At 38.7% G+C, this 144179-nt stretch overlaps 1 protein-coding gene and 1 long non-coding RNA gene across 5 annotated transcripts; one reads left to right on the top strand and one right to left on the bottom strand.

Annotated features, from left to right (window-relative positions):
* Positions 1-46108: 46108 nt before the first annotated feature.
* Positions 46109-54996, bottom strand: NABP1 (nucleic acid binding protein 1). 2 transcript variants are annotated; one of them, XM_055290073.2, is made up of 6 exons: positions 54331-54996; positions 53901-54039; positions 51031-51102; positions 49238-49313; positions 48750-48816; positions 46109-47455 (listed from the first exon to the last, which is right to left on the bottom strand). In XM_055290073.2, the coding sequence occupies exons 1-6, from the start codon at positions 54419-54421 to the stop codon at positions 47286-47288; spliced, it is 615 nt and encodes a 204-aa protein (XP_055146048.1). In that variant the 5' UTR covers positions 54422-54996; the 3' UTR covers positions 46109-47285. The 2 variants fall into 2 exon arrangements, with proteins under 2 accessions (XP_055146048.1, XP_055146049.1); XM_055290074.2 differs by having other exon boundaries at positions 54789-54915.
* A 197-nt stretch (positions 54997-55193) lies between these two features.
* LOC129487231 (uncharacterized) lies at positions 55194-108131 on the top strand. 3 transcript variants are annotated; one of them, XR_008659264.2, is made up of 6 exons: positions 55194-55298; positions 56006-56099; positions 71151-71353; positions 71576-71727; positions 96002-96175; positions 106823-108131. It is a non-coding gene; the product is annotated as an uncharacterized lncRNA (long non-coding RNA). The 3 variants fall into 3 exon arrangements; XR_010122397.1 differs by having other exon boundaries at positions 55194-56099; XR_010122398.1 differs by lacking the exons at positions 96002-96175; positions 106823-108131 and adding an exon at positions 91141-91193 and having other exon boundaries at positions 55194-56099.
* Positions 108132-144179: the final 36048 nt, after the last annotated feature.

Below are 144179 nucleotides of genomic sequence, written 5' to 3'. Positions count from 1 at the left end.
ACAATAAATTTTGCATCGGCTTTGTGCCTCTGCTGATTATTTCTTTTCTTCTGTTTGCTGCCAACTTCTAGGTACTTGGTATTACTCTGATCAGATGTCAATGTCTCTCATATTGGGTTTTTTCCATGTCTTCATGCATATGTATCATGCTGAGGTTTTTTAAAACAGTATCTACACTTGCATTCCACGGATGTATGCCTGAGATGACTAACTTCCATTCCACCCTTAAAACATTGAAGAACTTTGGTTTCAAATGTCTCTGCTTACAGGCGAAATTTGGAGTTAGGGTGGAATCTTAAGTCAGGGGACCTGAATTCAAATTCAGACCCTGTCTTACTAACTGTGTGATTTCAAACCAGTTACTTAACCTCCTCTTTAGGTCTTAGTCTTCTCATTTGTGAAATGAGGATAATAATATAAAAATCAAAGGTTTAAATGAGAAATAAACAATATATACCATCAACAGGGATCCACATAGAGCTCACACGTAAGACCAGTGGCCAAGATTGAACTGACCCTGTGACTAAGACCACACTTTTTAGGCTTTCTACTCCCAGCATCAAAAGTGAAGAAACCTCTTCCTCTTCACTAACAAACACACTCCTTCACCACCATTATCTGTCTTGATAACTGCCTCTTGTTTTTATGTATCCCTATTTATGTCAGGCACCACAAAAACCCCTGACTTTCTCTCTTCTCACACACTCTGTCCCCTTAAAGGTCTATACATACCCTGTTCTGTCAGCTCAACCCTCCTTCCACTGGTTCTGAAGCCGACCCATTGGGCCTTCTGAAGTCCATAACCATTATTTGCAAAGCCCCCTTGTATCATCAATAGATTTGCTGCATAGAAATTTACTCCAAAGATTAGTGGCCTAAATCAGAAATAATCATGTACTATATAACATAGTTTTCACAATTGAAAATTAGGTAAAGCTTGGCTAGACAATTTGGGCATGGAGTCCCTCATGAGACAGCAGTCAGATGTCTGAGGGAGCTGGATTCATCTGAAGGCTTGACTGGGAATGAAGGATCCACATCCAACATAGTTCACTCCCATGCTGGAAATTGGTGCTGATTGCTTTGGAGGAGGCAACTCTCCCTCTCCACTGGGACCTCTCTACAGGGCTGAGGGAGTGTCTTCATGACCTGCTAGCTGGATTCCCCAAGAGCCTGTGATCTAAGAGAGTAAGATGGAAGCTATAGAGTTTAATATGACCTTGTCTCAGAAATTACATGCCATTACTTCTGTAGTATTCTTGTGGTCACACAGGTCAGCTCTGATTCCATAAGGGAGGGAACCAAAAGAGGCTTAAATACCAGGAGAGGAGGGTCATTGGGTATCATCTCGGCGGCTGGCTGCCACACCTCTATTTTCACAAACCATGCCCTGAACATTCCCTTCACCTTTTTGCTCTCATCAAAACTTGACTTTTCCCTGAGAACACATTATCAGCCTCCCAAACTGGAGAGTGCCTTTCCTTTTGTAGCCCTCAGATCTTTGAGCTTGAAGATAGCCAGGTGTCATTCTTGCTTCTCATTGCTTCCCTTCCTTCTCCCTCATCCCCCATAATACCAGCTTTGAATCTTACATCCTCAGATTATATCATGAACCAGTGATGCATCTGCCATTCTCCTCATTTCTCTGGATTCTGGCTTCTGGTTAATAGTCATACTCACCAATACTATTCTGTCCTAATTCCTAGGGCTATGGACACACAGGTAAACCATCATGCCCAGGCCTCTCAAATCCATGAATTTCTGTTCTCCATTGATCATGTCAACCATTCTACCACAGCCTCAAATCCCATGGTCATAGCCCAGCAATAAATGCAAAAATGCATTAGCAATAAAGGCAACATTTATTAATGTTAATTTCATGCATTGTACCCTCTGGCCAGCATTTCCAGTCTTTTCTTTCTACTCTCTCTGCTATCCTATCCCCAGTTATCTTTCAAAGTCCCTGGGACCCCCAATCCATTGATCTACCATCATTCCACTGTCCCTCACTTCTTGATGTTATCATTCCCCTACTTATCAAGCTTAAATTCCATGGCCAATCTTTATGATTATTCCCTTACATATACCTTTGCCTCATTTGTCTCCTTTGGATTTATTGTACTTACTTGGAAAAACAAAATTCTGGTTAAAATCCAACTCTGTGCCTATGTCAAACCTCCACTAAACAACTGAATATTACCAGAGAAAAATATGCAATTATGCTTAATGAGCTCACTTCCAATTTATGAACAGATCCTAAAATGTGCTCTTAATGCTACCAGGATATTATACTTAATTTCCCAAGACGATTCACTTTCCCACTCTCCTGGACAACTGTTTTACACTTTCAATCTTCTAAAATACTCTAAACCTTTTTCTTGTCCTCATATTCCTACTTTACTGAAAAAATTAAAGCAATCAGAAGAGAATTTCCATAGACTTCCACCACCATATTTATTCACCTACCAGCATCTTCATCCACATACTCTGCCTCCATATTTGTTACTATTCATGATGCTACCCAAAGCCAACTCCTCCTCTTGTATACTAAATCACACTAAATCCCTTCCCCTATAGTCTACTCAAGGACATCACCTATTCCAACATTTCTCACCTCTTTCTCTCATACCAATTTTTCACTATTGGATCATTTTCATACAAATACAAACAACATGTTAATATTACTTCCATCTTTAAAAAAACTAAAGACAAACAAAAAATAATTTCTACATATTCCACTTGCCCCACTAGCTACTGTTTCATTTCTCCCCTCCCTTTTGCATAAAAACTTCTCCAGAAAGCTATCTACAGGTGCTTTTTGTATTTTCTTTTCTACCATTCCCCACTAAAACCAGTTCAATCAGATTTTTGATTCACTACTCCATTGAAACCACTGTGAACAATACGAATAATATCCACCATGCTGCCAAATCCAATAGCCCAGTCCTTCCCTTGCTTGTCCTATCAGCAGCATTGGCGCAGTTGATCACTTTCTCCTCCTTGATACACTTTCTTCCCTTGGCTTCCACATTATCCTTTTTCTCTCCTATATCACCAGCTGCTCCTTTTTAATCTTCATTGCTGGTTCTTCCTTTAACTCTTTTATGTTGCAGTGTCCCAGGGCTCAGTCTTCGATCCTGTTCTTTTCTGTAACTACAATTACTCTTTTGGTATCATAGCAGTATTGGGGCTTTCAGAACCAGTGATATGCTACTGACCTCTAAATTTACAAATCCAACTAGAAGTTGCTGATTTGTATGTCCTTGGATATAAAATAAGCATCTCAAACACAGCATGCTCAAATCTGAATACTTAATCTTACTGCCAAAACCTGCTCTACCCTCAGCCTTCCTATTTCATTGGATGGCAAGTCCACATTTATCAGATGAAAAACCCTAGAGTCCTCCTTGACTTTGCTCTTTCTTTCACAGCCACATGTAATTCAACCACATACCTTGCTGGCTGTTCTTTCAAATCTATGCAGAATCTGAATGCTTTTTACCACCTCTCTGCTGCCACGTGGTCTAAGCCAGCATCTCTCACCTGACTACTGCAATAGTCTCTGAACAGTTCTCTCATTCCCACCCTTACCCCTTTACAAATTAGTCTGAACAAAGCACCCAGAATGATCCTTTTAAAACATGTATATCACTCTTCTGCTCAAAATCCCCTACTTTCTCCCCCATTCACACAGAGTAAAAGACAAAGGCTCACGAGACCTTACAGGCTGACAATACCACCTCACTCATCTCTCTAACCTCATCTCCAACTATTCTTTCCCTTAATCACTCAACTCCAGCCACACTGGTCCCTTCCTACTCCTGGAACAGGGACCAAGCAGGCGCCAGTTTAGCCACTATGATTTATCTGTTCTCCACTCCTGGATGTGATTTCCAGCTTGGTCAACTCCCTCACCTTCTTTTCATGTCTTTGCTCAAATGTCACCATAGCATGAAGTTTTTCCTTCACCACCTTTTTTATTACTGCAGTGACATACTGCAATAACACACCTGTACAAATACACACACACAACACACACAACACCCACACACACGTAATGTCAATCTTTACTTACCATATTTCATTTCTATTTTCTGTGTCATTTATCTTCTTCTAAGATAATTGTTTATTTATTTATTCCTTTGCTGTCTACTCACCATCTTTCTTTTCCCTACCTCCCTATCCTATAATGCAATAGAAAAGCTCTTTAAGGGCAGGGATCTTTGTAATATTCATTGGCCAACTTCAAACCTACAAATTCATGTAACATGTTCAACAAATCAATAAACAATGTCCCCTTGGAATTTACAACCCACAGATTTCAGGTACAATTTCAGCCTGTATAGCTAATCAGAAGAGCTTGAACTCAGACATTCTGAACATAAATTCATTAATCTTCCCACTATATTGCTCTAACTTCGACAAGAACCTTTCTCAAACCCTTGAAACACCAATACTTTTCGATTTTTTTCAAGTTAATAAAATAAAATGTTATTTTAATTTGGTCATTGATTATTAGCACAGATAAACACTTTTTCATTATTCTTTGCTGAATTAACTGTGAATTGATGGTGTATTTTGCACCTCCAACACTTCTGTTCTGTGGCTTAGAATCATTGATTTTGTAGACCTCTTTACTTTCTCTTTACTACAATTAGCAACACTAGCAGATGATTTTCTTTTATAGCCCATTTTACACAAAGAAACAAAGTTTTTATCACTTCAGGAGAGCTAGCATGCATGATAATGAGTGTAGAACAACACAGCCAAGTTGCAATTCAGAGACTGTTGCTGAACCCCTCCCTCTTACTTCTGTGAGTCATTCCAGACACATCAGTATTGCAAAGCCTGCAACCGAAATTCATTCCTCAGCAAAATTGCAAATCCTTACATGTTAAGTTGCTTGAAAATAGTCAAAACTGCAAATGTTTAAGCCTCAAATCCCAATAATCTACTGTAATTGGACTCAATCATTACAACAGACATCCATGAAGCAGGGGGTAGGACACAGATGAAGAAGAAAAATATATGGAAATCCAAATAACTAGGAGCTTAGCGCTTAGAGTTAGAACATTTTCTGCTTTGGGCAACCCTCTACTCTTCCAGCTGGTGGCAGTAGGAAGGTAGTAAAAACAATGAAAACTGTGACAGCAAAAAAAAAAAAAATTAAATTAAATTAAATATTGTGACTATGACTTATAAAATGTGTCAAAATTTACATAACTTATCAATAAGGGAACCAGTAGGATGACAAAGCTCCAAAGAGTATTTGGAGAACTAAGCAGTTACAGAAATTGAAGGAAGAATGTTGCAACAAGATTGCTAGGATAAATCTATAATTGGTTGATAGTTTACAGAGCAATAAAACCATAACCTTTCAGGTTATATTATTCTATTAAACAGAAATCATTTGCTTCTCTACCAGACAAAACTCTATGCATTAACATGTAACTTCACAGAATCTGGGCCCTAATCAATAATAAATCATCTGTTAAACAAAGGATAATCTCCCAAAGAATTAAATAATCCTGCTAGACAGTGTTGTAGTCCGACACAGAAAGGACACTCAGCCATCCCTTTGCCTTATTTCTAATTTGTTGATACTTTTTTTTAAAGAATTAAAGTATAAGAGCCTTCTCTTGGAGTTGCCTTTGGAGAAACACACTATTCTATTACATTAGAAATGTGTCTGGTCTGTTTTGAAAGACAAATTCCTCCTGGTTCCGAACTCTAATAAGATCCCTTCATACCACAGCCTATTTTAGTAATCCAGTATTTTGTTTGAATAGAGTATTTCTCCTGTAAATTAAGAACACAATTAATAATTGAATGAATTCCCTATTTCAGTCTGATTTGTAAATTCTCTGCATTCAAAGAATTCTTCAATTGTATTTGAGAAATAGAAAGCACCTTAATGAGGGATCTTGAAATAAAACAATGTCCAAAAGGTTAAGCAATTTGCCCAAGGTCACATTGTGAGTCTGAGGCTAAGCTGATAGAGAAATTTGAAGTTAAAGCAGAAAAGCATAGGGGGCTCCAACAGCTGGAGAAACTCTAGCTTCCTGTGGTTGGTCTATGGATACCCTTGATCTCATAACCCTCAAGTAATACTGTTGGGCCAGAATACAGGCTTTGTAGCAAGAACTTAGGTTTAAGGATTGTGAGGGACATTTTTGACTACTAGTAATTGAGAGAAAAAGTAAAAACCTTTCCTCTCCCATCACAAGGTTCATGGCTAACACTCCTGTAATAAAACACAGATTAACCAGGGAAAAGCATAACAAATTTATTTAATAGAAGTTTTACGAGAAACAGAGACCCAAAGACCCAGGGAAAACTGTAATTTTGTGCTTAGGTTTGATGAGGAAAGGACAGTTATATAGAAGTACGATTGGACAAAAGAGGGTGTGATCTAATAGTAATAAACTCAGAGAAATTTAGCAAGGCCTGTTTCAATTCAGATTCTTCTCTGATTCTCTGTGTCTTTGTTCCTTTCCTCCAGGTATAGGGCAGGACACCTGTCACATGGGGGCCTCTCATGGAGAAGGGAGGGAGAAGGTCAGAGAGTCACCTTCCTGCCTCTGTGGTTTTTCTCAATTTCCATCAGCTTAAAATACTCCATATGTGAAGGGCCCACAATTTGAGGCATCATGTTCTGAGTCCCTATAGTAATTTTTTCCAAGAAGATGTACCCTGAAAAAAATAGGCTAATTCAACTGCAGTAAAGAGAGAGAGAAAGAAGATTGAAGCTTAGACACACGCTATTTAAATTGGCAAGTCTGAAATTGTTTTATCTTTTATAACTTAATTTTCTTCTTTTCTAATTTTTTTCTCACAAGTTTTTTTTTCAAAGAGAAATCTGCCTTGAGAAAGAGAGACACTTTCATTTTAGAAAATAAGCCTCCAGTTTTAGAAAAGATAGAGTATACAGTATGTACTATGAAACAAAACAAAACAAGAGAATTTGACTACTGAATAACTTCTGACAGCAGATTAGAATGCATACCATTCCTCAGCTTCTTTTTAATTCCTGTTTACAAATTGAATTTTAAATACAGGATGGCCTGATAGTGTTGAGAGAGGCAGTTTCGTTACTTATTTTAAAGTCTTTATGTCAGCCACAGTAATTATGTTTGGGCAATAATATTCTTCTATTATTAACTTGTGGAATTCTGATTCTTCCCCTATCAAAGTACCTAAAATTATTCACTTAAAACCTAGAATTTAGGATTGGAAGGTAAGCCTCTATGAGTGTTTAAAATTGTTTGCTAATTGCCTTCTGGATTCTGCAATTCTTAAAGCATGTCTGAACAACAGACTTCACACAATTTTAAATTAATGCAAATCTACATTAATTTAAAATAATCCATGTTTTTATTGATGGAGACAGAGAAAAGCTGTCAGAAAAATAGGATGAACCAAACTAGACTATTGAATTATGAAAAGTTTAGCAATAGCTGAAATATCAAGAGTACACTCTTTCAGTTACATTTCAAGTTTTAACCCCACATTTTCCTATAATTAACTTAAATCCAAAGGGCATGCATAATACTTACTATCCAACCTAAATAATTCAAAACCTATTTATTAAAATATCCTAAATATCCTATCCAAAGTACTGAATAAAAAGCTTTTTAAATGACAGCTGGCCATTCCTGTTCTGCTCTCTCAAGGTTGTTAATAAACATTCACCCTTTTTTTTTTCTTTTGAGACACAGTCTTGCTCTGTCACCCAGGCTGGAGTGCAGTGGCGCAATCTCAGCTCACTGCAATTTCCACCTCCCCGGTACAAGTGATTCTACTGCCTCAGATTCCCAAGTAGCTGCGATTACAGGCATGCGCCACCACACCCGGCTAATATTTGGATTTTTAGTAGAGATGGAGTTTCGCCATGTTGATCAGAATGGTCTTGAACTCCTGACCTCAAGCAATCCACCCACCTTGGCCTCCCAAAGTGCTGGGATTACAGGCATGGGCCACTGCCCCTGGTCAAACATTCACCTTTTAAAATAAATGAATATATCCAAATACCGAACTACTGAACAGATTTTTCAATAAAACTTGGAAAGCTTAAGCTGTCCAAAGCAGTATTTCCCAATAGTTTTCTTGGCACATTCAAATAATTTTATATTCTCCTTCACTCTGGCTAAATGTAAACTAAACAAAGAGAAGTATGACTGGCTTGACACAAGTGAGGGACCAGAGTTGGTGTCTTCTTGGAACTGACCTTGTGTTATCATATGACAAACCAAAGCCTTCAAACGGCAGGGATCCTTATGATTGAGAAACCACCCCTGGAATAGCCCAGCCCATTCTTAAAAGCTTTAATCTTCTATGAGTAGTTATGAAAGAAGGAGGTTTAAATTACTATCTGCCACCCCAGGAAGCAGAAATACCTAGTCTCTAGAAAAATTTCTGTTACAAATCAACTTTTAATTATATTTTTTCTCTAAGTTGAGAAAACTCCAGCATCTCCATTACCCTAGAATTAAAAAGAGTTTCTAATTGTTCTTAAAAATATGACAAATGAACAATAGTTCTGTTCTGTTTTTTTCAGCATCTGAATTAACTCTGTGTGTAAGGGCATGCCTGTGAAAAACAAGAGAGCTGAAATTCACCGTGATCCCAAAATCCAGAAATCTGTTTTTTTAAGTGAAAGTCACAGCTTCAAAAATGTCCTTTGGCCATTGAATCATCTCTGTGTTCCAGCTGACCTTTTTTTTCCCCCTTTAGACCTTCTTAAAGTCACTAGAAATTTATATCTTGAGAGATATGTATCATTTTTAAAATAAAATGCCTTACCGGAACTCAGATACAAGGTCACTAAGGTCGTGCTTTGACCTACTCTAGTGAATTGATAGATTGGGCTGACTGTACCAAGCTGCTCTTCCCTGGTACTCCTTGAATTTCCTACACCGAGTGGTTACTTATACAGATTTAAATGTGAAAGCTGGTGGAAATTAGCTATGATTTTCTGCCAAGGGCACGAAAGGCCAGCTAAATGCTCCATTTGAACATTTGAAGGTTTTGTTGTATCCACCAGCTTCACAAAGAAGATGGAACAGAAATGGCAAAGAAAAATAGTTTTTGTTAAATAAAGAAAAAAGCTCTAAACTAGAAATGTCAAAGATAATCTAAGCCAAGGAGATATTCAAAAGCCAAGGGTGACATCATCACCTTTCACCTTACTATTATATCAACAGACCCTGGATATTTTCAAGTGGAATTACATTAAAATATGTTTATGTGATTTTAAAAGAATAAAATATTACTATTTCAAGAGTTAATACTATTTCCCAAGGTACATAAGTCCTCAAGGATTTTAGATTAGAATATGATATGTGCCTTACATATCTAAGCAAAGTAAAAAAAATGTTAGCTTAATGACAAAATTGAGCAAATACACTGGGAACATGACATGCCCTAAAGTTCGCTTATAATGAAAAGAAAAATAATCTGAAACCAAATACTTTGGAGAAATAGGAGGAATAAATTCATAATCAAGTAGACAGTCAATGGTGAAGCTAGAAATTGAATTTACGAACATATTCTATGCCCTGTTCATAATAAGTTCCAGAAGTCCCAGGTTTCCATATTATGTTTAGTATTTTTATTATGGTTTTTTATTGTTATTTTAATGAATAGAAACATCTTATATATAAAAGAAATGATAAATTAATGAGTATAACCTATTATAACAATATTGGTAGCACATGTTCAAGATAGAACATAAATCATTTCAAATATGTTTAAACTCAAATTCTAGCTTTGAAAAAATAGGCCCACAGCAAGGAAAACACATAATCATACAGGAAGATGTGGAAAGTGGTAAGTAGTTTTAGGTAGCCATGTATATACCTTGTTCCTCCGCAGCCTCCCAGGCCCAGTAGGTCTGTGCTGTATTATTCTATTATTCCCTGGGGAGGACTGGTGTTCTCGTTTTTGTAGTTCACATGTTGCAAAGTCAAGCTTGAATCCACTTGACGTTTTTTGCTTGTAAGAGGCAAGTCCCCTGTAACCAAGGCAACTGATATTAGCAGTGGTTACCTATTTCACATTGGTGTGCTGTCCAAGGTTATATTTTCAGCCATAATGTACATCTTTGATGACTTCAGAGCTCCAACCAATATTGAGAATCTTGGGAAGGCCTTTTCTAAGTGAGAAGAGATTCTTTCTCCTAGTGTCTTGTTTTAATTAAATAAAGTTTTTTATTTTAGAATAATTTTAGGCTTGCAGTAAAGTTGGAAAGATAATACAGAGAGTTTCAGTATACTCACTCATCATTAATATCTTACATTACCACAGTACATTCGTCAGAGCTAAAAACAAAACAAAACAAAACAAAAAACCACCAACATTGATGCATTATTAACAAATCTCCAGATTTATTTGAATTTTACCAGTTTTTCCATTAATATTCTCTTTCTGTGTCAGGATTCAATCCAAGGTATCACATTTCATTTACTTGTCATGTCATGGCTTGTCTTCCTTGTCTCCTCTGGTCTATGACAGTTTCCTGCTATTTCTTTTTCATGACCTTGATAGTCTTGAGGAGTACTGGCCAGGTATCCTGTATAATGTCCCCCAATCTTGGTTTGTTTGATATTTTTCAGAACTAGACTGGGATTATACATTTTTGGAAAGAAAGGTGGAGAGAACTGCCCTCTTATTTCACCTTATCAGAGGATATGTGATATCGACATGACCTCTAACCACATAACCTTCATCATTTGGCTAAGGTAGTGTTTGCCAGGTTTCTCCATTATAAAATTACATTTCCCTCTTTCCATAGTCTGTTAATTTGGAACTACTCACTAAGTCTAGCCTACACTCAAAGAAGAAAGAGTTCTACTTCCTGGAGGGGGTGAGTATGTAACATATACTAAATGGAAGTCTTTTGTAAGTAAGATTTGTCTCCATTTATTTATTTATTCATCTGTATTTATTTCTATCAGTATATATCACATATGTTTATTTTATACTTTGGGTTTTTGATATTATGATTATACACACACACACACACACACACACACACAGATTTTCCTCCACGGTTCCTAGTTCATAACTCCCATAACCTTTGTTACAGTCCTTTGTTATAATGTTGGGGCACTTTAGGCCTCGGAAGCAGGCCTCAGGAGACAAAATCTTTCTCTCTGACCTTCTTCTGCCCTACTTTCACCTGCCCAAGGCAGAACTGTAATCTGATTGTGGGTCATAAGACCCTCATTCCAGAGAGGGTCCCTGCTTTGTACTCTCAAGGAAGCAAAGTCTCACAGAGAGACCACGAGGAATGCGAACAGACAAGCCTCATTGTGTTTAGAAAAGGTACTTTTTGGCCAGCCACGTTTCAACAAGGTTGTCCATGAAAAGACAGGGTTCTGGGAGCTTCCAGAGAGCTGAACACATAGAGGCTGACAAGAAGGTGAAGAATAACTCGTCCATGAGCTGGGAGGGTGGTGCACCCCAACTCCACAGGGGCAGAAGCTCCTGCACTTGGGACCCCTTTGACCTTACCCTATGTATCTCTTCATCTGACTATTTATTCGTATCCTTTAAAATATCCTTCTTAATAAAGCAGTAAACATAAGTGTTTCCCTGAGTTCTCTGAGCCACTCCAGCAAATTAATCAAACCCAAACAGGGGTCATGGGAACCCCAACTTGAAACCAGCTAGTCAGAAGTTCCAGAGGCCTGGACTTGTAACTGGTGTTTGTGGTGGGGGGGTGGGGAACAGTCTTAGGGACTGAGCCTTCAACCTGTGAGATCGGATGCTATCTCCAGATAGATGGAGATAGTGTCAGAACTGAATTGGAGAACACCCAGTTGGCATCTGCTGCTTGGCATGTGGGGAAAATTCCCCCCCACATTTGGTCATAGAAGACTTCTGTGTTGATTGCTGTGGTGTTATGCCAGCAGAGGAAAAACACGGTTTGAGAGAGTTTTATCCTATACAGGGTTAAAATGCAATACTATGTTATCTATTTTATTACTCAAATTGTTCCAGATCTTTCAGGTTGGCACCTGTATTGCTTTGATGTGACCCCATTCCACTACTCAACTTACTTTATTTCCTTGATTTAATCTTTTGCATAGCAAACCATCAAACATGTTGTATATTTTGCTCATTTGTCTTTTTATTGTCTAGGTTTCCCCTTGAGAATGTAAGCTGCTAAAAGCAAAATTTTTCCTCTTGTGTTCATTTCTGTATCCTCAATTCCTAGAACAATGCCTGCCCTTTGTAAAAACTCAAAAATGCACATTGAATATGTTTATTTCCCCTTGGTCATTTCAGGATCTCAGTTCAGTCATTTCAAGGTTCTGGGCCTTCCTCCCTTTTCCCTGGGGGCTGCATTTTTGTTCTACTTGGACATATGTAGAGTCATGGCAACAGGGGAAAGGGTACCTGGTCCATAGTTGTCAGACATGATAGTCATAAGGCAAGAAGAAGTAAATAACAAGAAATACCTGCGCACTCATTATGATTTCCAGTTGAATAGTCTGTGCACTTTGCAGCCTCCTCATCCCTGTTGTGTTGTCCTTTTGGATTTTCTCGCTCTCTACCCCAACTCCCAACACCATCTCAGAGACCAGGAATGCTCTGCTGCCTAAACACAGGAAGCTGCCTGCAAGCCCATTTTGCTTGCAAAGGCCTCACTGCCGAGCCACCACAGCAGCCCCTAGCCAGCCAGTGCATTCACAGAGAAGCTGACAGTCTCCTTGGGCTACACTTGAAAAGGAGTCACATGCAAATTTTTTTCTGTGGGATCTTCTATAGGATCTTCATGTAGGATTGTGATCACCCCTGCTGTCTTGAACCATGGAGAGTTGGCACATAATCAACTCTGGGAGTTTCTTTTCCTCATCTTCCATGCAGAAAGGGATTTTATATCTCTGCCTGGGGGAGGTAGAGGTGGGTGGTAATGTTATCTCACATTTGTGATTAATGGACCTACTTTACGGAAGATTTCCTTTGATGCTTGAGGCTTAAAGTGAAGATTATAGAACTCAAAAAAAAAATCTTTTTTCTCTCAAAAAGCTCTTGCAAACCAAAAGCACCGGGCTTTCAAGATGTAGTTCTACCAGAGATTTTTCAATGTATTTAGAAACGTAAATAACTTTTTCTTCTTTCCTTACTCTTCTGTGTGTGGCCATGCCCAGGGCAAATGAATATCTTGAAGGGCTTTGGCTGGGTGAGGGAGTGGAGGGGGAAGGAGCAGAGTGTAGGAAGGTGGAGCAAACCCAGGTCAACAAACCCACCCTAATAGCTCCAGAATGTGTTCTGCCACGCAGAATATGCTGCTGGAAGTTTTATAAAAACTCGGAAACGCAGGCCTAGCAGACCTAACTTGTCTCTAAACAAAGCAGCCAGATAGAGCTTCTTGTATCACACCTGGAATCAGGAGATGAGGCAAACCTGGCTATGGCTTACTTGCCGAAGGGCATGGCAGCCAATAAATGGCTTCATTAGTTTATCTCAGGAAAAGCTGTAGCAACAAAAACGGACCTTTCAGGAACTAAGTGCCCTGGAGTAGTGGTCTCCAAAGAGAGGGCACACAGTGCAGGCATTCTAAAAAAAAATACAATAAAAACTGTATTTTGATTATTTCTAATTCTATTATTTTTTATTTTTTTAATTTAATTTTATTTTATTTTATTTTATTTTCGAGACAAGAGTCTCGCTCTGCTGCCCAGGCTGGAGTGCAGTGGCGTGATCTCGGCTGGTCTCAAACTCCTGACCTCATGATCTGCCCGCCTCGGCCTCCAAAAGTGCTGGGATTACAGGCGTGAGCCACCGCACCTGGCCACATTATTATTTCTAATTCTATTCTATCTAAAGAAAAATAATAAAGTAGATAAGCTTCGCTATTATTTCGTGTACCAATTCGCCCCTGCACCCTGCCTCATTCTGTCTGTCCAGTAGCCATGAGCACATTAAATTCCTAGTGTCTTGACGGAAGGTGGGAGAATCATGAGGTCGGCAGTGGTGCCTGAGTTGTTCGTTTGCCTCCGGCATATTGTAATATATTGTCATTAATCTGTGCCTGATAGAGCAGCCAGGTTGGTCTGAAATTTGCTGACGTGACTTATTCAGTAAGGAAATCGGCCCCTGGAAATTAATGCAGCACCGTATGTCAACCATCACAGAAAGCAAACTCGAGTCTCAAACAAATGGATAAATCCTAAGGTTTTACCTGACTGGCACTCCAGCCATGTTCCACTGTATCATCTTGTCTCGTTTTACCTAAATGAACCCTCAAATGTTGGGCAAGTGAGTTAAAGGAGTTGCCACAAAGCAAACCCGGATCAAAGATGACGCTAATAAGGCAAGCAGGAGTAAATTAGAAAATGGCAGTGGTGACACTTGGAAGAGAGCTCTGATTCAGCCGCATGCAGACAAAAACAAGCAGAGTCTTAGGCAGAGGCTCCCAGACTTTCACAGTTTGTAACGTTCTTGGTGTCTCGGTAGTTTTTTCACAGCTCCCCTGGACAAAAAGTTTTAAAATACTCAACAGTTTCATTTACTAAGGAGTTAAGTTCAAATAACCTGTTAAATACCCACTTCCTGACAACTGAGTAGCCATTTAAAAAATAATGTACATAAATTGGAAAAAAAACTTATTTTCTTCTTTAACAATGACACACACTTACCAATAGGATATATGCACCTGTTGGGGACTGCACAGCTTCTCAAACCTTAGAATCAAATTGGACACACCACCTTCATTTTCTGTTCTACAGTGATTTCTGGAGGCACTTGGCTTTTATCCCAGTAACCACAAACACCTAATGCTGCAAATACATGCCATCACTGAAAATATTAAAGTGCCACCTAATGTTGAAATGGGAACTATCTTGTGCCAGTAGTTCATTGCCTGTGGACAGATATTGAGTATTGCTGTGTTCTGCTCAAAAGTTTAAATATCTCACTGAACCCCTCTGAGTTTGCGGTAGCATCCTTGAAGAATATCTGAGTCCAAGTCTAGGGCAGAAATACATAAGATAAGCCTAGAAAATTTTCTCATACCAAATTTGTGTTGGGGTGAGGGGAATCTATTAAAGACTGCTAGAATCATATCAAAGTATGGCATGGAGAGGGCTAAGATGTTAAACCCAAAATTATAATAGAAAATACTGAAATTTTGACCGCATACAAATTTTAAACTTTTGCAGAAAAAGAAATACCACAAAAAACTTGAAAGACAAACAACAAATTGGAGAAAGATATTTGTAACACACACATCAGAAAATGAGGTAATTTCTTTAACATTTAAAGAACTCATAAATCAGTATTTAAAAACCACTGCAGTAAAAAATGTATGAAGACATGAAGCATCAGTTCCCAGAAAAACAATTACAAGATCTATTGCAGCTTTCTTCATAATAAGCAAATTCTGAAAATACATGTTTATTGATTATCAAAAAAAGAGGGAAACATATAGATTAAAATAAAATTAAAATATATATCAATCAATTACATTGTGTGGACATTATTTGAATCATGATTCAAATTTAAAAATTTCAAAGAAAAACATTTATGGAACACTGGAAATTTGAACATTGACTGAATATCTGATGATGACAAAAGATTTGTGTTAATATTTTTGGCCTGATATCATCGATGTTTTTAAAAGCACTTATCTTTTTGAGACTCATGCTGAAGTACTTACTTATAGATAAAATTAAATGATGTCTGAGATTTCCTTCAAAATAAATAAGGAGAGAAAAGCATAGAAGAGATATTAATGGCTAAGTATTGACAGTGGAGCTGGGTATTGAGTACATGTTGATTCATAAAATTACTCTACTTGTTATTGTATATTCAAAATTCTCCTAATAAAATGGAGCTTTCTGTTTTGTAAATAAAAGCCATAGAGTAGGCAGTAGAGTCTGATATAATTTTAGGAGTGAAAGCTTCAGAGTCAACTGCCTAAATTCAAATTTAAGCTTCATGGAACAATTACCTGAGCAGACATTTTCTCAGTTTTCCGATCTGCAAATTGGAGAAAATAATACTCGCTTCATTGGATTGTCATAAATATGGCTTTGAGATAAGAACCAAAAATTGGCCAACATAATGCCAGTGACTTTGATTTCAGAAAATCATGACATACAAGTAATTCCTTTCATTACATACATTATTAGTTCTAATTTTTTCCCATGTCATACCTATCAGTACAAGGAAGTAGTCTATCAGAGTCTCAAAATAGGAGGCGATATTTGAACAATTCCACATGGAAATTCTGTTACACTTGCCATAGGGAATCATGCTCCTGCATGAGACCATTACTCAAGCTGTTTTATGGAAAGGCCCATATGGCAAGAAGCCACATGACAGCTATGTAAGTGAGCCACTCTGCAAGTGGATCATCCAGCCCCAGTTAAACCTTCACATGGCTGCTGCCCTAGTGAACAACTGACTCAACCTCAGGAGAAACGCTGTGCCAGAACCACCCAGCCAGGCCACATTACTGATCCACAAAAATAATGAATGCTATGTCAGATCATAAGTGCTTATTGTTACTTACAGACACAAAAATGTTGGGGCAATTGATTACACAATAATAGATAACTAATACACATATAATGTGAAAATTAAAATTCAGCTATAAAATGCTACCCTGGTTTGCAAAATTCTCAGAAAAATATTCTGAAATGAACTTCAGAGAAGTTTCTTGACAAAATCAGTACTCTTCATGGCAAATATATGGACCAATTAATACAGCACAGTACGTGTTGGCCCCAAAAATCTTTCTTTTTTGGGATATATAATTCACTTGTTTGAAAACATAGTATGTTCTTGAAAAAATGAACATTTGGTTAGAAATGATCCAATGTAAAGCATAAGATGTAAAATAGATTGTCACCAACAAACTGCTCCCCATGGCATGTGTATTTTTGGTTTGTGGTTAATACTTTTTTCTCAAGTAATCCTAGTATTTTTATTGGAACCATTTGGCAATATTATTTTCAAACATGCATTGGAAGTCCCAGTATGGAACTTTGCATGATGCTATGCAAATAAGGTCAGGGGTGGTTGGAGCTATAAACTATAATTGATGAACACTTTAGTCGAACAGAAGGTCTTCTATTGGCCAAGCACAGTGTTACATGTTTGAAATAGAAAACTCATTCATGTGTGCATTTTAAAAAAACTCAAAGAGTCTGAGAATTCTTTTCCAGTAATTAAATGTTTGATATAAGGGACTGATCAATTCAAGAAAGACGGGAGGAGGACCAGAATGGAAATTATGGGCCACAGAGAACCAAAATGATCAAAGAAAAAGAAAAAGGCCAACCAAGAATTACAAGACTTGCCCACTGAAAAGATACTGGAAGTTCAGTTAATTACATCGCAATGTGTATTACTTTTAGATTTTCTGTAGTGTAATTATATTAATTCAGTAAACTCATTAAAATTAAAAAAGAACTATTTAGTAAATGAACATATCCTAAACCTACTAATTCCCGTTCTAAGGAGATACCTCAGAGAAAAAGCTTGCACACATGAACGTGAATACATGTAAAGAATGCTCTATTGTTTATAACAAGTAATATTAGAAACACTAATGAGACAATAAAGCATGGTTTGTTTCATTACTCTTTATTCCAGCATTTACCTAGTTGTTCTTCTTTTGTTTTTTTTCCAAATTACCTTTAGATTCCACTTGTCTAGCTCCAGGGGAAAAATTCAGTGGCAGTTTGGCAGGGTAGTGGGGGAAATCCTTAAATTTATATATTGACTTGAGAAGGGACATTTCTGTGAGGTTAAGCCATTCTATCCAAGAACATAGAATGTCCTTCCACTTGCTTAAGTTTTCTCTCTTTTGCTTTTGGGTTTATTTTGTTTGTGCTTTTGTTTTTTTCCCATGGAGTTCATAGAGCCATCCCTCTCTCACTGTCAGACCAGTGGTGTGGGTGGGTTTGAGACTAATCTGATTGAGGGGAAAGAGAAGGTATTGACCCAGGTTCTGTCAATCAGAGTAACGGTGCTGGGTTCAGGAATGGATATACGTCCCAATCTGGACCAATGAGCATCAACTTAAGAGCTGTTTCTGGTTGTAGTAGAAAAGAAAGATACTTCAGCTGGTGTTGCTAAGATGGTAGATTATAAGTGTTCAGCTGTTCAGAAAGACCCTAAAAATAAAGCCAACACCAAGCAAAAAACAAGTCAAGTTAATGGAGTGAGTCAGGTTCTTGATAGGAATCTCTGCGTAGAAGGATCCAGCTTTGCCTGATCATATACCCTGGAGTCAATATTTAATTTCTTTGTTTAAGATAGTGCAAGTTGAATTTTTACTACTTACCACTGAACGAGGTAACAGGACTAATATAATATTTTGTATTATTGTCTTAGAATCATTTCTGTCTCCTACCAGACAGAGTCACTCTCACGTCACTTCATCTGGATTAAAGTCTTGAAGTAGGGGAAAGATATAGTAGGAAATATCCAAGCCCCTTCCTTTCAGAGACAGAACTCATACAAGCAGTCCAAACATGTCACTTTCTCTGGAAACTCTTTTGCCTATAGCTGGATGAGAGGGTCTCTGCTTAGGGTCATGCAATTAATCCTATAGTAAGCATTTCCATTCAGGAAGAAATAGCCTATCTAGATCTGTCTCTTTCTACCTACTACACACCGTTCCATATGCATAAGATTCCTGATAACAGTGTTTCTGACATGTCCCTTTTTTTCTGAACATAAAGATCAGTCTCCTAGTTATTGCTTTACAAGGCAGAGATAGGCTTTCTAACTGATTAAACACATATAAAGGACAGAAAGTATGAACCAGGAGCTGCTGTTTCTAAGCAGTTTAAATACGTGTGACCAAAAGCTACAAGATATCTTTAATATACTTGTCCTCATTTCGCATATTCTGCTGCTTATTGCCTGAACCACAAAACCCAAAGAGCCTAGCAATACAACAAACCCAGCAAATGTGCAGTACACCATTTCACAGCAGGGGCCCCAGCATCTCACAGCATGTGGCTCTGCCTCTCAATGATGTGAAAAGCCTGTCTCAGACTCACTTTCCAGCTAATGCTGCAGCCTCCTTACACTCTGGATAAGCAATTTCTGTACTATTATTCTCTCACATGGATTCCAGAAATGGTTAATATGAATTTGGCTCAAACTCGCCATCTGAAATTTCAGAAGAAATGACATTTCTATCCCTGGAAATATAAAGTAATTTGTAAATGTATTTGAGGATTTTGCTTTAAATATTTTGTTACATATTCCAGCTACATTTTGTCTCTTGGCAATTAATAGCCTTGTTTCTCCTCATTCATTCTAAAATGGATGTTATGTTTACATAACATATATTCTCTTAAAAAGTATCAGAATCTCTAGAAAACTGTAAATCATTACTATCATCCATTCCTCGTCTTTCATTATTAAGCATTTATTATGTACTACTAGACATTTTGAATTGTTCACTAGTAATTCCTTCTTTATTCTGTTCCTCCTCCTTATTTCCCTCCACCTTTTCATTACCTCCCTCTTGTCCTTCCTTTTATTATGCAATGTCCTTTGCTAGGCCCTGGATTAATTTTCTGTATGTATGTATATATATTTAATAGAATTAAATTAATCTGTTACAGGTGCATTGACTTGACCCTGAGGTGTGTTTACTGAGGGGTTTAGGATATCTCCACATATGTAAAAGAATGGTGGAGCAGGCAAGCCAAGATTCTATTTGCTGCAGGAAAAATAATTACTTTCCAGAGGAAAAAAAAAAAAAACTCATCCTAAGGGAAGAAAAAGTCAATATGTACGTTTTGGTTGTAGGATTAGGGGGCAGTGAGTCCTAGACAAAGGGGCTACAGTAAGAATGAGAAATGCTAGAACAGCCGGAAGTTTGGAGGAGCAGAGTGGTTAGCACTGAAGACATCCGCCTCAGCAGCATAAGAAGATGGCGCCCTCAGTACGCATTATGCATGCTCTCACAGCCCTGGCTGCCCTCAGCCCAGGCTTAGGGACAGACCCAGCTGCCCACTAGCACCCTCTGGCAGCCAGGGACATAGGTCCATGGAATTGCCAACAAGAGAACCAACCAACACTGACAGACATCAGTGGGTACTCCCAGAGCTGTTGCCATTTGGGGCTCCAGCAGCAACAGGAACTATCACAATATCCAGGGACTAGAGGGAAATCTCTCTCAGTACTCATTCTTAGAAGCTGAGAACAGGATTCTGCCTATCTTAAATTATTATCCAGCATCTAACACAGTACCTGACACATAGTAGGAATGTTTATAAAATGAATGATTAAACTAGAAAATATCCACATCACTGGATATACCTTTTCAGCTATGGGACTACACACCAAAGGTGGTCTTTAAAAATGTATAAAGGGAATGATTGTGAACACTTAAAATTCCAGTCAAGGTTACTGAAAGAAATTTCAAGGAGGCAGAATGGGCATTTGGTCGTAAGCAGAATCCTAATCAAGCATATCAGACCTGAATTTGGAAGAAAAAACACATGAATAGAAGATGATCAGCCACAGAAGCAGGGGGAAAAAACAGGGTCCCAGAGGAAGAAAATGTTGACAAATAATTATGCAACTCTTGCCTAGGGGAAAAAAAATTTTGCTTAAGCACTAACATTTTGAATTTCTAGGCAACACCATCCCTAGAGTACCTCAATCTGTTTTAGCAAGGAGACACTTCTTGAATCAAATCAGTCCTAATGTTCAGATTCCTTGCTCACCAAACCTCTGCCAGTCCAGGCATTCTCATCTCTTGATGGTTGTATTGCTCTCTAAAATTTAACAAATGGGTCCATAGGAGACAAGCCTCTGAGAGCTAGGTTAATCCAGGCCCTGCCAAAGGGATAGCCCTGTCTTGGTATGCTGATGAAAGGAGACTTCTGAGCTCCAGAGCTGGGGACTAGCTACATCCTGATGGAGGTGTCACACTTCCAGGATGAATGCCACAAGCTACGGACAGTGGCTGTTGACTGGCTAGCCTCCCAGGAGTCACCTTTCTGCTTTACCGTGTGCCTTTGTAAGCATCACTGCCCCCACAGAGAGCCAGCTGAGGAGAGGAGGAAAATGGCAGATACCACTTGGAATCAGTGGTTTGTCATGAATACAAAAAAACTCTGGAGTCCCCCAGAAAGGTGTGAAGAATTTTTAATGCTCTGGATTTATCTACAGAGCAAATAGAGGCAGGACCAGAAAAAAAAAATCCATTTTGTGTCTGTCATTGTGACTGTGTTTTGTTGGGCCAGTGTCTCTGGGAAACTTTGTTTATACCATATTTATCATAAACCTAACAACATTCAAAGTCACTTACTATTGGTTTTTATGCATTCCACCCAGTCACCAATAGCCTCCAAATTACCAAGCTTGTCTTGTCTATTGATTCTCTTGGTGTCTCTAAAGGATCTGACATTGTAGTTCACCAGTTCTCTTCTCCATTAGGCACAATAATGTGGCAATATTAGAGCTCACTTCGTATCTACTCCAGAGCCTCCTTCACTAGTTCCCACTTCTCCTGATCCTAAGTGACTTTTCAGTCTTCAGATCTCTAGTCTCCATCTTATCTTTTCCCCCAGCAAGTCCCAAACCATTCTGATTACTCAAAACACACTCAATTGATACTTACATATTGAGCAGCTCCTGTGTAGCATGCTACCATCTCCCTCCATGTTACTCAAGCCCATCCTCAGTTGGTGTCCTGAACTTTAGATGCACGTCCATAACACAATTGCTGAACATGTACATGCTGATGGCCTACCATCGCCTCCATCAAAGCACAGTACAACATTTGTGCTTTCTCGCAAGTCAAAACAGCCTAAACACAGATGACAATTATTAACTCAAGCCCAGATACAGAGTAGATTTCAGGATTCTGGCTTCTTTTCTATCTCCCTCAGCTCTGCTGTCTTCCATGGGTTGCTTTAATTCTCAGGCAGGCTTTTTCATGGTAACATAATTGTTGCTGTAGTTCCAGGACTCAAATGTGCATCTCAGACGATGGAAGAGAGCCTCTCTTCCACAGCCACTGAACAGAAGCTAAGGGTTTTATTCTGACTGATAAATTGGGGCCAGTACCTACCCCAGTTTGCAGATGTATGATCCCTCTGATCAGAGAAATGCTATGAGCTATTGGGTTACGGCATGGCTACAGGCTCATTCCTGGACTAGTTACTCTGGCAGGCAGATGTGATTATCATGAGTAGCTTAGGCCAAGCATAGCCTATGTCTGGAGCCAGAGGTGTGGTCAGTCCCACCAAGAGCATGGCTTCTAAATAGTGGAAGAATGGTGGAATGGATACTGGGAAGACACCAGTAGTTTTAACTATAGGATCTTGTTTATTTGTAACCCAGTGAAAAGGAATAATTCTCTATAGCTAGGTTTTCTAGACAGCTAAGGGTTCACTTCTTATGTTTTTTAACCAGTTTGAACAATATAGTTGAAAAGTGTATTTTTTATATTTCTGACTTTTAAAAGATATATACCAAATTTAATTTGACCATTTAATGACAATTTGAGGTCATCGAGATATAAATGTATTATTACATCAGTTACAATGCAGTGACTGACCTCAGGATTACTGAGCTGTGCGTGACTGTGCCCATTAAATGACCCCAGAGCACTCTTCACTTTAAAAAATTATATCTGCTGGGCGCGGTGGCTCATGCTTGTAATCCCAGCACTTTAGGAGGCCGAGGCGGGCGGATCACGAGGTCAGGAGATCGAGACCACGGTGAAACCCCGTCTCTACTAAAAATACAAAAAATTAGCCGGGCGTGGTGGCGGGCGCCTGTAGTCCCAGCTACTCGGAGAGGCTGAGGTAGGAGAATGGCGTGAACCGGGGAGGCGGAGCTTGCAGTGAGCTGAGATTGCGCCACTGCACTCCAGCCTGGGTGACAGAGCGAGACTCCGTCTCAAAAAAAAAAAAGAAAATTATATCTACTTTTTATGACTTTTCTTTTTCTTCTCTTTCTCTAAATTGCTACTTCTAATCTACAGTGGTATTGAGAACCAGATAATAAAGCTTTTAAAATTTCATATAAATTTAAAGTAGAAATGAAATTGCCTAGGAAGAAATATGCAAAAGTGCAAACTATGCAGGCAAAGTGCATATTGCCTCTGCATAGGGACATTAACAGTTTTTGTTTGGTTGGTTGGTTGGTTGGTTTCTCTTTTTTTTCCTATAACGATTAAGAATAACTTTATGATTACATACACACACACACACACACACACACACACACACAAGTGAATGAAGTAAATAGGATTTGTGTGGTGCCTTCAAGTTCCTCAAGTGGAAAAATGTTCTAGCTATTAATCCTTGCAGTCTGTGACAACTCTCCTAGCAAATTAGAAGCCTTGTTGTTGAATTCGTGGTTGCCTGGTCTGTTTGGAGTTAGAGAGCAGAAGTGGTCATGGAAAAGCCAGAATATATCAGGAGGAAGGTCAGCCACCTATCTACCATGAGGGCTTAGCAGGGAGCCTTGACCTGGTAGGTCACCCCCAGGCAGAGACTGGACTGCAGTCTTATAAAGAGAGAAATTCAGTCTTGCCTGCACCCCAGGGTTGGATAAATGGTGAGAGTGATGACTCAACACTGTGGAAACTCAGAAGTGACAATTTAATAACAGACAATGTAAAGGGATCTGCTACTCACAAGGAATTTTTCTTCTGCCCTAGAAACTACATGAGGAACCAAAGTATAATTAGAAGGTAGATTTGGTTAGGATAAAATTAGAACACATGATGAAGTGGCATAAGGTTAAAATAGACTGGTGCATCCATCCATCAACACACTGGGCCACATCTGGCAATCACACCAGACCTAAGCCGCATGCCACTAAATGGTGCTCTTGTTGAACTGCCAAATTTTGTCTCCATGACTCACCATTTTCTTTATTTCACTACCAAACAATTCCTTAAGGAGCCATTTTTTTCTTTACATATGTTAAGACAATCCCAGGCTATGGATAAAGGTCATTGTTCTTAAAGTTACTTTTCATACTTCTCTTTATAGCTATAGCAGTTTCTGAGTTCCAGGGCAACCTCATGGTTACATCCCACTCTACACACTACATTCAGCTTCTAAGCGAGCTGACAGCCAAACAGAAAAGGGCTCAAATACGTATAAAACTAAACTCATTATCTTCTCCGAAGCTCCTCCACTGAACAAAAGCAGTTTCCCAAACTCACTTTTTAAAACATCACTGTATGCTCATCTTTCACTTGTCTCTCTCCGTTGGTGCTCCATATTCTTGTGGAGGCCAAGTCTTATTTATTCCTCCTTCTCCATGTCTCTCCCATCCATCATTTTCTTTTCACTCCCATTGCCCTACTTCTTTATTTCATTCTGAAATATTGCAATGGCCCAATAGCAGGTATCTGTCTCTTCTCTTTTTCGCTCATCTGCATATTATTGCCCTGTTAATCCTCTAGAAGCTTTCTTATTCAAAACTTTTAACAACTCTCCATTTTGCAAAGAATCACATGCAAATACCTTGCACTGGTGCTCAAAGCCCTGCCACATTTGGTCTTCATGTTATGTTTTGGCTTTACCCTCTGTGAACCCTCCACATGGGTGCTCTGTATCAGCCTTTGTGTAATCACTGTGGACAAATGAAAAAATCAAATATAAGCAATGTTTATGTTTTGCAATGCAAACCTATGGAAAAGAAGTCTTCGAAATTAATAACAATAGATGCAATACGCAGATTTTCATTTTAACAGCCCGTTCGGATTTTTTCTTTCTTTCTTTTTTTGAAGAAATCTCGCTCTGTCGCCCAGTCTGGAGTGCAGTGGCGTGATCTCGGCTCACTGCAAGTTCCACCTCCCGGGTTCATGCCATTCTCCTGCCTCAGCCTCCCGAGTAGCTGGGACTACAGGTGCCCGCCACCACGCCCGGCTAATTTTTTTGTATTTTTTTTAGTACAGATGTGGTTTCACCGCATTAGCCAGGATGGTCAGGATCTCCTGACCTCATGATCCACCCGCCTCAGCCTTCCAAAGTGCTGGGATTACAGGCTTGAGCCACCGCACCCAACCCAGACTTCTTTTTTAATTTTCTGCATTGACTTTTATAGACACATACATACATTTATAGAACTGTGGTTGGTTATCAGGTAATCTACAGGCATCTATAGCTTCAGTCATGGTTTAGAAAGAAACCTGAAACTGTCCAGTGTAGATCTTCATCCAATGACATCAGACAGTCATCACATAACTCACATTAACTTGAGTCTACCATCATTCAGAAATATCATGGAAGGTAAATCACTCTGACAGTTGACTTGGTAGAAACCCTGCTTATTCCTCACACAGGGTGTGTCCTTGAGGAGCATAATATGATTGGGCAGATTTGGCCACCTTTCAAAAAGGACCCAACACAAAAAGTGATTTGAACAATAAAGGAAATATATTGACTTGTTTAACTCAGAAGTCCAGGCATGGCTGTTTGCAAGTGTTCAAACATGGTCTTGGGAAGCTCCTCTGTATCTTAGCTTTTCATTTCTCCATGCTTTATTCCCTAGAAGAATTTTTCTATATGGGAGCAAAGATGGTTAACAAGGTTAGCATCTCCTAAGGATGCTAAGGATGTAAAAGGATGATGACATTTTCCTAATCAGTCAGTAAACATCCTACAGTGGGTTCTCACTGGCCCAGCTCAAGTCACATGTCTATTACTGAGCCAATCACTGTGTCAAGGAGCGGAGTCGGGTATGATATTTTTATTACCCAGGACCACCTCATATACTTTTGCTCCCTTCTGAAGCCAGAGGATAGGATCAACCCCACTGAACTACATGGACTGAGAATGGGAGCAAGGTGTTTCTCCAAAGGAAAACCAAGGTGCTGTTATAAGAAGAAGACAGAACAGAGAAAACAAACAAGTGAATAGTAGGGGCAGCTTCTTGCATTTGTGGACATGCCTATTACCTCTTACTATAATACGTTCATTAATGAGACCCACAACTTTATATTCAAAATTTAAAATAAACTTTGGCAATATGCACCAATATTTTTACATACACTTAAGCCAGCAATCCTATTTCTAGAAATAATAATAGCTATGCTAATTAAGTGCTTTATTATGTGGCCAACACTGGCCTAAGCAATTTGCATAGGTTATTTCAATTAACACAGAACAACCCTAACATGCAAGTGATATTGTCTCTGTTTTTAAGCTCAAGAAATTGAGCTTAGGGAGGGTAAGTGATTTACTCAAGGTTGCACAGCTAATAAGAGGCAAAGCCGAAATTCAGCCTCCAAAGTCTTAACCACTATTAGTAACTTTTTTCAGAAGTCTCAGTGGCAATACAGTCTTATTGATCTTATTCTAAGAAAAAATACTATAGGTGAGAAAATATGTACATCCCAGGATGTTATTTATAAGTATTTGGTCACAAAACTCAAATGTGAAATAAAGTATCAATAAATTATGTCAACCTACATATGTCCCCCCATTATCAGTAAATACATACAAAGTTCCTACTTTATAAAATGATAAAAAATTAATGACTTTTTTTGTAAGGCTGTGAATTTGCAAGTTTGTTCAAACCAGCTGCCTAAGCTACAAAAGCATCCACGGTCAAGGTTAATCAAACACAATATGGCCTTGTGCATTGTTTCAAATCTAACACAATGTTAGCTTATTATTTACGAAAAAATTGAATACTTAATCTGTACAATCACTCAAAATGAATCTGTATATGTATTACTGTCTTCTATCAGGCCAAACGGAGCTTTAGGCTAAAGTAGTTAACCTTGGTGATGCTCAACACTGAATATTCCATCAAATGGGAACGTGATTGACTTGAGAGACCAGAGAGCTGATGAATTTAACCACTGTACCTAACATGAGAAGTTTCAATTAACAGTTGGAAACCTACACTCTGCTGTAGTCCCCAACTCAGGGCAAAAGACAGACGAAGCAGGACAGCAGCAGCCCCGAAGCTAATAAGGAGCTTAGACCACTAGGAAGGTCAGCTGGAAAAATAGCCATACTGCTCTATACTTCTGACACTGCCTAGGCTGGCTGTGGGGAAAGGGAAGCTCAAAGTGTGTATGTCACTAATCCATTATTGCCACTTTTTTAAAAAGATGGATATTAATGTAAACAAGGTGAAGTTCTTACTGGACTTCAGATTTTTTTTTTCCTTTTAACCTTTAGTAATACTTACATCAATTAGTTTATAATCAGCTTCTTTCCATCATGCCTCCATTTCTCATTACCTTCACGAATGTATCCTCAGCAAATATAGCCCTAAAACACTCCTGAAAAGCACATGAAGGAGAAGCTCATTTGCACAAGAGTAATGATTTAGTCCTGTTCACTTCTAATTTGCATAATCCCCTTTCCTTTCTCCCTTCATAACTGTCTTTGATATTTTTTCTCCAAATGACATGGGCTGGGAGAAAAAATTAAGCAAGCATCAAAGTTCTGGTGCCTGTGTTCTCAGCTATTACATTAATCTTTAAGATTTTCTTTCCTGTTTATTAAAATCAGTGACTCATCCAACTTTTCACATAAATCCATATCAAAGTTAATTAGAATCTCGGAAGTGTAATGTTTGTCTCTGCCTTTATTAATTCCTGGAAGCTTGAAGTCAAGGCTCTGTGTGTGATTGTGGAAGACAGGAAAAAGAGAAGCCAGTAGACACAACCTGCCAGGATTAACCAGCAGTGTTTGCATGGCAGGTTTCAGAATTTTGCCCAAGCCCCCTTGGTGCAAGGAAGGACCAGACCTCTAAGCAGCCCAGCTGCCAGGCCAGCCTCCTCTGAAATTGGAATTTGTCCTGTCCCCAACTTGAAACAGGGAAGATGGAGGTAAGAAGTAAACAATGAAGAATAGATCCCTGCTTGCTGACTTATGTTTCTCTCCCTCCTCCATAATCAGAAAAGCAGCCAATTCTTATAAATTAACTTTCTCTCCTTTCATCATGAAAAGGTTAAAAAAATGTATCTCACACAAAGTTGCAAAACTTCTACTGGAGCAGGAAAAAGAAAGTGCAGGAAATAATGTGGGTACAAGGTGGAAATTATCATCATATAGCAAGACATTTTTACATTTGGTTTTCTCAAAGTATACCTGGACACAAATGTAGGCGAAGGTGCATGAGTAGGACGGGGATTAGGTCTAATACACTTATTAGTGAGAAACTGACGGCAACAGCTCCAGCACCCAGGATTTTATTGCATATTGATTTTGCTTTAGGAGGTCTGTGTGGAAATCACATAAAATGAACCGAGAAAACTAATTTTCTTCTCTGAAACTGCTCTTGAAAATGTTGGAGAATCTTCCAATGAATTTTTTCTTATTTTAAAACATTAGTTTCATTAATAACGTTCCAAAATCTAAAGAAAATGCTACAAGAAAGCCAAGAAACCCACGCTTAGACCACACAAGAGGCTTAAATCACCCACAGATAAGACAAGTTACAGTTTTAAAGCATAATAAATTTACTTTGCATGAACACATTTGAGACTACTTTTTATGAAGTCGTTTAATTCCATGGATGTGTAAGGAGATAATTTCAAGCCCCAGAAAAATGTAAAACCAAAAAGTTAATACTGACTTTAACTCACCATGGAGGGCTCCTTCAGGCACTCCAGCTCCCTGCAAAATACTCACCCAACCCAAGAGTTCCAGGAGCCCTTCAAAATCCACGGGGCCCCCAGTTCTCTGCATGTGCACCCCTGCCTGCTCCGAGCTCAGGAGCAGCCCTGATGCTCTCACAGGTCCAGCAGTAAACATACAAGTTAGCAACCTCCTGAACCCTTAGCTGAGTCTAGCAGGGCAAGTGGATGAATAATGTCTCTTTTGGCTCTAGGTGTTTGAACCTGTGCGAGAGGACTCTCAGAGCAACCTTGCGCTCTACTATGTTACATAGGTTACTGAGTCAGCCCTTTCCCTTTATCTCCAAAGCTCTCTCCTTCCCCAGGACCCAGCCAGCATGCAGGGATAAGGATGGACTCTGGGAACAGTCACTGCATTGTACTCAATGCCTCCTCTTGCCCTGGTAAGGAAGGCTATGTTCTGGTCAAGTTCCACAAGGCCCGATCTTTTTTTCCTAGGATGTTTCTCACCCTTTCCCACCACCTTCCTCTCCCACTCAAATCACATCTATTAGGCAGTCTCACCAGTGGGCCCTGCAAGGGCAGATGCTTCTGAACCCCAGCAATGGGACTAGCTTGACTTCTCTTCCCAGGAATCTCTTCTGCCTCCAATCGACAATAAACACAGACAAGCCTGAAACTCTAGATATGTTGACAATCCCAAAGAAGGATCCAGAAAAAGAACAGGGAAGGTAACAGGCAGCACCAAGAGCACTTTCACTCCTACTGAGCAGCGGCCACCAGGTTGCTTTGGACCAACAGGTGCTTCATGCCATTTCACAGCACGGCTGAAACGTAGCGGAGGGGGAGGTCTGCACAGACGGCTCAGATGTGATAAACAATTTGTCACGTAAGAGCAGGTAAAACCAGACCTATGCTTTGGAATTTATATAGCCAAGTTCATGTTCTCTGACAGCTCTACCACGTTTCTACCCCTACCCATTACTGCTTATTCCCTTTGGGACACTACCAAGAGTTATTTTCCCACATCCTTTGGCCCTTCCTTCCCCAGATGCTGCACTTAAGCTACATCTTCACTTTTCAGTGCTCTCCCAATCCTGTTCTTAAGGACTTACTTTTGTTTTGTATGAAACAAAATAATAAACACCGAATTTTGACACACCCTCTGTGCCACACTGATTCACCACATTCAAATGATGCATTTGTTTTGATTCAATGTGTATAATATAAATCATACAGAGGACTCATGTTTTTTGCAGGGATAGGGTCTAAAGTCAGCATATAAAATAAAATCATGCATTGCCTAAATTTTTTTTAATTTCTTCAAATTAACTTAGGATGCACAGTTTTATGTATACAGCCCTATACATTAAAATAAATCACTTACAAATGATTCCACTTACTATAACAGAGACATGAAAAATCTAATTTTCAAAATTTTATTTTTATAGAGTGAGAGTTAGAAGTGGGTATTCTTCACTGAGTTCTGGGTAAGGCAGTTGCTTTACGTTATTTTAAAAACAGAAAGATAGATGTGTTTTCAAGGGCTAGAGTCCCACAGAGCAGCAAGATGCTGCCCTCTAAGAACCGTGTCAGAACTGAGACAACCCAGGGGGGCGCCAGTTGTTGGTGTCATGGTGGATGCACTATTAAAATGAATATTTTTATCTTTCTTTCCCACTTCTGTCTTGTTTTTATTGGGTTTTGTTGGCTTTCTTGCTTGCTAAGCCAAGTACTCTTAGTGAATTCTCATAAATTAAATGTGTATGAAATGCAACCTCACTGTAGAGGGAAAAATATTCATCAGGTTAATTATTCAGCAACGTTTGCTTACGCAAATATTTAATCTAAATATGAAGTTAGGCTCCTTTTTACCAGGGGATTGAGTCCTCTTGTTATCACTGGTGCCACACAACCAGATATCCATACAAACACATACACATCTGCATGCTCATGGTACATACACGCTCTCACTCAAGCAGCCACACAAGCACCACCAAGAAGGCAGTGAATGAAACACCATCCTCCAAAACCTCCAATCAATGATGAATCAACGTATTCCCCCACTAGTTGGTAAACTCTTTGGTGTCTGTGACCCCCACATTAACTCCCTCCTATGTGGCAAGTCGTCACTCCCACTCTCCTGTGTCCCTGTGGTGCCCTACTGGCACCAAGCTCCTTGGCTCCATCTGCACCGCTGTCTTGCTGGGTCCCTGCCGTGCACTCTGCTGCCCTCCTTGCTGCCAGCATTTTGCAGCCGCCACCTTTCTGCCTCCAGCGCCGCTGGCAGCTTCTATTATTGCTGCATTTGCTGAGGATACCAGTCCTACAACTGTCTCCCTTCCCTAGAAACACAAAAAAACGGAGGGGAAAACAAGGCACTCTCAGGGACTAGTCAGCTTTCTGTCCTTCAAAAGTCCAAGGTCGGAATTCCCAGTTTGTATAGTCTCAATAATACCACCTCACAAAGGTAGGAGGAGGTCTTCCCAGCACTAGTGCTTATTTCAGGATGGCTGATGATGGGGAAATCATTAACATGAAATAACAACAAGAACAATTTACATAGCACTTAGAACATTCTAGGAACTGTTTAAAATGCTTGGCACACATTAATTTAATACAATTATTATGCCAGTCCCTTTCAATGTTAAAAGCATGCTTATACCTAAACTGGCTTCCTAGCCCTAGATCGAAACTTTCCAACACAAGGGAAATCCTTTGCTCTCCCGTCATCATCCAGAGTGATAGTTCCGTCTTCCCACTCAGGATATAATAAGATTGCACGAGGTTAATACCTGGCTTGTCCCAAATTCTGAGCATTCCTAGATTGTTATATATAGTATAAAGGTTTAGCTTTCTCAGGGCAGATAATGTGTCCATTCGAATTTTTAAACTTTTTTTTAAATGAAAATAAATAGAAGATAGAAAAATATAATAAAACCTCTTATACTAGTCCACAATCCTTAATAATTATCATCTTATTAATAATCTTACTTCATCTATACTCCCACCCACAGGACTATTTTGAGGTAAATAACTAACATCCTATCATTTCATCTTGTGTGACCAGGTGCCTTGTCAATGGACAGCAATATTTTGAAAATAATCCTTTTTTCTGAATAGTAATTCTCAATAGTAGGTTTAAAATATTCAGTAAACCATGCTATAAACAGATGTGCTGTCATCCAGGCTTTGTTTTCCCATTTATAGAGCACAGGCAGAGTAGAGTTAGCATAATTCTTAAGGGCCCTAAGATTTTTGGAATAGTAAATGAGCATTGGCTTTAACTTAAAATCACCAACTGCATTATCCCCTAACAAGAGAGTCAGCCTGTTCTTTGAAGCTTTGAATCCAGGCATTGACTTCTTCTCTCTAGCTATAAAAGTCCTAGATGGCATCTTCTGTCAATAGAAAACTCTTTGTCTAATCATCCTTCAGTATTGCCTCCAGCACCTTCTACATATACCCAAATACACACATGCTCAAGTCCCACAGTCAGCTCTGTGGAACCTGCATATATGAAAAGATGGCCCTCTATATATGTGGGTTTCACATCCCATGAATACTGTATTTTCAATCTGCATTTGATTGAAAATAATTAATGTAAAAGTGAACCTGCACAGGCTCAAACCGTGTAGCTCAAGTGTCAACTGTGCATTGAAAATCTGTTGTTTAATGTAGCCACCTGTCTTCCTCTGTTTGTGTTGCTATCAAGGAATACCTGACACTGGGTAATTTACAAAGAAAAGAGGTTTATTTGGCTCATGGTTCTGCAGGCTGCACAAGAAGTGTGTTGCCAATATCTGCTTCTAATGAAGAGCTCAGGAAGCTTCTCCTCATGGCAGAAAACAAAGGGGAGCTGGTGTGTAGAGATCATATGTCAAGAGGGAAAGCAGGAGAGAGGGGAGGTGCCAGATGCTCACAGAAACCAATAGAAAAAGAACTCACTCATTTCCACAAGGATGGCACCAAGTCCTTCTTAAGGGATCTACCCCCATGACTCACATACTTCCTATTAGGTCCCACCTCCAACACTGGGGAACAAGTTTCAACATAAGGTTTAGGGGGACAAACATTCATACTATAGCACCACCTTCTTCAATTAATTATCTTGGCTAGATCTTCTGGAGCACTTGCTGCAGCTTCTACGTCAGCACTTGCTGCTTTACCTTGCACTTTCATATTATGGACTTAGCTTCTTTCCTTAAATTTCATAAACTGACCTCTGCTAGCTTCCAACTCTTCTTCTGCAGCTTCCTCACCTCTATCAGGTGAGGAATTGAAGAGAATTAGGACTTATTCTGGATTAGGTTTTGGCTTAAGGGAATGTTATAGGTTGACTGATCTTCTATATAGACCACTAAAACTTTCTATATATCAGCAATAGGCTGTTTCACTTTTTTATCATTCATGTATTCAGAACAGAATTCTCTGGTTTATTTCAAAATGGTTACTTTTCCCTTCCCTCTGCCAGAAGCAGGAGAGGATTTTTCTTTGATATTCACTATGAGAATCTGGTAGAGCTCCAGGAGATAAAACTCACAAAAGCGTGGGAGCCCCTCAGTGACTGGATTTTCCTGGTGTTTTTAATCTCTTAGACTTGTCACCCTGAGCCTCCAGCAAATCATCCACTACAGTTCAAGTTTTCCTACCCTGCACTGGTTCCCATGGAGTTTTCTGCTTCTGGGTTTTTGCTCTGGTAAGTTGTGATTCTTTGTATTTGCCTGACTCTACAAATCTGTGGGGCAGTGGTTTGCCCTATGGCCTCACTGCTGTTACAGATCTAAGGAGAGTTGTTGACTTTTCAGTTTGTTCGGCTTTTTTACTTGTCGTTAGGGTAGAGTGGTGACGTCCAGGCTCCTTAAATGTGGAACTGGAAACTAGAACAGGACACAACAGGTATCTCCAAAATATTAGGACTCTTCAACATAGCCAAGAAGCCATGTCACACTGGGAAAAAAGTGACCCATTTCTTAATATCATCAATATCTAATCACAGTTCAGATTTTCCCAAATGTCCTTTGAATACTTTTATCCAGTGGATTTTTTCACAACAAAATTCAAATAAGGTTCACACATTGCATTTAATTTATGTTTCCCTTGAGAGGACTTTGCACAATCATCACCCCTTTAATTTCCTTGTAATTTATTTGTTGAAGAAACATGGCTGTTGGTCTTATAGGGTTTCAGACATTGTTTCCCATGGGATTATTTAACTTGTTCTCTGTACTCTAATTTCCATAAACTGGTAGATATAGAGACCCGAATACAGTCAGGCTCAATTTTTTTTGAAAGAATACTAGTGTTAGTTCTTCTTACTGCTTCATATCAGGAGGTGCATAATGTATGGTTGTCTAGTGTTTTGTGATTGATCAAGATGGTTCTGAATTGTCAACTAGATCCATTTATTAGAAAGCATTCATCAATTTTCCAAAATGATTCAGAGGACATTGGTGATCATTTCATAGATTCATTATTTCATTAGAAGTAGCAAAATGGTGATATTATAATGCTGTCATTCCTTCTTATTAGCTGGAATTTCTTATAAAGAAGAACTTTTCCATATCAACTATTAGATTACCCTGAGGCATAGCTTTTATAGGATAGACAATACAAATACTCTATTCTTTTTATTTATCTATTTTCAGAACAATGAGTTTTCGGTGTGTGTTTTGAGTATATATGTGTGTATATGTATATTATACATATACATATATACGCATATGTATATGTATATATGTATATACATATACACACACACACACACATATATATATATATATATATATTTTTTTTTTTTTTTTTTTTTTCTTGGAGAAAGGGTCTTGCTCTCTTATCCAGGCTGGAATGCAGTGGCACGAACATGGCTCACTGAAGCCTCAATCTCCTGGGCTCACAGGACCCTCCCTCCTCAGCCCCCTCAGTAGCTGGAACCATAAGCATGCGCCACCACAACCAGCTAATTTTTTTAATTTTGTGTAGAGATGGGATCTCGCCATGTTGTCCAAGCTGGTCTCAAACCCCTGGGATCAAGCAATCCTCCAATCAGCCTCACAAAGTGTTAGGATTATAGCCATGAGCCACCACATCTGGCCAAGTATAATTTTAAACTCACAGATTTTAATATGAATTTCAATTTATTGCAAATGTTGTTTTGGTATACACAATTTCCCATCTTCGGCAAGAAATAATTCTTTCAAATTGGCTCCTAAGTTCTTAAAAATGCAGTATTTTTTAAGGGTTTCCTTTCTTTCATGTTCAACAAGATGTTTTCAGCTCATCTCATACATTTGTCATTTCTCCAAGGAATTCTTATTTCTTTTAGCAGAAAATTGCATTTAGAGACTATAATCTGGGTTCTAAGGGTGCTCATTACTGATTTTCAAATAACAGGGCTAGAAAATGTGCTTCTGTAAAGGAAATACATTATGATTTTATAATGATATTTCCAATTCAAATTTGTAATTATAAATACAATTTATAATTTTACTTAGCAGCTTTGATTTTATATATATATAGTTTCTTGATTCCTAATATTAACAAAATTGCATGTTATTTATCCTCCAAAAATCTATAATAGATTCAGAGTAACAATATTAACATATATTATTATTTAATATTAATACTATTAGTAAATTAATTTTATTTTTAATTCATTTTTATTTATTTTTAATTTATTTTCATACTTTAGGGCATATCCACTAAAAATGCATAGACAAGTGACTGTGTTTTAAAAATACTTGAAGTAATTCTCCTCTGTGTGTTTAGGACACCAACACAATTAGTTTCATTTATTTCATTTTGCTTTTCCTTTGGATATATAGTTATGCACCTCATAACATTTCAGTCAACAATGGACCACAATGAACCATGTATGCACCAGTGGTTCCGTAAGGTTGTAATGGAGCTGGACAATTTCTATCACCTAGTGACATCATAACTGCAGTGACATCATAGCTGTCTTAATGGTATAGCACAATGCATTACATATGCAAATCTATGATTAAAAAGAAGCAAATTGAGTAAACCACCATGGACATATTTCTGAAAACAGTGACACCTCCTCAAGAAGAGCCTCAGGCAGGTCCTTCAGGAAGCCTTCCAGAAGGCATTGTTACCACAGGAGATGACAGCTCCATACATGTTATTGCCCCTCAAGACCTTCCAGTGGGACAAGATATGGAGCTGGAGGACACTGATATTAATGATCCTGACCCTGTGTAGGTCTAGGCTAATATGTGTGTGTCTTACATGTTTTTTTTAAGCTTTAAAAGAAAAAAATACATTTGAAAAAATTTTAAAAAGCTTATAGAATAAGGACATAAAGAAAACATTTTTATACAGCTGTACAATGTGTGTTTTAAGCTAAGTGTTATTACAAGAGTTAAAAACCTAAAAAACATTTAAAAAGTTTATAAAGTAAAAAAGTTACAGTGAGCTAACTCATTATTGAAGAAGAAAATGTTTTTTATAAATTTAGTGTAGCCCAAATGTTTATAAATTCTACAGTAGTGTAGAATAATTTCCTAGGCCTCCACATTCACTCACCACTCACTCACTGACTCATCCAGAGCAACTTCCAACCTCTGAGCTCCATTCCTGGTAAGTGCCCTATGCAAGTGTACCATTTTTTGACTTTTATACTGTGTTTTTACTGTACCTTTTCTAAGTTTAGATACACAAATGTTTACCATTGTGTTACAGTTGCCTACAGTATTCAGTACAGTAACATGCTATACAGGTTTGTAGCTTAGGAGCAACAGACTACATCATATAGCCTAGGTGTGTAGTAGGTATATTCTACGATGTTGGCACAGGGACAAAATTGCCTAACGGCACCATTTCTCAGAATATATCCCTGTCATTAAGTGACACATCACTGTATAAGTATTTTTTATCTTGATTATAAGTGTGACATGTGTAAAACATTTACATGGTTCTAAAGTTCTAGCTACAAAACAAAGTAAATTTAGAGAAATCTAACTTCCATCTGTGTCCCCTCGCTTTCTTCTAAAAAATCATTAGTGGTTTCTTATTCTTTCATTTTTTAAATAAAAGCAAAATACATATTTATATTCTCCCTTTATTAAATAAGTGGTAGCATACTCTATTAACTATTCTGCACCTTGTTTTTTTCACTTAACAATATATCCTAAAGATCATTTTATGAAAGTATACAAATTTCCTACCCCTGTTGGAGCTGCTTAGTATTCCACGGGGTGAAATACTAATGTAGTATGTTCAACCATTCCTGAGTTGGTGGACATCTGAGTCATTTCCAGTCTTTTAACTATTATAGGCAATGCTTCGGAGAACATGTCTTTTCATGTTTGTGCCATTGTATCTTTAGTTTTGTATCAGCTAGCTTTTGCTATGTATGGCACACTACCTCAGAACTTAATGGCATAAAGCTACAATCATTCATTAGCTCAAGATTCTGTAGGTCAGCAATTTTGGCAGAGCTCAGTGCTGTCCTTCTGTTGTTCTCACTCATGTGACTGAAGTCAGCTGGCAACTCAGCTGGAGCTGGATATTCTAAGACAGACTCATCCATGTGTCTGGTGTAAGCAGGCTGTGAGCCAAGGTTTCTCAAGTGACCTCTCATCCTCCAGCAGGCTAGCTAGTGATCATTTATATGGTCTCGTGGCAGTCTCAAGGCTCCAAGCACTTCAAGAGAGAGCAAGCTCAATGCCCAAGCACTTTTCAATCTTCTGCGGCCATCAAGTTTGCTATTGTCATTTTGATCACGCAGGACACATGGACAAGCCCACCGTCAGTAGAAAAGAAGAGGACTAACCAGACATGCAAACATACTTCCTTGCTTCTATGGGAGGGATATACCACCATCTATTTGCAAATCATCTACCATAGACAGACATTCCTAAACGTGGGTGATACGGTTTGGATATTTGTCTCCTCCAAATCTCATGTTGAAATATGATCCCCGCTGTTGGAGATGGGGCCTAGGGGGAGGTGTTTGGGTCAAGGTAGTGGATCCCTCATGAATGGTTTGGCACTTTGTCGGTAGCAATGCTTTCACGTGAGAGCTGGTTGCTTAAAAGAGCCTGGTATCTCTCTTGCTTCCTCTCTTCATGTAATATGCTGGCTCCTCTTCTCTTCCACCATGACCAAAAGCTTCCTGGGCCTCATCAGAAGCTGAGCAGATGCTAACAGCCATGCTTGTATACAACCTGAAGAACCATGAAAAAAATATACCTCTTTTCTTTATAAATTACCCAGCCTCAGATTTTTTTTTACAGCAATACGAAAGGAATAATACAGCAGGATTGCTGGGTCACAAGGCAAATTCAAATGTAAAATTGCCAAATCCCCCTATATAGAGATTATACAGTTTTGCATTTCCTCCATGAGTGAATATTCCTATTCCAATAGTGTTACCAAGAGAATTTTTTTTTTTTTTTTTTTTTTGAGATGGAGTTACACTCTCATCGCCCAGGTTGGAGTGCAGTGGTGCAATCTCGGCTCACTGCAACCTCCACCTCCCAGGTTCAAGCAATTCTCCTGCCTCAGCCTCCCAAGTAGCCAGGATTACAGGTGCGCACCATTATGCCCAGCAAATTTTTGTGTTTTTAGTAGAGACGGGGTTTCACCATGTTGGCCAGGCTGGTCTTGAACTCCTGACCTCAGGTGATTCACCCACCTTGGCCTCCCAAAGTGCTGGGATTACAGGCATGAGCCAACGCCCCCGGCCAAGAGAGTGTGTTTTCAAACTTTCATATTTTTTCCAATCTAAAAGTGAAGAATGGTATCTCAGTGGTATTTTAATTTACATCTTTCATTATGAGTGAAGTTAAGCATCTTTTTATATACTTAAGGGCCATTTGAACTTTTTTTCTGTGAACTGTCCATATCTTTTGCCCATTTTTCCATAGTGTGTTTTGTCTTCTCTATTTATACAAGTTTTTATGTTAGGAATATTAGCCATTTGTGATATTACACATATTTTTCCCAGTTGTCATTTTATTTTTTAACATGTAAATGTAGTCAAATTGATCAATCTTTCCTTTAATGCTTCTGGACTTTGAGCCATTTTTGGAAAATTTTCTCCATTCTTAATAGAATTCACCCATGGTTTTTTACTGTTTGTGTGGGGGTTAGGGAGAGTATCCAGTTATCCCAATACCCAAGAGTCCATAATTTCCCTGTTGATCTGATACCGCTTCTGTAGACTTAAATTTGACTAACTGGGTCTGTAATAAGCTGACATTTAAAGTATGATTAATCTCAGGTAAAAATGTAAATTAGTCAAATTCCATATTTTGTTCTCCATCTTCCCCTCTGCATACACTCCCTTTCAAAACTAACTCCAATTCTATCTCCTCTATGGAGCACCATCCACTGTCAGCAGCAGACTCAATGTTTCACTATTGCTCGACTGTAATAGTATAGGCTCTGATGTGTTGGACTCAGTCACTGCCTAGTTGTGTGATCTCATGCAAACTACTCAATCCTTCTCATGGGGATAACAAAACCTCCCTCTCAGGGTCTTTCATAGGTAACTCACTAGCATAGTACTTGGCATATAGTTAGTGCTCAACAAACTATAGGCAGCCCATTAAAGAAGTGGAAGGAGAGGATCCTTAAACAATTGATGAGAAAGGAAAGCAAAGACCTGATATGCAAGTGACTCAGATATGTGGAGTTCAATGCAGAAACACCTCTGATGGCAGTGATAATGTGTCATGTGTTCGTGTACATATGTGCACGTGCACATGGACTGGGAAAGAACACATGACTATATTTTTTTAGTCTGTTTCACTTAGGAATGTTTCCCTGTAGACACAGGATGGGGGGTTGTAGCAGGGGGAAGGCTGTCTTTGCTTGACAAGTAACTTACACTCTCTGGCTATGCCGATTCTGAATGCCAACCTAGGAGTACAAAATCCTAAGGAGGAGAGGGCACTTCAGTTCAGCTCATACCTTAAGAAAATTAGAGCTTGAGAATCAGTATCTGCCGAAGAACTGAGCACCCGACCTGCAAACACTGAAGTTCCAGGATACCCCCTCTACTCTTGGCACTCTATCTCTGAGGACTTCATATCACGCCCTGCCACAGGCTCCTCCTCTTGCTTAGAGCTGTTCAGGGCAGAGGAGTGGTGTGCTAACTCCTTTCAGCCTGTTCTTTGATGGCAAGTCCTTCTTCATTTCAGCAGTTTCTGCCCCAAATGTCGAGGATGACAGGTGTAAATCTTGAGAGAAAAAAAAAAAAAAAAAGAGTTGGAGCTAAGTTAAAACAGGGAAAGAATAAAATACCAAGATCTTGGAACTTTATTTGAGATGCATGAAGGGCTAGGTTTGGCTGTACTCTGGCATGGTTGAGAGTTATAAGACTTGGAGAAATCTAGAGATGACTTTGGCACGTATGAAATTTTCCCTTCAGATAAGAATGTTTTTTAAAGTATCGAAAGAATGATGGCTGCTAGGGCCATGAAAAAAGGGATTGACTGGGGAAGGCACATTAGAGAGGCTTGTAGAATGACAGCAATGTTCTGTATCTTGATAGAGGCTGTGATATAAGCCGTTAGGTATTTGTTAAAACTCACTAATGCACAACTAAGATTTCCACATTTCTTTGTAAATTTTGCCGAAAAAAAAAATCCTGAAAAATACTGAATTCTAATGAATAGGTATGTTGCAATGTTTAGGGAAAATTGTACGATGTCTGCAATTGACTAAAAATATATTAAAAATGCATTAATGGCTGGCTGGGCACGGTGACTCATGCCTGTAATCCTAGCACTTTGGGAGGCCGAGGCTAGAGGATCACTTGAGCCCAGGAGTTCAAGGCCAGCCTGGGGCAACATGATGAAACCCCTTCTTTACCAAAAATACAAAAATTAACCAGGCGTGGTGGCTCCCTCCTGTAGTCCCAGCGACTCAGGAGCCTGAGTGGGAGAATCGCCTCAACCTGGGAGGCAGAGGTTGCAGTGAGCTGAGATTGCACCATTGCAATCCAGCCTGAGTGAAAGAAACTCTGTCTCAAAAAAAAAAAAAATTAAAAATGTATTAATAGGATGCACAGATATGTGATAGTGGCAAAATCTAGGTGGTGAGTATATAGATGTGTACACTAAAATTCTTTCAACATGGCTATATGTTTAAAATTTTTAATAAAATGTTGGGAAGTTATCCAATACTATAGTTATCAGAAGCCAATAAATTACTCCGCACCTCTGGATGCACAGCAATCCCGAGGGCTGTCACCGGGAACACAGAATTCCTTCCAACGTGCCCTCTGCCTGGCCCTAAGCAAGCCACTGACCTCCTTTCTGACACAAACCTGGACCCACAAGTTCTCTGTACTTTCGTCTTGTCCCTGCTGGGCAGAGGTGAATGAAAAAACACCAGCGTACTCAGCTAGTAGGCAGATCTTTGTAATGAAGACCCAACCCTACATGCTGTCACAGTAAACCGTCAGCATAAGTGTTTGTCTGTGCCCAGACAAGACAGGAAAAACTTGATTTGACTGTTTAAAAAAGAACATAATTGTAATAATTCATATAAATTGCTTAACATTTCAGATTTTAAATTATAGAAGATTGTCTTCTAATAATGGCGTGGAGAAATGAACAGTATTTTATCTTATTTCCAATGCTGATGGAGAAAGGGCTTAACATTTGTTGAGCCTTAGATATGGAGCAGATGTTTTGCATACATTAGTTCACATATTCCTCCTAACACTATGAGTACATAGCCCCACTATCATTTTTATAATGAGGTTCATGGTCCTGGAGCCAGTAAATGGATCCAGGACTCAAACCAAGATCTGCTGAGCCCAAAACCATGTTCTTCATGGAAGCACATTCCGGCATTTAAAATGGTTATGTTCTGCAAAGCTCACATAACTACAACAGCAGCAGTCATTTGGCCAGGATTTTACCAAATACCATTGGGTAAAGGAATGAAATTTCTAAGGGCAGTGTCATGTTCTACTTCAGTTGTTTTTACCAAACCACCACTCACCAAATGGCATTTTTAACAGTTTACACTTCTCACCAACAATATTGACAAATGTGATGAGAATACAAAACTTGGCAACCTTTCCCATATTTTCTATACCTTTAGGGGCAGTTCAGGGTTTCATCTACTTAACTGAAACTTAATGTCAGTATTTATTGATTGTTCATAAACTAAACAAATGGCCCAACTGCCCCTTAAGGATTTTCCATATCATACTTACACCACTATCAAGCAAAAATCGCTATTCAATGGAACAGAACCATTTCCCCCACGTGTTAAACCAAGCCAGATTTCTAAACAGACAGAAACTATGCAGTAATGACCCAGCAGATGGCACTAGCTGTGCTGACTACCTTTCTATTCAAGTAGTCCAGCAACTTAGGTCAGAAGTTTGTTTCCTACCAGGGCTATAAACATTTAATACTGAACATTAGAAACACATGGCAATCAAATCATGATTTCCATGTTACTTGCAGAAAATATTCATTGTAGTTGCCTCTCTGTACAAAACAGAAGTGAGATCTTTACGTGGAAGATGAAGGGTGGTTTCTGTATTTTCAAAAGTATTTATCAAGTCTCCAACTCAACTACTTTTCAATTTGGCCAGCCTTCTTTTAGTAAAGTAGGGAATTGAGGGACAGGAGGAAGGCAGAAGATGCTGATAACATGAATTTGCTGAGATGAGCAACAATAAACTAAATTTTCAAAAACATAGGGAAAAAAAGCATTTTACTTTTATCTAGATAGGCTCAAGGAAAGTCATGTGACCTCTCAATTAATATCTGATCCTCGCATTGATATGTAATCTAAATAATTTTATTTGAGCCTAATTCAAAATTTGCAATACCCCCATCCACAGGCCATACTGAACCTCTTATTCTGCTCTGCGCTATATGCTTTACCCAACAATTCTGCCCTCTGGAGGGACATGCTTTTAAGCACAACTTTTTGTTTTACAATCCAAAACTTCAGTATATATTAGCCTCGCAAAGGTAAAAGAAACTGAGAAAAAAAAAAAAAAATATATATATATATATATATAATTTCCATACAAAGGAAGATCTCAAAGGCAGGAGGCAGACAACCTCAGGGTTTCAAATGTGGATCTCCCAAATGTACACCGATGTTATTCTAGTAATGCAGAGGTGCAACCTGTACTTTTAACGAGTTCCTGGGAAGCCTCATGTAGATGGTTTCTAAATCATTAAGAATTTTACTCAATATGTATTTAATATACAAACCAAGAAACTAGACTACCCTATGCTGAAAAGCATAAATTTTGATGGAGTAAGAGACATAACTTATTTGAATTTCTGATTGGAAATAACAGGTTTTTTTAAACATCACTAGCCTTTCAACAGAGGTTGAGACATATTGTGGGGGGTCTGATCAGTAGTGTGTCAACAAACTCTCAAGAGACCTGTGCTCTTTTATAGCTCAACAATGATCATCGAAGCCCACACATTCTCAAAGCCTAGGGAGCCACAATAAAATTGTGGGTTGTCGACCAAGACCCTCCACAAGACTTAAATGAAATGTCTACTAATCAAACTTCTTAAAATGTTCGTTGTCTTCACATCACGCTGGTTATCTCACAGTAGTAAAAAGCTCTTAGTAACATCTTTGGGTCCAATGTTAACATGGAAAAAAGTTTGTCATAAACCAGACTTGATTTCCTTTTTTCTTACTCTGTGATCTATACTTTGAGAAACATCAATAGATCATTTCAGTTCAGAAACCTGGAGTAATCTGGTTACAATATTTGAATTCCAAACTCAGGCAGTCTCCAGTAAAGCACACTGAAATATTTGCATATAATTTAAATACACCTGAAAAGTAAAATGTTTGTCTAGCTTTTCCCTCAGGGCGTAACACCACACCATTCATAACAATGCTATTTTCCAAAGGTCACAATTAGATTTCCTCAGAAGCATACCTGAACTGTTAATCATTACAACTCCTTTGTGAAATATAGGACTGGTTGATTACCCAGTGTAATCACTGGCTGAAACCTCAGCACGCTGTTTTTCACCCCAGTGGAGGCAGGTTTTCACCTCCCCTCTAGTTGTACCCCTCTCTTTAATGCCCATATTAGAAAACTGTGATCTTCTTTCTTCACTAGAAATGTTCAGACTTTCATCAGGTAAGGAATAAAACAAACACAAGAAACAGAGATTAAAAAAAAAAAAAAAAGAATAGTAGTAGTAGGGCAAGTAAACTCAGTGAGGTTAGAGGAATTTGTTTGGGGGCATTCCATGTTGTTACTGTTTCATATCATGTTCAGTGTGTTATCTCTAGAACCCTTTGAAATGCATTACAAGACCTTAAGAGTCATTCTCAGCCTAAAACGGCTGGGAGCAAACAGCCAGTATGTCAATGACACCAGAAAAAGTCATTTCAGTAACTAAACTGAAATGTTAGAGTTACATGTCTTCAGACTGATGTAAAACTTGTACCTTCTGAGAAAACGTTTTAGGGTCATTTACCTACTTTCCTATAGTTTAGAAGTTCTTGTATCATAAATTGTAACTTTAATCTTTTACTAACCTCACATCTATTTGTTTTTAGCATCATTCCCTTGGCATTACTCAACCCAGCAAATTAAACATTCATTTAAAATGGTAAATGATAAAAATACAAATGACAAACAGTACTACACATATTCAGGTTATCCTCAAGTTAAACTGTCATCAAAGTTAAAATTACAAACGCTATAGGGACAAAGTATAAAGCGTTAGTACACTAGGAAAAAGTGAGTGTTTAAATGCCTATACGAAAACATACTGTAGCCTTCCCCACTAAATATCATTATCATTATCTAGCTTTACGATTTCATCTTTCAGTTTTGTATTACAGCAACTTCTCCTAGAACCTGCCCAAACAAGAAGGGGCAAGCTGATCTGATGAGACTTTGAACTGTTTTGTAGAAACACATCTTCAGAAGTGTTTTGTAGAACTGTTTTGTAGAAATGATATGGGGGACCCAATTCTGGTGGGGGATATTTTTATACTAAGTGGTTTTTGTTTTCAGTAGGTGTTGTTTAAACTTATTTCAAAGTCGATAGCTGAGAGCACCAGGAAGGAGGAAGGCAGAAAACTTTCTTCCTCTTAAGTTCTTGATGAGTGTGTTCCAGTACGCTGGTAAGGCAAATATTCATTATGGATTGTAACTCACTTTGCTTTGATTTTGGAGGCTTCCCTTAAGAAAAAAGAAATTTGTTAATAAATGATAAAAACACAGAACAAGGTTACATTATTGAAGCAAGTGTCAATCACAAAAGTAAAAGCTTAGGTCTTTCTCCATTTAATCTCAACATGTTAAGCAGGGGTCCCCAACTCCTAGATCAGTATCAATTCTGGCCTGCTAGGAACAGGAACGCCCAGCAGGAGGTGAGTGGCGGGCAGGGGAGCCTTACTGCCTGAGCTCCACCTCCTGTCAGATTAGTGGTGGCATTAGATTCTCATAGGAGCATGAACCCTATTGTGAATTGAGTATGCAAGGGATTTAGGTTGCACGCTCCTTATGAGAATCTTACTAATGACTGATGACCTGAGGTGGAACAGTTTCATCCCAAAACCATCCCCCCCCATCCCACGGAAAAGCTGTCTTCCAGGACACTGGTCTCTGGTGCCAAAAAGGTTGGGGACCACTGTGTTAAAGGGTAACAATACTTTCATACTGAATTGTGCATTTTTTTCCTACTGTTGGGGTATAAAACAACATTATTGTGTCAGAAGTCATTATAATTACTTGGAAATCTTAAACAAGTCTAGAAAGGATACTGTTACTTACTTGTTTTCATAGTTGTGGAATCTAAGGCTTAAAGACATTTCAAGTGTAATAACTCATCCAACATCACAGGTGAGGAGACAATGAGGCCAGGATTGGAAGCCCAGCATTCCATACCTGACACTATTTAAATTTTCTAAAACTTCAAAATTTTTTCTTTTAAAATCACCTTTAATGCCATATTCTCCCACGAATAATTTAAAGTGTTGCTCCTATCTTACTTACATAAAACAATCATATACTAATTTGTAGAGTTTTTAAAAATTCTAAACATCTACAATTTTATGAAACATACTCTCTAACCCAATCCTTAGACAACTTCTTCTGAGGTATTCTATAATGTGAAAATCTTAAGAAAACATTAATCACAAACAAAGCCAAATTATAATCACGAATATGCATATGAATAAAGGAAAAAAATTTCTATAATTTTTGTAACCCCAGTTACAAAAGTACTATAGACCACAGATAAACTTGTGGGGATTATTCGGTATTTTGTCGACCCCTTAACACTTTCCACACAGTGCCTAATACATAGTATGTACTGAAATATTTGTTAAACACAATGAATTAGGGCAAACAATCTGGCACAACTTTTTGTATTCAAATGCTATGGAGTTTTCAGAAAACAAAATCTACTTATTTTGTGATTTGAAGTGGAAAATAAACAAAGCAACAAATGCAGAGCTAAGTAACCATAAGGTTGATACCATCACTACAACAGTAGTTAAGATGTACTGGCTCTCCACTTTAAGTCATTGAAAGGGCAAAAATTAGGTAGGTTTGTTAACATTATTAACACACACTTTATTCAAGAGATAATATTCAAAGAGTTAAATCCTAAGAGTTATCCACCCTACAGTAAAAAGGGGAAGTGGGTACCACTTATAACATGTACATAAATTCCACTTTTATATTTCTGAATAAAGCCGTAATTGTTTCTTTGATAGAGCCATTTCTTAAAACTTTTGCTAATAAGGCTACATGAACTGTGTTCAGAAACTTTGACAACACGCACACTCACCCCTCTCAAAGTCAGTACCCAGGATTTTCACTCCAGGCTGAGTACCTGTTAAATAACTAGGACTTAAGACTGCATGTTACTATATGAATTCAATTTGACTCACCTCCAGTATGTTTATCTACCACAATTATTTTTCAAAATAATCAGATCAATGTTTATCCTAACTTTATAACTCCCTCAAATCATACTTCAGTATTTAACATGGTAGTTTCAAAAAATAAATATTCAAGGCCCCAGTTTTAAATTTTCCTCCAATGTAATCCACAAAGTTGATAATACATGTTAGGAACACTACTCTAAAATAAATGTAGCTTTCTTTTAAAATTACTTGTTGCAATAGAGATCACATTCTATTCCAAATTCTGATAAGGAATCTGTTTTTTTGGTAATACAACAAAAATTTGCGATGAGTCAGTCCTTGGAAAATCTTAATGGTAGTCACTCAACGAAGTCAATCATTCCCAGAGCCACAAACACTCAAAAATTACTGCTAGCATTGACAAGTTCTTGTGTTTTTTGATGGTTATTGCTTTAGTTGGCAATATCTGAATACAAGACAAAAGAACATCTCCCATTAAGCCTTATGTTAAATATTACAAAACTTTTACAGAAGATAGACTCATAGAGGCTATAAAGCTGATGTCTTAAGTAACTCACCCATGAAATGGGTGCAGGTTTTTTTTTAGAGGCTATCCAATAATCTTTTTGCTCTAAAAATAAATGCCCCTACTTTTCAGTGTTCCCATTCTTCAATGGGAGACTCGAGCAGCTTAACAGTTTTGCTATAAAAACAAACCATTCTTCTTAACAAACCAAGAATATAAAAGGAAACCCAATAAAGGACATACTTTTCACAGTTAACAATAAATAAAAGTGCAGTAAGTGTTCAAGTAGAGCATGTAGTATAAAAACTACACGTGAGTATTTAGCATAGGTCATCTTTTAAAGGCTCTCCGAGGGTCCCTGCCATTACTTATTGTGGTCACCACTGTTTGATTACTAGCTGTTCCTTGTAGTTGTGGATTTATAAGTCCCCGGCCATTGCTTCTGCCAGCATGTGAAAACTGGTGTTCCCTTGATTCAGGGCCAGTGTGAACACCATTTCCTAAAAAAGAATACAAAAATTCATCACTATTTTCAGAGGTAGTCTATAGAAGTAGAACTATCTTAAGTGCCAACATGTTATTAATGCTTAAAAATATTGAAGCACACACTTTTATTTTTATACTGAAAAAAGAAAACACTCAATGTGGGCTCTAAGTTTTTCCAAATGTATTGCTATAAATACGCTAACTTGATGCTGTATTAATAGAGAGAAAAAAGCCAACTTGGGCACCAAAATTAGAAATTAACAGAGTAAAAAAATGCATTGCCTACACTATAAAAGAAAAAGGACAAAATAGTGAATAATGGAATTTGGCTCAAATATGATTAATATCTCAAAACAGACAATGTTATTCTAACTTTTTAAAGGCAAAGGCAGCGTTTCCCACAATGTGATCAGCAATGCCAAGACATGTAGGCTTCAAGTCAAACAAAACATGAGCTGGCCAGGCTCAGTGGCTCACGCCTGTAATCCTAGCACTTTGAGACGCCGAGGTGGGTCATTTGAGGTCAGGAGTTCGAGACTAGCCTGGCCCATATGGTGAAATCCCATCTCTACTAAAAATACAAAAATTAGCTGGGTGGTAGTGGTGCACATCTGTAATCCCAGCTACTTGGGAGGCTGAGGCAGGAGAATCACTTGAGCCTGGGAGGTGGAGGTTGCGATGAGCCAAGATCACGCCACTGCACTCCAGTCTGGGCAACAGCGTAAGACCCTGTCTCAAAAACAAAACAAAACCAAAACATGAGCCATCCTAATGAACTCCAATCACAAAAGACTGACTTTTCCTCATATATTTAAGAAAAAAGACTTCAGAAGACCTTTAACAGGGCTACACGGATCATGAACATGATATCTGGGGGTCATGTTAAATGACATTTGAGGGTCACTAGCCTTTAAATGGCTCAGCTCATCTTTTAATGCAGCAGCTACTTGTATGTGAAAAATTAAGGTGAACTATGACTCTAAAGATAAAATGCTTTCAGTGCACCAAAATAACCAGTAATTCTGCATCTACTGTAAGTAATCACTAGATTACAGAAATTTTATAGGAATCAACAAAAAAAAATAGCATGGTATCTCTTCACAGACATCACCAAAACTTAGAATTCTCAATAAATTGGCTTAAGTTTATCGACTTTCTAGAAAATCAGCCCTTTGGGGATTCCCTGTTTACTGGTAGTTCACCTTTATCACTAATTTATGCCTAAAGACATTGCTTTTCATGTGAATCTTTACAGCTCTCTTCATTCTTACACCTGATCACAAATGAAACACACAAACAAAATCTTACCCACTGGTCCAAATGTACCTGTACCCATATTACTATTCATGGAATTATTCTTCTGTTCACTCTGTGCCTAAAAAAAAGTTTTTAATTTAACCAAATGAGAATAAAAACACAATTATATTATCACAACATTATTATATCCTTTCTTTTTTAAAGTTTTGGGTTTGGTTTTTTTTTTTTTTTAATTAACAAATTTTTTAAAGATTTTTCCTAGGTCATTCAAGGTTAAAACATTAAGAAATGTTTCCCAAACCTTTCAGAGCTCTGTTACATCCTATTTCCTGATAATTACTCACCACACCACAAAGTGCAAAATGGCACATATATCTAGTAGATGACACCTCAGATATATATCCTCACAAAACATACAATAAACATTAAGTATTCTTTTAAAAATTATCTTCTTTATACTGAGTATCAACAGGGCTAGCCTAGTCATAGAATTATAACACAGTCAAAATTAGCCTTATAAAAGTATACTACATAATTACCCCTTTGTTCTGCTGTCCTCGATAATCTGGATTGGGTTCACTGAAATTTGGCACTTCTGAATAAACCATACAAAATCTGAAAGAAAATAAAGAACAAATTAAATGACTTCTGAAATAAAGTCATCAACCCTTCTTTATATAACATCTCTAACTTTTAGGAATGAACTTATGTGTCAAACAAATTAATAGCAACAAACTAACTCTTCATTTACAACAAAAACTTCCCAAATGATTATGTCCCATAAAACATCAAATATTTGACTGTCTACAAGATATATAACATTCTATTTTGTATTTAAATTCTTCTTTAGTGCTGAAAAAAATAAATCACGTCAAAAATCAAGGACACAAAAACATCTCTGTCCTTTTTTTCCACAAAAGCTGATCAAAGGAAAAATAACATGAGAGTGAACCATGTTTAGGGTTCCAGGGTGGTTTCTCCAGCAGTGGTAATGGATTTGCACCGATCTATTCACCCACTCCCATTCAGTCCCTCTTTTGATCGATCACTGTGGATCTGCAAAGATAATCATTTAGGGTTAAGAGTGGTTTCTAGGCAATAAATAATAACAACAGGCTACATAGCCACCAGTTTATCCAAGTGCTTCCTGTAAGTTGACCATATAATGTGTACTAACATTACACAGAAGCATTTTATTAGCTCCTCACCATACTGAAGACAAATCAGAACCAGTTTTGGTAAATCCTAGACTGACCCTGACAAAGAGCAGTCATTAAGAAATGAGTGACCTCTAATGGTTTTTCACATAACTGACCTCCATTATTATCAACACCTCTGTATGAATACATGAAGGTCAGGACAGAATCCTGAACCTTTCAGTAACAGACACTAAGACCTTTCATAACACATAACTCTATTAATGCTACTCTAAGTGAATCCTAACTTCCCTTCTAACAAAGGCAAAGCATTAAAAGTTTCTGATCTTTAAAAGCTAGCATGATCATTTCTTTTCCTTCATTATTAACCACAGGTTCTCCAAATAAGCATCTTATTCCCTCAGTGGCGAACAGTCTTCCTTTTTTATTTGGTGCCATTTGTGGCTTCTCTCTTTAAATATCTTCCAACTTGACAGGCATTAAGTAGATGGCTGAGCATTAACCAAACAGAATGGACTGATGATTTGGCTCATTGCCTGTACCATACTTTATGAATACAACCCAATGTCTAGGCTAACATGGAGGCTGAATTACCTTACACCCCTAGAGAGGATGGCTCCTCCAGGTCAGGGTGGAGATCATTACCAGGGTAGTAGTGTATGGAATCTCGCATTGCGGCTGCCTGCACCGCACCTAGACTGTGGATAAATAGAGGACTTCAGTTTTCATTGCTGCAAGTCCTTTTTAACATGAGCACATATTCACCCATAACCATAGAAAAAGAAAATTTAAACTTATGGCCTGAAACTTGGTGAATCACTAGCTTCGTATATGGTGAATCACTACAAAAGAGAATCTACTTCAAATGGCTCTTGTGACACCTCAAAAATGCACATTTCTAAAACCTACAGAAATGCTTCCACTAGGGCTGGTCTCAACTGCAGCTTCTTCTACTGCTCTTTGCCAGGAAAAATTGACACTTTCAACCACTGAAAACAGTACTGACAAGTGTTAAATTTGTACACACAAAGTTATTTTTTCAATTAAGCTACTAAAGACATTCAGTTTACTAGTCAAAAAAGCCAAAGAAGAGGTTTACAATTCATACCTACCAATTATTCCGTAGATATTATTTATAATGTATGCAATTATACAAAATGCATTTTAATACTTACTCCCCAATTTTTTGAAGTTCACCACCCCTTCCAGTATAAAGTGTCAGACATCCTTTCCACATGGATGCATACCTAGAGAGAAAAGAAACATTAATTCTTTAGAAATATATTTTCTTCTATTTAAATCAAGAAAATCTTCACACTATATATTTTTTGTATTAAGGTAGAAGTGAGGATCAAGCCCTCTCTATCCACCATAGTAAATCAAATACAATAAATCTAACTTTGATAACTTGCTATTTACAAAAGAATACAAAAATTCTGTCGAATTTTGGCATAATTATCTAAATCATAACTCTGGAAAGTCTTTTCGCAAAGCAAGCATTATTATACCCGATTATCACATCTTTAGTCAATTAACAAAACAAAAGCTTTTAATTACAGAAATTTAAACAAACTATTTTTCAGCCACAGGATATGTAAAATCATCCTAATATTTCATTTACAGTCTAGTCAAATAATGATATAACAGTTTTCCTTCTGCCTCCATAAAAGACACAGGATTCCTAAGCTACCGAAGATCTGGTAGAATTTTAAAGTGCTAAAAAAAAACACTAAGGTCACAAATCTTCACCTATCTGCCTTTCCAAACATGCGATTTCTGGGTTTGTAGTAAACAAACTGGCAATTGTTTACTCTGAACAATTTTGAAAGCAGACAGCATCACTACACAAAATAATCCCAGATATCTAAGAAAAAGGTAAATTAATATTATAAAATAAATCCAAGGTTTGGTCCTCAGTGGTTCTCTGTACAACTACTATGTAACTTCATGACTTTAACTTACTATACAGTTCTCTTTATTTTAATTAAAGGGTTATTTACTAAAGACACCATTCACTACTCTTAAGTTATATAAAGAGTGGCTTAGGATACAGTGCATTAACATTTCACCTTACTAAAATAAAAATTAACGCATACTTTGAGAAAAAATTTGGTTACAATTAAAATATTTAACATTCACTTTAAGAAATGAGAACACTGAGGTAAGTTTTCAGGGTATTCTGATAAACATGTTGATATTTGAACCATTATTTAGATGTTAGGTATGTTTTTCTTCAAAAGCTACTTCTCTTAGATTCAACCAGAATTTAAGGGCCTTAGAATGAGTCAGACTGCAAGCTGAGTGTGTTATTTTGGTAAATAAGGTATAATTATTCCCATTTCACAGAAGAGGAAGCTGAAGTATGAGGTGTAGTAACTTCTCAAGGTGATACTGAAGTAGTAAACAGAGTTTCCATAGTTTTTAATTTTCATTAAAATTGTACTCCCAGGTAATCGTTCCCCTTAAAATTCTATAGATACCTAACTAATAAGTTTAATTTTCCAATAATTTTTTTGATGGAAACACCTATGACCGTCACTACAGAACATGAAATACTTGAAATAAGATGCTGTTTTTAGCGTAAAAAATACTTTCAATCATTGGGTGAAAAATATTTGGGGAGCCAAAAACTCCAATTATACTAATCAATCCTTACCATACTTCCCTAAGAAGGAATTCTCTTTTGTTTTTTAAAGATGTGGAAGTTTAAATTACTGTCATGAGTCAGTGTATGAGAAGAAAATGTCTAAGTCCTGACTCTCACTTCCTGCTTTGATGACACTTTACCTCACTTCCTGAAGATGTTGTAAGCCTGCAAGGTAACACCAAGGAGCTCTAAGCTCCTACTCTCAGTGCTTTCCAATACTTCTGAGATTCTACTTATTAGGCCAGTATCAATCTCCACCACTTTCCCTGCAGTTAATGATAAATTATTACAATTTTATTGATCTCAAAAGCTTCCAAATTCTGTTTTCAAGATCCTTTTCTGCCTTTTTATCTTCCTAAGATAAAAATTTGGTAAATTTCTAAAAGCAATCTATTTTTTTTAAAAAAAGTTCTAGTATTTTTTAAAGCCACCTATCCGCCAACTGACTCTTTTGGATGGAGGTATTGCAGATGTCTTTCTGCCAAACATTTCCTGTGTATCCCTTTGGTTTTTGCACAACATCCACCTTACAGCAGAAGACACAAGAAATCATTTTGGAGAATGAGCCTTCCAGATACTGTAAAGTTTCCCTCTTTTTCCAAGTACAAATTTGACATATCACAGAAAATGCTAAATCCTTTACCTATAATTTTCATTTATGTCCACATTGTCTAAATAACATGTATAAAATACTGGCCAGGATTTCAAGTCATTAAAAATGGAGGAGGAGTGGGAAACAACTAAGTGGCAACATACTAGAGAAAACAACTTATAAAAAAGAAAAAATATGGACTATACCAGTCTCCTAAAAAGACTCACTGACTCAGAATAGAACTAAAAATCTATGCCGGGCGTGGTGGCTCACGCCGGTAATCCCAACACTTTGGGAGGTTGGGGCGGGCGGATCACTTGAGGTCAGGAGTTGGAGACCAGCCTGGGCAACACGCTGAAACCCCGTCTCTGCTAAAAATACAAAACTTAGCTGGGAGTGGTGGCACACGCCTGTAGTCCCAGCTACTCGGAAGGCTGAGGCACGAGAATTTCTTGAACCCGCGAGGCGGAGGCTGCAGTGAGGAGAGATCGCGCCACTGCACTCCAGCCTGGCGACAGAGCGAGACACCGTCCCAAAAAATAATAATAATAATAATTAAAAATCTACTTAACCTGTAAACCGGGGTAGAGGCGCGGATTTCCCAGCTGACACCGACTGCCTTTCACTGCAAAGGTGTGTTACATCCCAGCGCTGCCCACCACCCAAAGTTAACACCAAAGGAGCTCAAAACTCCTCAGAGTGACCCACAGAAAAGGCGCGGGACTTTAGGGCTTGCCAAGATCCCAAGAGCCGGCCAATCCCGATTCTGCAGACTGTTACGTCCCCCGACTTTTTTGCACACCTACCCTCTGGTCAACCGAATAATATCCCCTGGCTGTATAAGACCTCCGATCTCATCCCACACGGAAATAGTGATGCTGCCCGTTTTATCTGCTACTTTGCACGATCTCACTTCATGGCCATCTTTGGTTTTGGTCACGCGTCCTGTGAGGATTTAAAAATCAAAGGGAAGGGGTGTTAGATAATGAGGACATCCAGAAAGGCTAACTCCTCCTCCGGTATTATAATACATCTGGAAGGTGGGAAGTGACCAAGCCCAGGGCTCCCGCCTCAGGTAGGATCCGATCTCGGGCGCAGGCCACTGGAGCCACGTGGATGGGGGAGGGGAGAAGGGGAGGGAGGGGGAAGGGAGCCCCGGGCGCGCAGCGGCGGCGCCCCTGTCTCCCGCCCCGGGAGGCACAGCGGGCGGTGGAGTAGGCTGCAAACCCCACTTACCTATCTCCAGGACAATAAAGACGACATTTAAGTTTTTCAGTCCGGGCTTAATATCTCTTATAAAAATAAGTGGGTCGTTGACCCTATTCATATTGGGACAGGTGCGGCTACGGCTGCGAAGACGCGAGCGGGCAGGGCAGGGTCAAAGCTTCCCACCCTCCCGGGACAGGGGCGAAGGCAGAGGGACAACCTTGGGCAGGGGTGGCGAGAGAAGGGGCAGAAAGCGGTTAGTCAGGGACCGGGGAAACCAGCCCGGACAGCACTGAGCCTAAAAAAAGAAAAACCAAAAAAAAAAAAGTCTCACAAGTTCTAAAGAAAAAAAGGCGAACCACTCCGCACACCAACCCCGCTCCCAACCGGGCGACAGGAAGGCAAGCGTACTAACTGCCCCGTTCTTTGGACAAAAGGAAAAAAAACGCAGTGAGGGGACACTTCTGCCCTGAGTCCCGCTCACTCACACCGGCGCGCGCCCAGCCTGTCCCGGGCTCCGGGAAGGAACGGGCTGTGACAGCGAAACGGGAGCGGAGACAGAACACCGCACGCCCAGCGTCCCAAACAGCGACTGATGAACACGCCCGAGCGCCGGCAGGACCCTCGGCCCGCCCCTCCCCTTGTGAAGTCACGCTGCGTCGGCACGCCTGCCGTCACGCCCACCTGGTGCTGGGAAGGGGAAGCGAAGGGGCGGGACCCGGCCGCCGCTGCCCGCAAAGATTCCCTCGCTCCTCCCCGGGGGCTGTCAGCGCTGGCTCCGCCCTCTCGTCCTTCCAATCGCCCTCGGCCCCGCCTTCCCCGCCCTCCCGTTCTCAGCCCACTTCAGCTGCATTTGTGTTGCGCCTCGCCTTGCTGCTGCGGTCTTCTGCCGCTTACTGTCCAACTTTGGGGTTTTCTTGCCTTTTTTCTCTCAGAGTTGAGCCCCTGCCCGGGCTGTTTAGTCCCTCGGTCACGAGGAACGGTAGAGTTTAGAATCTGTGAGTACGTTAGAAAGTTCGCAGTCGAGTAAGAACTGGGTTCGGGCAAGGGCAGCTGGTCCGGTACCAAGGAAAAACAGGCTGGGATGGTGAAGGGGTCAGTGGCTACAAGGCTGGAAGTTAAGCACCAGAAGGGAATTTGGAGATCAATTCAACCGCCTCATTTCGGTCATACTTAAATTGAAACCCAGAAAGATGAGGTAATTTGCAGAAGGTCACCCAGCAACCCCTGAGCAGGCAGGACTGCAACACAGATGTCTGACGTGGCCTTCCACTGTGTAATACTAAGCAGATAGGACGTAAATTCCTTTGCAGACGTCTCATTTTTCCTTACCCCCTGCCTCTCATATTACACACCTTCCCCATTTTGCTTTTCTTCTTTTACTTTGCACTTGTTTTTGTACATCTAAAAGGAATTAATTATTCAACAGCAGTGGGAACCCTTAAAACATAATCTGGAAAAAAAGATCAATAAAGTTTTATGTCGCGTAGTGAAAAGAGCATGTGCGTTAGAGACAAACCTGGGCTGCAGCTATTTACTTGTGAGATCTTTAGGTCAATTGGCTTTTATTACAGCTTTTAAACCATAATAAAATTGGGATCCCTGCCTCGCAGAAGATTGATTAAATGGATCATAAATTGTCCAACTAGTGCCTAGCAAATAGTACATACTCAGTATTTTCCCCTTTTTAATCCCCGTTTTACAGGCGATGGAACTCACCAGAGACCAGAGAGCTACAGAATGGCTGAACTGGGTTTTAAATCTAGTCAATCTTGACCCCAGAGCTCTCCAGCCTAAAGGTAATGTTTAGACTTAACTTGCAGTGGTGTCACTATGAGTCAAAAACAGACTGAAGAAATAAAATAGCAGGATAAAGTAGTGGGGCATTAAAGAATCATCTAGTTAACTCTTGATGGTGGTAACAGAAATGTTGGGAAAAGTGTCAGAAGCCTTAATTTTTTTCCCATTCTTTCTGAGTATTTTTAGATCAACCACCACTTCCCAAATATTTGCAAACAAGCAGCATAGATGTTATAGCCCTACAAAGAGTTGCAAAAATTATCACAACATTAGCAAGAGAGTCAAGGCATTTTTAAGGAAACAGAAGCTTCCATTTCACGAATCAATAAAGCCCAAGGTGCCAAAGACACTGATGTCATACTGGAAAGTGGTGTAAAATAAAATTATAAGCATGATTTCAACATCAAATAAAACAAATGATGAAACATGCCAGTTAATGGCAGAGCCAGCGTCCAACCTCAGTCCCAATCCAGATCAGAAGCTCTAATTCTACCATGGTTATCTGGCAGGACTTGACATTTCAACTGAATTGTACTCAAAGCTGTATTTTCTTAAAACAGGCAAAATATTCTCACAGAAGCAATACTTAAGGCAGAACTCTTTTTCTTTTTTAAGGTTTGACAAGATCTTCAAAAGATTAAGAATAGACAGGAAACCAATTAAGAATGTTAAGAGTTACGGCCAAGAGTTTGGGCAAAGAAAGTTTGCCACTCAACTCTCAATCATTTGCCCCAAGAAAAGGGATTAGGTTGGGCTGTTCAGACTAATTATATGAACATTTTATAAAAAGAAATCAGACACAGATAATCAAGTCCCACAAAAGCAGAAGCTGGTACTCCAAGCTGTGGCTCAGCCCCTCCCTTCCCCCACAGGACAGAACTCAGCTGAACATCTACTTCCTTCCCTACTAACTCAGCAGTTCTCAGAAAGGAAATGGCAACCATATGCTTTCTCATTAACCAAAACGAAAGGCAGCCTTGAGAAACAAGATGGTCTGGGCAATACAGAAACCCTTCAGCCCAGGCCAGTTGGTTTCAGCTACCTCTAAATCACTCCCAAAGGTGTGGTTAATAAAAAGAAAAAGGAGATGTCAAGGAGACAGTTATTGCTATGCAGATATCTTTTCTTATATTACCATTCAGTGAAATAGATCTGCCACTCAGTCTACTCATTTAGGTCATGATTAGATTGCTGATTCTTTAATACATACACAAGATTACTTCATGGTCGTCTTTTCTCTAAGGCTGTTGTTCTTTAAGCCTTCATTTTTCACAGCCTAAACATAAGCTTACTCTGAGATGATGGACTCTTCCACTTTACGTCCAGAACCTCAACACCACGTTTTAGTGTAAAGATGCTTGGTGAGATCCACTATAATACAGAAGGGCATCCATTAGCATCCTGGACATAGAAGGTTCTGTTATCTGGGTCCTCACTGATAAAGGTTTTGTTGTAAATTTTACCCAGCACTCAGTACCCATGCTCACTCCCAGGTTTTGGTTTCTGGAATTACCAAAATTATTTTCACTTTGTTTGCACAATCCATCTATTTAAAACTATTACAACATCAGTGAAACAGTTGTTTGTACCAAGTACTGTTTGATTTTAAATATCTTGTATAGTGAAACTTAATAATTTTAAAAATTAACAAGAACCACAGTGTGCTCGCTCACCTTACAGGTATAATCCACTTTGTAACATAATTGGCAACAAAAAAAAAAAACTCAAACAAATGGTATTTTCTTAATTTTCCTAAAACAATTTAACCAAAAGACTCAGAAGTAATGTTTAGTAATGATTGCAGCAATAGCCACACAAATCATCCCTATAGTGATAAATGCAAATACACTGAGCACTTGTCATGGGCTAGGCATTTTACACTTATAAGCACTTTACACTATTTTGGGTTTTGTTTTTGTATTGGAGACAAGGTCTCACCCTGTCACCCACCCGGGCTGGATGCAGTGGCTGCACCATAGCTCACTGTAATCTGGAACTCCTCTGCTAAAGTGATCCTCCAGATTCAGCCTCCCAAGTAACTGGGACTACAGGTGTGCACCACCACGCCTTAGCTAATTGTTTTATTTTGTGCACAGATGGAATCACACTGTGTTGCCCAGGCTGGTCTCAAACTCCTGAGCTCATGCAATCCTCCCGTCTCAGTCTCCCAAAGCGCTGGGATTACAGGCATGAACCACCAGGCACGGTCTGATTTACACTTTTTGATGTGTTACTTATGTGAAGTGATTGATCTCATTTTATAATAAGTTATGAAGCTTGCATTTCAAAATAACTGCCTGTCACATGTAATAACTTTTTCTACAAAAAAAAGGTTATTTGCCCTAAAAAGTGCATGTCTTTGTTTATCTAAATGGGTAATTGGATTTTTCAAAGGCTTTGTAATTCACAGTGATAAGTGCAGTTAATATGTTATCTGATCCCCCAAATCTGATTGTGTGGGGATAGTGAAATCTACTTGTGAGGAATGACTCTGTAGTTTCCCTTGGGAAAAAATACATCCCTAAATGGGTTAATTCAACTCAGCTACATTTTCTTTTTTATTATTATTATTATTATTTTTTTAGACAGGGTCTTGTTGTCATCCAGGCTGGAATGTAGAGGTGCAATCACAATTCACTACAGCCTCGATTTCCCAGGCTCAAGCAGTCCTCCTGCCTCAGCCTCCCATATAGCTGAGACTGCACGCACATGCCACCACACCTGGCTGATTATTTTTTAATTTTTTAGTAGAGACCAGGTCTCACTGTGTTGCCCAGGCTGGTCTCAAACTCCTGGGCTCAAGCAATCCTCCTGCCTTGGACTCCCAAAGTTCTGGTATTACAGGCATGAGCCACTGTGCCCAGCATCTTTTTAATGATATTTCATGATACAGTGAACAACTTTGGCTTCTGTGTTCTAAAAAGCTTTTCAAATGTATCATACTTCAAATAGCTACCTGGATTTATTTTTTATTCAGATTAAGAAAATATTATTAGCAAATGAACTAACTGAAGACTGATGGGACAACATATGGTGCCAAAATGCTTCAGAAAGAGTTGCTTGCTACTGTTTTCTGATGTTTCCCCATGTCCTATCTATAAAATGAATAAATAAATAACAGTTTTTAAAAATCCAGCTGGCCCGTTGCAGAGCCCTGTTCCTTAACAGGCCCTACAAGGAGTATGTGACAGTATGTGTAGGAGACTAATATCATTCCTGACATGTTGGAGCAGAAGGCTTGGTATCTCTTTTTAGAATTCTGATTTACTATTGTGGTTTCTCTATAATAAAGATGGATACCTTTTCTTATTTTGGAGCATTATCAAGCTCACATACATGCACACAAACATAACGCCAGTAAATCACCAGGAAGAAAGAGTAAATGCTTTCGAACAAACCCCTAATTAAGAGTATTACCCATAGGAACACAGCGTATCCCAGTGGGAAGGATGCTTACAGGTAATGTACGCTAACCCTTTCACATTGTGTATGAAAATAATACAAGCCCAGAGATGTTAACAAGATTACCACCTAGAGCCCCTAATGAATTAATGGATCTCAGTAACTTCACCAAAGGCTGCTAATATCACAAAAAGAGAGACAACCAGTCCAAAACAATTAAATCAATATCTCCCAAGGTAGGACTCAGTCATCAATGTATTTTTTTATTTTTTTAATATATATATTTTTTTATTATACTTTAAGTTCTAGAGTACATGTGCACAACGTGCAGGTTTGTTACATATGTATACATGTGCCATTTTGGTGTGCTGCACCTATTAACTCGTCGTTTACATTAGGTATATCTCCTAATGCTATCTCTCCCCCCTCCCCCCACCCCACAACAGGCCCTGGTGTGTGATGTCCCCCTTCCTGTGTCCAAGTGTCCTTATTGTTCAGTTCCCACCTGTGAGTGAGAACATGCGATGTTTGGTTTTTTGTCCTTGAGATAGTTTGCTGAGAATGATGGTTTCCAGCTTCATCCATGTCCCTACAAAGGACAGGAACTCATCCTTTTTTATGGCTGCATAGTATTCCATGGTGTATATGTGCCACATTTTCTTAATCCAGTCTATCATCGTTGGACATTTGGGTTGGTTCCAAGTCTTTGCTATTGTGAATAGTGCCGCAATGAACATACGTGTGCATGTGTCTTTATAGCAGCATGATTTATAATCCTTTGGGTATATACCCAGTAATGGGATGGCTGGGTCAAATGGCATTTCTAGTTCTAGATCCCTGAGGAATTGCCACACTGACTTCCACAATGGTTGAACCAGTTTACAGTCCCACCAACAGTGTAAAACTGTTCCTATTTCTCCACATCCTCTCTAGCACCTGTTGTTTCCTGACTTTTTAATGATCACCATTCTAACTGGTGTGAGATGGTATCTCATTGTGGTTTTGATTTGCATTTCTCTGATGGCCAGTGATGATGAGCATTTTTTCATGTGTCTTTTGGCTGCATAAATGTCTTCTTTTGAGAAATGTCTGTTCATATACTTCGTCCACTTGTTGATGGGGTTGTTTGTTTTTTTCTTGTAAATTTGTTTGAGTTCTTTGTAGATTCTGGATATTAGCCCTTTGTCAGATGAGCAGATTGCAAAAATTTTCTCCCATTCTGTAGGTTGCCTGTTCACTCTGATGGTAGTTTCTTTTGCTGTGCAGAAGCCTTTTAATTTAATTAGATCCCATTTGTCAATTTTGGCCTTTGTTGCCATTGCTTTTGGTGTTTTAGACATGAAGTCCTTGCCCATGCCTATGTCCTGAATGGTATTGCCTAGGTTTTCTTCTAGGGTTTTTATGGTTTTAGGTCTAACATTTAAGTCTTTAATCCATCTCGAATTCATTTTTGTATAAGATGTAAGGAAGGGATCCAGTTTCAGCTTTCTACATATGGCTAGCCAGTTTTCCCAGCACCATTTGTTAAATAGGGAATCCTTTCCCCATTTCTTGTTTTTGTCAGGTTTGTCAAACGTCAGATAGTTGTAGATGTGTGGTATTATTTCTGAGGGCTCTGTTCTGTTCCATTGGTCTATATCTCTGTTTTGGTACCAGTACCATGCTGTTTTGGTTACTGTAACCAAAACATATACTACATATACTGATGTAGTCCCAGTGCTGGCATGTAGTAGTAGTTCAATAAAATTTTGTTGACTAAGTTACTGAATTATGTTTAATGCATATATACAAAGGGCAAAAGGACTGCAAATCTCTTTTGAAATTCCTAAAATGTAATTTGATAATACATACCAATATATATACTACATATACTACAATATACTATACATATACTACAGTATATGTAGTATAGTTTGAAGTCAGGTAGCGTGATGCCTCCAGCTTTGTTCTTTTGGCTTAGAATTGTCTTGGCAATGCGGGCTCTTTTTTGGTTCCATATGAACTTTAAAGTAGTTTTTTCCAATTCTGTGAAGAAACACATTGGTAGCTTGATGGGGATGGCATTGAATCTATAAATTACCTTGGGCAGTATGGCCATTTTCATGATATTGATTCCTGCTATCCATGAACATGGAATGTTCTTCCATTTGTTTGTATCCTCTTTTATTTCATTGAGCAGTGGTTTGTAGTTCTCCTTGAAGAGGTCCTTCACATCCCTTGTAAGTTGGATTCCTAGGTATTTTATTCTCTTTGAAGCAATTGTGAATGGGAGTTCACTCATGATTTGGCTCTCTGTTTGTCTGTTATTGGTGTATAGGAATGCTTGTGATTTTTGCACATTGATTTTGTATCCTGAGACTTTGCTGAAGTTGCTAATCAGCTTAAGGAGATTTTGGGCAGTCACCAACATATTTTAAAACTCCCTAAGTAATGACAATGTGCAACCAAGTCTGAAAACCAGGCTAAGATTTTTTTAAAATAATTTTCTTTGTTTTCTAAATACCTATTAATATGCTGGAGCAATGTTTCCTTTATATTAGTTAGGGGAATCCTGCACTGATAAATTTCTGGGAGTGAAATTATTAAGTATATATTTAAGACTTCTGATATATATTATCAAATTACATTTTAGGAATTTCAAAAGAGATTTGCACTCCATTTGCCCTTTGTATATATGCATTAAACATAATTCATTAATTTATTCAACAAAATTTTATTGAACTACTACTACATGCCAGCACTGGGACTACATCAGTAAAAAAAATACAAAAATCCCAGACTTCATGGAGCTGACATTCTAAAGAGATAGACAATAAAATAAATAAGTAAAATTATATAGTATATATTAGTGAAAAATAAAGCAGGGGAAGAGATGGGGATTTAGCAGGTAGGAGTATAGAAAGTGGTGAGGGAAGGTGATATTTGAGTAAAGAAACAAAGAAGGGGAGGGAGGGAGCCAGGTGGGTATCTAGGATAAGGCACTCTAGACATAGGGAGAGCCATTGAAAAGACCCAAGTATCTCTGGCTTTTTCCAGGAATAGCAAGAACGCTGCTGTAGCTGAAGCAGTGAGTAAGCAGAAAGTTTAGAAGATGCAGGGACCAGGGGAGAGGGCAGGGATATCATATATGAAGATTTTGTGCTGATCTTGGCTTCTTAATTCGAGACAGGAATCTATTGGAGTGTTTTAAGCAAAGACTTGACATGCTAACCTCACTTAACAGAGTCACTCTGACTGCTGGGTGGAGAGCAAAAGGAGCAAGGGTGGAAGCAGGAAAATCAGGAGGTATCATATTAATCCACTTGTGATGAGTGGTGGCTTGCACTGGGGTGGTAGCAGTGACAATGGTATAACGTGATCAGCATCTGAATCTATGTGGAAGATAGAGCCAACAGGTCCACTGTCTGGCTGCAGTGGAGCATGAGAGAATGAGATGAGTCAAATATGACCTCCAGATTTTGGGTCTGAGCAACTGGTAAGATGGAGTTGTCATTAACAGAAATGGGGAGGAATACAAGTGGAGCAGTTTAGGGGATATGGAAAGATCGGGGGGATCATTTTAGACATAAGAAGTGAGATGGGAAGAACACAGCAAGGTGAGTGGTGTGTTGGATGCCAGGTGAATCAAATGTTTCTGGGAAGAGGGGGTGATAGTTGTGTCAAATGCTGCTGATCAGGTGAGATGAAACAGGATTGATCACAGGGTTTAGCAAAAATGAAGATCATTGGTGACTTTGACAATGAAGTTGGTGAAGGATGAAAGACTAAATAAGTTGAGTTCAAGAGAGAACAGAAGTTCACAAATCGGAAATATGAAAGTAAGTGCATATAGTTCCTCCCAGGAGGTTTTTTTGCAAAGGACAGCAGAGAAATGGGCTAATCACTTGAGGGTAAAGTGGGACAAAAGAGATTTTTTTTAATGTAAAAAATAGTAACATGACCCTAGGCTGAATGGCATGATTCAGTAGAGCGAGGGAAAAGTCAAATTGCTGAAAACAAATCCTTGTCCTTGAGTAGGTGAGAGATGATGGGAGCTAGGGCTGCTGTGGAGAGGTGGATAGGAGCGTAGAGGGATTTTCTGGAACATGAGGCTGAGTTGCTATGATGGTAAGAGTGTGTGGAAGGTCTTTTCTGATAGCTACTATTCCCAATGAAATAAGCAAGATCATCAGTTTAGAGTGAGAATGGGGAGGATATGCTGGAAGTTTGAAGTGTAAGAAGAGGTTAGAAATAGTCATTGGGGATGTGGGAGACTGTATTAAATGGGGAAATTTATTACAATTTTAGAAGCCAACTAAAGTCTCACATCAAGGAAGTTAACAGCTAATTTAATGTTGACAAACGCACGTGGTTTTGTATTTTTCTTTAGACACATTCATCCGTGAGAGTTTAGGCACAGACCAGCCTGAGAGTTGGATTTTACCAGTATCAGAGTTTTGACAAATGATAGTAATTCTGGTTTTTGCAACATTTGTTGTACACATCTTTCCCACTTGTGATTTGCCTTTTCTTTTTATCTGTATTTTTAGTGTAGAAACTTTGTATATTTATATGGTCAAATTTATTATCTTTTCCTAGGATGTCTTCCATTGCTCTTTTGCTTGAGGAAATCCTTCCTCATGATGAGATGATATAAACTTTTTTCTATACCTTCTTCAATTCTTTATGACTAAATATTTACCTCTTACATATGCTGTGATGCAAAGCTCTAATAAAATATGCATCAAAAAGTTACTTTATTTGTCCAATGTTATTTATTGAAGAAACAACTTCTCAGATTTATTTTTAAAAATATTGTCTATTTTTTCTATTTTATAAACTCGAGTTCCAGTTTATCACTTTTATCTGATTTATCTGTCTATTCTTAGTATTTAACATGCTTTAACTATTGTATGTTTATAATTGATAAGGCAAATACCAACCTCCAGATCCCTTTTTTATAAACATTCTTTAATCAATCTTGCTTACCTTATTTTCCTAGACTATTTTGTCATGATTTAAAAACAGACTTTTCTCAGGGTTTGTTTGGAATTGAAAGAAGGGTATGTCCCACTAATTTGGGACATACCAATTTCTTTATAATATTCAAGTTCCCCATTCAAGAACCAAGCTATGATCCTCTATTCCTGTCTTTTAAATTTTACTGGATTGATTACTCAGTCACATTTTTAATATATTTTAAATCCCCTTGAAATCATAGTTTCGCTTTGATTTTCATTTTGCTAGAATGGTGATTCCTCAAGTAAGTTCCCCAGAAGAAAAGAGGAAGAAGGTACCTTCTGATACTTTACATAAGCAAAAATGTCTAACTTGTTTCTGACATATTTGGGGCAGGTATAGAATTTCCACTTGTAGTTTTTTTCTCTTAATATTTATCATTAAATCCAATGGATAGAATGTTCCTTGAAACACCAATTTTAGAAGAGATAAAATGAAAGAGGCCAGGCACAGCGACTCACGCCTGTAATCCCAGCACTTTGGGAGGCCGAGGCAGGCGGATCACAAGGTCAGGAGTTCCAGACCAGCCTGGCCAATATGGTGAAACCCCGTCTCTACTAAAAATACAAAAATTAGCCAGGCGTGATGGCACATGCCTCTAGTCCCAGCTACTTGGGAGGCTGAGGCTGAAGAATCATTTGAACCCGGGAGGTGGAGGTTGCAGTGAGCAAAGATCGTGCCACTGCACTCCAGCCTGGGTGACAGAGCAAGACTCCATGTCAAAAAAAAAGAAAGAAAGAAAGAAAAAAACCTAAGCGTCATAAAAGAGAGATTAAGTTAGTGAACTATTAATAGGGAAGTATATGTAATTTTATAAATGAGGTCCATATACTGATAAGGAAACAAGTACATGCAAAAAAAGAAGCTACATAATAATAGTATACAATGATTAGCTATTACAAAATAAAACCTATATATCAATAGGTTTTTATTATAGATATATATCTATAGTAAATATAGATATTTACTACCTATAATAAATATAGATATATATGTTACTATAGATGTATAGATTCATTTTCATACTATATATATTTATATATAGATGTATTTTCATACTATATATATCAATATATTAATATATCTATTTTCATACCATATATCTGGAAGAACACACACCAAATAGTAACAAATCACTATGGGGATTAAGATGTGGGAGAGAAAGAACTTTCACTTTTAATTTTATATACTCTGAAATTATTTGAAGTTTTAAAATGATGTTTTATTCATAGGTGTACAGTTTTTTTATAGCCAATGTACACATTTATTTCACCTTTTTATGCCTTTATTTCACTTGACATGGTTGACCACATCCCTTTTGTACAACACTGGATCAGGCACCTCTCCTACGTATTCCCATAACACACTATACATATCCCAATTACAGGAATTTTCACTTTAATTTATAATTTCCTCTTTATTTGTGTATTCCAAGGAGACCAAAAAGTCAGGTACTTTTCTCGTTTCTCATTTTATGTTTTACCTTACAAAGTACATGTTCAATAACTATTGTTTGAAAGCGTCTGTATGATTTGAAAGGGAATGTGTATAATGTAGCATGTGAAAAATAAAAGAGGTAATGCTCAGAAGGCAGAAAAAGGAAGTGAGCTAGGCAAGGTGGAAAGTCCTGAGGGTGAGCTATGCCCATTGGTTGAGCAGCCAAACCACCAAGGGAGCATTTCTTTAACTGCAGCCTAAGTAGGGCAAAAGGAACAAGTGGAGAACAGTGGAAGAAACTGTGCAAGAGCAGTAAGAAGATAACTGGCCTTCTCCATTTAGGGGAATTTCACGCCTAAGTGGAAAAGTAAATGTCCTTCTCTGGTGACCTCGTAGCTCAGCTATCCCATGTGGGTGGGATAAATAGGAGTAGCGTGGAAACTTTGAAGGGGAAATTGGTAGGCAAATACCACTGCGAAAGCAAGAGAAAGCTGGGTTCTTGCTTATTAAGGTAAAGCCTAAACTATTCAAAAAAGGAAACACCAAGAAGTGTACATCTATATGCAGAGGCTTAAATAAGATGGAAGTTCATTTCTTCCTCATGTTATAGTCCCAAGAAGAGCAATGCAGATTTGCAGGGAGACTATGAAGTCACTCAAGAACTCAAATTCCTTCCATTTTCCACCCACCATTCCCTTAAGTGATATCATTAGTGGGTTGTGGTCACACTCACTGCTTCCCATCTGTGGAAAAGAAAAAGAGAGGAACGCCAAGGCAAACAGCTTATTTTTAAAGGTACAAGTGACCCAGAAATTGCACATACTTTCAGCTTACATGTTACTTCAGCTCACATCCTATTAGCCAAAACTTAATCACTTGGTCACATTTAGCTGTGAAAGAGGCTAAAGATGTAGTCTCTAGGTGAGTAATCATGTACCTAGTGTAGCCTTTATTTCTATGGGAAAAGGGAAGTATGGATTTTAGAGGAAAACTATAAGTCTTTGCCATATGAAGAAACCAAATGTTGTGTTGTTAACCTAACCAGTAAAACTTAAAAGGCTAATGGCCACCAAATGCTGGTCTAAGACTACTATACATGTACAGTACAAAAACCAAGGACAAGGGAGGAAAGCATGCAATTTAAAGGTTTGTCCTTTAGTATGAGATAATATTCCTCCTATTTTATGTTAAAATATATTTAATGAGATAGTGATGATGGTAGATAGTATTCAAATGTCCTTTCTTAAAAAAAATGTTAAAACAGAGTATTGGCAACAATACATCAGTATACCCATTCCCCAATTTATGTGTGTGTGTGTGTGTGTGTGTTGTTGAGATTTTACTGATTCTTGAAATCTTTATCTGGAACTAATGCTCCATGTGACAACCAAGCACAGAAGGTCAGCAGAGAAGCCAGTACTATCCTTACTCCTCCTTTAACATCAAAGATGGTATCTCACCTCAAGGATAGGTTTTGTAAACTCTCCTCACTGGACCCACCATCATCTCCTTCTCTATACCCAGTTAGATCCTCCCACCTCTGGACTCCCATGGTATTGTTTACATGGTTGCACCACAGCTGCAAGGTCTCTAAAGGCCTAGACTCTGGAGCTAGCATAATGTCATATTTGTCATATTCTGTTGGTCAAAGCCAGTCATCAGCTCAAACCAGATTCAAGGAGATGGTCAGGTAACCTCTGCCTTTTGATGGGAGGAGCAGCAACATCATATTGTAAAGAAGCATGTGGACACAAGGAAATATGATTCATTTGGGTTGTGGGGGATGGAGTCATCACTGTAATGCTTTTCTACAACTGACATTTCCCACATGATAACATTCTATCTTCCAGCCTTCCTGTCATGCCCACAACTTCCTTTAAAACAAAGTGCAGTTCATAGGGTACCTTGCTTTGTACTGTATAATTCTGCCTCCTGGCTTCAAGAAGTCAGACTGGAGATAAGTACTCCTATTAGTTAGGATTAGTACTAAGTTAAAGTGAGAGAAAACCCCAATTGGCTGGGCATAAATAGAAGTTTATTTCTGGCTCTTGTTAAAGTACAGAGGTAGATTCTAGAGGTTTGGTATTGGCCTCCACATTATCAAACCTATTCTATCTTGTAGCTCCATTGACTGTACTTTCCATTTCCCAGGTTGCCTCATTATTCAAAATGGCTGCCAAGACTCCAAGCATCATACATCCCATTTCACTCAATAGAAAGGAAAAAGGTAGGGAAAATAGAGCCCACTCTAATTTGGGATGTTTCCTAAAAGTTGCACACCCAACTTCCTCATATCCCATTGGCTTGCATTTACTCATGTAGACACACCTATCATCAAGAGGGATCAGGAAGGTGGCTTTCTGGTGGCTGTGTCCCCAGCCAAAAATCAGTGGTTCTATTACTATGGAAAAAAGAGTAGATAAGAATGAAGATATGAGAGAGGTGAGGGAACAAATCACGTAGATATCTGTGAAAAAAAAAAAAGCACAGGCAGAGGGAAATGCAAGCACAAAGTTTCAAAGCAGGAGCATTCTTGAAAAGTTTGAGGAACGACAAGGAATCCAGCATAATTAGAATGAGAAGAGGAGTATCAAATGAGAATGAAGAGATAGCCAGGGATCAAGCTTAGTAAAGGCCAGGTAATGTGCTGTGAATAAGATATTCTAAGAATCCCAAAGCAAAGCTGTGTAGGGATCCTCAAGACCACCTACCAGTTTCAATGATTTGCTAGGAGCACTTACAGGACTCGACATATAGTCCTACTTATAGCCGTGACAGTGACAGGATACAGAGCAAATTCAGCAAAGGGAAAGGCATATAAGGCAAAGTCTGAGGAAACCAGTTGCAAGCCTCCAAGAGTCCTCTCCTAGTGGAGTCACACAAGAGGCACCTTATTCCTCTACATCAAGTTGTGGCAACAGGTATGAAATACTGCCTACCAGGGAAGCTCAAGGTTTTTATTACAGGCTTGTCACAGAGGCACCCTTTTCCTGGCATATACCAAAGCCCTGACTGCCAGAAGGAAAGCAGGTGGTTAGCATAAACTATGCTGTTTATACTAACAATTTAGACAGAGTGGGCCACTCTTATCATTTAGGTAATGGCCAGAACCCTGCTGAAACCTGCGTTTCCAGATACCCATCAGTAGCCAACCTTGCAAGGAGATTTCTAGGAATAGCAGTCTTGGGCCTATTGCTAATTCTTTCCTGAACAAAAGTACACAGGGAGGGATGCACAAAGCAAAGTGGAGTAGGAATCAGGAAACTAAGCAAAGACTAACCAGGCTCATAAGTTAGTAGATGCAATGAGTAAATAGAAACCATGAACCAGATAAACTGAGACAGAGAGAGTACAATAGTAACAGAAGGAGGAAGAAGCAAAGAGAGAAGTCAGTGGGACGACAACCCCTATTATTGCTCTTAGGATATCAGAGTTGCTATTAATATATGATTCTGGAGATCAATGAACAATGCTCCAGCTTCACATGAGGCCTGATTATTCCATTAAAATGTTTCCTATACTTGCTTCCTAATGTACTCATATCCTTATAATAAGTTGAAATCACCGAAAGTCAGAGGCATATTTGTGCTCCTTGAAACCTAAAAACACTTCGCTAATACACCTAGGGTTTTAGTCATTGAAAACATAGATGTTACAGAGAAAAACTAGAATGGTAGCCAAAGGATCACTGGCCAACTGGATAAAGGACCAAGATTTATAGTATGGCATAAAACCTCCCCTCACCCCCCTCCATAAAGTCCCTGCTCCAGCCACATCAAACTACTCACAAGTACATTCGAAGTAAACTTCTATACTTCTTTGATTTTGATCATGTAGTTTACCCTGTTTCGAATTCTTGGCCTTGTCATTCTCAAAAAACTCTGAAGAGCTTCTTTACCCAGCTCAAGAGTCATTTGCATTCTCGATGAAGCCTCTATGACCATTTCTTCCCTATACACTCTTGTCTAGCCCCTTTAGAATGAATCTTTATTTCTGGACTACTCTCTCAGTTCTTGGTATGTATTTCTATAGTAGCACATATAAAACATATTGTAATTGACAATTTATGTGTCTGTCTCTGAATAAATTATGTTCCTAGCACTTAGCATAGTGCTTCACAAGTGGTAATTCTTTACTAAATGTGTATCAAAGAAATGAATGGATGAACGAACCAAGAAACAAATCCAATGAATCACATATTGAAGAGTTATGACATCAGGAATCAAGGACAAGGCTCCGTGACCAAGACACCCAATTTTCAATTCTCATGCTTGAAACAATAATATCTCTCATCTATTTGGGTACTTTTTATTTCTCCAAATTATATTGCTTTTGTATTACCCTAGTTCTTTGAAGATACCATTACTTTACTCATGTTAAATAGCTGTGTTAGCATTGATTATAACAATTTCCCTAGTGAGGAAGCAAATTATTTTCTTAAAAATTATGGCAGAACTTAAATATCCCCCAACTTAAAAGGTCTGATGCTAAATATATTTAACTCTATAGTGTCTAAGTATGTTTATACAAGTAAGTAAACACACACAATTATTCTCCTGCTGTGAAAGTACTTTCTACCTCTAGTCGCTTATATGTGTATGCATATTTTTAAGTTAAACTTTTCAAAGGGGAAATATTTCAAGTAATACTGATTTCACAACCCACTACTATGACACTGAAAGTGAATTCCCCAAGCAATTTTATAATAAAACCAATTCTAAAAGCTTAGACATGGTCATAGCAAACATCAAATAAAATCTAAATTTGTTACTATTTCCATGTGATTTCTTTTGAGTAGTGACCCTTTAAAATCTGGTAGTATATAGGTTTCCTTTATCTCCCTGAGAGTTATCAGAATCAAGGCCTTTGGTTAAATGCTTTCATTACATGTTGTGGTTGTGGTGGTTATTGTTTTCAACATGCAAGAGGTTGCAAGAACTGAACTACACAAAATGGATTCCCCAAAACTGAAAAGAGATTTTTAAAAATAGCACTGTGAAATTCAAGCTCATTCGAATTAATTTTGAATTTCCTAGGTCAGCCATCTGAGAGAGGGCTTGCAAATGTGTATTGATGAGGTTGAGGTGTTGCCCAATTCTCACATGTGTGTAGAGAGGAGAATGTTGTTGCAGAGTTAGAGAAGGAAACCAATATTTTTTGAGCATTTTCTTTGTACCAGGCTCTTAGCATACACTCTCATTTAATCATCACAGCACCCTTCTATCATAGAGGTCGTCATCCACATTCCACAGATGAGAAAAGGAAGCTTGGAGAAGGAGGTTCCAGGCTGCACACCTATTGCTGAGGAGAGCTGAAATTCCAACCATGTTTCTCCAGCTCCAAAGTCTGTGCCTCTACCACTTGATATAAAAGACCATGTGACCACATCACTAGCTACAAACAGCTCTAACTAAATGTAAGCAATCCTGGAATTCATCCCTAAAATGGAGTGATCTGCTTGGAGATTAAAATTTTTTTTTAAAAAAAGAATTAAACAGGGATCAGCAAATTATAGCCCCAAACTTGCTTGCCAAATAACCTAAGGCTGCTTCCAGTCTACAAGGGCAGAGTTGAGTAGTTGTGACAGAAACCACATGATCCACAGAATTCAAAATATTTACTGTTTGACCCTTTGCAGAAAAAGCATGCTGATCTGACCTCTGGAAGAGAACCTTTGTCAATCAATATCTAGTGTTGTCCCAGGAAGAGAGATTCGATGTCTAGCAGACACTGGAAAGCCTACCTTGTATAAGTGCAAGGGGATCTGCTGACCCTGCCCCATTTACTCAAGTGAGTAAATTCCCCTTGCCCTGACCTATTCATCAAGGAATCTCATCACAAATACCATTTTCTAAGTACCGTAATAACTGAGAACAACTCTGAAGAAGAACAGATAATAGTTGCTGTGAAAATATGGCCAAATTGTAAATTAACAGTTTAATATGCTGGATTTAAAATCACCACACAATGAATTTATAATTGGTATGAAGCTCTTAAGTAGATCTGATCATATCTAAAAAAACTGGTAAAAATGAGTTTCTGAACTTTGCCAGAATCAAAGATTAGGATTCTTATTGACCCAAAAAGACAGATAAATGAAGAATATCCAAGTTAAGAAAGTTAACCAGCCTCTCAATCTACATCACTTTATCAGTATGTTTCCTGCATTAAATTAGTTCAAAGGATAAATAAACTTAGTTGATGAAAAAGGTTTATATGCTTTTCATCAATTGTATTCACACTGTGTTTCTTATTTGTTTTTATACCATGATAGAATAATAGGATGGAAAACATGAGACTCTGCACTAACATTTTGAATAATTCACAAAAAATTTTGGAATAGAAGATAGATAGTTTAAGTTAATTAGATTGGCTCTATGAACCAATAATCTAATTTTCAAGGTAACATGGGAGAAGTAATTTTGGATGACTAGCAAAAAAAATTAAAACAAAGAACAAAGCTGGAAATAGTTTAATTATAAAGAGGGAAAAAATTTTTAAACTGAATAATCTTTAAAAAGTAAAGAATTTCTTCTTAATTTGAAAATATAGAGAAATTGGTGACAATGAACACTTCTGGTTTTAGTCTCTTTTTATATAAATTTTTATTTAGGACAGCTTTAAATTTACAGAAAAAAATGAAAGAGAATACAGAGTTCTCAATATACTCCTCATTCAGTTGCCCCTCCTATTAGTATCCCACATTAGTATGAAACATTTGTTATAACTAATGAACCAATACATTATTAACTAAAGGATTCCCTTAGTTTTTATTCAATGTCCTTTCTAGGTTGGTTTAGTTTACCCATTCCTGAACCAAGTAAACATTGGCAAGGAAAATGGAATTGCTGTGATTGACTTAATTAATCCAGGCCAACCACTGGCAACCCAACTATATGCCAACTAACCTTAAGGGTGAAGTTGAGTGGATGTTGACAGGTCAATCACCATATTCACTACAATGATTTTCTGATGAGGGATCTACTAAGATATACTATGGGGAAAAGAATCCTAATTAAGCAATCAGCTTTTCCTTATTATTCTCCAGTAGGACACTCACAAATATAACTAATCATGAATAGCCAGAGATGTTCATGACACAACAATTGTTTGACATTTCTAGAGGGTATTTCTAGAAACCTTAAAAATTTCCAAGATCCAGAAAAACAGAAAAATTTTATATGATTTCTTGGTTTTCTTTCCATTCTATTGATAGACATGTTGTTTCCTATGCATAAATTTAAACCCTACAGATTACTGCCTTTTCTTTAAAAAAATTAATCTTATTTTTTAGAGAATAAAATGCATTCACAAGATTAAAAATTCAAAAGACCCAAGTATATATAGTGAGATTTCCCTGTACTATCTGTGTTCCCTAGTAATTTCCATTCTTGTCTACCACCAAAGTTATCATTTTCTTGTGCATTCTTCCAGAGATAATTTGTGCAAATGTGTATATATGTATATATTCTTTCCTCCACTTCTTTTTACAATGCTCTTCTTCACCTTGCTTTTTGTCTTTATATCTTATTGCTCTTTCCATAGTGATATTGAGAGAGCTTGCTCATTCTGTTTTATTTCTTCACATTATTCCATTGATGGATTTACTGTAATTTATTCAATTAATCCCCCATTAATGAACGTTTGAGTTATTTCCAATTTTTTGATATTACAAACTCTAAAAAGTGCTGCAATGTATAAGCTGAGACATATGTCATTTTACCCACATTCCCAGGAGGATATCTGTAGAACAAACTATTGCCTTTCCATCTCTCACCAAAATTTTATTTTCACTCCAAGAACAAGTTTTGCACTGGGTGAGAATACTCACAAAATAACTGGCACTGATCTTTGTTTGTTTAGTATAAAAGACTCATTCAAGTCACAGACCAAAACCAACTTCATATTATATATTTCACACACTAATTTACACTGAAACTCTATTGTCTCACTAAGAACAATCACTTTCTTAGAGCTTTACTTGGATTATCAGAACTAGCAATTGGAGGACACATAACAAAATAATACCATTGACTGAATGTGAAACAAGTTGATAGCAATACCAGGAAGATGAGACATGCCAGGAGGTTGCCTGGCCTTGCTTGGTAGCATGGCAACTTACTCACTGGCCTTGGGATCCTTTCAATTCAACTTGACAACTCAACAAAGTCTCTTATGTTTGTGGCCCTCTCCAGGGAAACTTGTATACATCCAAAGTTTTGTAAAAATTTTCTGTCTGAGTTCTTAAAATTGTAATACTCAGGGTATTTCAGCTGGCTCCCATTAGCAAGGGTCAGGAAAGCTAAATGCATTCTTTTCTAGTTACCAGTCCAGGGCAGAAGCCAGTGTGCTCTGAACAAGATCTGAATGTGGATTATACCATCACCTGGGACTTACCAATGAATGCTCCATTCAGTCAGTGCCCTCAGGAGCTCAGTAGTGGGACCCATAATGATAACATTATAATTAAAATCCTAACATTTATCGAGCATTCACTATGTGCTCTGCTAACAGCTTTAAAAGCACTCTTTTCATGATTCTTTTTCACAATTCTAGAGTTGATTCATTTGCAGATTTAATCTAGAAATCTTTTTCATGATTCTAAATTTCAGTCATTTGCAGATGTATTACAAGCATCTACAGGAAGCTCATCCCTCCTTTTTCCACTCTGTAACCCAAAGTTAACCTTGATGTCAGACTCTCTCATTTGTCCTAAGAGTGACTAAAATGAAAATATCCCTGCAAGAGGGAACACAGTAAACGGAACCAGTCTTTTACACATCATTCTGACAAATTTTGTCATATTCTTTCCAGGATAAAATCTTCATGAGGAGAAGACAGAAAGACCTCTGTAGATATGTTAGAAGGTGGGGACAGAGTACTGCTAAAAAGGGGGCACTTAAAGGCAAGGTTGATACACAGTAAAAGTTTAGTTCGCCTCAGAGTAGTATCTGGAATATAATCACCATTATTACCCATCTTCCAGTTATAAATCTCTGCTATGAACATGTGGGAAAACAAAGGCCAGAATGGTTTTGTTTCATTCTCCAAAGTATTGATAATAATAAAATTTAACTAATGGTTCATTAAGTAGTGGCATCCTCAAGGATCAGAAACTTCTAATCGATGCATTAGATAGCCTTCAGAAGTTGCTTTTAGGTACGTATGAAGGGTGTTTGAGATTATCCCATTTTAAAATAATCAATCCTAAGATCAGTTTAATAGACATTTGCTTTTCAAAATTATTTTTTGGAGATTTTGATCCTGGGTCTTTAAGCATTAGATATGAGTTATTACTTATCAAGACCTAAAACCACTCAGACTGAAGAAGATCTCTGCCCAGTTGCTGCAAGTGGTTAGCAAGTGGCATGGAATGCCTGAAGAAGTGGGTCACACAGTTAATTACACACAATTTAGCCAAGAGGTAGGCAAAAGGCAATCTCACTCTGTCTCTGATCTGTGTCCACTTTGAAACTTTATCATTGGCAGCAATTTGGTTTTTGTACCTTCTTAGCGTCCATGGGGCAGTAGGCTGGGCTGTATCATTTTTGGCCTCTCTTAGATGACTGAGTATACCTTGCTGAGTGAATGTTCAGGGCTGAGGGAGAGAAAAAAATGCTGTGTGGTATCCCACTACAGCCCCTGAATATAGGCTCTAACCAGAAGCACACAACTGGGCTGTGATTACTATGGCCTCACCTTTATTTCCAGAGAATTACCCAGCAACATTACTGGAAATGAGCTGTCTTGTCTAGTCAGCTCCCATTCTCTCAGAAAGGTTAGAGCCCCATGAATTTCACAATCTTGCAGCTTCTTGGGAAATGCATTATGAATTTCCAAATCTCTTGTTCAGCCTTGATAAAATTCCCAAATGATTGCAAAAGTGAAAATAAAACCCAAAGCCATTTTGAACCTTGGTATTTACAAATAAGACAGGGAATAAAAATTACATGCAAGTAAACTGGACTTCATAATCATATTGACTTTTTGGCACTTAGTAGAATCCATAGTCGCTATATGGAAGGAATAAATATTGATAGTAATATAAGTTTAATCTTGTCCTCTATCTCAGTCATTTATGGGATGTTAGGACTGATAGGAGTTTAAATATCATCTACTCCATACCTTCATATCACAAATTTGAGACCAGAGAGATTGTCACTCACTTATGGGCACTTAGTTTACATGGTAGAAAGAACACTCAGCTTAAATGAGAAAACTTGAACTTGAGTCCAAACCCTGACACTTTCTCGTTGTGACTTTCAGACAAGCCAGCAGGCCTCAATTTCTATATTGGCAAATTGGAGTAATTTATGCACCAGGAAGGCTGGCTGTGAATGTTGCTTTGTTGGGGGAGGAACAGTGAAGTGCCACCAAAAACTTGGAAATACATTGACTCTTAAAACTAGTAAAATTCACAAAATAGTTGAGAAAGCCACCTTCAGAAATTAATAATAAAATTGCCAATTTATGATGGAAGAGTTGTTTTTAAAACAAGTCATTTTTCCTGATCAAATATTACTAAATTTTCATCTTACTTTTACAAATCTAGACAATAAAAACAAAGTGAGGATTGGCTTACTCATAATTCACAGTGAATATATCTCCAAATATATTCTGGAAGAATTGATCATCTACATACAGATAGGAACCTGTCATATCCGCTTTTGACACTCAGCAAGATATTGGTATAATCTTTCAACATATTTGAGAGCACACAGAATTCTAAGGAAAGTGAATTATGTGTAACATTTGGGAAGCTGATTTGATCTGAAATGTGATGTTAATTTGATAACCGGGGGAAAGACAGTGAATAAAATCAGTCAGATTGGCAAGAAGTAAAACAAAAAGGAAGCCCCAAAAGGCCAAAATGTAGACCAGGAATGGTGCAAGGCTTTACAGACTTTATTTTATTTAATCCTCTCAATCGCCCTAACATTATTATTCCCATTTTTCATAGGAGGAAACTGATCCTTAAATAAGTTAATTATCTAATATCATAAAACTAGTAAGTGTTAGGAATTATATCTGTAACCCAACAGTATACTTCCAGAGCCTGATTTTTTAAAATTATATTTTATTTTTGCTAAAGTTATGCATACATATAATGTAAAGAATCAAATAGTTCCATAAGGTTTGTTTTGAAAACAACCATCCCTAGCTCCTGCCTTCCATTTTTCACCCCCTAGAGGCAACTACTTTCACTCCCGCCCTACCCAGCTAATTTTTAAGGTCTTTCCCTCAATTTTGCTAGGTAATATGCTTGAATTGTTACTTTGTGGATTTCCCATTTGAGACATTCTCTATTGTTATCTCACTCTAGAAAGTGAGGAATTAGCAGTGTTTCTCCCTCATCCCCCACTCCCACCATGAGCACTTGCCTCTCTGCCCATTCTCTCAATATATTCATACTATGATTTTTATTATATCTAATAGTGAGTTGTGTTCACATTACTATGAAGAGGAAAATGCTATTCATAGCTAATACCTGTAGATCACAGTGATCTTTTCTTTTCTACACAACCTACTTTTTTTTTTTTTTTTTTTTGACAAGAGTCTCGCTCTGTTGCCCAGGCTGGAGTGCAGTGGCACGATCTCAGCTCACTGCAACGTCCACCTCCCAGGTTTAAGTGATTCTCCTGCCTCAGCCTCCTGAGTAGCTGGGATTACAAGCACCCACCACCATGCCCAGCTAATCTTTTGTATTTTTAGTAGAGATAGGGTTTCACTATGTTGGCCAGGCTGGTCCACCCAACCCAGCCTCCCAAAGTGCTGGGATTATAGGCATGAGCCACCACGCCCAGCCTAGGGGATCTACTTTTGTCTTACTTTTTGGAAGTATTGTCTTAGTTATCTTATTGCTTTTCATTTAGTTTTCTTTGTATTTATTACTAATTCAAACTCCACCTCAATTGTAGAAATCTCCTTTTAATATATTCAAATGCATTAGGACTTAACAGCTTCATCTTCTCAAGGAAATCTGACTTGCTTCCATCTGGATAAGATGCTCTTCAGCATTAAAAATCAAATATTTTTCTACAAGGTTTGCTTGGAAAACAACAACCATCCCTAGTTCCTATCTTCCATTTTTCATGCCCTAGAGGCAACTACTTTGTCCCCCACCCCGCCCAGCTGATGGAAGCTGCCTTCTTCATACTCCTGGGGACTCTCCTGGTCATTTCTAGTCTTGGATCTTGTTTCCTGATTCCTATGTCTTCCTCTTTCTCGGCTTGTTTCCCAGTGAAGAACATAACTCAGTAGCTTCTCGAAAAAGAGTGCAAAGGAAATAAATGTTTTGAGGCTTTGTGCTATGATTTGACTGTGTCCCTCAAATTCACGTGTTGGAAACCTAATCTTCAAATTTATATGCTGATGGCATTTGGAGGTGGGGCCTTTGGGTGGTAATTAGGGTTAGATAAGGTCATCAGGACGGAGCCCCCATGATGGGAGTGGTGGCTTTATAAAAAGAGGAAGAGAGACCTGAGCTGACATGCTTTTGCCCTATTGCTATGTGATGTTCTTGTCATGCTGTGATGCAGCAAGAAGGCCCTCACCAGATACCAGTGCTGTGCTTTTGTATTTCCCAGCCTCCAGAATCATGAGCTAAATAAAGCTTTATTTTTTATAAATTACTCAGTCTACAGTATTTACTCATAACAATAGAAAATGGACTAAGACACCTTATAAATTTGAAAATATCTTCAGTCTACACAATACTCTTTCAAGGTGTAGAAGTCTCTTTTCCTGTGAATTTTGAAAGCACTGCTCTTTTAGATTTAGGTGTTACTATTGAGAAGACAGATGACACTCTGATTCTTCATTTTTTATATTAAACCTGTTTTATTCTGGAAGTTTGTCGTGTCATCTTTTTGTCCCTCTTGTGCTGAATGTTTAAATTCTTCGATACAAATTTACAGAGTGACTACTATGTGCCAGGCACTATTCTAGGTATTGAGAATATATCAATGACAGTTTTATGATGATACTCTCAGGTGAACATAAATTTCTCCCCATCATTCTGGTAGGTAGTGGGCCCTTCAACCTGAAAACTGAGATTGTAAGATTTTGATGTTACAAATTTTTGATAATTTCCTACCCTCTGTTCTCTTCTTTTGGTAATACTATTATTACATGTTGGATCATCAGGACTGATCCTCTAATTTTCATATATCCTTTCTCCTCAATTATCCTTATTAGCCTTTTTGTTCTACTTTCTAGGAGATTTCTTTATCTTTTATCTCTTACATTAAATTTCTTATTTTTAATGTCATATTTTTAACATCTAGGTTTCTTTTGAGCTCACTGAATATTCATTCCTTTTATGGATAATCCTGTTATTTTATATATTTTCTTATTTTATTGTTCTGTTGGCAGAGCTTGTTTCCTTCAAGTTGTTTTCTTCTGTTTGTTTGGTTTGGTTTGGTCTCTATCTTTCATTAATAGGCTTTCCTCAAATATCTAGTGATTCCTAGCTGTCTAGTTTTATTTTAAGAATGAAGCATTGAAAAGAGGATGTTTTGTATGCATGAGGGGACTCTCCATTGGGTTTGCTACAGGATGATGTGACATAGGCCAACATACTGGGCCAATGTCAGTATCTTTTCTTTCAGGTTGATAAGATTGCCCAGACAATATTTCCAGCCTTCTGCTAAGAAAACATAAGCCTGGCTAACAGTGTTCTGGGAGCTAAGTGAAGGAAGAAGATTGAAGAAGTCTCAGTATACAACTTATAAATACATACTTAATCCCCAGCCTGCAATATTGTAGCCTACATCCTTTCCTGGTAACCCCAGTCCAGAGTCCCTGTATTTGTTCTTGGCACCAAAATAAGAGGCAGTCTCCCACCTGAAAAGAATAGGAATGGGGAATTCGGTATCCATCAGCTTCTTACAAAGAGGTCTCACCAAATCCCATGTTTAAGCACCACCCTCATTCCTAGTTCCTAAGATATCTGTGTTTCTTTTTAAAACAAAAAACAAAAAAACAAAAACAAGATCTCTCTATGTTGCCCAGGCTGAAATGCAGTGGCTCTACATCGGTGTGATCAAAAGTACTGCAGCCTTGAACTCGTAGGCTCAAGTGATCTTTCCACCTCAGCTGCCTGAGAAGTTGGGACTACAAGCATGCAACACCACACCCAGCTATGTGCTCCAATTTTATGGGGTTCTATAATGTAAGTTGGGTTGGTTATCATCAAGCTAAAGATTCAGCTTTCTTGGTTGTCTTAATTCAGTTACTACTTGTCTATCTGCTTCCCAGTTTCTAAAGTTTTATTGCTGTTGTCTCCTATCTCATTTCCTTTGTCCTTGTGCATTTATGTTTTGTTAACAATTATTTCATTGTTCTCTCAACTGGGTTCAGAAGGAAAGAGATTTGAATGTATGTGTTCAGTCTAACATCTTTAACTGCACTGTCCCAGATCCTGCGCTATTGTTACTCTCTATGTTATAAGGAAGTTGGCAATGTTTGTTCTAACTGTTCTAGAAAGACAGATACTAAAACTAACAAACACAAATGCAGTCACTAAAGAAATATGTTGACCACAGTTTGGATTAAACATCCATCAAGACCTCCATCATTTTTTTTGTTTTGATTCTGTGCTTACCAGAAATCTTCTAATTACATGAAACTCAAAATGTCCAAAGTAAAATTGTTAATCTTGCATTCAAACTCTAGATGCTACAGTGTTCTCTTATTACCATGTAATAAGATGGTCACTATCCTTTTAATTACTCATGTCACAAATGTAGGAGTCATTCTAACACCTTCTTCTTTAGCCTCTTTATCTACCCATCACTAAGTTCTGTCATGAATATTTATGACATGTTTACTTCTTTTCATCTCTACTATGAAGATCCTAGTCCAAGTTACTAGCACGTCTCTCCTAGACTTTTACCATTGCCTTCTAACTGATCTCTTTCAGCAACTCACTGGCCCATTCCCCAAACTGCAGTCATAGACACCTTTGCAAAATACAAGCCAGATCATATTCTACACAACCTGCCTAAAATCTCTAAGTTTCCTATGAATAAGAGTGACAATCATTAGCAAGGCCTGTAGAAGCCTGCAGGGATTGGCCTTGTTCCTTCTCTGGTTTTATCTAGTGGTTCTCCTCCCCTGGTGTCAGCTCCCTAGTCCGGCTGCCTTTCTTTCTGATCCTCTTTTTGTCTGAAACTCTTTCCCCCTAAAAGCCCCTTCAGGCAGAACAGCTCTCTTCTACAGCTGCTCCCAATGCCTAACTGCCGTGTTCATTGGCCCTGGTTATTGCTTACTCAATCCTTAGGTTTCTGTTTAGTGTCACTTCCTCAGGGAAGCCTAGTGAGGTCATTCTTCTTTTGAATTTATACATACAGAAACATGCTTCATTTCTTTATAGCATTTGTCTCACTTATTAATTAGGCCCTCTTTTTATGTCTATTTGATTAATATCTGCCTCTCCCACCACACTATAAGTAATATGAAAGCAAGGAATACATGTATTATTTCTCACTACTGTATTCTCAGGACTTGAGTAATTGCTGATTTTCCCTTTTAGAGTTGGTTTTAAAAAATATCTTGGATGAAGTCTTCTTTAAATTCAGAAAAATTTGAATATACTATCATGCAGCCTTTCTTTTCATGATTGAAGGTCATTGTTATTTTTTAAATGCTGTAATACAGCCAATTTCTTAGTCTTTTGAGTATATAGGGATGTCCACTGCTATGTTAAATAACCTCAGACCAATTGTCCAGGAATAAAATTAGATAACTCTAAAGTTTTCAAAGGAGAATTTTAGTTCTTTAATGCTCAACAGAAGACAACTGACTGGTTCAATTACTACCTTCAAATATAGGAAGTATTTAATAACAACATATATATAGAGAGAGAGTAAAATATATATCTATAATATAATATATAGCAAAATATTTGGCATACAAGATACGATTGGAGAATAAAGAACATTCAAAAAAGCCCAACAATTATTATTGTTATTATTACCGTTATGGAGTACTTATCACCTATCAGTAGTAAGGAAGAGCTTTAAATGCATTACCCCATTTAATCCTCACAGCAACCCCCTGAGGTAGCTAACTGGTAGTATAATATTTCCATTTTACCAATGAGGAAATTCAGGCAGGTTAAGAAAGTGGTTAAGAAGCCATCGGCCCAAGTGATTGAGTTGTCATTCTTACCCCAGGAAGTCTGGCTCCAGAACCTGTTGGCTTAATCCCTTTCACGAAAATGTGAATAAGCAATTTTTTCAAGAAAGCAGATAGTTTCACCAAAGAAAAATAATTTTAAATTTGAGAGAACCTTCATCTGAACACAAGAAAGAACAATTTAGAAGCAGTGAACATTGGAGTAAACTATTTTTAAAAATACGTTATATGTCTGTTTTAATTAACTGTGAAAAATAGAATGGACCAGGCATATAGGCCAGAAGAGTCAGTCAATCAAATCTTTAAAGATAAGGCAGGGATCCAATGATCTTTTGACATCACCTCCAGGTCTCCAACCCTGAGACTGAGTTATCCTTTGTTTCTAACCTTTTCCCTGAGTGAAAGTTTATCTAATGTCGTCAACTTTGTTTTATCCCAGGGTAGCTTATCCAGGGCAAATCTTGCTTTATGGAGTTTGGTAGTCACTTTGCTTAATGACTTGCTGCATTAACAACTTGGCATTCTCTTCACCCGCGGTCAGCACCTACCCAGCTTAATTACTTGCTTTGTTGACATTATGCTGTCTTCAGGGAAACACTTTAAAATCCAAAAGTTAATGTCTTAGTCCTTGTGTGCTGCTATAACAGAGTGCCTGAGAGTGGGTAATTTATAATAAACAGAAATTAAATGGTTCACAGTTCTGGAAGATGGGAAATCAGAGTTCAAGGGGCCAGCATCTGGCAAGGGCCTTTTATTATATCATTCCATGGTGGAAGGGCAAAGAGAGGGTGAGAAAGAGAAAGAAGGAGGCCAAAGTTGTCCTTTTATAAGAAACCCATTCCTCTGATAATAAACCCACTCCTGTGATAATGGCATTAATCCATTCATGAGGGGAGAGCCTTCATGGCCTTATCACCTCTCATTAGGCCTCACCACCCAACACTGTTGTATTGGGGGTCAAGTTTTCAACTCATGAACTTTAGGGGGCACATTCAAATCATAGCACTTAACCACCTCCACTTTTTTTTTTTTTTTTTTTTGAGATGGAGTTTCACTCCTGTTGCCCAGGCTGGAGTGCAATGGCATGATCTCAGCTCACCGCAACCTCCACCTCCCAGGTTCAAGTGATTCTCCTCCCTCAGCCTCCTGAGTAGCTGGGATTACAGGCATGCACCACCACGCCCAGCTAATTTTGTATTTTTAGTAGAGGTGGGGTTTCTCCATGATGGTCAGGCTGGTCTTGAACTCCTGACCTCAGGTGATCCACTCACCTCGGACTCCCAAAGTGCTGGGATTACAGGCGTGAGCCACCACGCCTGGCCAACTACCTCCACTCTTAATACCATTCCATCCCTTCCTGACCCAAGTATAAGATCATAAATGATACTAAGGAGAAAGATACACGAAAAAAAATTAAAGAAGTTAACATGATTGTCATGAGGGTTTTGATGAACTAAAAAAATATGCAAAAGATGAAAGAAGACATTACGGCTCAATAAATCAGAAAGGCAAGAGCCTATAAGAATAGTGTTAGTAAGACTAAATTATTGTTTAGAATTACCATGAGGCTTACTTAAAATATGATAAAGATGCTTTAAAGAAATGGATAATATTCTTAAGCACAACAAGAATCCAACTTTGGCCAAGCATGGTGGCTCACACCTGTAATCCCAGCACTTTGGGAGGCCAAGGCAGGTGGATCACTTGAGCTCAGGAGTTCAAAACTGGCCTGGGCAACACAGTGAAACCCAATCTCTGCAAAAAGTCCAAAAATTAGTTGGATGGTGGCTTGTGCCTGTAGTCCCAGCTACATAGGAAGCCAAAGCAGGAGGGTCACTTGAGCCTGGGAAGCAGAGGTTTCAGTGAGCAGAGATTATGCCATTTGCACTCCAGCCTGGGCAACAGAGGGAGACCCTGTCTCAAAAAAAGAAAAAAGTATCCAACTTTATAGGCCAATGGTGTGTGTGTGTGTGTGTGTGTGTGTGTGTGTTGGTAATAGTGTGTGTAGAGGAAAGTATGCTAGAATTGGGATCCCTCCATCTCTTCCCTGAACTTTCCAAGGAGCTACTGCTGACTCAGGCCCTGCTCCAGGGAGGCCTTTACACTCTAATCTCCATGCAAGGGCCATTGTCCTCACCATGTAGTGGGCTGCAGGCCTTAGATGACTCATACTTGCTTTTGGAGAATACTTGTCCAAAGGCCTTAAAACCTTAAAATCTGTGTGCTCAACCTCACCAAATCCCATTATGTCTCCCTGTCTTATCTTAAAAAAACTTCTGCTATTCCTCCCTCTACTGTATTATTAGAAGAAGATGGGGAATAAAGGATGAATTGTTTATCTATTTAGACTCTAGGCAAGTTATCTGCAGGAATGCCTTTGGTTTAGATAAATATAAAAAACTCCTACAGTAAGGAGTTCAATCTGTTTTGTGGAATTTGAGCCAAAATGTCAGAAACACTTCCATACACATCAGCCTAAGCATGGGCTTCTGTAATGTTTTCATAAAAGAGAGCACTTGTTATATATAACCAGTTAGCAATTTTGATAGGACAATGCCAGTGGCCCAAAATGACCAGTGACTCTCCCATATGTTAAGATGCATGTGAATATGACTGACATTACCATTCTCAAAATACACTAAAACCCCAATAGCCTTTGGAATTATTAGTTCAGTGTCTGTTTTATCCCCAAGTTCACTGCAGGCTTTGTCCGTTCAATAAGATGAATAGTGTCCTGAGAACAATAGCATGCAATACCCTGCTCCTCCCACTTTTACACCTGTAATCCTTCCTCAGACTATAATCTTGTATGAGGTCAAGGGGGTTTTGACTCTCTTTTCACTGTTGCATTTCCAGTATTTCACAGAATCCTTGTCACGAAGTAAATGCTCATTAAATAGGTGGATAAATAAAACAATACATTAATGACTTAGGAGTGAGTGTTTTCTTACCTTTCTCAGGACCCTAAGAACATCATTTAAGCCTTTTGCTCCCAAATCTGTCTGTACCTCAGGATCACCTAGGGAGCTTTTTAAAGAACAGAAATTAGAGCCAGGCATAGTGGCTCACACCTGTAGTCCCAGCTACTTGGGAGGCTGAGGCAGGAGGATTGCTTGAGCAAACGGAGTTTGAGGCTGTAGTGCACCATGATTTCACCTGTAAATATCCATTGCACTCCAGTCCAGGCAACATAATGAGACTCGATTTCTAAAAATAGTTCAAAAACTAAAACAAAACAAAACCCAGGTTTGGTCCTCACCTTCAAGCACTGCAAATAGTAGTTTACAAAGCTCTTTCAAGTAGTGTGATGTGCTGCTAAATTTGAGAGGCAACAATTTAACCTGTCTAGCCTCAGTTTTCTCATCTGGAAAACAGTTGGCCTACCCCCTCACAGAATGTCATTAAAATCAAATGCAATAAAATGCAAAGTACTCTGGCAAAGAAGAGACCGTGTATGACTGTGCAAGGTAGGACAAGAATGGACAACGACCAAATAAATAGCCTGCCAGAGAGAACAAACACACAATTTCATAACCCAAGTGCTTCTCTGTGGCACATACATAACTCAACAAATTCTAAGATTTGAATAGGATCTGAATGTTTTCTGAACAAATCAACTCCTCACCTCTTTGTGAATCTCCCATATGTATCTTCTGTTTAACTTAGAAACAAATCACCTATTTAAAAAAAAAAAAGTATGGGGAAGTTATTGGAAAGACTGAATTGTTTTGGGAAAGACCATTCATTCATTCCTCATTTTATTCCTTTGCTGCTCAACATTCATAACTAGTCATTTCAACCTCATGTTTAATCTCCAAACTTGCATCAACACAAGTGCTCTGACTGGATTCCCTGGATCCTCTTTATTGTTTCTGTGTCCTTATCTCCCAATCTCCCAGCTTCCGCACACTCAGCTCCTAACCTAACTCACCAGTCCCCTTCTTCAGAGATCTACCCTTGGGCTACAGGACACCATTAGACAGGATGCACTGAGGGCCAGAAGTGGGGTGGGGTAGAGTTGATGCCCCACCCCTCACCCCAAGGCAGCAGGTAGTCAACCCCAGAACTATAGAGGAGTATGAAAACCCAGATTATTTGCCTTGATGCAGAATAAACTATGCAGTGTCAGTTACACTCCAGAGCTCCCATGGAATTAGACTGAGAATGAAACTTCACCTGTAATTGGACCCTTGCTTGGCTTCTTCCTCCTCCTATTCTACTTCCCCAACTCCCTTACTGGTGTCTCACTTAAGAACTTCCTTAATAATTATTTGCCCACAAATCTTCATCTAAAGATCTTCCTCATAACTTCTTCATCCTCCTCAACCCCAGATATTATATTTTTTTAAAACTTCATTTACATTTGTCTGATTACTGAGATGGAGTGTGTATCTATGTGTCCATAATAGTTAAGTCAGTTGATTTCTTCTTTTGTGGTCTCACATCCTTGGTTCATCTTGTTAATTCAGATTAGGTATTTTTATGTGTAATTTACATACAGGAAATTAAACATATTTTAATTATATAGCTCAACAAATTTTTACATATGTACACACCCATGTAACCAACACCCAGATCAAGATATAAAACATTTCCAGCACACTAAGGCTCCCCAGTCCTCTTCCCAGTTAGCAGTAACCACCTCCAAGTGATCACTATTCTAATTTCTATTGGTATAGATAAATTTATCCTGTTTTATAGGCTTATAAAAGAAAACATCCTATACATACTCTTGTGTCAAGCTTCTCTCATTAAACATTATGTTTGGGAAATTTATCCAGGTTGCATATATAGTTCATTCTTTTTCATTTCTGTGTGGTTTTTCCATTGTATGAGTATACCACAATTTATTTACCCATTTTACTGTTGATGGAAATGTGGGTTTTTTGCAATATGGAGCTTTTATAAAGAAGGCAGCTATGAACATTCTTTACAAGTCTTTAGGCAGATGTAAGTAGTCATTTCTGGATGTATATACTTAGAACCGATGTTGCTGGGTCATAGGTTATAGATTCTTTGGTTTGATTGGTGGTATAGCAAACATAGTAACTCTGTCATATTTGTATAAGTTTCTGCCTGCTTGTCTTTTTAATAATAGAAATCTTCTTTTTTCCCAAGTTTTATTGCAGTATAATTTTCACATATAAAATTCGCCCTTTTTAAATGTAAAGTTTCCAACAATACCATTTGACCCAGCAATACCATTACTGGGTATATACCAACAGGATTATAAATCATTCTACTATAAAGACACGTGCACACATATGTTTATTGCAGCACTATTCACAATAGCAAAGACTTCAACCAACCCAAATGCCCATCAATGATAGACTGGATAAAGAAAATGTGGCACATATACACCATGGAATACTATGCAGCCATAAAAAAGGGTGAGTTCATGTCCTTTGCAGGACATGGATGAAACTGGAAACCATCATTCTCAGCAAACTAACCCAGGCACAGAAAACCAAACTGCATGTTCTCACTCATAAGTGGGAGTTGGACAATGAGAACACATGGACACAGGGAGGGGAACATCACACACCAGGACCTGTCGAGGGTTGGGGGGCTAGGGGAAGGATAGCATTGGGAGAAATACTTAATGTAAATGACTGGTTGATGGGTGCAACAAACCACCATGGCACGTGTATACCTATGTAACAAACCTGCACATGTATCCCAGAACTTAAAGTATAATGAAAAAAATTGACTAGGATTATAGTCATTTAACCACCACCAAATCAAGATAAAGAACATTGCCATCACCCTGGCCAGGAGCAGTGGCTCATACCTGTAATCCCAGCACTTTGGGAGGCTGAAGCAGGGGGACCACTTGAGGTCAGGAGTTCAAGACCAGCCTGGCCAACATGGTGAAACCTCATCTCTACTAAAGATACAAAAAAATTAGCCAGGCATGGTAGCACACGCCTATAGTCCCAGCTACTCAGGAGGCTGAGGCAGGAGAATCACTTGAACCCGGGAGGTGCAGGTTGCAGTGAGCCAAGATCACGCCACTGCACTCCAACCTCGGCAACACAGCGAGACTCCATCTCAAAAAAAAAAAAAAAATTAAACAAAACAAAACACAGCTTTACCTGTTTATTCTTTAAGATAAACTCTAGAATTATTCCAGAAAGTGTCATAAAAATGACCGTTGCCTTCTCTGAAAACACATATATGTAACAAATCACAAGTCCTAGCTCTTGAGTTGGACCGGTCAGCCTAGGAATCCCAGTCACTTGCTTGCTGGATAACATTAGGCAAGCTGCTATCCTCTCTGATAATCAGTTTCCTCTCCTGTAACATGATTATAATAATGGTGCATGCGTCATGGGGTTATAAGAAATGGTGAACATAACTAATATAAATGAGGGCTTGCCATTTGCCCAGCACTGTACTAAACACTTTGTAGTGACGTATTTAAATCTCACAACAATCCTGTGAAGTATATATTTTCCCTGTCCTGGTTTTATAGATGCAGAAACTGGAGCACAGGGAAGTTAAGTAAATTGCCTAAGGCCTGAGTCGGGCTCACGAGCAGTGTGCCAGCTACTACAGGGCTTCTCTGCTTCATAGATAAGGAGGTGACACAGGGGAGCATGGAGCACAGAGCCTAGCATGAAGAATGCGGAAAGGCTAACTTTTATTGTCATCATTCATCTTCTTTATATTCTCAATAAAGCTGTATAATTGTCTTCATTTAGGTCATGCACATTTCTTGTTAAGGCTAGTCATAAATATTTCATGCCCTTTTGTACTATTGTGCATGGGGTGTCTCTTTTTCCTATTATGTTTTCTCATTGGTTTTTTGGGGATGCAGCAAAAGCTATTGACTTGTTTACACTGAGTAGCTAAAAGAAAACCTTAGTGGCACATTAGTACCATTTAAAATTCCCCACCAAACAGCAATTTTAATTATGTATGCTCTTTTAATATCAAATGATATTAGTAGATAGATAATGAGAAAAAAATAGAGGTTAGAAATAACATTTTAGATTTTTTCACCCTTGGTCAAAGAGGAATAAAGAGAGAAAAGAGTAGAAAAAATTAAAACACTTATCTGAGAATAGTACCCAAAAAGCCACAGCATATTACACCTCTCCCCAGAAAAACTTTTTGCTCAATTTTCTTTTTTATGCAGTATCTTAAAATAATATTTACAGTTTAAATCAGCTAAATAAAAATTTTACGGTCTTCTCACCATTGGAAGAATTACGAGATAAGCAAATACTTCTTCCTGTTTAGATGTTCATGTTTTATTGTTCTTGTTAATCTAATCAAGAAAAAATAACTATTTCTTTTGAAAACTTGATTTCTCTTAAATAGCCAAATGTCGTACTTATTGAGGGAAAAAAACTCTGGCAATATATTCAAAGGTTTTGACCTTTGTATAGTAGATATATTTGAAAGTGAATACGTCAACACTTTTAAGAACATTTTAGTGCCAGCCAAGATATGACTGTGTCAAAGTAACATAATGACTGATCTACTAGTCAGGGAACTAATGGAAAAAGATGCTTCATTCAAAGTTTAAAAGTAGAATAACTTGAGGAGGGTTAATCAAAGGACTGTTTATAAAAGGTTCAGAAGTATAGAACTACAAGGGATGGTACAGCGCACTGGGATCAGTGTCAATGAAACTGTTGCTGCACCAGACCAAAAGGCAGGGGTGGAGGAGCAGTGGAAGGCCTTCAGACAAAGCCATGTTATGAAGATCCCAAAGGACAATCAGATCCAAATCCAACAAGTGAAGCCTAATGTGCACTCAAAGGAGGCCCACTTACAGCACAAGAAAGGATGGTGTTTCCTTAGAGTCACTCCATCTATGGCTCTTGACATTTAATTTTATTAAACAGAAGAAAACTAGTTAATGTATTAAGACTTTGGGTTTGCAAATGACAAACACCTAACTAAAACTCACTTAAACAAAGAAAGAAAAGGTATATGATCACTACTCGGAAATTCAGGAGTGCAGCTGGCTTCATATGTTCCTGGATTCAGAGGCTCAAACAATTTTAAGTGGAGAACACTTATTGCCTGTTTTCTTTCTCAGGATGAGCAAGCATGAACAGAACCCTCACACCTTTTCTCAGTGTGCTCATTTATTTCTCCTGAAGGTAGGAAGAGCGATCTTGGTCTGCAGGTGTGTTGGGATAGAAGCGACAAGAGGGGGCTAAGATCTAGCAGAAACTCAGCTCACCAAACTGTGAGCCATGGCTTGGGAGAGAGTTATCCAACTGGGGGTTTGGGAAAGAAACTGGCATCTGGGCATGGTTCAGCTCTTCCAGTGCCCTTCATTCTGTCTGATCAGTTTGTCTGTCTTATCATCTGCCTTCCTGGTGCTAAGCAGTCCACAATGGAGGACAAGGTCCAAAGATTCCAGCCATGCCAGTGGCCGGTTGTGTTAAGGAGAACTAAGTAGAAGCATGAACTAGGATGAACTAAGGAATAGAGTTTTAGAAAATTCTTTTGGGCAGCAATCCAAAGCCATGAGCTCAATCAGCTTCTCAATCATAAAACTATTTCTTTTCCAATTACCTAGCCTGCATTTATCTCTAAATTTGTTCTGAATTTAGGTAAAATAAGGTATTATATTTGGACCCCTAAAAATCCCATCAATGGTGTAATCAGAATACTTTTTTACCCTTTCCACCTGTCAAATGTTTTCCTCTCTAAGCTTCATTCCCAAGCAGATTCTTCTCATTTGGGGGTAAAGATGGCAAAAGGAAGTTGTAGGTTTACACTGATCTTGAAGCTCACAATTTCTGTAAAAAGAGATTGATGCATAATAACTCCAGCAAATATCATAGGGAAATTTTGTATTGGTTCAGCCTGGGTGACATGTCTATCCTTGGACAAGCATGGAGTACACTGATTGGCCATGTAGGCATGACTTGGCTACTGTAGTTGCTGGAGAATGAGCCAGCCTCACCTGAGACATAGGGGCTTAGAGCGAGGAAAGGGACCACACTTAATGTGCGGATTGAGCACACAGTAACTGGCTTAGTCTCAGTAGATTGCTAAGGGAGTTGAAATGCTTTAATTTTGTTTTCTTCATATCAGTGATTATCAACCTTGGCCACACACTGGAATCATGTGAGAACACACTACCGCAGTCCAATTAAATCAGGAAAGCTCTTGGGGATCAGCTGTTTTACAGTCCTAAGGTGTTGCTGATGTACATGCAAGGTTGGCAAACATTATCTTAAGTAGCATCATAATTGATTAGTCTGGGGCCAATTAAGGATAACATTGATCATCTTCCATCACTAGCTTTAACCTGTTATTCAAAGAAGGAAGTCTGATGGTAGAGGGGGACTCTGGGAAGATGGAAGTAACAGTAACATAGCTTTTGAATCTTTCTGTATTTTACATAAAAACATACAGAACAATGAAATAGTAAACCCTAATTCCCATGAACAACATATGCAACCAAACTGGCTATAAGATAGCCCTCCAAACCACAAAATAAAAGCAGGTAGGGGCAAACCACAGACGGTGTCCATCAGGTAAATGAAGAGGGAAGTAACTAGGTGTCTGAAAGATGTGAGACAAAGTGACCCACAAAAGAGCGGACCTGAGAACAGCAGCTCCCTTGCAGGATGGGGCCCACCCAGAGGAGTAACTGCAGGAAGTGGAATCAAATTGAGCAGAGAGGGCCAATAAAAAAAAAAACAGGGAAAGAGGTCACACCAAAGTGGGGGAGGGAACAGAGTAATGAATTCACAAAATAGTCAACCCCAAAATATGGAATATAAAACACTAAGCTTTTAAAAATGATTACCTCTGGCAGTAAAATTTCTGAAATATTTCATTTTAAATTTATATACTTCTTGTGATTTAATCCTTTCCTCCCAGGAAGCATGTATTGCTGTAACATTGGGCATGTATTTGTAACATCTATCATATGCATGTTATATATGTAACATACATACATTACAAAAGACATACATATATACACACACACACACACACACACACACTAAATAGTAAGACACAGTATTCAAAAACATGGTTATGAGCTACATTATATATCCAGAAGGCAGTGCAGGTTGGACCCATTTGGAGGTCACCAAAGTCAAACCCTATATATCTTGTGAACCCAAACCAGCTATTGAAGAAGAAAAATGCAACTTTTCAAGAAAGATTGTATGAAAAACAGAAACTGCTGGTGTCTTAACCTTCACAATATTGTCCAGACATTGTGAAGGCAATAAATAGTAATTATGTGAATGAATGAATGAACATAGAATGTCAAAAAAGTTTAAGTCTGTTTTCAAAAAAATCAACCTGAAAAATCAAGTAAGCATCAGGAGAATTAAAAAAAATATTAATTTTTTTTGGCCGGGCACGGTGGCTCACACCTGTAATCCCAGCACTTCGGGAGGTCGAGGCAGGTGGATCACGAGGTCAGGAGATCGAGACCATCCTGACTAACATGGTGAAACCCTGTCTCTACAAAAAAAATACAAAAAAAAATGAACTTTTTTTAGAATTTGGAATGGAAGAACACTATAGTGTTCAAGTAACTCATTATAATAGAGTTGCCTGAATAAGTAACTCTAAAATTGGGTCATGATCTTTTCACTTCTGTTGACAAACATGTGAGACACTCCATGAACATACGTAATTTCTCACCATCCTCCACATATTATTCCAGTTTTCTCTCTCCCTGAAAACAACGTATCATAATGCAGATGAGAGAATCTTCAATCTCTTCTATTTAAAAACTGAAAGAAAATCTGGAAAAAATTCAGTACAACTGTTATCAGTAAATATGTAGTGGTGCCATAGGAATGAACCTGTTTGCCTGGTGACCCAGCAGGTCCTCATTCCGTGTCCTCAGGCAAATTACTTTGCATCTCTAAGCCTCATTTTTTTCATAGGCTTAATAATTGTACCCATGCTATTGTGGCAATAAAATGAAATAATGAATGTAGAGTGTTTAGGACAATGCCAACAAAATGTTGTCTAACAATAATAGTAATTTACCAGTAAGATAATCCTAGCATGTATGGCAGTATCCTAGCATGAAGAAAACAAAAATGCCATTGAAAACCACTAAATTAAATAGCCTTAAGTTTCATTCTTAGTAAAAGTATTTAATTCTCTCTCTGTTTCCCTCATGTAGTACTCAGGTTAATAGATCACTTATTCATTTTAAAAAATTATGAGTATCTACCATGTGTAAGATACATATGCATTTGTTGGTAATTAGAAACTGTATTGGGCTTTTCCTTTTATTTAGCTGTTATTTGCATATTAAAGTTTCAGGGTACTTCTCAAATGAAGGGTGATTTTAAAACCAAAGTAACACTCTGTTGGGTGGGGCCTGTCCAGATAGCTCATCTTCCACATATGAGCCTTGGAAGATTCTGGGCAGACTTCTGAAGGGCTGGGCAGGAGGAGCTATCCTAACCCTTGGGGCGGGGCTGTGTGAGACCACAGATTCACCAGCTGATTGCGGAAAGCCCTTGTTTTTTGAGTTATCCATGCCCCGTGGACTTGGTAAACAAATCACCCTCAACTTTAGTCCCTGCTGTCACCAGAGTACAGCAGCTACCTGGTTCCTGGTGCATGGTTGCAAATAACTTGGTTTCAGTGATTTCCCACGGAGGTGACTAAATCAATTGGTAGGCTTAGTGTTTGTGTAGACAAAGACTTAGAACCTGTTTTGCGTGGTGCAGTTTTAGTTTCTGTGATCTTTCCAGTCATTTTCGTCTACAAGCTGTTGGCCCTGAGAATTATTTACATTTTAATTAGGAGTGCTCAACCCCCTCTATGAGTAGAGTCAAGCAGCTTATTTACTTCCTACTGGCAGGCTTCTGAGGAAACAGCTTAGGCAGCCTTGCTGAGCCATTGAGCCAAAATAAAGTCGCTTGCAGAAGAGCAACACCATGTCCTCACTTCTTAGCTTTGCTTCTCTGCTGGGGCTTCTCATGGGGACCAAAACTGAAATGAGCTGCTCTATGCAGCAATCAAACTACTGCCTCATTTTTTTTTCTTCCCTTTTCTCTGGATGAAGCAAACTTTTTAATAGGTTTCATTTGCATATATAATTAGCACTCATTTTTTTAGCATAGCCAGGGAGTGAGTTTTTTCTCTGTGTGCCTTTTCAGATAAGCTTATCCTTTTAATCACGTAATCTTTTCCTTGTTTACAAAGAAATATTTTTAAATACTATTCAGCCTCATCCCCCTTCTGAAACAGAGTACTCTAAGCAGAAAGCAAACTTCCTTTGATGACAGACACATGACTGTCATTATGGGTTAGTCACTGAACTATGCTCTCATACCCACAAGAGCTACAGAGATGGGAGAACTTGTTTGCCCCAGCATTAAATAACCCCACAATGCTACCTCTTGAGTTCTTGGTTCTGCCTTCGTGTCTCTCCCTTCTCTGTCCAGCTGCCTGTCTCTAACTTTCTCTATTTCTAACTTGCTATTTCTAATCTGCCAGGAACTAGGAAATCAGATAAGCCTGCTTCCTAGAACTGAGAAATTAGATAAGCCTGTTTCCTAGAACTAAATGTCTGACATAATGTTCTGTGAAAGAAGTGCATGAACTTCCATGCATACTTGGCTATTGCTTAGGATGCTTTTGGCTGCAAATAATTGAAAATGCTGATTCATCATGGCTTAAATAACAAAGAAATTTATTGCCTCCCAGAAAAAGAAGACTCCAAATAGGATACAGTCCAGGAAGGGTACTACAGGCTGCATTTTACTCCTGGGGGATTTGACCAGCTCTGTCTTCTCCCACTGTTGGCTTCGTTTTCCAGCTGGTGGCAATATGGCTGCTTTGGTCCCAGGGCCACATCTAGATGCACCAATGTTCCAAAAAAGGAGAGAGAACATCAACTTCTGTGTCTCTTTTAGGAGAAGGAAACCTTTTCCAGAGGCTTGCCAGCTGACTTCCCCCAAAGAGACCAGAATTGCCCTTTCCTAAGTCAACCACTGACTAAAGGAATAGAATTCTCAAGGTTGACTTTGGCTAACTAGTATCCATCCTGGACCAAATTGAAATTCTCTTGGGAAAAATAAGAGGAAAAGTGGACATTGGGAAGAAACCAACGTATGTGCTAGAAATGAGAATTATTTGTCTACTTATGATTTTATAACTGTGTCTACAATGAGTTAAGACTTGGTGGAACAGATCAACTTTTAGAAAAGTGAAATATTATTTTAAAATCAAATCAAATGGTAACCAGAGACATTTAGTGAAAAACTAGCTTTGACATGAACCTATAAATGGAGACAAAGTTTGGTGTTGCTTTCATGTGAATATTACAGCATTTGAATGATTCAATCTAGAGTTCATAGTGCATTACAAGGAAATGTACAAAGAAAGGCGCTGGAGAGAGGAAAGTGACACAGGTGACTGTGACTTCTTATGAAAGCCAGATACCCTTCAAATGTCTAAAGGCAAATATATTAAGTGACAGAAATGTCCCAAAAACAAATATTTTCTTCTTGGAGCATATTAGAAAGCATATTAAGATCTAGACCACTCTCTAAGGATAAGCAGCCATGGATATATTAGGCAAATTTGTTTGTACTTTGCTTCTTTCTTACAGCTCTGGAAAAACTTCTCCCTATATAGGGACCTCAAATTACCATCTCTTCAATTAACATATGAATATAGATTAAATATTCTTCTGGATCCACTAATAAGCCCTGCTCATTTCACAGAGTTTAACTTTGCAGGAAGACATCACTACTCCTTTGACGTGGTCCCTGACTCGCCTCCCCAGCTCCAAGCTTGATTTGACATTCCTTCTCTATGCTCCCCTAGCACTCAGTGCCTACTTCCAACAACAAACTTTCCACACTGGATTGCAATCTTTGATTATTGTTTGTCTTTTCCCCCAAATTCCAAGGATCTTGACAAAGGAACTAGGTTCTATTTATGTTTGTATCCACAGGGTCCCAGTACTTAAGGAATATCTTTCAGAAGGATGGATGAATATTAAGAAACTAAGGAGCAAAGGAATCAAGGATTTCTTCCAGTCCACCTAGGAAGTTAGCTGCATAGTTAGAAATAGAACTGTAGACTTCTGGCCTGTTTTCCAAACCACAGATATGCTTGGTTTATGCAGGTAAGGTTTTAGTTTGGGGTGTTGTTTTTAAACAAATGCTCTAAAACTATGCTAGGGGCAGGCAAAGTTTGTGGGTATTAGAGACCAAGTGACCGTGAAATCATAGCATCAGTATGTGCAGTGTTTTAGGAACGTCAATGTGGCTCAAAAAGAATTTCTGTGAAAAATATGGACTCTCAACTCTCCTCTCCAAGGCATCTTTAGTTACTAACCAGTTAGGAGACTGAGCCCCAAGCCTGTCTCTGACCCATTCCATCCCAATGTATACGAAAGGCTAGACACTATGAATGTATAACATCTGCCAGAAACCTCCATCATTCATTTTATCCTGGTGACTTCTCTGGTAACTTGACATCTTAAAGGATGAAATTTTCTTTTTATTGCAAAGTTTCAGAGTCACTTCAGACTTCAGTGAGATTATAGCATGTGTTTCTTGTGGACTAGGACCAGGCAAACAGTCTCACTGAGTCACAGTCAGGGCAGGGACTCCCTCCACCCCCAGGCCAGCCTTATTATGTACAAATGTGCTACCTTGTCACCTAAAGTATAAACAAAGTAAAGGTTTATTCTTGTTCCAGTTTCAATTTGACCAAGCTTCCACCAGAGCCATACGCCTGTTACCGCATTTGTTTAGTATGCTGTAGAACTTTCTGCAGAATATAACCCTTGCTCATTCGTCATATTGTACAATGGACATATTCCAGAAAGTAGACTGGTCCCAGGATTGATGAAAGCCTTCTTTTTGCTTCACATCTCAGGACTTTTGTGAATTATCAGCACATTAAGTCCTGACTGGAAATGTCAAAATGTTTCAAATTCACAAACTGTAGCAGATAATTTGGCTGAAAACAATTTGGCTAAATGAAATTTTGCCAAAGATAATCTGATCAAATATAAAGTACTTATAGTTTACTTTAAACTTTATTTTAAAAGTAACTTTGTCAACAGAACAATTGGTAAAAATAATACTTATTGAAAATGGGTGAATACAATCACTGGTTTTTCAGTGTTGGTAATTTTAGTGTGTATGTATCACAAGGTAGTGAGGCAGTTCTCTGTGCGTCATCAGCATTTTTGTCTGATTGTCACAACTGGTTCCTTTTTTGCCAATTATTTATGTTATTTGCTTCTTACAATACTGAAAAGTTGGAAAAGAGAATCGTTCAACAACAATATATATTTGAAACAACCTAAATAACCAACAAAATTGGACTGGCTAAAATCTAAAGAGCAAATAATAGGGAAATCTATTAAAACTGGGAATTATATATTTTATTCCATGCTTTATTTTATTATTTCAGTTCTTTATTTTCCCCGGTATAAAAGCAATGTTACTCAATAAAAGAAATTAGAAAATACGGATATGCAAAAAAAAAAAAAAAAAAAAAAAAAAGGACATTGTAAGTCACCTACCTGGTTGAAACTTTGAGTGATTTCCTCTCAGGTCATTTTTAATGTGCCTACACACATACACATACATACACATGTATAAACACACACACACACAACCCTGACCCCCTGCAAAATAGGATCATGCCATAACAATGCTTCATAACTTTCAATATAAACCATATATAAGCAAGCTTTAAACTGTTGGACTTTTTGATAATTTCAACTAATATTCTATTGGCCAGAAACAAATTAAGGGTTATTATAATTACAAATAGAAAAATCTGATATGTGGACAAAATGCTTAAAGCCACATAAAGGGTTGTGACTCAATCCCATGATTAATACTAATTACTAATATATTTTAAATCCAGTTCCCATAAATTAAGACTTTTAACCATATTGCCCTATTGGCTATTTTTCTTTGGAACATATTGTTTGGTTCCTATTTGCTTGTGATCAAATCACTTTTGAGCAAATTATTGGGACATGCAGGGTCAGTTCAGTGTTAAGCTAGGTCATCTTTCCAATATCATCCCACCTGAGATGTCCGTATCGGTCATTTCCATCCTATTTGTTTTGATGCACACAACATCTGAGTGTTCAAAATAGTGTTCACTATGAGCCTTGTTTCAAAAAGAATTTTAGGTGACTTTCACAAGCATATTCAACAGAACAATATTAAAAATTAAAAAAAACTGGGTGAAGGGTACACAGGAACTCTCTGTTCTATGCTTGCACTTTTTGATAAGTCAAAAATTAATTCAAAATAAAAAGCTTTTTTAAAAAAAATAGCCTGAAGGCCAGACGCAGTGGCTCACACCTGTAATCCCAGCAATTTGGGAGGCCAAGGCAGGCAGATCACCTGAGGTCAGGAGTTCAAGACCAGCCTGGCCAACATGGTGAAACTCTGTCTCTACTAAAAATACAAAAATTAGCCAGGCATGGTGGCGGGCACTTATGTCCCAGCTACTTGGAAGACTGAGGCAGGAGAATCGCTTGAACTCAGGAGGCAGAGGTTGCAGTGAGCCGAGATCGTGCCACTGCACTCTAGCCTGGGCAACAGAGCAAGACTCCATCTCAAAAAAAAAAAAGAAAAAAGAAAGAAAGAAAAAAAGAATAGCCTAAAATATACACAGATTAGAGAGACATCATTTTCCAAAACTAAGAGAAATCAAGCCATACACACAGATATTCATAAGACAAGGCCAATATGAGAATTAGTCCACAGCAGGGCACACTCTAGGGTTTCACACAATTACTACCATAGTCGAGTTGGGCCAATGTAAAAAAGAAACATGAAATGGTATTCAATAGGTCAGTAGGGTGAGTATAGTTAACATTAATTAATTGCACATGTCAAAAAAGCTAGAAGAGAATAATTTGAATGTTCCCAGCATAAAGAAAAACTAAATATTTAAGGTGAAGGATATCCCAATTACCCTGATTTGATTATATGAATGTATCAAATTATCACATATACCTGAAAATATGTATATCAAATATGTATCAATTTAAAATATAAAAAGAAAACATGGTTGTGATAAGAATCACATTATCATGTGTAAAAATGTACTGGTTTTAAAAAAAAAGCAAAAGGTTTTCTACACTTAGGTCTAAGAGAAACCTTTCTGTGGGTTTTCCTAAAGTGAAAACTAGGTGATACAGGGTTGCCATTTTCAACAAACAACACCCTAACTCTAAATACAATCACGTCCTGGAGAAGCGAGAATAGGATCCTGGATTTAGACAGAAAGGGCAGAGCACTTAGATTTTAATAGTCATGAGCTATTAAGACATATATTTTAAACAATTTTCTTTTTAAAAGAAAAAAAAATCTAACTGTGGGAGGAGTGGCGTAAAGAATGTTTCAGAAATCATCCTACCTGCCTTGTCAGGAGGGCTTTTAAAAAATTAAATACTAGATAAGACAAGCAGAGGCAATACACAGGTCCATATTTCCCAGCTATCAGCCAAGGCTGAGAAGCAAGACTCAAGGCATTAAGAAGAAATGGAGAAGCATAGTGTTCCCTTAAAACACCTGACATATCCCATGCTGGGAAACACTGCCTGCACTGTTTATGTGTTGGGTTTTTTATATAGGCCTGTTAAAAAATGGAAGGAAGGCCCAGCCTATCCCAAGCAAAATCAGACAGAAACCGAAGTTGTGGCACCTATTTGCCTCCCCTTGTAACTTTCTCCCCCGCCCAACTTAAAAGGATGTTGCCTTCAGGCTGAAAAGAAAGGGATGGATGCTCAGGATGCAATCCAAAGAAGAATGAGGGCCAGGGGAAGTGTGAAGCCCAGCCATGGAGGTAAATCCCCAAGGGAACAAAATCCAGTGGGGCCCAGGTGGGCTTGCATGAGCTCCAACTCAGGGGAAAAAAGGAAAGATCCCATGGCCCTCTTTTCCTGGGCCCAATTCTATTCTCAGACTCTTCCTCTGTGAGGGTGGGTGGAGAGGGGGCTTCTTACCACTTTAGACTCACAAACATTCTCCTGTCCTTTCCTCCAAGAGATCTAATCCTTACTTGGCATTATTTACACTTAGCCTCCAATGTGATGGAGCTTTTAAACTAGGATTGGCTGTCAGCAAGTCTGCTAGAGGTTATTCTAGCGTTTATGGGGATTGGAAAGGAGTGGGTATTGTGTAAGAATCCAAGCTTCCTACTGACAGCCCTAGGACTTGGAGCCCAGCCAACCTGAGCACAGGTCTCCTAGCCTAGTTACTTTTCTCTGCTCTCACCCCATTTTTTTTCTCTTCCCCTCCACTCCAAGATGCTGGGCATGCAGGATCCATTCTTACTGAAATTTCTTCTCCAGTCTTTGCTCTGGTGCTTAGATCTCTTTACCTGTCCCTTCCCTGCCCCCATCCCAAGCATGACAAGAAAGCCTTCCTATCCTGGACTGGGCATTGCTTAGCCTCCAGAAACTTGGTTCTGGCTCTTTTGAGAGTGGTTGGGATGCTGCTGCATAGAAGGAAACAAGAAAGTGAAGCAAACCCAAGAGCCTCAGCCATGGGCATTGGTAAATAAGAAGGAGGCTGGAAATCCTACAAGCTGCAGATCATAGATCCTGATGCCCACTTGCCTCATAATACAGATTCAGATAAGGAAGTTGAGGTCCTGAGAGACTTGTTCGGGATCACTCATTTATTTATTGCCAAAGTCAAGACTAGAATCCACTTCACACAAATATCGCCCAATTGATGTTGCTTCTTCTGTTGTGCTAGATGGAAGCAGAAAACTGTGGTCTTTCCAGAAATACTCGTGCCAACAGGAGTACAGGAAAGATATCAGAAAAGCTTTCCAGGGTCTGGGTGGTGGCTCATGTCTATAATCCCAGCACTTTGGGAGGCAGAGGTGGGTGCATCCCTTGAATCCAGGAGTTCAAGACCAGCCTGACCAATGTGGTGAAACTCTATCTCTACAAAAAATGCAAAAATTAGCCAGATATGGTGGCACAGGCCTGTAGTACCAGCTACTCAGGAGGCTAACCCTGGAGAAGTCTAGGCTCTCGTGAGGTCCCTGCACTCCAGGCTGAATGACAGAGCCAGACCCTGTCTTAAAACAAAACAAAAGCTTTCCATTGAAACTATTTATAGCTAGTATGAAACTAACAAAATATCATTTACTAGATTATATATTTTCATAGCAGCAATTTTAAAACAGGTTGAATTTCACCACTATTTCTTCCTTTCTTCCTGGAATTAGGCATTGTTTTGATAATCTTGGTCAACTGAAAATGTTCTCTCTCTAACTATAAAGTTGGTGTGAAAGTTTTTTAGGAAAAAGTGCTTTTCTATTTTAAACTGAATCACAACACATAAGTATAGACATCAGTTTTTGGAAGAAGAGCTATTTTTAAATAGTGTATAAAATGGCATTTAAAATAAGCCATTTCATCAGAGTTGCCTCCCTTGCCTAACAAACTATTCTGAAACTAATCAAATGATTCGATTATTCAGTCCAAATAAACAAATGTTAGTACCTAAGTGTTAGTTTCTGCATGGGACACAAAGAGATGCTGCTCCCACAGAGATCTCCATCTGCGGAAAGGGTTAGATAAGGGCAGAGCAGCTGTCACAGGAGATGGGGGATGAGGGGGTGAGTGAGCAAAAGGAGTGCAAAAATCTATGGACATGCAAAGGAGGGAGGGAAACAACAAAATTTGTTGAAAAAAAATTATCCTAGAATAAATCAGACGTTTAGAAAAGGTAGCTGTGGAGGCAGAGGCTTGGGATGAGGCTTGAAAGATGAGAGGGATTGAAAAAAAAATTCCTGGGCTTGCCTCCAGAGCACAAGCATTTAGCAAGTCCAAATATTTAAGATACTGTAATGATTTTTACAAGAATATGTAAAATATTTTAATTTCACTCCTTCTAAAAACAATTATCTCTTTCCACTGTGGTGAACTTATCCAAGTCCCTGAGTCCAGCCATTTTTGTCAGCCTTTTAATATGAAACCAGAAGGATAGAAATCCCAGCAGCCTGGAGACCTTTTGCTTTTGTGTCATGGTCACCCTGTCCCCAATAGCTCATATTGTATCTTCATTTGTGCTTGTACTGAGAATGGAGTTTCTTATGGCTTAACCCACTCATTCAACAAATATTTAGTGAGCATCTGCTGTGTTCTAGGCATTGCCAGGCACCAGTATCAGAAAGGTGAATATACATCTTCAGGGAAATGCAAATCAGAGCCACAATCAGGTATCACCTCATAATGGTTAAGATGGACGTTATATTAAAAAAAAAAAAAAAAGTCAAGACAAGTGTGAGCAGGCATGTGGAGAAATTAGAATCCTTGTACACTGCTGAGGAGAATGTACAATGGTGTGACTGCTAGGGAAAACAGGATGGAGGTTTCTCAAAAAATTAAAAATAGAACTATCATTTAATCCAGCAATCTCACTTCTGAGTATATACCCAGAAGAATTAAAATCAAAATCTCAAAGAAATATCTGTATTCCCACATTCATTATTTATGGCCAAGATAAGGAAACAACCTACATGTCCCTTGACGGATGAATGGGTAAAGAAAATGTGGTATATACAAACAATGGAATATTACTCAGCCTTTATGAAAAGGAAAGCCTGCCATATGCAACAACGTGGATGTACCTAGAGGACATTATGCTAAGTGAAATAAACCAGTCATGGAAGCCCAAATACTGCATGATTCCACTTGCAGTAGGTATCTAAAATAGACTCAGAAACGGAAAGTAGAATGGTGGTTGCCAAGGGCTGGGGGAAGGGAGAAACGGGAAGTTATTGTTGAACAGGTATAAAGTTTCAGTTATTCAAGATGAAGAAGTTCTAGAGAACTACTGTACAACTTAGTGCCTTGTAATTAACAACACTGTATTGTGCACTTAAAAATTTATCAGGGGGGTGTATCTCATGGTAAGTGTTCTTACCACAATAAAAAAAAAATCAAGCTAAACAAAATAGAAGGGTGAATACACCCTTAAAAAATCAGGTATAAACAAGGGAGTCAAAGACGTGAAAACAGAAAGGTAGCTGGAGCCACAGGGCAGAACTAAACCACCAGGGTGAAACATTCTGTAGAGGTATTGCAGGAAACAAATTAAGCCACCCAGATTAGGGTTTCAGGCCCATTATTTCCTAAGTACTCCAAATTAGAACAGTATGTACATCCTAATTTTTTGCCAGTTTGCCAATTTGATACGAAAAAAAAATTAGTTTATTGTTGTCCCCTGGGACTGGAACAATATTACAGGCTTCTGTCCAAAGTTTCTATCCCCCTAACTCCTTGTTGATCCCCTTTGAAAAGTGTCATCTTCCAGTTCTAGTTCTGGAGCAAGCTCCAGGGTATATTTCAAAGGCAACATCAAAAGACCAAGTTGAAAATCAGAAGGTTCCCTATGGGCTTCCTATTCTTTTTTGGTCTGACGTGAGGGCATATCCTTTGGTAAGGAAGAGATCTGTGGTCAAAGAAATGATCCCATCCTTTAAGGTAAGACTAGCTCCAGTTTAACAAAGAGTGCCTTTGTCTCCTGGGATCAAGACAGTACAATACCCTACATACAACACAGTCCCCCAGCATGCATAGGAGGACAGGAGCACACACTGGTCATTTCCCCGCAGAGCCACCTACATGAGAGGAAGGCTGGTAGGCGCAAGGCAAAACTCAGTGAATGAGCCATGTCCTCTCCTGCAGATGAGGCGACTAGTGTGCCTGCAACTAAAGAAAATTCTGGCAATGCATTGGCTTTGTTGGGCCAAAACTCTCCCTGTTCCAGCAACATATTTAGCCAGTTTCCTCACCTACTCGTAAAAAGAAAAAATGCAGCTGGGTGACACGTAGCCCCTTCAGGATTTGTAATCAGACAAGGAAGAGCAAGAGCTAAATAGAAATAATAAAGGTCTCCATTTATTGTATTGTTTGTAAAAAGCTTTGTTAAGGCATAATTTGCATACCATAAAACTCATCTATTTAAAAACACAATTTAAGGAATTTTAATAACTTGGCAGTTGTGTGAAATTTGCCAACTCTCCATCACCCCCAAAAGATCTTTTGTGTCCACTTATAGCCAATTCCAGCCCCAAAACAACCATGATTCTGCTTTCTGTTTTTTATAGATTTGCCTTTTCTGGAAATTTCACGTAAATGGAATCATACAATATACAGGTTTTTGCCTTTGGCTTCTCTCAGTGTCATGTTATTGAGCTCCTTCAACACTGTAGCATGTATCAGTACTTCTTTACTTTTCATTGCTGCAGAATATTTCATTGTATGGGTAGATTTTGTTTCTTCATTCACCAGTTTATAGACATTTGGATGGCTTCCAGTTTGGGCTATTATGAAGAAAACTGCTATGAATGTTCCCATGCATGTCTTCATATGAACATATGTTTTCATTTCTCTTGGGTAGCTAGACAGGAGTAGAATTAGCAGGTTATATGGCAAGTTTATGTTTAACTTTTTAGAAACTGCCAAACTATTTTTCAAAGTGGCTACATCATTTCCCATTCACACCAGCAATATATGTGGGGTCCAGTTTCTCCACATCTTCCCTAACACTTGTTGTCTTTTTCACTATTATCTTTTTAGTTGGTTTATATGTTTTGAAGACTCAGATTTTTCTCACCCTCCAGGACCAGAAACCAGCATGGCTAAGCATAAGATTTGGGTCCTAAATGGCTGAAGCTCTTGAGGCGGTGGTACTTTGGGAAGAGCATGGTTGTGGAGATGGATAACCACATCCCTGTTACTACAACAAGGAAGGGGTAGAGCAAGGCCAGATACCTCCATTGTCCAATCTCTATTGTTCAAGGCAGGAAAACCAGTTCTTCTAAGGAAAAAGAGTTTCCTTCAGATTAGAAATTATCTCAACTTGTTCACGCAAGGATTTATGAACATTTATGAGCACCTTTAGAGAGAGGAAAAAAGGTATTTCTCATATACTACAAGAAATCAGCTAATTCAACTTCAATATATTTTTTATATCTGTTGCAAGCAAAACATCATGCTAGGAGGAAGACAGAGCAAAACAAAATCTCTAATTAATCAAGTTTAAAATCTGCTCACTCCAGCAGATGGAAGTAGGGAAAAGAGGTAGGATGGGAAGTGGGTGGTACCATTGCCTCTGATAAAAATTGTTGAGTCACAGCACCTTAGCATGTGTCTAAGTCATCAGTGTATGGGGACGTAAAGTGGTAGGAAGTTCAGCAAATGCTTTAAAAAATTAATTTGGGGGTTTTAATAATTATAACCTCAAAGTAGGCATATATGCAGTAACAATTCTGAGAGTTTTAGCTGCCTTCCAATTAGTGACCCTTTAAGAAACTTCTGAATAGATCCATTTATGACTCATTGCTTATGACTTTAAAGCTATTCCAGGGTTTGTCAGCATCTTGTGAAATTAGATGGGGAGGGCTAAGAGGAAGGCAAACCTAGAAAATGACACAGTTTTGTGAAGATTAATTCCAGGCTTGCCTTCTGTGGGTAGAGAAGGGATTCAATTGGCTTCTTCATTTCTTACAGAATAGCTTTTCTCATTATCCCTGAGCTGTGAACCAATGGTATGCTAGAAGCCTATGAAGTATGTTTAGGGAGCAAAAGCCAATTGAGTATATTTTTCCCAATTCTACATTCAGTATCATCTCTAACCAGAAAACACTAGGAATCAGAACCAGTTGTTGAAAATTTGCCAGCACATCACTGCAGAGAATTGTACAAATTCTCCAGCAAGGCATTCTGGATAATCTTCCTCTGAGCCTAAAGAAGAATTCTGAGGCTGACCTTGTAAGGCAGCTACAACAAATGCTATAAAAGTCTCAAATGGTTTAACAAATACAAAAAAAAAAAAAAATAGGTATAGCTAGCTAGGCTTTTTCTTGTAGAGGAATGATAGCAATAGAGTGCCTCTGGATTCAACACAGAAGCTAACATTAACTGTGGGGTGTAGCCATTGGGAATTAAACTCACAATCTTGTAAGATGGATAAAACAGCTTCATAAATAACTATGATATGAGACATAAGGTGGTCAGAGGCACAATGTACAAATGAGAGGAGATTATTCAGAGGAGGCAAAAGCTGAGCCCACTGCATGGCCAGGTGTAGGGCCTCTCGCAGGTGAGGAATGCCTGGGCTGCACCCATTTCTAAGCCTCCTGTTGTACTAACACAGGAGGATATGCCACAACAGGATTACAAACATTGTGGTATGTCTTCACTAAATATATTACTACTTTGAATACACCTACACACAAAATATAATGCTATACAATTGCAATCTTCATAACATTCTAGAAGTTATTAAAATATTAATTCACTGTGCACTACAGGGGGTATGGTTTCAATGGAAAGTTGTCTAATAAACATCTTTTTTGAAAACTGTTAGTGAATCTGAGTGACTCCTTGTTGAACCTCTGTGGCAGGTCAGTCTAAACCTTAGGGCCGTCTTGGCAGGAAAGCCTCCACCCTCAGAGCCAGGATTATAGCAAAGTCCATGACGTCCAAGCAGGACTTTGTCATATACAGAAAGAAACATTTACCCAGCAGAACTTGGATATTTTCATTTTTACATAGGTAAATTACCCCAATAACAAGTGTATCACCCTTAAATACTCAAACAATTTTGTCTATATAGTATTTAATGAGAAAACTTCCACAACCTTCTATTACAGGTTTTTAAAAATAACGTCACCTACTGTTGACAAATTCGGAAGTATTGTTACTCTCTGCTCTCATTATGTGACATGGTAACTGACAATACAGTTTTGCCCTTTTAAGGTTTTGTCTGCTGCCCGCTCGGTGCTGAAGTCAACTTCCTGCTGCTGTTGGCACATCTGCCCCCTGCAGCTGAGCTTTTTCTGGTTGGTGATTACTCCGTACACTGGTTTGCTGCTATTTGGAGAATCAGATAAGTAGCTTGTTTACATTTGTTATGAAGAATCTGTAATGTAAGAGGGAGCTGCAACCTCTGACCCTGATGGGACTGTATAACCCACCTTCTGCACAGACTTTGTAGGCTAGAGCTGTGCTTGGGAGCTTGGTTGTTGCTGGAAATATGGTGTCTAGATGAGGAGTTTTTAATATACTGTTATGGGCTGAATTGTGTCCCCCTCAAAATTCACATGTTGAACCCCCATCCCCAGTATCTCAGAATATGATACTTGGAGATAGGGTCTTTAAAGAGGTAGTTAAATTAAAATGAGTCATTAGTGTGGGTCCTAATCTGATAGGACTGGTGTCCTTATAAAAAGAGATTAGGACACAGACTGGCACAGAGGGAAGACCCTGTGAAGACACAGAAAGAAGATGGCGGTCTACAAGCCAAGGAAAAACACCACTGAAGAAACCAACCCTGCTAACACTTTGATCTTGGACTTCTAGCCCCCAGGATTGTGAGAAAATAATTTTTCATTGCTTAAGACACTCAGTCTATGGTGCTTTGTTATGGCAGCCCGAGCTGACTAATCCACTAACCAGGCAGCTTTCACCTGTGGTGTAGTGTCCTGAGATTATGCCTGGAGTAGAGAAAAGTAAGAGCTATCCCATAGGCTCCCCTCACCAAGCCCACGTCTCAGGACAACTCCTTTATTTAACCTGTTGGTATTACTGCAAACTTTAAGGTTTTCTAGGTACAGAGCCGCCAACTCACTGACGAGAAAGGAAGAGATGACTGGACCCTGCAAGGAGACAGAGAAATGAGCTTTGATGTACACAAGAATAATGAGGAATTCAAGCAAAAAAAAAAAAAAAAGTTTCTCCTACGGGAAGATGGATTCTGAGCTGTTAGTTAAAAGTTAAGAAGAACACCAGGAATTGTTGTTAATTCTTTCCTAAATCTATCAGTTCAATTAGCTGCTGAGACCAAAAAAAGTCATAAATTGCGAATTTTTATACACAAAACATTTTTTATAAAGCATAAAAGTAAATCATCAGGGTATCCTTGAACAAAAACCACAGTGAAAGATGAATGACTATGTAAAAACCCAATTTGAATAATTTTAAAAAGACATCAGATAAAAAGAAAAGGCCTAGAGAGAGAATGAAAATTTGAAGGGAAAGAAGGGACTTAGAAATGAGGGCAGAAGGGACCAGGAAAAAGAGAAGGAACAGAACTGCAGTTTTGGAAATTATGAGATAAAGTCTGGGTAGACAGGTGGTGTTTCCCCCAAACCTCAGAGTGCCAGGCCTGATGAAAACTTGTGAAGTTTGAAGTCTTGCTTTAGGATACATGAAAGACAATCAACCCTTGCCTAATAGGTAATAGACAATATTCTAGTCTTCTCCCAATTATTGGCTGGACCAAAAAAAAATGTATATAGATTTGAAGTAGATTTGTATCAGCATATTGATGAATGGATAATATTAAAGGAAACTTAATGTTTGAGAAATTCCTAAGGAGCAGAGGCTGAATCCAGGGTGAACAAACTCACTCACCCACCATTGATCCCAGAGCCCCTGCCTGAGATAGAACTCACATGTGTCTTCATGGGGCACAAACCAAAGATACTCTAGAAGCCTGGGTGGGGTGGGAGACACACAGGACAGAGAAGTGCTAGGTCTTTACATATCTTCAAGGGGATTTCATTTTTTATCTCCTTACTAGCCTTAAAATTTTCCCATCTTCTTAGAAGTGGTAGCCATTTCTAAGAATACACAAATAACAAAAGTATGTTTTTCCACTGTTCCTAAATGTTAAAGCAGAAAAATCTTAAACCAACTTGGAGCCCTTTGAAGTCAATTATTGCCTACTGAAAAGCAGTGTCCTTGTTTCCACATCATGCCTGGCAGGTGAGCTCAGACACAATCTACTGACTCCAGGACTGTTATCCCTGGACTCGGAGATGTCCTTTGCAGATTGACTCCAAAGAAAGCCATCAGGTCCAGACTTGGTGTGGCTGAACCCCAGGCTCATGAGCTGATATGATTAACACATTAGCTTCAGACGTGAGCACCTGCAAGCAAGGGGATGGGGCCTGGCAGAGCTGCTAACAAGTCAGATTCCAAAGAACCCGACAGACTGGAAAAGCAAACACAGATGAGCATGGCCAGGTGTCCATAAATTGACCATTTAACCTCACCTGACTTTACTTCTCTGGTGACCACACTAGCAAGAACTTTAGCCATGTAACTCACCAACCTGTGAGCGCTAATTAAAGTTTGCTAAGAGCTTTATAATCAGCCCAGACAACTGCTCTGGGAATGCAGAAGTGCTCATACATACACAGTGCTGCTCTTAATCTTTTGTTGTTGTTAGGATTCTTCCTGTTTTATAATAATGATTCAGCACATAATTGGCTGCAAAGATTCTATTTTTGTTGTGGAGTAGGAAGTCCTCATTTGCAATACGCACTCTTTTCCTTCTGACAGTGGTGCAATGTAAGCACCATAATGCATGTACACAGCAGGGATGATGGATAGCACTAAAACATCCACCCCGTCTCCTCAAGCCTCCTCTGGACAGAGGAGTCGGGTGTGAGGTGAATAGTCAAGGGTGGGCTGGAGGTGCTGTCTCTGGGCTGTCACTGAGGTGTTCTCCATGAGCACACATTGGTTGGCATGTGACTCAAACCCAGCCTTTGATTCATAAGACATTTTAGCTCTCATTCTATGACTTGAGATGTGAGTGCTAGAACAAAACAATTGACTAGAGGTGGAAGTCGGGCATTTAACTTTAGGATTCATTTACTTCAGAGTCTAAAGTATATACCCCCTACCCCCAGCACCCACACAGTCCCAAACGACATATCTTTTTTTTTTTTTTTTTTTGAGATGGAGTTTTGCTCTTGTTGCCCAGGCTGGAGTGCAACGGCATGATCTCGGCTCACTGCAACCTCCACCTCCTGGATTCAAACGATTCTCCTGCCTCAGCCTCCCAAGTAGCTGGTGTTACAGGAATGCACCACCACGCCCAGCTAACTTTGTATTTTTAGTAAAGAGGGTTTCACCATGTTGGTCAGGCTGGTCTTGAAATCCTGACCTCAAGTGATTCACCCACCTCAGCCTCCCAAAGTGCTGAGATTACAGATGTGAACCACCACGTCCAGCCAACACTCCATCATTGTTTGGCCATCAGATAATTAATTCTACAAACTAGCTGAGTAGGGGCAGGGGGCCAAGACTGCAAGAAGGCTAACTTTGACCTATTCCATTCTCAAACGTAAGCCAAGTAAACACAAAATCTTTGAATCTGGAGGAAACTTACAGGTCTATCCAGTCCAAATTTCTATACAATATGAAATCTCTTGATTACATCACCAACATATGGTCATGTACCATTTGTCCAAATCTCTAAAGACAATAGGTAGATTTTTTACCCTGAACCTAATGAAATGTTCCATTTGGTGCCTCTCACTGCCAAGGCCTTCTTCCAGGCCCTGTGCTAAATTTTGTATGTATCATTTACATTTTTTTCTTTAAAAGGGCCCCCAGAATGGGGGCCCTGTATAAGCTTCTGGCCCCACAAAACCTGAGGTAGGGACAATAATACCTTTCCAAAGAGCAATGCAAAATGCTTTCTTACATTGGAATTAAATCTGCTTCTACAAGTACACCAAAAATATCAGAATCATGTTCTCGGTGATAGAGTGATATTTCTGAGATTGAGTGTATTCATTGAGTGAGTATTTAACAGGGTTATCTGAAAGTCCTACATTTAGATTTAAAAACAGTTGCTCTCTTTCACCCCAGTACCTTCATTCAGGCTGACCCCTCTTCCTAAAAATCTCTCATCTTTATTTTGTCTGATTATCTCCTACTTTGCTTTCAGATCTCAAATCATTAGCTCCTCAAGAATGTCTTCCCTAACTTCCCTGACTAGGACAAATCTTCCTATACCTAGTGTCATCACACATGCTTCTTCAGGGCACATACCACGTTGTAACTTTTACACATATTTGCATGCTTAGATTTCTCTCTAAATAACCCACCAAGCTGAAAGATGCACGAGGCCCAATCATTACCTCCCTTTTCACACCTCTGCAAGCCCAAACTCAGCACAGAGCCTGGCACAGAGAAGACACTCAAGACATTCACAGACTGAATCAATAATGCACAACAAGGGTTAACAGCAATTGGTAAGAAAAGGTCCTCTAGATTTAGGTTAAACGTAAATTTAATAAGAACTGAAAAGTCCATGTGATAAGGAATTATATTTTAGCTCATTATGAAGTACATTTTCTGATAATTATTGCTGTCCAACAGTGAAATGGGCTACCTTAAAAAGTATGACCCTCAAAGGTACATGTTCACAACTAGGAAAGCTTACAATTGGACTAAGATCAGATAGATCATTTAAGATTTGTTTCAACTAGAAATCTTGTGGCCATTGAGATATAGCTTTTGTTAATGGCACGATGATGATCTGCATATGTGTTAATACGGTACTGTGTTTAACAAGGAAGACATTAAGTAGAACGAAACAGTTTCTGTTAGAAATTTATGTTCGCTATAGATAGGAACCAACACAGAGGAGTAACTATATGTAAGAAAATAACAGCACTGGAAGGGGGAATCCAGAATCTGCAGTCTCACTGAGTACAGAAAGATCAGAGTTCAGAGCGCTTAAGGTGTTTAGGATTTGTAACCCTGAGTACCATCAAGGAGGGAGCTTCAGGGCCTGGGAAATCTACAGAGAGGTCCCTTCAGGTATTTGACTGAGTGATAATCTGGACAAGCATGAGAGGAAACCACCCAAGGCTGGGGAAAGAACCATGAGAATGAGTAGGCAGAAAAATGTTTGGAACTTACACAAGGCTTGGACTAGTTAATGGTCCTTTCAGCCAGAATAGAAAGACTTCTTAATGCAAAGGACATCAGGTGTTGGCAAACTACAGCTCACAGGCCACATCGAGCCCACAGACTTTTTCAACAGCTCACAAGCTAAGAATGATGTGTGTATTCTTGAAGGATTGAAAAAACAAAGAAATATATGCAACAGGCTGTGTGTGGCCTGCAAAGCCTAAAATATTTACTATGTGGCCACTACCAGAAAGGTTTACCAATCCTCCAAATAGTCTGTAGACAGCTATCAGTTTTATTATTATTATTATTGTTGTTATTATTATTATTATTTCAAGAAACAGTCTCACTCTGTCACCCAGGCTGGAGTGCAGTGTCACGATCTCAGCTCACTGAAACCTCCACCTCCTAGGTTCAAGCAAAGGTTCTAGCCTCAGCCTCCCAAGTAGCTGGGATTACAGGCACACACCACCACATCTGGCTAATTTTTGTATTTTTAGTAGAGACAGAGTTTCGCCGTGTTGGCCAGGCTGGTCTCAAACTCCTGACCCCAAGTGATCTGCCCGCATTGGCCTCCCAAAGTGCTGGGGTTACAGGGTGAGCCACTGCTCCTGGCCTGTTATCAGGTTAGTAGTAGATAAAAGTTAGCCCTAAGACTGTCCCGGACCCACCCTAACAAACTTGAGAGCAATTCTCAAGAGGATTCTACTTGTAACTTAGCTAGCAATGAAACAAAAGCCTAGTACTATTTAATGAAATACAACAAACTCCAGTTTCCTAAAATATAAAATTCATATTGGTCATTCAATAAAAAATTGCCACACACGCAAAGAACAGGAAAATATTACCCTGTATATTAATCTATTGCTGTATAACAAACTACCCCAAGAGTTTGTGGCTTCAAACAATAAACATTTCTTATTTCATGTAGTTTCTGTGAGTCAAGAATCCTGGCAGAACACAGTGGGGAATGCTTGTTTCTTCTTTAAAGTGCTTGGGGGCTAAGCTGGAAGACTTGAAGTCTGGGGGCTGGAATTATCTCAAGTCTCATTTATCTATATATTTTGCATTTAGTGCTGACTATTGGCCACCTTTTGTGAGGAAAGAGTTAACAGAGCAGGTATGGTCATATATTCCTTGCATGGCTCCAACAGAACCTAGAACCATGATTGACCCTTTGCCAATCACTAAGGATATGGCTCTTGGATGTCAGGGACTGATGATTTTGTTGTGTACACCTGAAGCAATGGACTGTACTATACTAGCTTTTCAGGTTGCTTTGTGCAAGTATCAAGATTAATGATGTGCACCTGGCTTCATTCTTGGAGTCCTGTATTTCAGTTGCCATGGTTGGTTGCATAGCAAGATATGCTTATGTGACCAGCATACCAAAAGTTCTTTGGATCCTGGGTAGAGATATTTCACACATGTTCCTGTAAGTTGCTGCTAGAGAGAAAGTACATCCTGTGTGGCCTCTAATGAAGAAGGATTCTGAAGCCTATACTGGTCCTCTCTGGACTCCGCCCAGTAAAAATATTTATCCTGCTATTTTCACTGTATCCTTTGCCATAATAAACTGTAGCTGTGAATATAGCCTTCTTTTGAGTCTTGTGAGTCCTGACCAACCACCAAATGTGGGTGGTCAACATACATTTATTGCCTCATTGTTTCTGTAGGTCAAGAATCTGGAGTGGCTTGGCTGGGTATTGATTCGAGGTCTCTCATTATCTAGGAGTTAGGCTTGGCCAAGTCTGAAGGATCTGCATCCAAGCCCATTTATGTGGTGTTTGGCAGAACGCATCAGCTCCTTGCTACCTAGATTCTCTACAGAGCTGTTTATGACATGCTGTCCCTGAGAGGAAGTGATCCGAGTTGATCCAAGAAAGAGAGAGAGAGAGGCAAGGGCAGAAGCTGTGACAGAAGCCATAGTCTTTTATAATCTACTATCAGAAGTGAAATAACATCACTTTTGCCATATTTTATTGGTCACACAGACCAACTTTGGTACAATGTGAGAGAAGACTACACAAAGGTCTATATACTGGGAAGTAGGGATGATTGGGGACTATCCTGAAGGCTGACTACTATACTAGGATAGCTGTATTAACATGAGACCAAGTAGACTCTAGGAGAAGGAATACTATTAGTGATAAAGAGGGATACTTCACAACACTAGAGGGGTCAATTTCTCAAGGAAATTAAAAATCTTAAGTTTGAATGCAGAGCTTCATGCCAAATTCTGTCCCAAATAGAGATTTTCTCCATGTGTGTTTATAAAAGGAAACTTTTTGTGGTGGATTTTAGCGTATTTCTAAGTCCACAACAGCATCTTCATTGCAGTTGTCTTCATCAACACCAAGGGAATCTAAAAACCAACTTTTTTCTAATTTTAGAAAATAATTATGAAGATGCTATAACAAAAATAAAAGTTCATTTGTAAATAGCTCTGCTTTAAGTAAAGTACAATGGGAAAAAAAAAAAGTCACCTACGAGTTAAGAAAGGGCATGGGGATTTCAAGAAATCATAGTTCAGCAAGGCAAACAGGAAATCATAACCACAAACCAGGAACAAGGCTGAAGCAGCAGAAGGTGACGTCTAGGTCATGTTTTTTATTAAATGGTTGATAGGCAGGCAATGTTTGACGCTGATGATGTCTGGGAAGTGAGGAGAAGGTGCTGGAAAGTCTGTCAACCAGGCAATGAGCACTGGGAACTAAGAATGTGTGCTGCTCGCTATTGATACCCTGGCGCCTAGCATAATACTGGGCACATGAAATAACACATGAGTAAATTAATTTTTAAAATATTAACTTCTTTATGAAAGAAACAGCTAATGGAAGAGCCTGCCACAATGTACCAATAGTTTTAAAGACATCATTTGAATAAGAACTCTAGAATATAGACTTTTCTTTTTTTTTGAAATGGAGTCTTGCTCTGTCACCCAGGCTGGAGTGCAATGGCATGGTCTCAGCTCACTGCAACATCTGCCTCCCGGGTTCAAGGGGATTCTCCTGCCTCAGCCTCCCAAGTGTCTGGGATTACAGATGCACATCACCACTCATGGCTAATTTTTCTATTTTTAGTAGAGACAGGGTTTCACCATGTTGGCCAGGCTGGTCTCAAACTCCTGACCTTAAGCGATTCACCTGCCTTGGCCTCCCAAAGTGCTGGGATTACAGGCGTGAGCCCCCATGCCCGGCCGGCTTATTTTTTAAGGTTAGGTTATCTGGTCTCATCCTAATTTCTAACAGCTTTTAATAAAAAAGAAATATCTGGGAAAAGAATAAAAACAGCAAATATCAGATATACCCTGGCATTCAAGATTCCCCATTATCTGGCTCTACTTACTGTTCCAGATTTACCTACTGGTTCTACCTTCTGGAAATCTGCCACTCCAATCAAACTGACCAAATACTATATTTTCTTCATTTAACTTGAACATTTCTCCCCCCCACTTTTTAATATCTCTGAAATCAAGATGTTTTACAATCAGTACATTTGGATTTGACAAAATGAGGTGACCTTCCTTTAAACATGTCCTATTTTTTCTTCCCTTGAAGATTTCGCTAATGCGATTTTTTTTTAACCTCTTTTACATTTGTTGAAATCCAATCAATCTTTCTCATCTCAGTACAAATCCAAATCTCCTAAAAAGCCTTCCTGGTCAGCTTTTTAAAAGTTAATTTACTTTCTTCTGACTTATACTACTTAATATCATTGTTATATATTTTCCTGTCTTTTTTATTTTTCCAGATTATAATAAGAATCCAATAGGCAAAAACTATGTCTCTTACAACTTTGTATTTTCCACAGCAACTAGCATATATTTTCCTCATTTTGATGATCAACAGCTATTACTTAAGTAAATGAATAAATTAATGACTATACACAATTATGCTTAAAGAACACAACTTACTACAAAAATAGGAAAGTTATATTTGTAACAATATGAGATGTCCATAGTACATTGTTAAAGATGAAAAAAACCAAGCTGCAGAACAGTGTGTATATAATTACTTTATTTTTGCTAAATCTTCAACAATAAATTTCTCCCTAACACATAGAATGTCAATGGTTATGGATATACCTAAAAAGTTGTTTGGAAGATCACAGGCCTAATGGTTAACATCAATTATCTTTGGAAAGTGGAGTTGAGGTAATGAAACTGTGGAAGTTCATGATAGATTTTTTTCCTTTTACTTGTTTACTTCACACATACACGTGTGTGCTCACAGACACATCTATGTTCTTTAAAAAAAAAAAATTCAACCAAGTGTATGAATTAGTTTTATAGTGAAAATTGAGGAAAAGTGATAAAAGGGAATGGCTCGCTGTCTTTCAGGTATGTAGCTTTATGATGAAAGGGAAAGAGAAAGCCCAAAATTCACTACATAGAAGGATGTGAGTTATGAGATATGACAACCAAGAAATAAGATTAATTCAGAAAACTGGAGAAGAAAATAGTTTTCTGAACCCAGATGTAGCCAAATTCTGGAGGCTTCTACACTGGTTGATACAAAACCCAGTATCACACAAAACAAAGTGGAAAGTTTAGGGCAGTGGGCCAGAATGGGGAAGTTAGTTATCTTAACAACAATGACCAAAAAAGTTATTCTTTTTTAAAAAAATTAAATGTTTATGGGTACATACTAGGTATACATATTTATGGGGTACATGAGATGTTTTGATGCAGGCATGCAGTGCGTAATAATCACACCATGGAGAATGAGGTATCCACCCTCTCAAGTGTTTATCCTTTGTGTTACAAACCATCCAATTAGACTTTTAGTTATTTTAAAATGTACAATTACCTTATTATTTACTATAGTCACTTTGATGTTATTTTAAGATATAACTGAAGCAAGATTTCTATTCAAGAGACATCACTCAAATATATTTTTCTCATAAGAGTGGCCTCATCAGAGGCATAGTGCTAGTTGAGAATATTGACCATTTCTGTGTAATCCAGTGACATCACTGATGTCAACTAACCATACTGGATGAATGAGATATTTCTACCTTTACCGACTGTAAATGTTTCTGCTTTCTTTCTTTTTTCCACTGCTAACCATATACCAAACACTATGTTAAGTGTTTTACAGGTTTTATTTGTGCCTCCAACAACCTGTAACTTTCCCCACTTCACAGATGGGGAAGCTGAGGCTTACCTCAGTTTAACTGATGCCAAATCCCTTACTCTTTGCCTCTCCACAGCTGTGTCTGTCACATGATAATACTGTTAAATAAGCTTGAGGCATTAGCTTGAAGTTGTGTCCATACTTTGCATTCCTATATAACAAACTGCAACCTAGCTTAATATGTAAACAAGCTGAAACTTAACTTAGAAGTATAATCGACAGCCAAGTTTCAGCCACTCATAGCCAGCCAGCTCATTGAGCCAAGCCCTGATAAGGCAGACACCTAGCTGTAGCCAATCAGGTGATTGCTCTACTTTGCTTCTGTGTCCAGATTATAAAAGCTTGCTGCTCACTCTTTTGGGTGGACTCTTCCTAGCTCTTCTGGCTCTGAGTGTTGCCTGGTTCATGAATTGTTCTTTGCCCAAACTCTGTTAAATTTAATTCCTTTAAGGTATTTCTTTCTTTTTTTTTTTTTTTTTTTTTTTTTTTTTTTTTGGAGAGGGAGTCTTGCTCTGTCACCCAGGCTGGAGTGCAGTGGCTCAATCTTGGCTCACTGCAACCTCCACCTCCCGGGTTCAAGTGATTCTCATGCCTCAGCCTCCCAAGTAGTTGGGATTACGGATGTCTGCCACCACACCCGGCTAATTTTTGTATTTTTAGTAGAGACAGGGTTTTACCATGTTACCCAGGCTGGTCTCGAACTCCTCACCTCAAGTGATCCACCCACCTCCACCTCCCAAAGTGCTGGGATTACAGGCGTGAACCACTGTGCCAGGCCTGAAGTCTTTCTTTAAAAAATACCTGTTGTTGCTAGACAGCCCGTATATAGAACATTATTCCCCACTTTACATTCTTGTTCCACTATTGTGTGAAGTTTTTTCCTAATTGCCCATATTTGTGCCAACAGTGCACCATCACACTATATCTCAGGTCAGTTTTTCCATCCATTCAGCTTATTGTTTTTACTAGAAACAGTAAAAATATTCTGTTGAAAGGCAGATGTTCCCAAATATTTCTGTTTTTCTTTGCTAACTTCTTGTAGCTCTGACACTTCTTAATTCATCTATTTCCTTTTTTGAACAGTGCATATTTTCAGCTGTATTTAATGAGCAGAGGGAAAAGTATGTTAGCCATTGCATAAGGCAGTATAGGTTGACAATCCCTTTTCTACCTATTTGGAAGTCCAAAGAGATTTGATAAATGAAAGACTTTTCATAACTCATTTGGCATCAAAACCTGACCTGATGTAAACTCATTTGGCAACAAAACTTGTCCTCAACTGACTTGAGGCTATTTTTAATCTCCATTGATCACAATCAGTGTGAATGTTTACACGTTTCACTGAAGCAATATCAATTTGTTTCATTACAGGGTGCTGCCCGAGACCCCAGTGGGTATCTTACGTACAATTTGGTATAATTTATCTCATTATCACTCCAAGATTCAAAAAGTCTTAAATTACAAAACACTTCTGGACCCTGAGGGTTTTGGATAAGTGATTTCAGGTATGTATTTTCTTTCCTTGTGCTTCTCTTTTTTTAAAAGTTAATATGTTTTCCCAAGTTTAACACTTTGATTTGGTGAATGTCTATGGCCATTTTATACAAAACCTTTGTGTATAAAATAAATTCAAGTGTTATAGAGGAAATGAAACCCTTTTTAGAACTTTATAATCACACAAAAGTCATTACACAGTATCTCCCACTTCACCAATTGTTTCATTGTTTATTGATGGGGAGCCACTAAAACATCTACCCTAAAGGATTAATTTTTTTCCCTTCAGACAGTTTCTAAATGTGGGATACCTTTTTTCAGGCTATTGGTTATTTGGTTGACTTTTTTGGAATATGTAGTTTGTAACTCCATGTGGGATCAGATTAGCCGTAATGTGATTAAAATTAGGGTGATCCCATCCTAGATAACACGGTGAAACCCCGTCTCTACTAAAAATACAAAAAATTAGCCAGGTGTAGTGGCGGGTGCCCGTAGTCCCAGCTACTCAGGAGGCTGAGGCAGGAGAATTGCCTGAACCCAGGAGGCGGAGGCTGCAGTGAGCCAAGATAGCGCCATTGCACTCCAGCCTGGGGGACAGAGTGAGACTCCGTCTCAAAAAAAAAAAAAAAAAAAAAAAAAACTAGGGTAATCCAGATGAACCTTAAATTTCAGACTGGTCTGGATTCTCTCAATCTGAATTTTCTGTATATATTTATACAAACCCACAGGTTCATTTTCTCATTCATTGTCACATGAATGTCACACTATCTGGTATTCTGGTATGCTTTCAGAACCTTAGGTGCTAAACCGTAGCATCTGAACATCTATTAAACCTGGCACTTTAGAAATTTTTTAACTGCCACAGAATTGTTATTCATTGAATGAAATTTTTCATGATAGCTGTCTGAGTCAAAAAGCTTAATTCTAAAAGTCAAGGAAAGATTCCCAAATAAAGGGTAAGGAAAAGCACCTCTGACTTAAGACATTTCCCTGCTTTTCTGCGGTAAATCATTTGCTATGACAGGAGACTCACTCAGAAAACATGCACCTAAGTGCTTAAAATAGCTGAAGAGCACTTTTCCCTTATGAATCAGATTCTTCAAGGAATTGCTAAGTCTTACAGCATTTATGTGAGCATTGTTTCTGCCATTAGTAACTGCAGTTACATGGTGGGGTTAAAAATATCCTATTGTTTGGGGTTTTTCAGTTCTAACAGAGAAAAAAGAAAGGAAATTCCTTAGTAGTTAACATGTATAGATATACATGTCTGTTAATTTTAAGGGTCTTTTATTTGGTTCGAGGTGAAATAATTTTGTTGGGCAAGCAATGTGGATACGGATTCCAAGAATACATGGGAGGGCAATGGCTGCCTCAGAAAATAGGGAAGGTGGACATGCCAGTCGTCCTCCTTGTGGGTTGTCCACAGCTCTTTGAGTTGCCATTCTTGTTGAACAGCATCCATGGCACCTGTTCTCTTAGCTGCCCCTTCCCAACCAGCCCAGGCTGTCCTCACTCCTGAATTCTTCTGCAGAGTTTCCTCTGCCAGAGAATTTCATGTCCATGAGGTACCAAGGGCTACTTCTGAAAGCAGAAGTACCAGATTTGCCCTTTAGTGATGGCCCTTCAGGGTAATTATAGAGGGCAGAGAAAAATTCTTAAGAAAATGGAATAATAAACTGTAGATTGGGGAATACTGAAAAGAGAAAACATGCTACAGACTTTTTGGCTTTTGTCTCTTTTTAAACAGCTATATACTTTGTTTATGTGCTAAGCACATGTTTCACTAAATGGGAACTTCATTCAAGTTCCTTCATCCAATAAAATGTATTATTCTACTTCCCCTTAACCTTTTTTTTCAGTAAATATAGCTATAAGAAGAGATCCATTAGCATGTATTATCCATTGAGCCAGTATAGGGCTTACTAAGCTTGAAGAGAAGCCACTGAACACTACAGGCTTGGCCCTGCCCTCAGGGAGATTCCATTTTGTGCACCTGAGATAGCCTGAGGACCCTAAAGTCTTGTTAAAGAAGTCACTTGTATAACGCTGCTTTGAAAGTTCGGCATTTGTTGAAAATGAATAAGGATATGTTGGTCTATGTTACATATTCAGAATCAAGTATCAAAATAAAATTTATAACAGGCTTTGGCATAACTCCAAGTTTGAATTATGAGGGATAAATGTTCTTGGCATTATACTGGAAGTTTTTTGGAAGAGAAGTGCTGTAAAAGCAGACTCTAAGGCAGTATCTAAGATAATACTAAAACCATTGGTTGAAAATTTAAACATTTTAAAATTTGTAATAAAAAATAAGCCATTATTTCTCTGTGTTCTCTGAATGGAATTTAGCCAAAGATATATGTTAAATAATTAGTCATTTCAGTTAAAGTGATTGCACAAGTTGCTCATTTATGCGGCGATCATGGAAGAGATGCAAGTAGGAATTGCATTTTGTCTGGTCTGTTTTACAAGGTCTAATTTTCACTGGCAGTCCTCAGTCCTTGTCCCCACTTCCTGGGAACAGATGCTACAGATCCTCTCACTTCTAGGTCAACCTTACTCCCACTATCTCTGAAGAGATGGTATAGCCTCTTCTCGTGAGCCTCTACTTGACCAACTTTATTATGAGCAGATTCTTTCTTACTAGGCTTCTTTTGAAATGTAGGCCCATTTTTTTGTTCTCTGCTCAAAAGCTACTAATATACACCCCTGTGGTTCCACTCCCCATAACTGCTTTGTCCCTAGCCAGCCTACGCCCTACCAAGGAACAATTCCCTGATTTAGGAAATCAGATCCACTGCACAAACTGACTCTGCTGTTAATGCCCCTGTGGGCACAGGTTAAACACTTCTGCTAATATCACTGTCAAGAAATCATGTTTGAGACTTAGAGACCTGGGATGAGAAATAGGTATCAAGATCTACAGCTGCAGCCCTGTACCTCTAGACCAAGATTAGGAGGGCCACAAAGTTCAACATCCAATCAAGGATCCACTGGTCTTCCAATTCCTAAAAGAGACTGAGAAAAATAAATAGGCTTGGAGAACTGCCTGGACATTATTGTCGAATACCAACATCTAAGCCCCTTTTAATTATTTCTAACAAATAGATAAAAATCTAAACGAATCTCAGGTGAGCAAGAGAACTACTATCTTGAGTTCTCTGGAAAGTGTTCAAGCTGTGAAGTTACTGGGGCATGCTGGACCAGAGACAGAGCGCTCTTGGAGGCCAGTGAGCAGGCCAGGCCCACAGGGCCATCTGACCCATACAGAACACCAAACTGACTCTCAAGGGACAGTATAGAGCTGGACTCCTTCAGTGTAACTTCCTCAGAGGACAATGGCCAAACATTTGCATGAGCAGTGTATGCCATTGGAGGATCCCAGCACAAGATAATTTGTGCCTATATTCTTTATTGACTTATCTCAATAAGCATTTGCTTCTGACTTACTACTAATATGTTAGCAAGTCCCCCATCCTACTAGCTTCCATTCAGAAGTTAGTATTCTCAATTTTAATCAATTATTCCAAATATTATTCCAAATAAGAATTATTTAATCTAAAAAAAATTATGTTTATACCAAAAAGTGGTATAAAGATGTTTATACCATTTTTTAACCTAGCACAATAAAGGATACCAGTGTTACATATGTGGGTCTCTAGAACGAAGACATTCTGTGAGTTTCATCACCTTATGGTTTAGAGGTCACAGAGGCTGAACAAAAGCATCAAATCATATCAGTTTTTATATATACCCTTCCAATTTTCCTTCACATACATATATTTATACATGCAAGGCACTATTATCTATGAAATAGAAAAACTGGAAGCAACCTAAATGTCCAAAATTAGGAAAAATTTTTATCTAACTCTAGTATGGCCAATTGCTGAAATATTATGTAGCTGTTCCAACAATCCTTGTAAATGTTATACAACAATGCTGGAAAAGAACTTTAATGTACATTTAAGTGAAAAGGCTAGCATACAAAATTAAGCATATTATACATATACACATGTGTGCCTCTTTCGAGACAGTTCAGAACTATGCCAGGCCTTCGATTTTAATATTATGTCTTAGAAATACAAGTAATTAAAGATTTTATGCAAACTGGATTAAACCTAAGAGAATTTATGAAACTATATCACTGGAAAGTTCAGAGTGTGGACCATTTTCAGGGTGAACTGTTCCAGAGATTCACGGGGTCCTCAGTGCTGTGGCTCCCTTGCTCTTGACACTGCCTTCCTGCGCTTGTCACACTTCCTTCCTTGTGGTAGAAAAATGACTACAGCAGCTCCATATTGGTTACAGAAAGAACAAGATCAAGTCTTCCACCAACATCAGACAACAGTCTTTGCTTCCCTCTGTTTAGACCAATGTAGATCAATTGCCAAGGCCAAGGAACTATTACATGGGCTTCAGGTTAAATGATGCCATCCACACATCAATCTGTTACTGTCCACAAATATTTGGCTGGCCCTCCCTATCAGAGGACACTACTTCCCTACCTCACTGACATCAGGTTTGGCTATAACTTGCTCTGGCTATTGAAATACAAAATACCACTATTGAACAACGAAATGTGACATAGTTGTTCAGCAGCACTATTGGCTTCACTAAAGCAGTTTTGTTCCCTCTCTCAGGTATTATACAAGGGTTCAGAGCCAGTGTGTGGTTTTCTGTGCTTCCCTTCCCCTCTGCTACAACTCCAGACAGACAGAGGCTTCACTGTCAGCCTGAGTTCTAAAGTGAATCTGTAATTGAGTGGAGCCAAAGCCCACCAACAATGCACATACAGCGTGAGCTACCCCTTTGTTATTATAAGCTGCTGAGATTTGAGAGTTGTTTGTTACTGTACCATAACTTAACCTATCCTTACTGGGCTAAAGTCCCTGCTTAACCATTTCCTAACTTTGTGACCTTGGAAAATTTACTTCATTCCTCTGAACTTTAGTTTCTTTATTGGTAAAATAAAGTTAATGTTTAAAATTCCTGGTATATACTCAAAAATGACAATTACTATTTATTAATGCTAAGAATAATAATTCTAACTGCAATGGTGGAATTTTCTTCTAATTTATCTTCTGAAAGAGGAGGTATATCATATTCCTTTTTACTAAGGCAAAGTTACAGACTCAAAGTCTCAGTATATTCACTGATCATCTGTAGATAGAAAAAAATTCTTCCCCAAGATATGAATCTTAGTACCTTGGAATGCTCCTTTTTTTAAGAAATAAAAAAGATTAACCCAAAATTTCATAAGGGAAAAATGCTTTTTCACGCTCAGTACCAAAATGTGATATAGCTATTCAGCATTGCAGTTGACTTCACTGAAGTAATTTTGTTCCTTCTCTGAGTTATCTATTATTGAAGATAGTCAAGCACAGATATTGAAATAGATTATTTTTCTATTCCATTGTGAAAACCTTCGTGTTCCCTGCACCCCTTACCATAAAGTGATGAATTCTATAATGTGAGATAGAGAGTGACAGAGAAAGGGATTATAGTCAGAGAAATGCAATTTAAAAGTAAAAATTCCACTTTCTCTTTTAATTGAAATTGTAATTATATTTAGACTTGAATCTAGCTTGGCTTGATTTCATAATCAATAATTATTTTACATTATGCAACACATTTTCTATCTTAAACATCCATCATTGACATCTGATACCTAGTAAATTCTTTCAGATATTGTAGGTTTTATCTTGCTTAGTTTTCTGGTATCCAGTAATTAAGATATGAGACAGTTGTTTGTCCCTTTAGATGAAAAATGTGTGCCTGAAAAAATTAGCACAAGCTAAATCATGGTTTAAATGCATTACAGCAGTAGTTCCCACACAATGTTATGCAACAGAACAACCTGGAACTTTACACATACACCCACACACATTTTCTCTCTCTCTCTTCTGGGCCCTGCCCCAGGATATATGTATTGCAATCTCCCAAAGCAGAACTCAAACGTTTTTTTTTTCCTAAAAAGCTCCTGAGACACCAAGATTTTGGTTTCTAAATACCATTGCCAAGATGGGCATGGTGGCTCACACCTGTAATCCCAGCACTTTGGGAGACTGATGCAGGAGGACTCTTTAAGCCCAGGAGTTCGAGGCCAGCCTGGGCAACATAGGGAGACCCAGTGTCTACAAAAAAACAAACAACAACAAAAAAACCACTATTGCCCACTAAAAGAATCCAGTGACTCCTTAGTGAAATAGGGCTGAGGTGGGAAAAACCTGAGCTTAGAACATTTTTTTGTGCCAGAAAGTAAAAAATTCCTCAAAAAGATGGATATCATGTCAAAGGAAACAGAAGCAAGCAGACTCTTGCAGGCCAGGTGTAGCAAAATTTGATCATGAAAATAAAACTAATAATAGGTTATAACCCAGCGAATAAAATGAGAATCAATACGTCTACATTGTTAAGACAAAAGGATGAAGGAAGGAAAGAAGGGAGAGAGAGAAGCTCTTAAAACAGAATGCTAACTAAAAAATTTAGAAGGAATGATGAAATTAGAAAATCACCAGCTGAGTTAGAATTATCAATAAATACTTAAACTAATGGGTGAGAATTGTGATGAGGAATAAAATATTTACATAGTCTTCCCACAAATTACTTTTTAATGCCAAAGAGAAAATAATAACTTCACAGTGAAACAAGCTGGCAGCCACCAAAGGAACTAGCTTGAATGGTGACCCCCAAAAGATATGTCCACATGTTAATTGCCAGGACCTGGGATGTGACCTTATTTGAAAAAAAAAAATGGTGGTGGGGGGATCTTTGCAGATGTAATTAAACTAAGGATCTTGAGATCAGATCAGTTGGGATTACTTGGATGGACCCTAAATCAATGACAAATGTCCTGATAAGAGACAGAAGAGAAGACATGGACAAAGAGAAGGAGGGGACGACCATGTAGAGATGGAGGCAGTGATGAAGTGATGCAGCCACAGGAATGCTGGCAGTCACAGAAGCTGGGAGACGCAAAAAGGATTCTCCCCTAGACCCTCCAGAGGGTGTAGAGTCTAGCGACACCTTGATTTTTGGACTTCTGCCCTCCAGACAGCGAGAGAAGAACTTCATACCTTTTTTAAGTGATCCAGTTTGTGATGATTTGTTATGGCAGCCCTAGGAAACTAATACACATCCTAATCAAATGATCAGCATTAACCGCACCAATAAAGGGATTTACCTTCATCAAGTGGCTCCTGAGGAGATGCACTGAGAAGTTTACAGCATTACTCACTAATGTTTGTGTTAAAATTGCATAACGTGAATCTAATCATGAGGAAATATCAGACAAACTCAAATCAAGAACCATTCTATAAAATAATTAGCCTGTACACTTGAAAAATACTGAGGTTATAAAAAACAATGAAAGGCTAAGAAACTGTTCTAAATTAAAGGAGACTAAAGAGATACAACAATAAAATACCATGTGTATCCTTTATTGAATTGTGGACAGTGACGAAGTAGTCACAAGGGACATTTTGAGATAATTGGCAAAGCTTGAATATGAACTGTGGATTAGATAATATTGTAGTAATCTTAAATTTCCTATTTTTGCTAATCCTACTGGGATTATGTATGAGAATGTCCTTGTTCTTAGGAAATAAACACTGAATATTAAGGGGCAAGAGAGCATCCTGTATCCAACTTATTCCCAAATGAGTCAAAGTAAAATATTTATGCATATATGTAGAGAAAGAATGAAAAGCACATCTGGCAAATACTAACAATTGGTACATGAGAGTTCTGTGTATTGTTATTGCAATTTTTCAGTAATTTTGAAATTATCTCAACATAAGACTTTTTTAAAAAAAAAAAGGCTTACTACATTATTATAATGCGTAACTAGTTATGAAAACCACTGCATTAGAACTCCCCTCATAAGGCAGTCATTCTCAAATGGGATGATTTTTGCCTCCCAGACAACATTTGGCAATGGCTGAGGACATTTTTGATTGTCATGACTGCACAGGGTAAGGAGAGTAGGGTCTGGGGATGTGCTACTGGCATCTAACTTGCAGGGGCCAGGGATGCTAAACATTGCAAAATGCACAGACAGCTCCCCACAGCAAGTAATTAGTCCGAAATGTCAGTAGTGCCACTGTTAAGAAACCTTGCTTTAAGGAAATTATACACCTTCGCTAATATAATCAGATTCTAAATACCCATGGGAAATAACACCAAACTTGTATAGATTTAGATTAGTTACTACAGCAAAATTTTATATCAACAAAAGATTCCCACTTTGTAGGCAAAAATACATTTGCATTTCAAGACTTAGCAATCACAAACAGAATGCATACAGAAAATCATGTCACCCCATGCATCAGACAAGAGTAGTAGAGGATTGGAGAAGCATAGAAGTTCAGCTCATCCATTTTAACAGCAACCAAGTGTCTTTTATACAATTGGACAATAAATCCACAGAAAATGTGATTTCAAGGCTTTAGAACAGCTCTGTGAAAAAGATAAATAGACTTTTCTCAAACTTATGACTGTACTCATAAAGCAGTATAAATATGTTACATTTACAGGTTAGCTGTGGTAATCTATATCACTTCTTTCAAAACCTAATCAGATTTCTAGTTTTTATATTATTAGCATAGGAGGGCTACACAAATCTCACCGTAACTAATAAGGGATGAATTCGACAGTATTAGTCAAGCTTTTTCATAACAGATAACCTCCAAATCGTAGTGACTCTCAACAGCAGACATTCATTTCTCACTCATGGATCTGCACACCTGCTGGGTTGACTCGGCTTCAAGTTCAGGTCTGCTCTGCATGTCTCTCATTCTAGGACCAATGGTTACCAGAACAGATGGCTGCTACCTCATGGCAGCTAACAGAAGCTCAGGAACCTAGGCCAAACTCTGCAAGCACATTTAAAGCCTCACTCACATCACATCTGTTAATGTTCCACTGGCCAAAGCATATCATGACCCAGCCTAAAGACATCGGAGCAGGAATGCATACTTTGTAGAATGCTACTGGATGACACTGCAATGTCATATCCACATGGCTATAGACGTATAATCTTGTTACACAGAAGCAGAGAGGACTTGAGAACAATAACATAATCTATCATATACTACTAAAGGCAGTTTACAATAGTGGACACTTTTAATGGGACCTTTCTGATGCTACTTACACTTATGTTAAGACAGGCTGGCAAACTTTTTTAGTAAGAAACTGACTAGTAATTATTTTTGGCTTTGCGGGACTTACAGTCTTTGATAAAACTCTGATGTTGGAGCAGGAAAGCAGCCATAGACAATATGTAAACAAATGTACCTGCACTCCAATAAGACTTTGTATATGGGCAATGGAACTTGAATTTCATATAATTTTTATGTGTTACAAAATGTTATTTTTTTCAGTCATCTAAAAATGTAAAAACCATTCTTAGCTGGAGGGCTATACAAAAACAAATGGTTCACCAAATTTGATCCATGAGCTGTAGTTTGGCAGCCCCTGAATTATACCATCAACCAGCAAAGCACTTGATGTTTATTCATCATAGAAGATAGTACAACAGAAAGAAAATGCAATAACCAAGGAATTTATAATATCATTGAGGATATAGAATATATACATGTAAAAACTATTTTGAAATCTTTGAAAAATAATATATATGGTAACACAAGTCCTAAGCTACATCATAGGAGGCATGGTGCCAAGAAGAAGTTATTCACATATAGTAAGTAAGACAGAATTCCTTGCAAAACTAAGTTTTGTAGATGAGGACATGGATTCATTGAAAGTTTACTCAATTATTTCTTCATATACAGAGAAAAATACTTTTAGAAATAATAAGTTCCAATAGTATAGTCTATCTTATTTTGTGAATTTTTCTTAAATATAAAGTATTTGACAAAAACTGTATATATTTAAATGTACAATGTGACTCGATATGTGAATACATTGTAAAATGATTACAACAATCAAATTAATTAACACATCCATCACCACACATAATTATGTGTGAGGAGGGACAGTTGTTTTCTACTCTCTTAGCAAATTTCAACCTAAATAAAACGTTGTTAAAATTGTTAATATTGCAAAGTAATCAGTATAATACCAAAATGTTGAAAATAGAAAGTCACTCTATCATCCCACCACACAAACATATCCTCTGCTAACAGCAGTATATATAATTTTAGTTTTCTCTATACATATACATACATATTTGATTGTTGCTTATTAAAATATTTCATTATACCTAGTGTTTCACAATTTGCTTTTTTTTTTCCTTCCTTAAGATGGAATCTTGCTCTGTCACAAAGGCCGGAGTGCACTGGCGCAAACACAGTTCAGTGCAGCCTCAACCTCCCAGGCTCAAGCAATCTTCCAGCCTCAGCCTTCCAAGTAGCTGGGACTACAGGCATGCACCACCAAACCTGGCTAATTTTTATATTTTTTGTAGAGATAAGGTTTCACCATGTTGCTCAGGCTGGTCTCGAACACCTGAGCCCAGCAATTTGCCCACCTCAGCCCCCTAAAGCGTTAGGATTATAGGCGTAAGCCACTGCACCTGGCCTGCCTTTTTTTTCATTTAGCAATATATCCTGAATATCTTGCCATGTCAGTATGAATAGATTTATCTAATTTTAATTGTTGCATATTATTTTGTAGCACATGAATACCATCATTTATTAAGTCCCTTGTTGAAGTATATCTAGGTTATTTCTAATTTTCCCCTATAATGTGTAAAGTTGTGATAAACATCCTTGTGACTAAATCTTCAAATTAACCATTAATTTCTAAGGAAAAATATCTAAAGGTGGAATTTCTGGGTCAAAGCATATGACACATTGTTTTCAAAAGATTTTTCTTAATGTTATCTGGTATTAAAATCAAAGTAGTTGGCCGGGCACAGTGGTTCATGCCTGTAATCCCAGCACTTTGGGAGGCCAAGGCGGGTGGATCACAAGGTCAGGAGTTCAAGAGCAGCCTGGCCAATATGGTGAAACCCCATCTCTACTAAAAATACGAAAAATTAGCCGGGCGTGGTGGCGGGAGAATAGCTTGAACCTGGGAGGCAGAGGTTGCAGTGAGCCGAGATAGTGCCACTGCACTCCAGCCTGGGTGACACAGCGAGACTCTGTCTCAATAAATAAATAAATAAATAAATAAAATCAAGGTAGTCAATGTTAGGCAGTCGGTTGGGGATAAGAGGATTTGCAATACTGACCACATAGAACATAAGTAATACAATAATTAATGTATGTGGTTTACATGTGTATATAAACAGGGAGAGGAGGGGACAAGAGGGGAACAGAGAGAAGACAGGGAAAAAGAGAAGGGAGAAAAAAAGAAGGGAAAAGAGATATATTGCTGCATTCTACAATATTTAATGTGAGATTCATCCAAACCCAATGTAGAACACTACTCAGATGTTATAAAGACTTACTTGTGGAAGCAGGAGAACACTTTCTGAACAGCAAGTTTTACTCTTATTGATTTGTAAATGAAATAAAAAGCCAAACCCCCTCAAATCAGAAACTCTCTCTGTGTTGTACAAACTTAGGTAGTGATTTCTATAAGACGCACAAATATACAGCTAGTATTGTAGGGCTTTATAATTTTTAGCAGAACTTTATGAAAGTTATTTCTTTCCTTTTCTCAATAAATCATTAGGAGCAGTGGTTCTCAACAGGGGTGGGTGGCTGTTACAGTTTGTTATATTTGCTATGTAACAAATCACCCCAAAACTCAGTGGCTGAAAACAACTGTTTATTATTACTGCTCTTCCTTGTGTGGGTCAGCTGGGCTAGAACGGGCTCTTCTATGCGGCTGTAGTCAGATGTTGTCTGAGGTCAAAGCGATGACCTCACTGGAATGAATGACCAGGATGGCTCCCTCCCACGGTTGGCAATGGATGTTAGTTGTTGGCTATGAACTCTGAGTGTGCCACATGTGATCTCTCTTTGCAGCTTGTGACCCTAACAGGATGGCAGCTGTGTTGTAAGAGGGTATGTCCCAAGAGCAAGCACTCCAAAACTCCCAGGTAGAAGCCACAAGGCTTCTTATGATCTAACCTTGAAGGTCCTAGAAAATTTCTTCTACTGCATTCTTTCAGTTCAGCAAATCACTCAGGAATGCCCAGAAGCAAGAAGAAAAAAATTAGACTCTACCTCTCGGTGGGAGAGCAGCAAGTCCCATGGCAGAAGAGCATGCAGGATGGGAGCTGTTATTGTGGCCGTCTTCAGAAGATACAATCCAATCTGCCACAGTGGGGGAGTTGACTGGAGCCCTCTGAAATTATGGAAAAAGATGTTTACATCTTTTTCAGAAGGGAACCCTGACATTAATAAGATTCTCAAAGGGATCTGGGGGAGAGGGAGGAAGAGGGAATGAGAGAAGGAGAAGATACAATCACTGATCTAGGTAGATTATAGGCTGTTACATAATTAAATTTATTTTATACACTAATATTCCTCTTAAGGTTTCAGGATATTTAATCTCTGCCATTTACTTGGAATTGCTCCACATCTAGCTATGATTCACTAAGAAACTCAGCCAATTAAAATTTTAAAGAAATCAGAATAATTCTGACAATGTGACTATAATAGTTAAATGAACCTGGATGGAGGCGCACACACACATATATAAATGTTCCAGATTTTAAATGGGGGCCGGGGGGTGCTGGTTAAGTGGGATTTGTATTATATGTTGGACGACTATTCCCATTAGAACTACCTACATTTGATAGAAAGAGAGCTGTAATCAAGTATTAGTATTCTGCACACAGGGTGAAATTTTTAGACCCCTGAAGCACAATCCTGCACAGTGCAGCAACGGATTTCCATCATAGAGGATGAGATTTGATTACTTTTATCTCAGCATATGCAACTAGAGCTATTGTTATTACTCACAAACATTATTAGACTCTGTGATGTCCAGAATATGTGACTACCTCAGAGAAGCTTTATTTTGAGTTAGAACTGTTACCAGAAAGGGGTCCTGATCCAGAACTCAAGAAAAGTTCCTGGATCTTGTGCAAGAAAGAATTTAGGGTGAGTCCCTAAAGTGAAAGCAAGTTTGTTAAGAAACTAAAGGAATAAAAGAATGACTACTCCATAGAGCAGCGCTGGTGGCCCATTTTTGTGGTTATTTCTTGATGATATGCTAAACAAGGGGTAGATTATTCATGTCTCCCCTTTTTAGACCATATAGGGTAACTTCCTGATGTTGCCATGGCATTTGTAAACTGCCATGGCACTGGTGGGAGTGTAGCAGTCTCATGGCCATCTTGGTTTTGGTGGGTTTTGACCAGATTCTTTATTGTAAATGGTTTTATCAGCAAGGTCTTTATGAACTGTATCTTGTGCTGACCTCCTGTCTCATCCTGTGACTTGGAATGCCTTCACTGTCTGGGAATGCAGCCCAGTAGGTCTCAGCCGTATTTTACCCAGCCCCTATTCAAGATGGAGTTGCTCTGGTTCAAACACCTCTGGCAGAACTATTTCTGTTTATACCCCACACTTGCTACTAGTTGCATGAACTTCAGTGAAGGTGAGAAGGAGAGGGCAGAGAATTTGGGAAGGAGTGCAGGAATCAGAAGCCAGCTGCATTCTTCACAAGAGGTCAGCAGAAACACTAAGCACTCAACATACTAACCACAATCTTTTGCTAGAATACATATGCACATGTGCACATTCAAGATGCAGAAATAACTAGGAAAGTGGAGGGTTTCTTTTGCTGTAGTTGAGGTTGCTCTTAAGTGTTTTCTGTCATGAGACAAAAGAGGTCATCATGCCTCATGTTCCCAATTGCCATTTATTCAAGCAGTGGCTTTTAAACAGACTGGGTAGTTGTCCCAGAAAATTCTGGATTCTGCAGATTTTTTTCAATCTGTTTCCATGCCCTATAACCTATAAGTTACATATGAAGGCTTGGTTAGATTCAGGGCTAAAATTTGTGGCACGGATGCTTCACAGGTGGTACTGTGTGCTTCATATTACATCCCATCAGAAAGTAAATAATACCCATTTGCCATGCTTTCAATGGTGCTAAGACTCATCAATATAGATTCAGGTGGTGACTGCCTGATCCCTGGTTGTAAAGTTGTTGTGTGACCCTTTGGCACCCTCGGAATGTCCAGCTCCTCATTAATATTTTAATTTTTAGTCTTAGCATCCATTGATATTCATTTCCTAAAACAGTGATTTCGCTACATGTTGTAAAATGTTGATTTTTCTATCATTCTTTCTACATTTATTAGAATACTTCTGTCAGAACAGCTCTCTCTCATCAACTACTTTGTGACTTACAAATAGAATTTTCACAGAAAATGCAGATCAAGACCTAATTCTTTCCTCTTAATTATTAATTTTTAGGGTACGAAGTTGATGGACTACCTCCAGCTGTGTCAAATGAGTTGTGTTTGTTACTGTGGCTTTCTCTTTGGGGTATTATAAATTCATGAATTTTTATTTAATTAGTGAGTTTCAATAAATTGCCATCATTATTCTTTTTGATGGTGAAATTGTCCACCATTGGCCAGTGGTCAGCTTCCTTACTTTCCAGCATAATAAGGTGATTCATTCTCGGTTTGTCATTTCCCATCCCACCCCTGGAACCAGTTACTCCTTCAAGAACTACTTGTGCTTAGTAGAGAATAGTATTCAGCGCCCATCATGTAGGTGTTAACACTCTCATGTTACTGGGTTCTCATTGCTTCTGGCTTTTTTAAAAAACATTTTAAAGACATTATGAACTTATATTTATATCCCAAATTCAAATATTCAAATATGTTTGAATATTTTATATATCAAATTCAAGTTTCAATTTCAAATATTCAAATAGTTCACTTTCAAATTTAATAAAAAATAACCCAAGTTTTTCTTTTAAATTTTATACTCGTGGCCAGGTGCGGTGGCTCACATCTGTAATCCCAGCACTTTGGGAGGCTGGGGTGGGCAGATCACCAGGTCAAGAGATCAAGACCATCCTGGCCAACATGGTGAAACCCTGTCTTTACTGCAAATACAAAAATTAGCTGGGCATGGTGGCGTGCGCCTGTAGTCCCAGCTACTCAGGAGGCTGAGGCAGGAGAATCACTTGAACTCAGGAGGCAGAGGTTGTAGTGAGCTGAGATCATGCCACTGCACTCCAGCCTGGCAACAGAGTGAGACTCCATCTCAAAAAGAAAAAAAAAAAAAGAAATGTATACTTGTTATTTCCTTTCTCTTACAGTGAAAATTATGATTTCTAAAAATATCGACATGAATTTTTTATTTATAAGTATGGTATACATAAGTCTCAAAATATAAATATAATATGGTCTATTAAAATATATAGATATTAATATTACTACTAACAAAAATTTGTAGTTTTGTCAGATTTTATTCCATTAATGATATGTAATATAACCTATATTCTAAAATACCCAATGGACCTGACTAACTGCAGGTAGAAGCCTTTCCTTTGAGGAAGAGAAAAGGTCTGGCTAGGACAATGGTCAAGATGGCTTCAGTTACCTCATCTCCCCTCTCCCCAAAAACCCTGAGAAGAGAGGAAGGGCTAAGGTGAGCAGTGTGTGGGGATATGTTAGCCTGTTGACAGGTAGCCCGAGAAACTCTGAGTCCCACCCTCCGGGATGGTCGGGTGATGGTGGCAGCCCAGGAGATATGCCTGAAGACATGCTGAACAAAGACAGATGAAATACGAGATGTGTGTTTATCTGTGCACAGTGTCTGTGCAGCGACTGCAACCATGAGATAGCCAGACATTTCACCACAGTGATGAAAATGTTTCGTTGCAGTTTGACACTTAAAGATAAAATAAACTGCATAAATAAAAAGCATATACTCCCATCCCCACCCCTAAATTATCCAAAATATTTTTCTGGACAGCATGTGGCACCAGCCTGACATTTTGGGGTGCATCACAGGGCTCATTGCTATTATCTATCATGTTCTTCTCAAGTTGACATTTAAGCACCTTATTGCCACATATGAGAGAAAAGATCCCGTTTCATTGGACTGTGTTTTTTCAGCCTGTGATTCAGAAGCACTGATATGCTGCTCTTTTAATTTTGAACTGTACTCCCATTTCTGCTGGGAGGCAGCAACACGGAAAATAACAGGTGAGGCTTGCAGCCCTCAGGGAAATAGCAGGTGGGAAGAGTGGTCAGGAAAAGCAAGGAAGGCTTTGATTTTCTTTAGGTAAACTGAAATGTTTCTGCCTCTTTGAGACACCATGAGCTGACAGAGGCTTGTATTCTTCTCTTCTCACCTTCTCCCCTTCTGTTTTGCCCACACCCTTCTTTTCAGGCTCAGAGAGGTGAAGTAACTTGCTCAAGTCTGATTCTCTATCTCCAATTAATTAAGCCTGGCCCCTAGGAGCCTGCTGCTTCACCTCACACAGTCTGCCCCCTGTTGTAATGCATCAACATTAATTGCTGGGAGCAATTTGGACATTTTGTTTCTCATTTTTCTAGCCCTTTCCTTAAGGGCTTTATATTTATATTAAAAAACATTTTAAAGACATTATGAACTTACATTTATATCCCAAATTCAAATATTCAAATATGTTTGAATATTTTATATATCAAATTCAAGTTTCAATTTCATATCTTTATATTAATAAAAATTTGCTTAAAGAAATAGTGTCAATTGCTTAAAGAAATAGTGTCAATTAATAATGTTCAGAAGCATCCTAAAGAGGGAGGTTGCTAGAAATAGCAGGTTGTCTCTCTTGTATTTAAATTCTGATCTAATAAGATCAGATCTAGTAGTGGGGCTTTAGTGGTACTAATGAAGGAGGTCCAAGGTTTGCCCTTCAAGGAACAATGGCTTGAATATTAAGTCTTAAAGTATGACAAGTGGAGAAAATAGCTAAAGGATAACTCTTAGATCCTGTCTACGCTCTCACTCCACTGGGGAAACCTCAGTGGTACATAGCAAATTTGTATGTACCTTGTACATTGGAATACTACTCAGCAGTAAAAAGGAATGAACCACTGATACAAACAGGGCTGAATTTCAAAAGCATTGCATGAGCCGAAGAAGCCGGACACAAAGGAGTGCATACAGAGAGAAAACAGATCAGTGGTTATTTGAGGAAGGGAGAGTGTCTGATGAGAAAGGAGTTTGGGGGAACTTTCTGGGAGATGAAAATATCTGTCTTGATTGACAATGGTGTATATTACAGGAGTGCATGTCTTTGTCAAAATAGATCTAATCGTACATTTATGATCTATGTACATCATTGTAAGCAAATAATACCTTAATACGTGTTTTATCTTGAATTGTATGGGGTAATGATAATTTTTTTACCAATTTATATCTTTTAAAAGTACATAACAGGCCAAAAAAGAAAACTTACACGTTAGAAAAAGATCTAATATAGTGTTGCACACATGGTAAGCACTCAATAAAAATGTTATTTATGATGAATAGCTATGTAAGACTAGTTTATTACGAAGAGTTCTTACAAGATGCCTCCTTTCAGCCCAGCAATATAGTCCAATTTGGCACTGTGTACAAGATTAAAGTTTCCCAGCCCTATATAAATATTTCCAGTAATCTTCTATTCCATCAATCCAGTTATACAGCCTTTTCATGGGAGTACAATAAATAAAATCAATACATTTTATTACTTCGATTCAAAAGCATAAGGCTGTCTGCAATGTTGATCCAAACTTTAGGGAGTTCTTTCTGAGGAAAGTGCACTGCTATAATTTTGTGTGAATAAGAAAAGCTATCCCTAAATCTTAAGAATTTCTTAGGTTGAAAAAAATACATATAAGGGCTATCAATCTCTATGTATGATCTCTACTGGATAAATATAGTCGGGGGAGGGGGCACCAGCTAATCTTCCAAAGAAATACATTTTCTGAAAATATATAGTGGATGAATTTTATATTTCTATAATAAAAAAAGTGTCCACTACCAAGTCTCAGGCAATGGGACAAATTACTTAGTAGTACTTATTTTCTTAATTGTGCTGAGGTCATAATGTATCTGTGACTATCTTCCTTTATTTTTAATATTTTTACTCACTTTAAGGAGTATAACAAAGAAAATTAACTAACCAAAAAATCAAAAATGCAAATCAAATTGTAAGCTTCAGGTTAAGAGAAAATAATTTACTGTTAGATTATATCTCCACAATGCTAAGTATGAGTCTGAAAACATTCTTTATCAACAAGAACTGCCCCCAATATTTTCAGTTGTTTTGTCTGTAGAGAATTCTCATATAGAGAAGAAATAAGCAATAAAGCATTATAGGACAGCTATTACAGGAAAAACATGATTTTCTCTTTCAATTTCTAGAAGATAAATTTCTTTTTGTTATTATACTTTAAGTTCTGGGGTACATGTGCAGAATGTGCAGATTTGTTACATAGGTATATACGTGCCATGGTGGTTTACTGCACGAAGATAAAATTTTTAAAGGAAAAAAATACAAATGATGAAAAAGTAAGGGCAACTCAAAAACTGGGGGAAAGTTTTAAATCCTGTGACCACATAGAAACATTTCCATTTTTGGCCGGATGTGGTGGCTCACCACCTGTGATCCCAACACTTTGGGAGACTGAGGCAGGTGGATCATCAGGAGATCAGGAGTTTGAGACCAGCCTGACCAACATGGTGAAACTCCATCTTTACCAAAGATACAAAAATTAACCAGGCAAGGTGGTGCAAGCCTATAATCCCAGCTACTTGGGAGGCTGAGGCAGGAGAATTGCTTGAACAGGGGAGGCAGAGATTGCAGTGAGCCAAGATCATGCCACTGCACTCCAGCCTGGGCAACAGAGTGAGACTCCATCTCAAAAAAAAAAAAAAAAAAAATAGAAAAAAGAAACATTTCCATTTTGTAATAAAAGAATTAGAACTTTCACAATTCAAACTTTATTTATTTCAGGAATCTCAAAATGGGATCTCCTGCTCCAGCAGCACCCAGAGACTTGTTAGAATTGCACATCCCAGGCCTCACCCAGACCGAATGAGTCAGAAATTCTAGGAGTGGGACCCAGCATCTGTGTTGAAACAAGCCCTCCAGGTGATTCTGACACAAAGTAAAGTCCGAGAACCACTGACTCATTCCAAAAACATTTGCTGGGTGCCCATTATGTGCCAGCCTCTGAAAAAAGAATTAGAGATACAAAAATGAAGATTTATTATGATCTATAGTTTAATCGGTCACCAAAAATGGAATATTTGTTCATAGATTTTTGAATACAAGAGAGTTGCCTGGGCACAGCTGGATCAGGTAGGACCACCAAGGTGAGGCTGCTATGGAGGTTGGGGCAGTGATGCTTAGTCAGAATCCCCTGGGAGGATGTTTTCACTGACACAAGCCTTGTCCCTCCCCAGGCCTCTGGAATCACAGTCTCCAGGAATGGGACTCGGGAAAGCAGCATTTTGTTAATTCCCCCCAGTAACTCTGATGTCCACCCTGTGTACACCCTGAGTTAATCATGCTGCTACTGTACAGTTGTGTGGGTTCTGTGGTTTTTTTCATCACTGCCCTCCCATCAGCTTCTGTAGGTATGCTCTAGGGCCCACCTGAACTGAGTCACCTATGGCAGCACTGCTAGGGACAGGAGAATGGGAGTTTGCACACACGTAAGGGAACATCCGCCCATTTGAACCACGATCTACTGAATCTGAATCAGAATCTTTGAAGGCAGGCCTCCGGAGCATGTATTTCTTAAACAAACCTCCTGGAGGTTTGTTTTTTGTTTTTTTTTCAAGACGGAGTCTCGCTCTGTCACCCAGACTGGAGTGCAGTGGCGCTATCTTGGCCCGCTGCAACCTCCGTCTCCCGGGTTCAAGCAATTCTCTTGCCTCAGCCTCCCGAGTAGCTGGGATTACAGACGCGTGCCACCATGCCCGGCTAATTTTTGTATTTCTAGTAGAGACGGGGTTTCACCATATTGGTCAGGCTGGTCTCGAACTCCTGACCTCATGATCCCCCCCGCCTTGGCCTCCCAAAGTGCTGGGATTACAGGTGTGAGCCACCGCGCCCAGCCACCCCCTGGAGATTTGTAAGCACACAACAATTTGAAGTGTACCGCCTTGTCAAGCCCTCTAAGTAGCTACTTTAACTGTCCATTACAGTCTAGTCCCCAAGAGTCTCTCAGAGAACGTTCCCTTTGTCTCTTTATACATGTGGTAGGAAGTAATAGCCCCCCACAAAGACGTCCACATCCTAATTCCCTGAATCTGTAAATGTTATCTTACGTGGCAAAAAGAACTTGACAGACAAGATTAAGAATTTGTGGTGCGCCTGAGCATGGTGGCTCACGGCTGTAATCCCAGTACTTTCGGAGGCCGAGGCAGGTGGATCACCTGAGGTCAGGAGTTCGACACCAGCATGGCCAGCATGGTGAAACCCCATCTTTACTAAAAATACAAAAATTAGCCGGGCATGGTGCCACATGCCTGTAATTCCAGCTACTAGGGAGGCTGAGGCAGGAGAATCACTTGAACCTGGGAGGCAGAGGTTGCAGTGAGCCGAGATTGCAACATTGCACTCCAGCCTGGGCAACAAAGTGAGACTCCATCTCAAAAAAAAAAAAAAAATTGTGGTGGATGGTTGATTCTTCTGGATCATCTGCCAGATGTAGTGAGAAAGATCCATATAAGAGGAGGCTCACAGGTCAGAGTCAGCACTTTGAAGATGTTCCAGTGCTGGCTTTAAAGATGGAGCAAGGGGCCACAAGCCAAAGAATGCAGACAGCCTGCAAGAAGCTTAGAAAGGCAAGAAAACAGTCTCCCCTAGAGCCTCCTGAAGGAATGTAGCCTTGCTAACACCTTCTTCGGTGTTAAACCCTTTTTGGGTTTCTGACCCAGATTTGTGGTAACATACCAGCTGTTGTTCCAAACCCCATTGACTCCAGTGGGGAAGGTACCAGGTTCAAGAGGCCCAAGAAGAGACCCAGGGCCAGCAAAGGAGACATGGGGTCTTCCTGGGGCCTTACATACAGAATAAAGAGTCCAGTGGCGGTGGGCTGAACAGACCCGCAACTGCTTGCAAAAGGAATGCAGTTTGTATAGCATTTTTCTCCACCCGGCAACCTTCACTTAACCCAAAACAATCCCCTGTATGGCTTGCATTCCATGGCCTGGGGTGGGTGCAGAGCAGAGACGGGGGTGCTCAGATATTTCTTATTAAGAAGGAGTGAATCTCCCAGTAGGCCAATCCCTGATCCCTTAGCTTGGAACTCCAAACACACATTCAGCTGCATTGCCATACAGGGTCATTCTCAGGAAATGCTTAAGCTATTGCTATCAAGTGCATTTACCATACACCAGCAATAAGGAAATAATACAATATGTAGAAGATATAGAAAGGAAAATAATTTAGAGACAAACAGTGCTATTAACTGAAGAAACTTACCTCATTTGGAGATTCTAACACATAAAAGATGGCATCTTTAGTGTTCCCTTGGGATTTATATTTATTAAACAATTTCTTTGACTAGAAATCTTAACTAGATCTGTAGTTACAGTAATCATAAAAAATTACAGAACCTTAAAAAAAAGAACCTAAGTTGCTTGACAACAGTTCCTTTCCGATTCATTTCACCTTCACAACACTGTCAGATGATATAGAATACCATCTACTCTGTATAGCTAATGACACCATTTTCACTAGTGTCTACTCCCCAATAGCTGACAAGCCTAAAAATATTAATTTGGAGGAAGAATCAGGAAACTTATTCATAATGGACATATTTGACATGATGTCATCAGTTATACAGTAAAACCTGTGAAGGAACATAACACAGGGAAAAAGCCTTCAAATCCCCTTGTTTGGAAGATTTAAAAATAGGTGAACAATTGCCACCTTCTCCCACTTGCCCTTGCTTCACTCTTACCAATAAAAGGCTCATTCCTCTAAGCTGTGGTTCTCATTCCAAGTGTGCATCAGAATCGCCTGGAGGGTTTGTTAACACACAGATGGCTGGGCTCCACCCCAGGGTTTCTGACGCAGTAGATCTAGGGGCAGAGCCTAAGAAGGTGCATTTCTAACATATTCCATGGTGCCGCCCTGCTGCCTGTCTGGGGATCATGCTCTGAAAATCGCAGACCAGAGTGGTGGCTCTCAACATTAGCTGTAGGTGAGCATCACCTGAGCACGTGTAGGAGCCTTGATGTCCAAGCCATACCGAGGCCAATTAAGTCAGACTTCCTGGCACTGAGATTCAGACATCACTATTTTAAATTCCCCAGGTAATGCCAGTGTGCGGCCAAAGTTGCTAACCACTGTTCTCAAGGTCAAAATAACAGTGAATGCCCGGCACGGTGGCTCACGTCTGTAATCCCAGCACTTTGGGAGGCCAGGGTGGGTGGATCACCTGAGGTCAGGAGTTCAAGACCAGCCTGACCAACATGGCAAAACCTGGTCTCTACTAAAAATACAAAAATTAGCTGGGCATGGTGGTGCATGCCTGTATAATTCCAGCTACTTGGGAGGCTGAGGCAGGAGAATCACTTGAATCCAGGAGGCGGAGGTTGCAGTGAGCCGAGATCGCACCACTGCACTCCAGCAGAGCAAGACTCCATCCCTAAATAAATAAATAAATAAATAAACAAACAAACAGTGAAGAAGGGGAGCAGGTAAATGTTAGGGAGAAGAAGCAGCAACACTGCCAGTGAGATGTCCAACCCCTCGGCCGCCCCTTGAGCCTAGGATCCCCTGACATGCAAATGCTTCTCCTGCCTCACAGTCTAAGTTTAAAAACATCTGATCTCAAGGAATAAGAATATGATGCTACAACATACTGCCCGGTCAAAGGATATGATAGGGGAAAATGGTAACCTGTTGAAACAAATAATACAATTCTAAACGCTGTCTATACAAAAATTTAGAATTGTTTTAAATTTTAAGAAAAGCCTTTAATCTTTACAGAAAGACTCAAAGGAACCAGAGTTTCTTATAGTAAATAAAAGTTCAGTGCTTAATTCCCAAATAGCCTCCTTATTTTCTATTTTTCAGGCAGTCAATGTCCTGTGCTTCATATCCAAGTGTTTCTCTCCTTCTTACAAACACACACCCTATTTTTATTGTCATGAATAGTCATTGGTTCCATACAATGTCTAATTACCAATTTGTCAGTAACCTCTCAATTCAGGTTTTGTTCATTTATATTCATCGTTTTTTTGTGGATATCTACATGGCCTAGAATTTAGGTCATGCTGCAAGTAGAATATGCTACTTTTGCTCCTTTTTGAAATAACTGCAAGGTGGTACTACTTTCTAGCACAGCTTTTCTCCTGCTGCCAATGCTGAAGAAGCTCGAAAAATAATTGCCTTTTGAGGGGCTGACTTTTTCTTATCTGCCCCCCCAAGAGTGGCTCCAATTTATTCATAAAAGTTTGATACATGAGCTGATATATTTACTCATTTTTATCCTAAATTTGATTGATCTATGTACAGAAATATACTTTGGATTTTACCATCTATCAACAAATATCATAAATCCCTCAAGCAAATGTATTTGTAACATACTGTGAGAAATAGGTGTTTAGAGTCACATTTATTTCTCCCAGGGTATTTGATGTGTAAATTTCTTAAATATTTACTTATATGAAAGAAATTTACAAATTCTTTCTGCCTTTCCTTCATGGTAGGAATCAAGTTCTAAATGCCCTCTTTTCAGTTTTCTTTAGGTGATTGTGAAGGATAAGCTTGAAGGACTGACCTTCACTTTAAACCACACCTATATTAGCCTATTTTGTTAGAAGATACTATGATCCTATGTCTTGTATCACAGAGTTGAATCTTCTCCAGAACACAGACCAGATTTTATTTATGGTACTAACGTATTAATATAAATCAACCCACAGGACAAATTAAACAAAGGTGAAGTATAAGATTTAATTCAATGCCAAATTAAAATGTGAAAATGTATGTCAAATGGGTTATTTAATATCAGATGTATTACACACGCACACAAATTTAACTATTTTCACACTTATTTCCAAAGTATATATGTCTTTGTTGCTATTTGCCTGATAATATGTAATGGCCAAAAAGAATTCACTTATTTCAGGAAAAGTAAAAGCAGGTACCTCTACTCTTATACCCTGTCTTAGGAAATTTGGGCTGCTATAACAAAATACTATAAATGGGTGTCTTATAAACAACAAACATTCATTTCTCACAGTTCTGAAGGCTGGGAAGTCCAAGATCAAGCTGCTGGCAGATTCAGTGCTTGGTAAGGGCCTGCCTCCTGGTTCATAGAAAGGGCAGTTTTTCCATATGTCCTCACATGGAGAAAGGTCAAGGCAGCTCCCTGGAGCCTGATTTATAAGGGCACTAATCCCACTCATGAGGGCTCCACTCTCCCTCTTGACCACCCCCCTCCCAACCTCCCAAAGGCCCTACCTTCTAATATCATAACATTGGTGATTAGGTTTCAACATATGAATTCTAGGGGGATGCAAACATTCATATCATAGCATACTCCCTATGTTTTGGTAAACATATGTAGATCCATACCATAAACACCATACTTGAACTGCACTGTTGTTGTTGTTGTTGTTAGATAGTTCTCCATGTAAACACAGTAAGATTTCCATGGAAAGACTTGTAGACTATTTCTATGTTTGGATAGATCCTACTGTGATTTAACTAATCCCTTATTGATTGACATTTATTTCCGTTATTCAATATTGTAAACAACTTTACAAGAAACAACCTTGTAGCACATATCCATTTCCTTACAATAAATTCCTAGAAGTGGAATTGCTAGGTAAGAGAACATAAATATTTGAAATATGAATAGGTTTTGCTAGATGTCCCCAAAGATGTTACACCAAATTTCATGCTTACCAAGTGCTTATTTTCCTCTGTGATCACCAGCACAGGTTTTTTGTTTGTTTTTTTTTTTAATTTTTTTTTTCGAGGGAGACCAGAGTTTTATTATTACTCCAATCAGTCTCCCCAAACATTCGGGGAGCAGTTTTGTTTTGTTTTGTTTTGTTTTGTTTTGTTTTGAGACAGAGTCCTGCTCCCTCGCCAGGCTAGAATGCAGTGGTGCGATCTCGGCTCACTGGAACCTCTGCCTCCTGGGTTCAAGCGATTCTCTTGCCTCAGCCTCCAGAGTAGCTAGGACTACAGGCATGCACCACCACACCCGGCCAAGTTTTGTTTTTTTAGTAGAGAGGGGTTTTCACCATGTTGGCCAAGATGATCTTGATCTCTTGACCTCGTGATCCGCCCGCCTCAGCCTCCCAAAGTGCTGGGATTACAGATGTGAGCCACCGCGCCCAGCCTGGGAGCAGAGTTTTTAAGGATAACTTGGTGGGTGGCGGGAAGCCAGTGAGCTAGGAGTGCTGATTGGTCAGGGATAAAATCACAGAGAGTCAAAGCTGTCTTCTTATGGTGAGTCAGTTCCTGGGTGGGGGCCACAAGATCAGATGAGCTAGTTTATCCATCTGGGTGGTGCCAGCTGATCCATCAAGTGCAGGGTCTGCAAAATATCTGAAGCACTGATCTTAGGAGCAGTTTAGGGATGGTCAGAATCTTGTTGCCTCTACCTGCATGACTCCTAAGCCATAATTTCTAATCGTGTGGCTAATGTTAGTCCTACAAAGTCAATCTAGTCAGTTTGACCTTAAAGCATATCGCAAATCTGATATCTGACCTTAATTTAGACCAAATGTCTACATTTTCAAGGCTTTTGGTTTTTTTTTTGGTTTTTTTTTTTTGTTTTTTTTGAGTCCAAGTCCGGCAATGGAATCTCAGCTGACTGCAACCTCTGCCTCCAGGGTTGAAGTGAGTTGAAGTGATTGCCCTGC

This window comes from Symphalangus syndactylus, chromosome 8, assembly GCF_028878055.3.
Source record: "Symphalangus syndactylus isolate Jambi chromosome 8, NHGRI_mSymSyn1-v2.1_pri, whole genome shotgun sequence".
NCBI lineage: Eukaryota > Metazoa > Chordata > Mammalia > Primates > Hylobatidae > Symphalangus > Symphalangus syndactylus.
This window is presented reverse-complemented; position numbering and strand designations above follow the sequence as displayed.

What these genes read in the sequence shown, in the direction of transcription:
- NABP1 (XM_055290073.2), bottom strand. Translation starts at nt 54,421, where the DNA reads ATGAATAGGGTCAACGACCCACTTATTTTTATAAGAGATATTAAGCCC. An exon ending in CTTTATTGTCCTGGAGATAG is followed by an intron (nt 54,040 to 54,330) that starts GTAAGTGGGGTT and finishes AAATCCTCACAG; the next exon opens with GACGCGTGACCAAAACCAAA. An exon ending in AGGTACATTTGGACCAGTGG is followed by an intron (nt 47,456 to 48,749) that starts GTAAGATTTTGT and finishes ATTCTTTTTTAG; the next exon opens with GAAATGGTGTTCACACTGGC.